A 126,183-nucleotide genomic window follows, 5' to 3' on the forward strand; every position below is an offset into this window, starting at 1 on the left:
CTGCTCTGTCGTGGGAACTTGCAAAGCTACGTGTGAACGTATCTGTCTCACCTCTGGGCCCGTGTGCAGGAAATGGAAGAGCTGAAAGTGTGTTTTTGTGTGTCGGTTTGGGGTGCGGGTAGAGGGTTTCAAAAAAGCAAAGGGTTGTGGAATTCTCTCAGGAGATCATCCATCATATGAGAGAGGGAGGCTGGCTGAGGTTTTGCTTTATTTGCATTCATGAGGGAATTATAAATCACCAGAAGTGAGAACAAGTGTCAATCGACTGGGCCGTCACTTGAACACCAGCTGTGTTTCAGACATGTTTGTAGTTTAGTTTTCTCAAGACAGACAGGAGTAACTAGCCTTTTTGTAGGTGGTTGCCCTTTTCTATTAAGTGGTTTCTGTTATTGATAGTAATTATAGCCGATGAAAGTGGCACTTTGTCGATCCTGTGTTGATTCACATACTGTGTAATACATGGAGCAGAAATGTAAGCTGTTTTCACACAGGTTGACACTGCTACTGTGTGTTTTATGCATGGGAAAACATACGAATACCTGCCCTGAGGATGTTCAATGCGACATATCCGCTGAGACATTCCTTTTAAAGTTTAATGCTGTGAGTTCAAGCTCTTGATTTTGGTGAGAAAGGTGTCAGCAGACGAAACACTTTCTCACGGTTGAACAGTGAACCCAGAGAATGAATCTGCCAGTGACGTCCATCATGAGTCATTTCAATGATTATTAAGTTGATACAAAGTGTTGTCATACATTATTTTATAGGTGAGGAAAAATTGGTATCAGGTTGGAAACTAAATGTATAATGAAATTATATATATTAAAATGTTTTGGTTAATCTGCTACATTATTGGTTAATCTGCTGATTCATTTCATGATCAAACAATTCATTGTTTGTCCCATAACAATTTACTGTGGAAAGCCTAAGGACACATCTTCAAGGTCTTGTTTTGTCACACTGAAACTACAAAACCCAGAGCTTTTCAAGTTACTAAAGAAAAGCAAGGAGTCCTTACATTATGGAGCTCAATTTCTACTTTCTACTAAATTACTTAAATCAATTCACTGATTACTATAATAGTATACCATACTGATATACCAAAATAGGTGGAGATCAAATTGCTGTTGCTCAACTAATCAATTATTCAACTAATCAGTTTAGCTCTAATTTAAAGTTGCTTTGCCTTCATCAACATTAATTCTCCTCAACACAGTTTTTCTAGGGGATTGGGTTGTTCCAAATGTAGGTACCATTGCATCTCCACAGATGAATATGTTCATTGTTTGATTTAACAGTAATATCCAGTAATCCAGATTAACAACATGAGCATTTATACTTACAACTGTCACTGGGTAAAAGTTACCCGTATATGAAATGCATTTATTTTATGCCGTTTATGTTTAAACATGTTAAGTTGCTAGGCAACATCATTCGCTGGACTGTGTGATCTGACAGCTACGTCAAGTCATAATTAAATTACAAAATAGAGCAGAGGAGAATAACCTGCAAATAAAATAAAAAATAAAAAAATGTTGCCAAGTACATTAAGTGCAGGAAAGCTGTCTTTGGAAAATGTACAGTCAAAGTCTGAATGTCTGCTCAAAGTGTGCTGAGAGACATGTAGTGTTCAAATTATGATATTATGATTCAGGCTACTCACACAACAATCATTGTGTGTAAGACCTTTATTAGTTAACTGTTTATTCTTTTTTTTTTCTCACTGTGTTAACGTTTATTGTTTAGAACACCAATAGAGAAAGGTATATTTGCGTTCTGATGTAATAAGACAAGCTGTGATGGTTACCTCAAGTTTCCTGGTGGTGATCTCTTATTCACACATTGTTGAAATACCTAAATTAATAATTGAATAAGTGAAATTGTGTGGTTGACCTTGTTATGTTGATTTTGTTGCAACATTAAATCATCAGTAGGTTTGGTGGTTGTTTATTGTCATTTCTGACACATTGTTGTCCATTTGCAGTAGTTAAGCTACTTCGGTCACTGGGGAGACATGTGGTTGATCCCCTAGAAGATACATATAGATAGAATATAGATATTTACAGAATAGAAGCAGTGAAAGTCCATACTTAGAAAAATTCTGGCCCAGAAGCGTGACCAACCAAAAGACGGATCAGACAATGACCACGGCATCTCTAACCACAATTCAGAACAGAGATAACACCTTTGAATTCCTGTCTACCTCTGGCTACTTGAGAGCCATGAGTTGAGAAAAACAACATAGAGAATAACAACCCCTGCACTGGCGGTAAGACAGACACTAGTTCAGGGTACCTTACTTTTACCTTACTTCAGTTGCATAGGCAAACTTGGACTTGCCAGCAACCACAGCAAATTCTATAGTTCTGAACACACTATCCAGACTATTAGTTGAGAAAAGCCTGAATTCTCACTGGACTCAGACACCACTGTCCAACTTTACAAGTACACTTTTTGGTAGTATTTTGTTAGTACGAGCACTATTGCAAAGCATTACCTTAGGACACCCTACCATGACCATAGAGCTAGTCATGTCCTTATCCAACACATTACCAATGTGTCAAACAAAAACCATGATACACCACTAGGACTTTGAGATTTTGGAAAATGTGATAACACCCTTCTGTAGCAGTGCCAACAAATGCCTGGTTGGTTAATGAACTGCCCAGATGTAGCACATTTAAATGAACTCACAAATGAACTCTTTCAACTATGGACTATCCATGTACAATTGTGCTCTCAGGATCACACATCAAGTGAAATCATGTGACCAAAGGAGGTAATGTGGGTACCACTGGAACTCCACAGATGAATCTGTGACTCAAATTAATGGTTTATATGGATAAGCGCAGGACAGTACTGACTTTTGCTAGTGTCCATGTATTGATTTGGTTATTCACCATTATTCACTGAGCTTTATTGTTATGATGTTTTTTCGTAGTTAGGTTACTGAGTGTCCACACTGGTAAGTTGATGTTAGTCATGCACTTATTGATCTGAAGTTTCATCCAGTAACAAACTAATCTCTTTTCCAACCAGGCACCATCATCGTCACGTATAGTACTAACACATTCTTTCTTGCATGCACCTGACATATACACACTCAAGCACTCATACACACTCTTTCTCACATACAAACTTCTTTCTGATCTTTAGTTGATTACATTTAGTTAGATAATATACAGTATGTGTTACTGTATTATCTTTTAAATAAATGCTTTTAAAAACACATACTGGTCTTTTTAATGTTGCACAATAGTGAATACTGCTAACCTCTCCTATTCAGAACTCCAAAACCCTTATTTTGGTTTTGGTTGTAGTAATTAATTGAATTAATAATCAGAGTTCCAAATTGAAGTATATAATTTATAAAGTGTATTTGATGACACAAAATTAATGAATTTGCTATCCATTTTCCCTTTTGCCGTGTGCCCCAGGGTGATATATGTCCTATTAACAGGACACAATAACATTAAACTCCTCCATAATGCCCTGCAGTTATTTGCTGCCTTTGTGAATTACTGGATCTATTCATCTGTGGTTGAAACTGTCAGAGAGATAATCATTCAACTTCATGTCTGTTTTTGAGGCCAAATTTAGTTGTATATCCGGTAAAGCAACATCACAAACAAATTACCGGAGATGAATCATCCCCTTCTGTGACACAAAGCTAGCATTTGGACCAGAGCAGTTATAATGGGCTACATTGTATTATGTTTTTATGTTATTGTGCCAAGCCACTATGGCAAACATATAAATATAAATTAAATATTTATTACTAGAGTTGCATTCCTACTTTATTACAAAAAGGGTTTCATAAACTCAATATAACAACCATAACAAGTTAAAGGTTCAGTGTCTAATAAATGAATAAAGCTAACTTGCTCAGTGGAATGGCATTTAAAAACAAAATTAAAAGCTTCCAGTGGGTCTAGCAAGGTCATCAAAACCTTAAAGGCGAAAAAGTATCCATGCCCCAGTGCTTGTGGGCACCCATGACGCTTGGCGTGTGTGTCTCAGCATGTTGTATGCTAAAGCTAACCTGATCTTGGCGTACTGTTACTAGCTCTGGAGGACGACACTGGAAAGACATGTGACCTTTCTGTCAAGGGTGCTGGAAAGCTCAGCCACAGCTTCCCTGCTGTCTGAAGCCGTCAAGTCCTTCCTTCCACGAAGGCAGGGACTTTGATGAGGTAGTAGGACGGTCATGGGGCAATCACATGGATAATATCCTACCTACCCTTGAGTACATGATATGGAAGAAGAGAGGACTGAAGCCAGAAGAGGAGCACAAAGAGGAGCCTTCACAGGCCCTCAACGCTGGAGATCTTCTGACCGAGACAGACGGCACGACACAAACCATGATCAACTTGTGCTGCCCCATGGCCAAGCGTCTTGAAGTGCCATAGCCAGCTCCACCGCCTCGTCAACTCAGAAGATCTGTGTAAGAGTATGCCTAAGCATTGATGTGCAACTGAAGCCGCCCAGCAGCCAGGGACACTCCCGTTCACACTTCCCTGCTGGGTGAGCTAATGGGGAATCACGTTCTACTACACAGCCACATTACATGCATAATTCAGCACATAAATAAATATAGAGGGATGCGCTTTCTTCCCCGCCTCTCTCTGTCTTACAACCTACTGTCATGGAGGAGCATTCACCTGCTGTCTTTCATCCTGGGGGTTTTCGGCTGGTGAGAGAGTTGAGACTGCTCCTTGAGATAGTGGAACAGATATGGGGCCAGTGTGGCAGATCCACTATCAACCTGTTTGCCTCAAGAGAAAACACACATTGTTGTGCGTTCCTCTCACTACAGGATAGGAGTGTGCCCCTGGGGTTGGATGTGCTGCTTATCAGTGGCCTCAGACACTCCTGTACGCATTTCTTCTTGTGGCACTGATCCAGACCACGCTGGAGCATGTGTGCAAAGGGAGATTAACTATGATTCTGATTGCCCCACTTTGGCGCAAGAAGCATAGTTCACGGAGATCATTTCTCTGCTGGACAAGAAACTCTGGTACCTCCCTGTCGCGGGCCCTGGGCCAAATTTTGCATTAGCACCCCAAAATCTGGAGTCTGTGGGCTTGGCCCCCCAAAGGGAGAAACTGACAGTGACTGGGTTGCTGCTAATGTTAATGCCATAATTCAGAGTGGCCAGAGCAGTGTCCATGCAGGGGGTTATATATGCTCAAGTGGCATTTATTCAATGCTTAGTGTCCCAAAATGAATAATATTCTCTTCCAAAGCTCTGTGGAGAATATTTTGACATTTTTCTAAAAATGATTGGAAAGAGGCCTTTCCTTTTCCACTATTAAAGTTCATCTCTTGGGGCATTTTTTGCCATGTGGGTAGGCAGAAACAGCCACATCATAAAACGCATCATCCTCTAGTGATGTATTTTATGAAGGGTGTACAGCAGAAGAGGCCAATGCACAAAACCTTGATTCCCCAATAGGACATTATTCTGGTTCTCGATATAATGTGGGATGCGTCTTTTGAGACATTACAGTCTGTTGGCATCTATATGCTTTCATATAAGACAGCATTTTTATTGGCCCTTTACTCAGTGAAACACTTTTCTTAACAGGTTCATCTTTTTTGGGGGGCATTTTGCTATATCCCGATACCGATGTGTTGTACCGAGTGTACCAACCGAACGGGAACTACAGGTTATGCATATAACCAATGTTCCCTGAGGGAGGAAAACAAGGTACAACACAAGTTAGCCCCTTACCACCTATTATTTTGGCTCAGTGAAGTGCAGTTTAGACTTAGGAATAGATACTGTGCTGGGTTGTTTTGTAGCCTCAGGGGAAGGCAGAGTTCTGCCTGCTACAAAAGGCGGGACTTCCCCGCCTGGGTCAGTCTCATTGGCCTTGACAGGTATTTTGCGAAAGGTTGTTCAGGATGGTCTCGCATGGACACAGTCCCTGTACTGATGTGTTGTACCTTGTTTCCCTCCCTCTGGGAACATTGGTTGCTATGCATAACCTCAAGATACAAAGTTGGGAGCCTTCCACACTGTAGCTAATGCTATTGCTCATGCTGTACAAACATTAGTCATTTTCATGCAGTATATCAGACCAGTGGGGCAGCTCCTGCAGGCTGGGGTTTCATCCCGCTGTGGAACCAAGTCTGTCTGAGGCTTACAGCCTGAAACATCTGTTGTAATTTCTGTCAAATTGAACTTTTATTACCTGGTCATTAAAGCTGCAGCAATGGCAAAACCAGATGGGTTCTTGCTGACCTTACAACTGCTTCTTTTTTATGGTGTTGGTGAAAATTGAACCAAAGGAAGCCGTGCGCTTTATAAAATTAAGGCAATCATTCCCACATTCCTGAGACATGGGGGGCACTGAGGAGGGCGAAGAGGGGTGCTGAGCAGCAGTGAAGGGGGAGTATGTGTGTTCTATATGTGTGTGTGTGTATATGCGTACAGTACATGTATTACTTCATAGATACATTTCTGTGCTTAACTGTGAATGACTTGCATATAATGGATTTACAATAATTTGGATATATAATAAATACTATTGTTACATATTACAAGATTTGTAATCTCGAATACATCATCAGAACACAGTTGCATCTCAAATATTAAGTTTTTAATATCTTGGGTATAGATACTGGTTGTACTACTGTAGGGCTGACTGCAAGTTGGAATTAAATGTCGTTATCTTTTTTAAGTTAGAAATGTGGAATATCAACTATCACTGTTTGTAGAGCTTTATCCAGTAGAGATCTGCAATATATTTCATTTGGAAAACAACCTTCCTCAGCCCTGCATATGCGTGTGTTCCTGAGGGGCCTCCTGGCTGTACGGTTAGAGGCCAGGGTCAGTTAAATAACATGCACAGCATACAACCAGCCTGGGTGAGAGCTGTCTCTCCAGGAGGGAGGGCTGCTCCATCACTGGTCCCAGTGGGGAGGAATGGAGGGATGCTGGGTGTGTTTATTAGAGACAGAGGGAGGGAAAAATGCTTTTAGAAGAGTGGCGAGGGAATTTGCCTCCTGTTCTCTCAAAGTAAAGTTAGTCCTTGAACTGGAGTATCTCACACTGCTGCTTTCACACGATCAAGTTTAAGTTTGGGAGGAGATAAACTTTTCACAACAATTTGATTCCATGATAAAGAATAAGTACTGGATTCAAATCCAACTTATCTTATCTACAAGTTGTCAGAAAGCACCCATTCCCAGGAAGGAATTATCATCAAAATACAGATGACTGTCATGTTACATTGCTCCCCATCACCATCATTAAAACACCAAATGTGGGAATAATTGTTGGAAGAATGATCCCTCCAGTAGAGCTTCACAGAATTGCAGAATCTATGCCAAAGTGAACTGATGGTGGTGGTCTAAACACCTTATTAAGTCATCTTTTTATGCAGTTTTTTCATTATCCATATTGTCCATATTGAAAATAAAGAGGTCATAAAAGGTCAATAAAGTTCCACCAACTCTTTCTCTCCTATCTTTAAGAATGTAATGAATCCAGCCTTACACATGATGAAATTCAGGCCATCATTTGCTCTGAATCAGCCTGCCAACCTGTCTTGAACAACATTTGCCTGGGCTATGTTAAGTTTTTTCTTTTGGGGAATGTCTATGGGGGCATCTAAACACAGATGTGGTGGTTGTAGGGCCTTTGCTTCCTTTCACATGGCGTTAAGCCCTGAAAAGTATAATATTACATTCATCTCTCCTTATGTTTATGTTCTCTCGCCATGCCTTTTCCGAGTTTTCTCGGTATCCCTCAGCATGGGAATAATAATGCTTACATGTGACATTTACATCAATGTTTCATACAACAAAATGTTTCACTTCACATGAGAGTCTCCATCAGCACAGTTACAATTTATATCAGATGTTTCTCATTAGTTAAAAATCACAGCTTACATCTTCTGCTCTTTGATTAAAATGTACTTCAGGAAATCCAGAAGAAGCATTTCCCTGTATCATGGCAGGAGCTAATGACACATTATGACAGTAACTGTGTGTCAGCGGATACCACCAGCTGCCGAGAGGATAGACCGACCGCCAAGTGAAGCCATCAGAGGAAGAGAGAGACAATGGCAGCTTTTATTTCTCCACCACACATTCCAGTGGAAGAAAGGAGCTGGTGTGGCTGCCTGCTGCTTGAAGCAGAGGCAGGCTAGTTCACCATGTCTGGGTCACGGTATTTCCCAGAGCCATTGTCATTTTGTACCTCGGCGCTGTAATGCCACAATGAAAGACTTTTCCAGTGTATGGGAATATTATTTACATTTTTTCAACACTAAAGTACCTCACTTATCCTCTATCATATCATTATCAATTTCAAATCTGGTATAACTGTCAAGGTACAAAACTGAACTATGTTTTTGACATGCGATCAGTGATAGTCATCACTCATTATGTTACTAATACTGAGTTCATTAGGACACAGCTTTTGTTATCAAAAGCAACAAATGAAAACCAATAGCCGTTGTAGCAAACAGTTACTGTATATGTTCCTGTGTTTTTTTAAAATAGCAAATGGTAAAATAGAAGTGCTATACTGCCAATGTACCTTGTAGATGCATTTTGTTGTGTTGTGGCATATTTTTCATTATCATGTCATACTTTGTTACTGATTTTGTGTCACTGCGATAAGGAAAAATCACTTCTGTTGCAAACGAGGGCTTGGCAATAATTGCATATAATATTTTACTTTATTGTCCCAATTGTATCATAGCAACTTTCATATGTCAACATGAGTTCAGTTTTACCCTGATCTGAAATACATATTTCATACTGAGTGATTTGGTTGTAGTAAAACTAAACACAAAAATGTACAACTTTGAAACTTGAGTTTGATTCTGAGCATTTCAGTAAATATTGTGTCATTATGATGAAATGGTAGATCAAATTTGTATAGATTTTGAAAAATGTATTTTGTCCACATGACCAAGTGCAACAGGGGAGTTTAACTGCATGACATTTTTTGTCCATGTAGCCCCATGTGTTAACTCAACAGTCCATATATCACTCTGTCATTGAGAAGAGTCATACTGTTATAATAATAATAATGTTTTTTTTTAACCTTTTATCCATCAGATGTGAGTATATTCAAAGGTATTTTTTATAGTTCTACAAATGTCTGCTGTTGGAAAAGAAAGAATATATTTCCAATGTTTTCACAGATTGTGCCCATGGATGTATTACAAGAACTGGATAGGGCGCTGCTGCACAGCCTTGGAGCCAATTTTTCCCAGTGGCCAGTTACAGTGTTGCAGAGAAAAATCCCTCTCTGGACCAAAAAGGATTTTCCTCAACCACCAGCACCACTATAAAAGAGGCACCTGTAAAAGTGTTGAAAGGCCACTTCAAACTACAAATAAGGTAAATTGACTCTTTCTATCATGAATGTTTAATCCTTGGAGGTTCTATATTTGTAAAACTTGTCTTTTAAAGCAACATCATCACAATGTAAAGTCTATAGGCCAAGAGGGAACTCACAGGTTGGGCTAGCAACAGTAAAAAAAAATTTTGAGACACAATTCACTGTTGAATAACAGGTAAATGAAAAAAAGGTTGTCATTTTCCCCTAAATTTCACATAGAGAATGCTGTGTGACCCAATCATGGAATAATGTGACACCATGAAAGGGGCTTTTGGTCATCCAACATAATCCCCTGCCAATATGCAAGTTTTTACTGTAATACATTTAGGGGCTGCCTGGAGAAAAACGGAGCTATTTGTATTGAAATCAAATGCTTTAATGACTCACGTCCCCAACTCCCACACTGTTTAAAATGATCAACGTCTTTTTTTGTGGATCAGTCCCTTACAGTTAAACACCAAGCGCCTCCTTCTGAATCCACCTTTGTCATCACTCATGACACAAGGAAGAGATACCAGTTTCTCCACTTACTCTTTAAACCAGAAGACAATACTGTGGCTCCAAGCTATGCTGTGTATTGAACGAGGGCGGCAAATCATTTTCTCAACCTTCTCACTATTGTTGTCACTCTTAACACTAACATGTCCCAAATGTGCATCAAATCCTCATAATTAATCAATGATAGGCCGATGGTACCATGTGCTACAGAACGACTCATAGGAGCGTTTTCTAATATGTCACCTCTATCAACATCTTTCAAAACCGTAAAAAATTGCTTTTATCAAATAATGATGTTTTATGGTATGACGTTGCTGTGGTGAAGATCTGATTAAAAATTAATTTATTGGGCTTAGGGGGAAATCGTGTTTTGAGTTAAAATGATCAATTGAAAGATAGTTCAAATGACTTCTTTCCATAAAGTTAGGCAACAGTAAATACCATGGTGATCATAGTGAAGGTGTTTAAAAAAACTGACCCGACTTGAGATTGGAAACATGACACCCGCAGTTGGAAGTGGAAAGAAAACAGCAGTCTCATGCAGCTGTGTTCACTTTTTTCCCTCTATCTATCTAGCCATCCACCAAACCCGTCACCTCCAAATACGGAAATTTGTCACCTGATACTGACGTCATCGGAACTTTGTCACGTCTCTGGGTCATATCACCAGGATGGTATCTGTCACTCACACATAAACAGGTTGTTTTTGGCTACTCCATATGTGACCTAAGCTGTAATATTTCTTGCAAGGACAAATGTAACAGGTTCAGGCACATTCTTTAGGGGATTTTCGAAGGAATTTCTGGTAAAGTAGGAAATGACTAATCAAAGTTATTCTTGATAAGAAAGGTTGAGAAAATAAAGTGGTAAATGACAGCTTTTGAAAAAACAAGAGAAGAGTCCACACTGCAGCTCCCAGTGCAGATATATATTTGAATATCACCAGCGTGATGTTTCGAGCACAATACCCTTCTTCAGACTGCATCACGCTGCAATTGTATCATCCTGGCGATATCCAAATACACCACCTAATAGGGTGAAAGAGGCCTACATGCTTTCTTATATTTTTTTTTACCTCAGTAACTAGCTACAATCATGCAATCTAACTGAAGTTTATAAATGTTTAAAAGATATTTGAGTTTTTCTTGTGTTTTGATTTATAGATTAATGGCTAAAATGTGACAAGTAATTTAGTTCCTTTATCTCTCTTTCTCCTGTTTTTGTCCTTTTGTCCTTATCTTACACAGTGTTGGGAAAAAACACCTTTTCACCCAGGACATGTGTTGTTATCCAGCTTTTTTGAAAGCCGCATTACCCTCGAGGATGTTCTCTTATTTTATATGGATAGGTCAGTGATGCCAACACTAACCCTGTGGAGTAGGATGAATCTCCCCCAGGTGCCCTCACATATCTAGGTCTGCGGGTGTTCAGATGGTGTCAGGAGGGCATCCTGTTGTCCTCCACTCAGGAGAACCTGTTTCCTCCTTAGCTGTAGCTCTCAGCTCCGGCACACTCTTCCTCATGTTACAGAATACACACAGAGACAATGGCACAAATGTTGGCCACAAATGAAGCAGAACAACCTCACATTTACTTATTATATTAATCAAACAGAGACCATGAGACACCTGCATTGTGCCTCCAAGGAAACCTTTAGGAAAATGATTTTGGTTGGGCTCAAGCAAACAAGATTTCTTTTATTCTTCAGTTCAGCAAGTGTTTTTTTGGACTACACATCCTCATGGCCTGTTTTGGTAACCTTGAAAGATCTTTCCCTACATACACAACCAGGAGCAGGTGATATGCTTGGGGCTTCCCCTTTAAATGAGAATCTACTATTGAGTGTAAAAAAAAAAAACTGGTTTGATGTCTGATAATTTATGTTGGAAATGTCACGAAGAAATTGGAACATTTATAAAGATTAAGATGGAAAAGGACAGCACTGACAAATGTCTGGGTGTCAGAATATCTGTAGATGCTTTGGGATGATCAGTCTGAGTAAATTAAAATATGATTTTGCAACATTATACCAGGGAGTTACCACAGCTGCCTGGAAAAGCAGGCAGATTTTAAAGAGCGGGCTGATTTAAGGTTACAAGCAGGATAGTATGAACATGTATGATCCAATAAACACGGGAGTTATATGAGCTGTTTTTCAGGATTGTTACATGAGATCTTATACTTATACTCTTATACTCCACTGTAGATTGAATGTGTTACATGCAACTAAATAATCAGTGGTTCAACTAACTAATATAACTAAGCACATTTACTCCAAAATTTCAGTTCATATTTTTGAGATATTACAATGTCTCTATACATCTAGTCCCAAAAAATGTTTTACTTTGTTTTTCTAGTCTACATAATCTGACAGCTGTAGCTACTAATTGCTTAACTCATAGGCTATATGTACATACAAAACACAAACAAGCAGTCAACTTAAACTGCTTACCTATATGTACAACATATAAAAAGTATCTGCTCTCCCTCAAACAACTAAAACCTTAAAATTCTGCTCATACATTAATGCAGTAAAAATCTATCATAATAATAACAGACTCTGCATGTACTTTCATTTATTTTTAATATACAAGTATATTTACCTGTAAGTCTAAAATATACTTTTACTTAAGTAACCTATTCAATTCTAATTAATGGACTTTTGCCTGCAAATTAAGACTGTAAATTTGTGGTACTGGCACCTTTACTGGTACTAAGCTTGGACTGAAAAATATCTTTACTTATTACAAGTGCATACCCAAAGAAAAAAGTAAAACAAAACTTGAATGAAACCAATAGAAATAAAATGTTTAAATGAAATGTTTTTGAAAACCAAAGTGATTGTGTGTGTAATGTAATAATGATTCAAAGTGAGAAATGGCACCTGCTGCATGTTCCTGCCCACTAAGAAATGGTGTCAAAGCAATCAAAGACAAATAAAATAATGATTCCCCCCCACACACATTCACACTCTCACACAATCAAGATAACAAATACTCTTGATAAAACTGTCAATAGCCTGCAGTTATTTGCCACAAACTAATACTCCATATCTGAAGTGCAGACAGAGGGTCCGCAGCTTCACAGAGGCTGGCTGAATGGTTTTAAGGCTCGTTGTGTAAACAGACACGGAGAAGAGCCCTTGACTAAACAAAGATTTAAAGCGGAGATAGAGAGATGTATTAAGCCATAGAAGTGAAGCACTTCTACTGGGGGGAAGAAACGAGAGGAGTGGTTGGAAGATAAGGGGGCGCGCTCGGAGGTGCAAACGCGCGCGCGCACACACACACACACAAACACACACACACACACACACACAAACACACACATACACACCCACGCACCCAGGCTGTGTGCAGCGCGCGCGGCTCAGGAGAGGAGAAGAAGGAGGAGGAGGAGGAGGAGGAGGAACCAGAAATCTTCGTTCATTTACTTAACATCACTTCCCCACCGCCGGGAAGGCAAACACGCTCCCGAAGCTGCAGAGGTAGAGAAGTGAGATCGATGTGAGTGAGTGTCCGCAGAAAGCTGTCAGCTGTCAGCACCTGGAACCTCTCGACCCAAAGCTTGAGCTTCTTCTTCTTCTTCTTGTCAGGAGCTGCGAGTCAACAGGAGCTGATTTGCTGGGACTCTTGCGAGAAGTCTGCAGAGTCTTTTCTGGGCATGGAGAGACAACTGCTCTGACTGATAATCGGATTTCTTTTTCTGCACCTTCTTCTTTCTGAACAATGGTAAGTGCTAAATATATTTCCACATCTGTCTCTCATGAAGTAGTTGGTTCATTTAGTCTTTTTCTACACGTTAATGTTGATCATGTTATTGTTGTCGTGACTTCTTATTCTGGGTCAAAACATTAAATGTAATTAAATCTCCCGTAGAGTTCCCTCTTGTGTCTGGAAATATATATATTTCAGCTGAATTTTGTTCAATTCAGATCATTTAAATAAACGTCACATCACATTTCATCTACATTGAGTATTATATTGTAATATTCGGCCGTCACTCGCCTTTAATGATCTGCTCTTGTGTGGATTTTACATTTTTATTACAAAACCCAACCAAGGTAACTCAATCAATAATAAAAATAACAAAAGACAAAATATTGTATTACATAAAATGTTTTAAATTTATTATAATAGCTCTACCTGATCTTACTTTTTTTTTTTTTTTTTTTTTTTTGCAATAAGGATACTGTTATAATGCCCCCATTAAAATGTATATTTGATTTTAATATAGTGTAGTTAATAGTTAATATAGTGTAGGTGAAAATATAAGAAAAATAACAACTAGACAGACATTTATTTGATTAATATGTTAATCATTAAAGTATGAATGATCTCAAAGGTCTGATACAAACAGCAAAAGATTATTGTATATATTGTGTTATTTATGTATAGACAGTTTTAAATTGTGTTAAATGTTGCTGCCATGCTGAATAGTAAGGCTATGTAACATTAAGTTAAATAGATTTTATATTTTCAGTTTCAGTTTAGATGAAACTACCCTCTCAGATATGGAGAGGCTAGTTCTCATTCTCATTTTCTGTTTAACTGTTAAACTGAATTTTGTGTCATTTGTAAGTACCCAAAACTAAAATTTACTATCAACAAATCCATTTTTGTGTCTTAGTGAGCCCTTTAAAATACTTTGGGGTTGTGTGTGTGTGTGTGTGTGTATGTGTGTGTGAGTGAGGCACCTTCTCTCTTAGATTGAGCTCCTTTGTTTTTCTTGGTGCTAGTTGAATCGTGCAGGACTTTCTGCTTGGCTTAAGTACAGAAGATTACACCTCAAATCACTGACACCCCCTCAGCAGCCACGCAGGGACCCTCATTAACTTAAATTAGGGGAGCCTCACTAAGCATTTTTCAAAGGCTGGTATTCATATTTTTCAAGGACCCCCTTCATGGCTCTAGACTAGAAACTCACTCAGTGTGTTTTGCCAGACGTTTAAATCAGCTTTAAACATTTCTATCAGCTGTATGGTTGGAGGAGAGAGAATTAATGGTTGGGTACCGAAGAAGAAAATGTAAATAAATAGATTTAAAGCAAAGACATCTGACATTTTCTCGTAGTTCTTGGAATCTGCTTTGAGTTTTTTGTCGCTATATTTAAAAAGTACAGATTTAATGTCAAGTATGTGAGATCACTTAGATTATTTCTTTGTGAAATTAGATTTATATTTACATTATATAAACTATAACATTTAGATTTTGCATCCTAATAGGTGGACTTTATTAGTGTTTTTTCTTCTATTTTAGTGGTACCACCATTGTAAGGCAAACAAAGTAGAACTGCAGTGAAATGTGTTTTCCAGCTCTCACACATGTCACTCTCATTTCAAAATTATATAAAATAAACTTGACATACTGTAAATATCTTTTTGTCAGCATCAATTATCTGGAAAAAAAAAACCTGCAGGCGTAATGGCCAAATAGATGGGATTCTTATTTTAGATAGTCGCTATATCAGATTCAGCTCAGTGACGGATTGTAAATCTTAGTAAATCTCCTCATATACCTGCATTTTAAACCCCACACCTAACATTCAGTGGTCTGGTGAAGGGGCGGTGGGAGGTGTGCTCAGACCACATACCGACGGTGTGTGCTCGGGCATGTTTGATTTAACACTGTGGTTCGTCTCCTAATAATATTAGGCCCCATTTCTGGACTCCCTCTCCATGGCTGGCCCAGGACACTCTCTCCCTCTCCTCAGCCTTCATGGTTCTTATTACTAGCTCTAATAAATTGTGAATAAGCGGCAGCCCAAAAAGTCCCGGGCTGTGGAGAATTCCCCATCCTGTAGCGCAAGGCACCCCCTCTTAAGAAAACACAAATTAATTCCAAACCCCTCTATAGCCAAACGTTCATGGAATGATAAATATTTTCATAGGAAGCTCGCTCTTCCTGACTTTATCTGCACCAATTTCATTATATTTCTTCACTCATTCACTGGCTTTCAGTGTTTAATGTCTATCAGCTTCTGTGTATCTCTCTCTCTCTCTCTCTCTCTCTCTCTCTCTCTCTCTCTCTCTCTCTCTCTCTCTCTCTCTCTCTCTCTCTCTCTCTCTCTCTCTCTCTCTCTCTCTCTCTCTCTCTCTCTCTCTGGGAGTCAAACAGCCTTCCTGACTTGAACTCAAGGTTACACCAGGACTGTCATGTTGACCACTCTTTCGCACACACATACAGTCTGAAAACATAATCAGTCCAACAGCTCACATTGTCAGTATTAAAGTCATTTAGCACAGTTTCATTTGTTGCACTGACCTGAGTGTTCTTCTATATTAGTTTATTTGTTTTTCATTCACACCCTGTGCTATCAGATCAAATCTGTCTATTCAGATGTTGTAGTCGTAATTTGCATCCTTCACTAAAGAGATATTTACACACCTGCGTTCCAACACTGTACTTTATGTTTGACAGGAGATCAAGTTTTACAAGGATCATTACACATTTGTTTGTCTCGGTTTTGATAACAGAAAAATAGATCAGAGACGGTAAATTAAACTGTAGGGTTAAACAAAGCACTGTTGAATTTTTAAGAAATATTCAACCCAAAGAACATAAATCTTAAAATCCTTACTTTATATTTATCAAAATGTGCTTTTTGGTTTGTTTTTCATGTATTTTCTTGTCATTTCTCATAATTGGGCAACTAGTTTGACTGTCCACTTTACTTTTGTTCGTTTTGTTGTTTATGTTTAATTTATACATCTTATAGGGGTCACTGTGGAATAAAGAAAAGTTGAAAAGTCTAAAAACAAACAAAAAAGTGTCTGGGAACGATGAGGTACAACTGAAGCAAGTTTCAGAGTAAATTATTAAATCGTTTGCAAGTGAAACTATGATAAAACCACAAATCCCAGTTTCTTTGGTGAGTTTAGGGTTTCAGCTCATGGAACGACTAGTTCTGAACTTTATACAACTTCAGAAGCAGCAATCATAAATGTAGTCTGATATGTGCAGCTGCCTGTCCAAACAGCAAGTTTGACCAAACCAAAACGCCTCCAATTATCCTTTGTAAATTTTATTATTTTATTAAAAACTTACCAACAGCGGAAGGTGATCTTGCCAAACAAAGCCAATGTTCAGCATAAAAAATAGTGTAACTATCTCTTCTCTAATCCTTGTTTTTCTCTCTCGGCCTGCGTTTATCCGTCTTTTCGTCAGTTAATATTTCCTTTCTGCTCTCTATGGTTACGCTTTAAGATACGTATGTGTGTGTGAGACACTTAATCAGTGGAAAAATCCATTGATACCAGAAGTAATGTGTCTATTGTGTGAGGCTGTAGAAGAATGCGTGTGAATCTGCACACACACATTAATATATTTGAAAAGAGATTATTGGTTGATTTGTTGCCTCTTGAGCAGTTTGTGGCTCAAAAGTTGTCACACTTCTCCCTAAATTTCTTCTCCTCCCCAGCCCTTCCCTCCCTTTTTAATTCCCTTAAGCCCCAGAGAGCACCCGCGGAGGCTTTGTGCTGATGTGTGTGTGGGTGTGTGTGTGTGTATTAAACCCTGGCCTGTCAGCAGACAACAGCTGTCTCTCTGGCTATCTCCGCTCTCCTTATCTCATCTTGAGAAAGGTGAAACCACACACATCGCAGCTTAGCCCACAGTGACCATATTTAATTTTTTTTTCACCCTTAATAACCATTTAGTTACTTTTCACTGAAAGGAGAATCTAATAATTCTCTGTGGCTCGAGGAGTATTGTTTTTAGGTGTCAGAGTTTTTCTTCACCATCACTTTTCTCCATTGAACGATTTCCTGAATGTATTTTTTTTCCCACCGTTTTCCATCTATAAATGCCAACTTATATTTGATAAAATCTCATCTCATTCCCATTACATTCTTATCTCTTCAGAGGGGCATAAATCACTCATTTACACTCTCTTTTCTCTCACTGTCTCACACACGCACTCACACACAGTAAATCTACCAGTAAAGAAGTAATTGGACCTCAGTCCGTCTGTAACGCCTGTGAGCTTCAGCTACTAGCGAGCTCTGTCTGGCCAGCTGTTAGCAACTAGGGCGGCCACTCACGGTCATCTGCTGGGGAGACTGATCGGGGGCAAACCTTTTTGTCCTAATGACTAATAAAGCAGCAAGTTTTAGAGTGTGTGTGTGTATATTTCTGTGTGTGTGTGAGTTCATTAGAAAAGGCAGGCGCACTCATGCAGTCAGGCGTGTGTCAGTTTTGAGTGTGTGAGTGCGTGTGCGACCGCCCTCCCATCACTGGACCAGATGTTTTTTTACCTGGGAGCCAGACCACCATCTGACTGGGGTCAGCCCAGTCCTACAACCCCACACCCGCTCAACCAAGCTGCTGGGAGGTCTGCCAGCTGTCCCTCGCTCTGACCTCCGTCCCGGGCCACTGGTTCTGGAGGAGACAGAGTCTGAGCCTTGGGGTAGGTGGTCTTTCAAGGATTTGACAATATTACTGGGGAAAATTATTAGTGATAGGGGATTATTAGAGTAGGAGTGCTAGGATATGAGCTGTGTGAGTGGCGAGAAACTAAAGAAGGAGTTAAGAAACATTTAGAGAGGACAATTTAGAGAGGAGTATAGAGTGTGTGCTGGAGACACGAAGAGAAAAAGACACTGGCACTGCTGAATAAAGTGGTTTTGATTACTGAGGGACAGAAGGGGGGTAGATTCTGGCATTAAAGCAGTCTTGTTGCAAGAGTTAGTCAAGTGGAAAGGGAAGGCCACCAAGTCCGGGAGGTAAAGTTACAGACTGCAGACAAAGTCAGCAACAGGTTCACCGCTGCCAGTGATTAATTGGATCCTTTCTTCGTTTGACTTCTGCTTCTTTCAAAAGGAGCTCAGTATCTGTCATTACGAGACTTCACTGTTCATTCACTTTTAATTTAAATCATTTCAGTACTAGCCAGGTGTGTGTGTGTGTGTGTGAAAGCCGACTTGTGGGAGCTTGACCATTCAATAAATATATTAATCATATATTACATATTAATCACTCACGTAGGTCTTTAACTAGTTGCTTTTGGTTGATGATGTAAACAGTTTAGCTCAGTTACTATCAGCTGGGAACATTGCATGCTGCTGATGAGAAACCTCACTGAGATGGCTCGGTTAGATAATAAGCAGGCGACTCAGACATGGAAACATCTTACATCTGTGTTTTTGGTTTTCACCGCTTCAGCAAATGTCAGACTTGAATTGAGGTGTTAACAAAAACATGACAGGTTACTGTTGAGATTATTGTCTTTCCCAACGTCAAAAATAACACACTCAGTGGCCCAGTTTTTTTTTTTTATTTTGTTTTGCTGATGCATGTCTCTGTATGGGGGTAAACAGGAATATTCTGTTAATTGATTTAGTCATGGTAACAGCACACAGTTGAGGTGTATCAAGTGTAAACAGATTAGCACAATAGGACCTCAATCACAACATGACAGCCTTTACACTTTGAACGTGCAGTTGTGACATTGGTAACAGTGACAACACACACTGGCTGAGGCCTTTATGCTAAAATCCCAAGTAAGAGTATGTGTGGAGACTGAACAAACACACACACACACACACACACACACACACACACACACACACACACACACACACACACACACACATTTGTAAAGTCTTGTCCTCTTTAATGAATTCTCTGGCCGCTGAGGTCGTCCTGGGTTGAGATTATCAATTCCAAACATCTGTTCTCAGACCACCAACAGCCGCTGTGATTCTCTGCATGTTTCTCTCTTATATTTTTTTCCACCTCATACCGTTCACCCAGCATAAGGCCATTTGTGAGAAATTGATGGCTTTGTGCAAAGCTGTATAGACCATTAATAGATTAGTGCATAGTGAACTAGTTAGCAACAAAAGCTAATTTTCAATTTTGAGGATACTACTTTTACTACTTTTCTGTCTGAGTGTATTTGTGTTTTGGACTGTTTATCAATCATAACATTTTTTAATCAGTACTAAAAATAATGTCCTATAGATGTGGACTAAAAAAAGCAAAGATCCCCAGGCTTTGTTCATTCGTTCATTTTGTGAGTTTGTTTACAGGTATATATGAACATGTTTTGTTCATGTGGCATCAGCAGATTTATAAATACAGTATATGACTATACATTATCTGTTTACAGTATATTAGAAGTTATATCAGGTTTATCAGGACAGAAATTGCAGTGTCTGAAAGGTAGGTATTTTTAGTATCAGTTATTATATGATAACTAGAGATATCCAGCAAACTATCAGGAGTTGAATTCCATCTCATCATACCATTCAATCAGCTGAGAAGATGTTAGCTTTGAGAGTTTGACTTAGATTAAAATCTATTGTATCTGATTGTAGTCATGCATGAATTGCTATATACAATTACTCTTTTTCACTGCAATCAACCCTGCAGTCAGTTGTCTGTCAAAGGTGTTTAAAGAGAGCAGCAGTTGGCAGATGGCACTGATTTCCACCATGAAGCCCCTGATAATGTCACACAAACCCAAATACTGAGTCCTTGTTCTGTGTCTTTTATCAGCGACTGAGAGAGAGGGTTTGTGTGCAGCAGTGAATCAACCCCCAGCTTCCCCCCCAGGCACTTAGACAGACTGTCCAAATTGAGGGCTCCAGGTGGGGTTCCATATGGCACGATTACAGACAAGCAAGTCACCTTGTCCAGCCGTTGATTGAGAAACACAATGTTTCAATAAGAGGTCAAACCATCAGAAGGGTCACCACAGTGTGTAATTAGACTCTGGCACATCATATGGAGACTCAAAAAGACACTGACACAGCACATTTATTGACAGTGTAAACACATATCTAGACACACACACACACAGACACACACACACACACACACACACACACACAATTACACACACAAACACATCAAACACCTGTCAATGTATTTAAATATTTTTTGAGTAATGTAAATAAGATAAAGCAGCACACACCCTTCATAGGAAATTCAGTAAACCGTGACTAACCGTTTATTAACCACGAGCCCAGCATCAAGATTTCGGGACATCACTCACAGTTGCAGAACATTGAGACACAAAACTCTGTCTTTTATGTTTTTTGAAAAATTACTGCATTTAAAAAAATATATATATATATCAAGCTTTAACTGACGATGCAGGTATGCAAAAAACGTGTCATTTTTTTTTGTATCATTTATTTGTATTTATTTGTGTAAATTGCACACATATGCAGCTATATTACTTGATCACTTGTGATTTTCCTGAGTCAGAACTGGGGGCCTATGTCTGAGAATTTTTGTAACTTTTGGAAACTGTCAGTCAATCAATCATGCCCACTTTACACACCAATTTGTCAGGTGTATGAAGGTGAGAAAATAGGAAATATTCAAACTTCTCTATCAAGCTCTTTTTTCATTCTGTACCCATTTACTTCTGTCAGTGTTAACATGAACAGTACATTATTCCAATTCCAATTGCCTGTCCATATGACAAAATACTTTTATTTTCACCCTGACTTAAGTGTGGCTGTTTGTACCAGCTATGAACACTTCAGATGCAGTCAGACAGCATGTTGTAAGTGCTAGATTGTTTTGGGTCTACCGCAGACTTTAGCCTGAATCCCTCATGATAAGTGAAACTGGCACACATGGATCAGTTTCGTGTCTGTTCTCTTTTTCTCACTCAGCAGTTTAGTTGAACAACAGGTAAATCTGCATAAACTTCATATATGCCTTTAACTATATCAAATGACAGTTCAACCTAAAGCACAATACACCATCCTGTGTTGTAATCCATCAGCACAAAGGCTAGAATTTGATATCCGTGAAAGAAGCAGTGGTCCAGCAGAACCCTGGGACCCAGGTGAAGCTGGTGGGACTGGCCTTGTGGCCCTGTGGCCCCCTGTGGCCCTGCTGGGTTTGTTTTAGCTTCAGTTTCAGCCCTCAGCCCTCCACATCTCTGCTGAGCGCCGCTCATCTTCCCTCCGGTGTCCTGCAGTTCCCATGGCCTTGTGCGCCCTCCTCCCAGGCCTCACCCTGAACCAGGAAGTGCCTTTGCTATCACACACAGTTTTTCTGTGGTTGTGCGTACGTGCATGTGTATGTGCATGCATACAGTACAGTTGCAAGGATGCAGCTGAAGTCAAGAGGACTCTGAACAGGCGTCCCTTTCACTTTTGATCCCCAGGAAGTAAATGCAAAGCACAACAGCACTTTCCTTATTTTTCCTCTGTGCTGCGGGATCAGTGTTACTCTCTTGAGCTTCATAGTCTGCCGGCAATAAAGGTCAGATCAGGGTCTCTGAAGTCTGCAAGGCCTTCACCCAGGTTTAAGGGTCATGTCTGAAGTGGAAAAGCTCATAGGCAAGCCAATGATGATCATGAACAGATGGTTTAGATTAAAAGTCATGATTTCAAAATGACTTGAAGCTAAAGATATGATTTAGTGCTTAATTTGAATTTTGTTTTTCCCTTGTTTTTTATATTACTCAAGGCTATTAGTGACATGACTAATGGTAAATCACCTCTATAGTGTCATATTTATAATCTGTTTTATTAATATTTGTTTAGCATTCAATAACAGATGTACATGTGATTTTTTTCCCATAGTAAAAATATGCTTTTATTTACTCAAAAAACACCGACTTGGGCGTTTTAAAGGCTGGGAGGGTGGCTTTACAGCGGGAGCTGACATAACATGAAGTCAACTTTCTCTGATATTCTGTGTCTGTCAAAATTATTGTTAATGACATGAGAGCAACACACATGACGCTGTAAGTAGTCTCAGGTTTTGAGGTACCAGTGACGGTGGAGCTTCTGTCACTGAGCAAATTGTCACATTTGATGTCACTTTAGTCTATAAGCTTTTACTTTTTTCCCCCTCACCTTCATCTCTCTGCTGCCATAAAACTCTGTTGCCCCTGTAATTCATGACTGTCATCTGTCTCTGTCTTTGTGTTGTCAGCAAGGTCAAAGGTCAGGCAATTAGCTGCAGCTTTGCCTGACTGGAATGGCCCAGAGGCAAAGAGAGGGAAACAGAGAGAAATGAAATAAATCAAACTGTTCAGTCTGTGAATGATCTTATATCACCAAATCATTAATAATAGTTGGAATTTTGCTGAGTCAAAGGCACGTTACCATATGACAGTTATTAATCTGCTTATGTTAAAAGTTAAAAGTCTGTGGACAGTGGAACATTATAGCCATATGAAATTGTTGAACACATCATTACAAACTATGTACATTAATATAATGCTATAAGAGACATCACTCTTCTGAGAAGCTCCCAGACAACTGTGTGAGATAGGACACTGATTTTTGATCACTGATGAGGCTTGGCATGCAATTCATCCTAAAGGTGTTGGATGGAGTCAAAGCAGGTTCCTCCACACCAAACTGAGAGAAACATTGTTTTTGTGGTTTTGTACATGAGCACATTGTTGTGCTAAAACAGGGAAGGGACTTCCCCACACGGTTGCCCCAAAGTTTGAAGAACACGGTTGTCTGGAATAGCATTGTTTGCTGTAGAATTACGATAAATTACGATTGACTTTACCATGAATAACAGCTCTGGCACAAAATTACACAAAATGGGGAAAATCCCACTCACTGCTATCATTGTGGCCATGTATTGTAGATTAAATATTTACTAGAAAGTTTCATGGTACTACTTGAACATTACAGGTTCAGATTGACTGGTACTTTGTGTGAGTGGGCTTTAAGCACTGGAGTATAACAGACTGAAGTTGTTCAGCTTCCTGCTTAGACTAATTCATGTGGCATTGACCTTTGACCCGCAGTCCACTGAGTTGCGACCTTCCCTCCCCTTTTTCTATTGAACCTTTTCTCTCTCGCTCTTTAATACTTCCATTACATATCTTTATTGGGTGAGCAATATACTGTACAGTTGATAAAAAATGTCTATTACAGTATATTTAATCTTGTATAGCAACAGTGCAATATATTATGATGTACTCAATTTTCATGAAATTCAAATGACATTTTTTTACAATTAATCCAGTAAATTAAATACTGGATAAATCCATGTATTTCTTCACAATGATGCAAAAATCTGTTAATTCAATATTGCCTTAAAGCAGTCATGTTTTTGGCTCGCACCCACTACACGGGGAACAAACTCCCAGCCTGCAAAACAAAGCGATATATCAGCCATTAGAGAGATAAATAAAACTTAAGTAATGACCGTTTTTATTTGTTTATTTATTTTGGTTTGTTTTTAAATTGATTTTGAAGTATTACAATGGTTTTAAATTATCTTTTTTTTTTAAAGCCAAAATCACTTAAACTATGAACTGAATCTAACTTCAGGTACAAATAAAGTTATCTTACCTTACCTTACCTTTTCAATTTGCAGCGACTGAATACAACCAGAGAAATACATCAAAGTAAAAAAGATAACTTCCTCAATAGAGACTATGTTACAAAATGTCACCTGACTCATTCTGCCCTGTTATTGTTGTAAACCACTTTTGTCTTGTCATGCCACCAGAGAAATTCTGCTGAACTGTGAATACCTGACACACTGCCTTTTTTGGACTGCGGCCTTGTTCTGGTTGTTTTTTCCTGCTTCATTTCGTCTAAGTAGCTCCACACATTTTGAAAGGCCCTGTTGCCAAATAGCAGAATGAGTCAGCATTGGCATAGTCTATCGCTTTTTGACATTTTTCCTGGAAATTATATCAGCTGTCAGGTCACTGCAGCTCATCATTTGACCATCAGAGTCTCTAATGACCACATTTTTCACTTCTACAACACCTCGATTTTGTTCTTGCTCTCTTTCTGTGCCTCTTTCATTCTGTCTATCACTAAAACTATTCACCTCTTGAACCCTTCCCCCCTCTCCTCATCCTGCTGCAACAGGGCCCGAGGCTTGTCGCTATGTGTCAGTCACCTGCATACCTGTGTCCTGATGGTGTGTATTTGCTATTGTTTCCACAGAAGAGCTGACGGCTCGAGAGGAACCTGACTAACAGCACTGTGACAGGATAAAGAGGATAAAGCTCTCTCTACAGAGGCAGGTGAGGAGAAGATGAAAAGTGTCTGTTAACAGGAGTTTTTGAAATCACCCCTTCTGCCTATTCATTCAGTGAATAGAGTAAATACAAATGATATCTTAATTTAGATGAATATCTGTTCCAGTTTGAGGATTGTTTAATGAGATGACAGTTTTTGAAGAACCAGAGTATCATTCAAGTATCTTGACAATAATACAAATAATAAAATTCAGATAATCAAGTTTTTTTTAATGAGTTTTATGGGTGCATAATTCATAGAACATTCATTCATGAAGTTTACCAAACATTATCTAAAATTAGAGTTGTATTGTCTTTATTTTTACATTATTCTCTTCACAATCATCCATGTAAAAAAAATTAAATGTCATGTTAATACCAATAATTCAGTTAATCGTGAATTAATAAGATAAAATATTTGTGTAATTTAAAATCCCATTCTTCTTTTCTGAACTGGTTTCACTGTTACTTCTCTGATTATGTCCTTTCTCGTGTCTCCTCCAGGGCTTCCTATAATCTATTTCAAAGAATCAAACTACAGGTGAGTTTTGTATCAGGCTCCCTTTTTTCTAAAATGAAAATGAATATTGCGTTTCCTCTTTGTCATGTGTTTCAATGCTTCGTTTCTGCGTGTTAGCCCAAGAAAATGAGTTGTTAAATATGATCTGGTTTACATTTACCAGGAATTGTAAGAGATACTTTTCCTTTTATGAAGGCCAAATGTTGTCTGATGAAATAGGGGAAGTAAATGGTGCTACAAAATGAATCTTTAGTCAGAAAATGGGCACAGTCAGCCCATAAATAAGATGAAGAATCTTTTACTAACCTTATATAATTAACTTCATTTCTTTATTGCCAAATGTTGTTCTTTTGTACTGTATATTGTTTATCTTAGTAGCCAAAACCCAAACCATCTGATTTTACTAGTTCATGCAGTCCACCAGACTTCTCTTTGTAGCATTAATTCCTTTGGTTTTTAAAACAAAAAGTAGTGTTTGTGTGTTCCTAACAGCCGACTGTGTTCTTCCTCAAACTCAGCTCAAACCGTGACAAAAACAGATGTTCTTTTGTAACGAATAAAGAGAAGAAGAATTTTGTTTCCTTATTTTTTTCTTTCCTCTATAAGATCAGCTGACAGGGGAAAGTGTCATGGCTGCGTATGGACAGACTCAGTACAGTCCCGCCCTCCAGCCTGCAGGACCATACACACCGTACACTCACCACACGCAGGGCTACAGCATGCCATCTTACAGTAAGTACACACAAACACACTCTAAAGATAAGATTGGGCATTATTTTAATAAATATCTCAAAATCAAAAGACTTTTTGTACTTTGGTGCAAATCATACAGGCACTTCATTTCTTGAAAGTGACGTTTTCCAAGTCTTCAAAACAACAGTCAGGTGCCCAAAGTAACACTGAGAGAGATTTTTCTCAATGTAACCATTCCTCCTGTTGATACTAACCATTAATATATCCCCCTTAGTACAAAATTCCCGTTTTGTGTCTCTACGGACAGTGTTTTCCTGTTCAGCTGCAGTGGAAGGGTAGATAACAAAAAGAGGGAATTTGGCACTAAAAAGGCTAACTTTGATGTTGACTTGATTTTACTATTTTGAACTCCTAAAGTCTCACATTAGCTTTAAATAAACTTTGAAATACATTTTTGCTCCGAAAGAGAGCCGTGGATTTTGTTCCTCATTGCTTACATTATAGGTGCATTATAAAAGGGGGAATGATTACAGCAAGAAAGAAACATGTGTCAATGTTCATTTGGTTACCTGATTGTTGTTTTTGGACAGACTTGAATAACTGTGAATCCATCCTTTTAGCACTGAGAACAAACTGACATTTAGTTGGCATGTGCTTCAGAAAAATCCCGTAGTCTGCGTTCTTCATTGCATTTTTACTGAGACTTATAAACGTGTAGAATACAGAATAAAAACGTAATAAAAATGGTTAACAGAGCACACTCGATATACTTAAATAATCAATGTGTGCTCTCTAGGCTCAGTAGTTTCATCTATTATCTTCTATCAACATTAACCTTAACTTTTTCTGCTCTCTTTTCAGACATTAAAACAGAAGACGGCCTGAGCCATTCTCCAGGACAGACGGGACTACTGAGCTACTCAAACTTCAGCAGCACTCCTCCCAGTCAAAGTCTCTACAGCTACTCACACACACACGGTTAGTCTGAAACACTGTATGTATTGAATGTGTGGACACACTATCACACACTCTGGCACACAAAACTTATATGCACCATCTTTGATTTCAACCTTATTGAAAGGAGCATCCATCCCTTATCTTTAACTCTTTTGCTCCCTTTCCCCCTCCTCTTCTTTTCTTTTACTTCTCCCCTCATATTCCTCTCTTCTCCCTCTCTTTTCCTCCCCTTTTTCTCCACCACACCTGTTCTCCATTAGCTGCGGTCTGGACTCCTGGCGTCAAAAGTCTCCCCACCCCTCCTCTTTTCTCAGGGTCAGGCCCCCTTTCTCCACTCAGACCAACAACACAGCATGCATGCGCTTGTGTCTGTGAAGACTAGAAAGAAAGAGAGAGTGAGAAAATATACAGACAGAGGGGAAGAGAAATAGAGAGGATGGAAGGAAGAGAGGAAAAAGAGATGGGCAGAGGGTCTTGCCGAAAAACAAACGCTCAAATGAAGACGTGGTATGCTTGGGAGTGTGTGCGGCTCTCTGCCCACGCATGGCTGTTTGTGTGTGTGTGTGTGTGTGTATGTGTGTGTGCGTGTGTGTGTGTGTATCTGCGCTGTACACATTCCTTAGTCGTCCGGCGCCCAAAGCATGACTCGCTCAGTGCGACTTTATGGCTCTGAAGGCAGCGCGAAATTGACCTTGTGTGTGAGAGGGGAGAGGTTAAGGTGCATTTTATGGAGGGGTGAGTAGGTTTAATGTTGCAGACAGGGGGATGACCCTGTTTCCACTGTAAGGATGAGACAGAGGAGGGGAAAAAACACAACGATAGAGGATAAATAGATGAGCTATTCACATGACTTTGTATTCCTCCACGTAGCTACATCCCAGCTTTAATAATATTACAATATTACTAATATTTATGAGCACTCTGAAAACTGGAATATGAGCTTGTTATGCTATGTTATGAACTTGCTCTTTTAAAAGAGATTTTTTTCATGACAGACTGGTTTGACTGTATATGCAGGAAATATGATACATTTTTTCTCATATGTGTGTATGGTTTCCCCCAAAAGGAACACCGTAAATGGAGGTTTTTTCAAATAAGTTCAAGTATAACTCTGCTTTATTACAACTTGGATCCTACCTTTTTTGGTTTGGCCATAGTTTTGATCAGTAATTATAACATTGTTAGTTGCTTAGATATGGAACAGTAACACCATTGTTTAAAATACGTCCAACGTGACATCTATCACAATTTACAGACAGACTTAATTTCTGAGTATAGTTTTCCTGAGTAAACAGGGACTATTACTGGCATTTTGAGTGAGTTAATTTATGGTTATAAAGTGGGTTAAATAATCTGGCTAAACTGGTTACTTCTTTACAGCGTGTCTCAGTGTGTTTTTTTGTGGTGTCAAGTATTGTTGTGACTCTGCCACATTCCAGATAATCATAGCAATTACGTATCATAACCGTTCACACTGAGGGCCAAAAGTGCTAAAAGAAAAGCCAACTTGTGATAAACAGTATTTCTGACCTGATTCCCATTCTTTATATATGCAAAGACCAATATTCTAACATGTACTTAGTTGTATACAATCTTGATTTAGAAGGAATGAATTAATTTAAAAGGCTAGTATATCAATTTCATTTTAAGAAGTTGGAGAAGTACTGTTTTAACTGTTTAATAGCTCTTAAAGAACTTCACAACCTACATGGGACTTGTGATGAATTCTTGAGTAGTTTGACAAATGTCAACTCAATGTTTTACGAGCTTTTTCCAGAGATTTCGTACGCATGTCACAGTTTTAATCAACAGATGGAGTTTTCTGAATTATTATGAAGATGATTTAATTGTCATCAAGTGACCTGTAAGCATGTAATTTTGCTCACGTGATAACAGATGGTCGTATATGAAAGGGGATCATACATCCTGTCTCTGTTCTATGATGGTTTGGCATCAGATGTGAATGTCTTCCTTGATCTTTTTTTCTGGTCAATAATTTTTCAGCCCTTCCCAGACATTTCAAGTTTTCCAAATCACTTCCTCTTTAAGAGAATAATCAGATGTCAGACATTATACGGGAATGTAAATATTCATGTAAACACGTGTTTGATGAAACCTCTTAGAAACTGCAAAGCCCTCAATGACCATGTTTCGTTAGAACCACCAACAAGAGTGAAGTTTGAGTTTGAAAGACACTGTTCCCAAACAAAATAAATTTGTTTGAATATTTTTATGCATAAATCATTAACTGCAAACTTCAAACGGTAATAAACTGCCACAACAACCAAATGTTTGTAGGCTCTCAGAATGTTTCCATGCCATGCATTTTACTGTACACAAGGCACAAGCACGCACACACAGGCACACACACAGGCACACACACATGCCACAGAAAACCATCGAAACACATACTGTACACTGTATGTACAACTGAAACCAAATGGGGGCTATGGGAGACTTTTTGTGTTTACTTGAGAGATCTCCTGTATTTTTCCTTTAGTCCCTTTGAAGATTGTTGTGTTGTCCGGGGAGTTTTCAGTGTGGTTCTTCCATTGAGTCATTATTCTCCTGTTTGTCATGCACTGTGGTACAGAGAGGAAGAAACAGGGAGCAAAGAACACAGCAGTTGACTGATTAAATGATCAACGGGACATTTAAGGCAATGAATCTAAAAATAAATGTCAGGTGGTGTCAGAGAAAAGTGCAGTGAATCTTTATTGTCATCAAAGGGAATATTGTCAAAGCAAACAGGGTTGGTCCTGTGCACTTTATCAACCCTCAAACTAGCATCTGTAATTATTCTGTAACCCGCCACTAATTACATTGCCACCCATTCAATAAACAGTACAGGTGCATGTAAAGCAGTAATTTGAATAATTATTTGAAAATGTTATTTGACTTGGATTGTATTTGAAAAACTCTATTTACAGTGCACACCTTTAAATGCAACTGCCAATATATGTCAATAATATCAACATGTTGCACATCTGAACATGCAACTGTATTATTTTACCTGAAATGATACATATTGTGTCTGTGTTTAAACTGTGGTTAGTGTTAAGCATTCAGTCAGTCAGTCAGTCAGTCAGTCAGTCAGTCAGTCAGACTTGAAAAATATCAACAACTACCAGTGTGGGCCTACATATAACAGCCTCACAGAGCTGTAGACATATTTAAATCTTATTTAGACATCACCACATGATCAATAAGCATCTGATTACCTGCTACTGTACCAAGTATTGGACATCAGTAAGGAGCTGTATTCTGCCCCTTTGCTTTTTGATTGATTGAAAAAATGACTACAGGATGTAAATCATTCTATTCTTCCATCTGCGTATTAACTCATAAAGGTCAATAATATTACCTGAAGCTGTTATATATCCTTTATGAGAAGACATACACCATGACTTCTTTCACCCAATTGGTGCCGTAAGTTCATTAGTTCTTTCTTGGCCTGTCTTTCTACACATTTCTGTACAAATGTGTTGTAACCTTTTGACATATCCAGGTAATAGACAACAAGAGCAAAATTATAAAAATGCTTTACAGTGCCGTAGGTGGAGGTGATAACATTACAGGAAAAATAATTAATCGGACAAATAAACAGTTCTGACAGAGTTTGACAGGAAGATGCAGGGTGAGACAGCATCACTGTGAGAAGAAATTGCTCGGAGGAAGACATTCCTGCCTCAGCTTGATTAGTTAGAGAAGATTCCCAGAGCAGCAAGAGTGGCAGACTTTCCCACCTGTATTATTGTGTCAAACATATATCATACTCTCAGTTCCTGCTGCACTGAGCTGTCACTGATAAAGCAGTCAAAGTTTACCACTCCTTACTTCCTGAACACAGTATCAGATCAGATGTGGTGAATTATTCATCAAAATAAGATGGAATTTAGTCAAATCTCCTACTGCTTCATCTCTCCCCTCTCCCTCTCCTCTCTTTCACACTATTGCTCTCTCTATCTTGCGATCTCTCTCTCACACACACTCTCCTTCTCTCCTTATTTCTCTCTCACCCAATTGGTCATAGTAGCTGGCTGCCCACATAGAGCCCGGTTCTACGTTGGGTCTCTTTGAATAAAATTAAAGAGTACAGTGTAGACCTGCTCTATGTGAAAAGTGCCTAGAGATAAGTTTTGTTAGATTTGGCACTACATACATAAAAAACTGATTGACTGATTGATTGATTCAAAGTGTGTAATTGTCTTCTATTCTGCATGACTGCTTATTACCTGAAGGTATGATCTTTGTGTTCACATCATTTCCCAGGTGGTGGCATTTCATCTGGAATATTTCAAGGCAGCCATGCAATCTCCAGTTCAACCCCTTTCAACCCTTCCCAACAAGTGAGTAATGAAACCTCAACATATTTTTTTTATTTCTAATACAAGTGAACAGTTTCCACAGAATCATTTTCATGTCACAGATTAACTAACTTGGTTGTTAATGTGTTGACAGGAGTTTTCAACGTACTCCAGCTACAGTCAGAGTCAATACTCTCCATATTATAACTCACATCACTACAACAGCCCCTACCTAACCAGCAGCAACATCAGCCCTGCTGCCATCACAACTCCATTAGCCTATCAGCACCCAGAACATCCCGTCATGATGCCCAATCACAGCCCAGAGTCACACACAGGTAAAGAGTGACCAATAACCTGTTTCTTTTCTTTTTGTCTGGATTTCTATGATCTGTTGGCCTTTTTTTGTTTGTTTGAATATATATTTGGATGATAAGACATATGGAACCAGGGCTGCAAATAACAATTAGTTTTATTATTGATTCATCTGCTGATTATTTTCTTGATTGATTATTTGCTTGGTCTATATAATTTCCTGTTTTGTCCCATTAATAGTTCAAACATTACATTACAAAGGGAAGCCATAAATGAAAACACACAAAGACAGCATGTATACAGATACACACACACACACAGAATACAGACATTTAAAACTATATGTCAACAAATATACAGACAACAAACCTGAAAATTCAATGTGGACTTTTTTTTGTATTTTGTATTATTTTGTATTTTATTGAAACCTGACAAGCTAAATGGCAAATTAATTTTGCCTATATTTTTTCCTGACTGCAAAATCAGAGTACAAGTATATGTTGGTCCTTTTTTATTTTATTTTACAATTTACCTTTATCAAGCTGCACCTAACTCTACAACATATTAATATAAACACTGGTTACTGCAGCACACCAGTTTCAAGAGAGGAAGACCATTTTTTTCTGTGAAGTTAAATGTGGCTGCTTCATGTCTCATTTGCAGGGATACAGCTGTAGTTTTCATACAGTCTCAAACATGTGGAACAGTATGCTAAGTGGATTAAGTAGTTTTACATGATATGGGATATGGTAAAGCTGGTGTCTTTTTGAAGAATGTCCTTACTTTGTTAAAGTGATTTATTCTGCTCTTCATTCCTGCAGTCTGACATTGTTTTGCTATTAATCTGAATACAATATTAATATGCTCTTAATTAAATCACTCCAAGGGTGAATCTGGAGAATGGATTGTATTAAAAAGTCTAATTAGCAACTTTGTTTTATCTGTCTTAGGAGAGTACCACCCGCCGCCCAGCCCCCCAACACCAGGTAAAGAGGAGGGGGTCCCAGCACGAAGGGGGTCAGACGGGAAGTTGAGGGGGAGGAAAAGAGTCAATGACCCCGCTCCACCTTTGGACTCTGATATAGAGGTAAACACACACTCTCACAGTTTTGAAAATTATCAGTATTTCTCTACAATATTTGTCTTTCTCTCTCCTTCTCTCTCTCTCTCTCTCACACACACACACACACAGAGACATCAAACACATAAACTTTCATGAGGTTAACATTACATATCTGTTATTTCACTGCAGCGGGTGTTTATCTGGGACCTGGATGAAACCATCATCATTTTCCATTCGCTCCTCACGGGAACTTTCTCCTCACGATTTGGCAAGGTACGCTGATATGACCCCTCCCTTTGTCATTTACTGTAAGCGTTACGTGCATACTTTGACAAATAATTATTAATTTGTTAATTAAAAACCCACACAACAGTAAATTGACCTGATCTTGCTTTAGTCAAATGACCCTTGGTCTCAATGGTCAAGTGCTTATTTGATTAACATTTAAAGGTTTGACTGCCTGAGTCGAGTCCACAAACTTTGGTTCTCATCCCTGAGCATTTTCACACGCTGGCTGTTTTGCCTTTCTGCCCTCTTGTTTCTTTTCATAATGCACCGGGATTGTTTAGCTACCCCAGCATCCTGCGGCGTGATTGACAGCCAGCGGGACCTTTACATAATAGACAAGCAGCTGACAAGGGGTGGACAGTGCATTTCTTGTTTTTGGCCAGGGATCTGTGTTTTGAATTCTCACGGTCCCCCTGCGGGTTGACACAAGGCTGATGGGAGATTGAGAGCAGTGTTTCTGATCGGTTCAGCCCCCCCCCCCCCCCCCCCCGGCCAGGCCATGCATGCCGTTGTTTCTTTTTCTTTCTTTTTTTTTTTTTTTTCTGCCACGGAGAGCGGGTGAAGCGAGGAAGACAGACAAAGAAAGAGATACTGTAGAGCAAGAGAGTGGATGTGTTGAAATGTGACTCATGTGCCAAAAATTCCTGATTCCTCCCACCACCCAAACACCCCGCTGCTGGAACCAGGATAGCTCAGTTGGACAGACTCTGACATCAAAACTCATGCAGCAGCAGAGGAATTGAATGAGTGACAGCGGAAAAACAGATTAACAGTCCAAAGTGTCAAGATGTCTTACAAGTTAGCAACGGGTTTTTTTTTCTTCCTTCCAAATTTGCAGTTAACTCATCTTAGTCTGACAACCTAATGCAGCTTTTTTTCTGGCATGGATTTCTTCCACTTTATCTTGGTTTGGGTCCCGTTCTCTGTCTAGTTTTAACAGCCCCATGCTCTTCCCATCAGGGTCAGCCTATTAAACTCTTATCATAAACAAATGTTTGAACCTATACGTAAAGGCAAGTCTGGGCCCAGCATGCAGGAAAGACTAATGGGTGTGTTGAAAGACAGTTGTTTTCACCAGCTTGGTGAGCCAGAGGTGAACAGAGATCCACACGAGGGGCTGATCCCCCTCCCCACCCCCCGCCCACCTCTCGTAAGGGCTCTTCCATTATCTCATCTATCATACAGCACCCAGCCCTGTCCTCTAGTGTGTGAATTTTCTTCCCCGGCTCTGTCTTTCATAGCAAAAAATCCTGGGAACTTAATGTTTTGGGCGCTTTCTTCTCAAATTCTTGTCTGGGATTATTTTAGAAAGAGGCTTTTATTTGTCCCTCTGTATAGACACAGCCCTCACCTTTTGAGGAAGGCGATTACAGATAATTATTTCAATTATTGAGGAACAAGAGGAACAACCCTGGCTTAAGCCTTTAACCCCTCCTTCTTCATCCTCTCCATTTGTTTCTTTCTCTTCTAGACGGTGTTTCTCAATCCTTCCCCTCGTCATTTTCTCCTTGTCATCCTACTCCTCCTATTGAACTTTTCCTCCCTCCGTCCTCAGTTCCCTCTTTCTCTTTACACCCTGTTTTTGGAAGGGGGGGAATTTTATAATTGTCATCATTTACCCAGCTTGTGTCATCAAGCCCTTTTCTACCATTCTGAGCTGAGAGACAGCTCTGCTAGTCATTTCAGATGCACTAATCTTGCGTTCACCTTTGGCTGACACTGCTTAGCTTCTCCTGTCTCGCTGCCAAAGACTTGTCAAGGGTGCCATCAAAACAATACGCTATGCATATGTACACACACCTGCTTTTGTAGTCTAAAAGACAACACGTCCACACAGTTAGTCTGCCTGACTGCCCGCACATTATGATTCATGTGTTTCTCTTCTCCGGGTGATGATTTTTTTTGTTTATTAAGAAACAAAAATGAAATTAGTGTAACACAACACCCGGGTATTTGTTTGATTTATTTCCACGTGAAAGGAAAAGAACAGAAGAGTGGAGGCTTGGTGGTGTACAAAGAAAGAAAACACAGAATGAGGGTACAAAAGGAACAAATAACGCCCCCCTCCCCCCTTATTTAACTTTCTAGGTGAATCCAGGTAAATCTGCAGTACCAAAAAAAAAAAAAAAAAGACTTGTTGTGTTTAAGATTTTTGGGTTTATTTTTCCTTGATTTCCATTCATTTCCTCATAGTGGACTTGAAGTCTGCTTTCATTTTCAGTCACACAAGTAGCATGGCTATACAGGTGGCAACTTTGATGGCAAGATTGATTTTATGGCAATCCATAAAATTAGAGCTGTAGCTATTGGGCCATTAATCAATTAGTCCAATGACAGAAGATAGATTTGTTACTATGATAATCAATTCATTGATTTGCATAATTTTATAGAAAAATTACCAAAATTCTCTTTTCCAGCTTCTTAAATTTGAGTATTTTTCTGGTTTATTCTGTCCTCTGTGCGGGTAAACTTTGGGTTGTGGACTGTTGGTCGGGACAAAAGAGACAAAACATTTTAGGTTGCATCTCGGGCTTTGTGAAATGTTTTAAACCATTTTTTGAGATTTTATATACCAAACAATTTATCAATTGATCAAGGAATTACTCAACAGATTACCGGTATTTAAAAAAAAAAAAATCAGTAGTTGCAGCTCTACATGAAGTTGTGCACAGACATGTTCCTTTCACTTTGCTCTAGCGCCACCATCATGTCATTTTAATTTCACTTTCTGAGCAAATTAATGATGTAATCAGCCTCAACTGTGTTCAGTGCTAATTAACAAATGTTGACACACTAAACTAAAATGATTAACACAGTAAATATTGTAACTGCTAACCATCATCAGGTTAGCCTTGTCATTTAGTGCATGTTAGCATGCTGATGTTAGCATTTAATCAAAAGCTGTGCTACAGTACAGCCTCACAGAGCCACTAGCTCAGCTGCAGGCTCATAGTACAGTTGGTACATTATAGTCAACAACTAAAACATTGGTCAGCAAAAAAAGTATTTGTAGTTTAAAAAGAAAAACCTGATATGGCTGTTTAAAACTTGAGATGAGAGCCAGCGAAGAGAGGAGGAAAAACAGATAAGAATAAGAATAGATAAGAATCAGCAAAGCATTTGATTGACAGATAAATATTCACACTTGCCTCTCCCAAAACCTGTTTATGTCAATCCAGTTGATGAGTTTGCTGAGGAAGTAAAAATAAAGCCAGACAAGACAGACAAGCAGGCGGCTGCACTGACAAGAAAAGGCTAATGACAACAGTAATGATGTTCAATAATCAGATTTAAGTGATTATTCTCTAAATACCAAACCTCTTAGGATAGTAATCTCAGCCAAGTCTCAGACTTTAATTATGTATTAACTAATTATCAAGCGTACCACAGCTGAAGTGACAGAGGGTTATTGTTCTGACATTATTTTTATTAAATAGGTCAAGCTGAGAACCAGTTTTCTTTCATTTACTGTGTTGAAGTGTATGTAATTCTGGTTGATAAGAGAGATAAGTATCTTTAATGTCCCTGGAGGGAAATTTGTTTCCACTATATGTGGAATAAGCATATAGGTGGATACACATCTAAACATAGATCCACATTTGATTGATGACAAACTAATTGTCAGGAAATTAATTGGTTGTAGTTTGAACTGTGTGGAGTGGTTTTCAATGCAAGGTATTCATTTTCAGTGTTTGTTTTGTGTGTGTTTCTGTGCGCGTCAGGACTCCTCAAAAGCAGTGTCTCTTGGCTTGTGGATGGAGGAGATGATCTTCAATTTGGCCGACTCGAGACTCTTCTTCAATGACCTGGAGGTGAGTTTTTTTAAATTTGTGTAATAATTTGTGAGCCATGACAAAAAGGTACGAGGAGGCATGTTTTAAAAATTGCCGGATTTTAAAATATTTTGTTGACTTTTCTCTCTTCAATTCCATGCTGGCAAAAGTATGCATTACTTTGTCCAAATGTCTTACTACTGGGTTATTTCATATTCCCTTCGCAGCACACTTTATCTCAGTATTTTTTGCAATAATTGTGACACTTAGGATTTTTCCAGTGGACTGGAAAATAGAGTCAGTGAAAACACATCCAACAGCATAAGCTGGCATGCTGCTGACCAGTAAACCTTCCCCTCAACAGTCTAGCAAGAGGTTTGACATTTTGATGCTGTTTTCTTACCTGGCATAAAGCACACTGGCAGTCATTGTAGAAATGCCCTCACACAACATCTATCCTGTATTCATTTTTATAACAACATTTTCCAAACAATTTCCCTTCCTGAAGTGACTGTGCAGCAAGAAAATGAAAAGGAAAGGTTGTTAACTCGTGGCGTAAGTGCTCTTACCGTAAGACCCAAACTTCTGTCTAAAAATCCAGTTTAAAAAAATGTAATATGGATATTGATGCAACATCTAACAGTGAGGACTCTTCTCAACTCCAAGTCACTTAAATGCAGTTTTACTACCTGCTAGGTGACTGAAGGGTGCATATGTTTTTCACCCTGAATTCCTCTGCCTTGTTCTGACAAAGAAAAAAGATTAGAGAGGTACGGAGAAGGAGAGAACAAGTACACTTTGTGCTGTAATTATAGGTGTGTGTCTGAGTATCCGAGAGGAAAATTAGTCAAATGGGAGGAGGAACAGTGGAGAGGAGGGAAAGGAGCCAACAAAGCCATTTGCAAACCCGGTTTTTATCCCCTCTTTTGTTGTCAGGGCTCAGTAAATCTCTAAAGCAGTAAGCCACAGCGGGATGACAACTCCTGTTAAGTCTTGAGGTACAATTATCTTGTCCTTGCTATGTCAGTGGCTACATCGGTGGCTACGAGTGCTATCGTTGCTGTCATGAGTGTAATACCAGCAGAAGATCATACAATTTTAATCGCCTGCCAGATTAAACAAAGTCAGAATTTCCAGTTGAAATTTTCCTTTAAAAAAAAAACTGATATAAGTAGATCATTGCAGCTGTAAACCACTTCATTCCCAGATTGTAAAAAGTACAATCAAATAAGATTACCTTAAATCTAGCTGCTGTGTGGACCTTCTCTGGATGTTAAAGGGGTCTTTTGCTCAGTATGGGTGGGATTCCTGGAAGATGGCACCTGAGTGATAGGTGGGTTGGAGCCGCTGAGAATTGAGTTATGTAGAGATGGGGGGAAGATGAGGTAGCGTCTCTGTCTGTCTCAAGATGGCTGAAAGCTGGAGCACCACAGTAGCTGAATGGTTACAGTCCCACATAACTGTACAGTACCTCAGATGCTCAAAAACATATATTTAAAAAAAAAAAAGATGGCTGAAAGCTAACAACTGTGTGTGTGCGTGCATCTGTGGTGTGTGAAATATATAAGGTTGTGAGGTTCAGAGTCTTTGTTATGTTTTTTCTTGGCCTATCATGATTTACTCATGTTCTTTGGTTTTGGTTTTGTCCTACATATCCAATCTTCATAACTTTTTTTAGTTTTCTGATTTAACTGCATATTGCTGAAGGTGTTTTGGCTGCCACCACATGTTTAAGCTACAGTGTGGTTTTAATCCCTGTGGTGCAGTTGGTTGCACTGATGTCCAAAAGACAGGAACAACATGCACACCACTGTGCTTGTCAAAGACAATGGACCTATCTAAAGCAATTTTTAAATCAAAATGTTGGAAACACTATGAGAAATGCAGATTTACTTAAATTTACTACGTGGTTACTCTAGAATTGTCCAGCTACTTTAACTGTCCTGTGTCTCTGGCGCCATGCTGTCCCGCCTCCTGACACCTTATTTCCTCCTTCCTTGTCTTTTATTTTAGCTGTTTTTTTCCTATTTCTGTAGCTGCTATCACTCCCGGAGGCTCCCCTAAAGAGTAGAAACCTGCCTGTACAGGGCTCCACTCTGAAATGGATCTCTTGATATATCCGCTCTCTTTTTAATTTCCCAGGAATGTGACCAGGTTCATATTGATGACGTGGCATCAGATGACAACGGACAGGACCTGAGGTAAAGCTTTTACTGTGTTACTGTACTTAGAGAGACGCTGACAGTTCTACAGTGACTCGTGAACCAGACTTGCCCTCTGGGTTTTAGCACACAGGAGGAGGGAGATGAGACTTGTGGGTCTGTGTGTGTTCATGCATGCAAGCATATGCATGTCTTTTATTTTTCTCGACTTCCACAGCCATATAATATGTCGCAGGATTATCCAGTGCTTTCATTTCTCATCAAAACTTCTCTTTATCATTTCCCCTGTCTCCCTCAGTCCAGACATTTTATTACATAAACTTCTTGAAGCACTTTAGGATACATTTAGGGGTGATTTGAGAAAGAGCCAGACTGTACCAAACTACTTTTTTGAAGTATTTGTTTTATTGAACTTTACATTGGCCCTTTTCATTCTCAAAGATGTTTTTTATATTTATCCTACCCTTGGTGAATGTATATCCTTCATGATTTCTTACTGACAAAGCTTCATTCACAGCTAAAAGTCAATGTTCAAGATTTACACTTTTACAGTCTTTTTTGTGTCTGAATTTCTTTGTGGTTGCACTGGCACACCTCCCAAATTTTGATAAATGGTTTTAGCACTGCTCTCTTGTTCTGACTGAATTGATTCCTAGAGCGAGAAAAATGCATGCGTGAAAAAAGCTGCTCCAATTCATAGAGCATCCCTTATGAAACACTTTTTATAGTGCTACTACACAGTATAAGCATCTCTGGAAAAATGCAGTTTGTGTCTTTATGATCCATATCCTGACTGCTTCCTGTATTGTGATCCTGCAGCACTTACAACTTTGGGACGGACGGCTTCCAAAGCCCAGCAGGGGCTGGTTCTCTGTGCCTGGGGTCAGGGGTCCACGGAGGGGTGGACTGGATGAGGAAACTGGCTTTCCGATACCGCAGAGTCAAGGAGATTTACAGCACATATAAGAATAATGTTGGGGGTAAGCAATCATTTTATTTAACACAACTATAGACAGACAATATATTTGGATTCACTTTTTTTCTGAGGTCTAATTTGGCTTATATATGATTTTCTATCAACAAAAAACCTGACAATGACAAGATATTAGCAATTAACTTCAAACTAGAGTTGAAACTGAATAAAATGCTTTGATTGCGATTTATGCTCATATAATATCGTCATCTGGCCGTTCTGCTTCAGAAAAGTGAAGTAGGGCGGAAAATGCAGTGAGGATAATTAACGTGAACAAAACATGAACATGAACTTTTTTTTAAAAGTTAAATACAGATGTATTACCTATTAAATTAATTAAATCATGATGTGGCAAAAAAGCGGAAAGGGGAGAGACTTGTTTGTTTGTGAGTCAGAATCTGTTTGATCTTAGCTCGTGTGCACTGGCTGAGCATAGGCACTGCTGATTACAGCTGGCTGCTTTAACTCCACTGGAAACCATGTGTTTGAGGTTTTGGCTAGAGGATGTTGTGTGAAAATCATCCATCCAGGGACTACAGACAGTCCTGCTGTCAAAATAAAGTTTTGCAACATCTCAGTAAATAAACATGTATTCATTAGAACCATAAGAGTTGAGGTCATTAAGCTTCTCCCTGATGTACACGTAGGTTTGCTGGGCAGCCCTAAGCGGGAGGAGTGGTTACAGCTGAGGAGAGAGATGGAAGTCCTGACTGACCTGTGGCTCACTCAAGCACTCAAAGCCCTGGCTCTCATCAACTCCAGGTCTGTTCATGCCAACATGACTTGATTTACATCAGCAGATCAATTAGCTCATGCTGTTTTAATGGAAAAGACTTTACAGCGCTGTGTTTAATAATAATACTTCTGCTCCATATCCCATTATGACTAAATGATGGTCCCTTGCTATTTTGTGGGTCTTTTCAGGGATCCTAACTTAGAACCATAGAATAAACACGTCTGTCTTCTCTTGTCTCAGGCCCAACTGTGTGAATGTACTGGTGACCACCACCCAGCTCATCCCAGCCCTATCCAAGGTGCTACTGTATGGCCTGGGCTCAGCCTTCCCCATAGAGAACATATACAGTGCCACCAAGACAGGTGAGGAACATCTTACAAAGAGAGAGTAATGGCATTAATCAATTACACTAGAGCTACAATGACAAGTTATTTAATCGATTAGTTGCCAACTTTTTAATTAATCATTAACTATTTCAAACTAAATTAATCATACTTAAGAAAAAAATTCTGATTCCTGATTTTCACATGTGAATATTTTCTAGTTTCTTTAGTCCTCTATGACAGTAAACTTAATATCTTTTGGATGTGGACTATTGTTGTTGGACAAAATAAGACATTTAAAGATTCATCTTGAGCTTTGGGAATCAGTGATAGACATTTATACCCCAAACAACTAATCAGTTAATTGAGAAATAATGACACATGAATTAATCATGAAAATTATAAATTGTAAAATCAACAGTGATCTCTGCTATTATGCAGATAAATTAAATAGATTTCCCCTTTCTTCAAAGGTACTGTTTTTAACATTACTCCTGGGTTTCTTTATTTTTAAAGGCAAAGAGAGCTGTTTTGAGCGCATCTCTCAGAGGTTTGGACGGAGAGCGGTGTATGTGGTGATAGGAGATGGAGCTGAAGAAGAGACTGTGGCCAAGAAGGTATAACTCAATCTGACTTTTTATGACTCTGACTGCTGAAAAATGGACCACAACTAATCAGTTAACCTTAAGACATGCTGGATTTCTCCAGCTTCTGTGTTGGAGTTTGTTTTTGTTGATTTTTGGGGGGATTTTTTTTAGAAATGTCTGTGCATGGAAATGTTGGTATTTTTTTCCTGAATTTGGAAGTTCACCAAACCTTTTTTTCTTTATGCTTTTGTGTATTAAAGTCCATTATGTTATCCACATGTATTTTGTCACATACTGCAATCCCTCTACAAACCACAGTCTGTATTTCACATCTGCACTGCATCTGCAAGTATGCCTGCCTTAAGTTAGCATGTTTCACATTAAACCTGTGTTGAATTTTATTTTATTTTTGTTTTCTCAGAAGAACATGCCGTTCTGGAGGGTGTCCTGTCGGGCCGACCTGGAGGCTCTGAGCCATGCACTGGAGCTGGACTACCTCTAGAGGGCGCCTGCTGTCACGTTCTGCTCTTCCACCAGATTATGAAACGTTCCTGAACTCTTGAGTGCAGCTATGGTGGGTGAAGTTGCCCCGAGAGACTGATTCAGAGTCAGTATCGCTATTTCAAGTGAGCAACCAGGCGGACAATTTCCCACCCAGGCCAGAGGAACTGTGAGGATTTCGAAGCGAAGCTGCAGTATATCTATGACACATAAACATGAAGCCAAAAGTGCTGGACCAAAACAAAACGACCAAAGTTTAAAAAAAAGGGACCAAAGCTTCATAACTAACCCCAGGGAACTATGGTTAATACTGCAAATACTTTTTTTAACTCATTTTTTAAAAGTTATTTCATCTCAACTTTATGAATGGTGTCCCACTTTTGTAAGAGAAAAAGTGTTGCACTGAATGCAAAACCTTACATGATAATGAACACAGTGAGTATATCTGCATGGATAAAAAAAGCTCAGATTGTTTTTAGATTGTTTGTTCTGCTATGTGTGTTTTTTTTTATTTGTTGTGAGACCAAACACATTTTTCACTGACCACAAAGAAAATTAGAAACAAGCCTTAAAGTTATGATTTTACTCGGGATAGATTCGATAGAGTTGCTTTTTTTCATATGTCAGCTAGATGAATGTCAAATAACATTCTCCTCATAGTTAGAGGCTAATCAAAACAGTCAGATTGTATTTTACCATAAAAATGTGAGCTATTTATTGTTGGTTAAATTCTTCAACGAAATGAGGTATACACAGTTTGGGAGCTCGCCATAATACAATCCCCTTCAAAGACCAAAAATATGCTCTTGTAAACATGTTTTAATAAGAGGTTGTTGAAGATGCTGCGTTTAAGGCTGGGGCTTCAGTCCATATTGATTCTGGGTTGTATATGTTTGTATGTTTTATTTTAATTCTCATTCTTTTCTGTCCTCGGTTAATTTCCTAATACCCTGTTTGTAATATAGATGAACTGGTATGGTTGTGCATGTGCCTATCACACTGCCTGTCAGCTTAGCTATTATTTGTATATAATGCTTTATTGTGGATTTGTTTTTGACAGACAGTTAAAATAGATTAATAAAGATAAATTAATTGTATTGTGGGGAAAGGTGAGTCGAGTTTCATTTCATTTCGCACATTTCTATTAAACAAAAGGGGATTTAATTCTAAGTAAATGAATGATTAAAGACATTTGTGTGAATTACTGTACATTAAATTATTAAGATGCCCATGCTATTATTTTTTAAGGAAAGGTCTCCCTCTACAGGGAAGTAAAAGAACTGCAATAACAAAATTAGATTTTTGACTGTCAAAACCAATGTGATTTACAATACACTGAAAGACATTTTTTTTGTTTATTTTTTTTATTTTTTCAAACAAAGCAAAAATCACAATAATTAATTTAAAAAAATACTTGCGACTTTACAATTTCAAGCAAAATGGCACATTTCCCAGTTGCAATATTGATTTTCACAGTTCATTTATATAAATAGCAAAAATAAATAAATAATGACATACATTCACATCTTCATAAACAAAAATATGTCAAAATAAGGATGATTGTGTGGTTGGATAGTAGTAGATAGGTCTTTTTTGTTCTTGCATCATTTGGTAAACCAAATACAGGCAAGGCAGAACTGAAATTTGAAATATATGTAGGCCTACTGTGCCCCGATGCAACAACTGAGCCAAATGAGGCAAAAAGACATGAAAAAAGGATCTAACTTCTTTTGATAGAGACCATCTTGAAGCCTCTGATAGTGGATCTGATATTTGTGAGTGTCAGGCTGGCCTGCAGCATCTTTGTTCCCACTTTGCTGGGTATGAAGGTGATACGCTGCTCCACTGTTAATCCTGGAGGCAATGGGGCCATCCTGCATGGAGACACAGAGAAGATATTAAACAAAAGTTTTCACAATGTTGAAGTAGCACTACAGTATTACCGCAGTAATCGTGAATATCTGACACCTGCTGGTTTGTCAAAAAGTATCCTGCGGCTTGTTGTCACCTGTTATTAACGTTTTGGTTGTAACAGTTGAGCTAATATGATTCCCAAGCATTCCTAATATGAACATTTTGTCAGTTATCTTAGGCACACCTGTCTGAACACTGAACACAAACATAAGCAGCACAATACAAGTGTAACATAGCCCTCATTCCTTTAGCAAAGACACACTGTACTGTTATGTACTGCACAGTGACACTCCTATGTTTGATGACTCCTTCAGCCAATTATGTTTGCAACTATTTATTACGTGCATAAATCATTCAATTGCCTTTGACATTCAGTATGAAGAATGAAGACAACAAAACTTGTGTCTTACCTGAAGATACGTTTTTCGTGGATCAACCCGGCCCCGGCTACAGTCAGTACTCCGCTCACTGGCTGAGAAAATGGGTTGGTGAAGGTCACGGTGGCAGTCTGTTCTTTGTTAAGCCCAATGGAGTTTTCATCTGCAACCTGAAGGGAAAATTTCTGTTAGTAAACCCTCTTTATCACCATAATAACTTTAAAGTTAGACGATATTATATATATTCTATTTCTGGAAAAGTTAGATTGGTTTCATAAAATGTGTAATTAAGGTAAATAGGTTTTGATTCTTGCAAGTGAATCATGAATCACATGAAACACACAGATAGCTTAATACGTACTTTGTTTTCTTGAGAAATAAAACCCCAAAACACAAGTGACACATATCTAAACTATTGCTGACTAACATTCAGAATCTCTCTGTTTGTAAATTACCTGTATGAGGAGGTTTGGGCTGGCGATATTGAACTCCTCTGAGGCCAGGCAGAGCTCCTGACTGACTGTGTCCTCCAGGACTACTGCAAGGTTGATCAGGTCATCTCCCACCACATCCTCATACTGGGCTGGCAGGATCTGCTGGTTCAGCACCTTGACTGTAAAAAGAGAGACAGGTGGAGAAAGAGAGAGAAGACAATGTGTGAAACTTATCATCATATCCGATTTTGAATTTAAACCGCAACCTTTGAGAAATTAAAATCTGAGTCAGTGAGTGAGTGGAAAGTAAATTACCTTCCATGGGTGCCAGTTTCATGATGCCGTGAGTTTCCCAGAAGGTCTCTGAGGGGCTGCTGTTGTATTCTTTAGCCTGGGCGTTGAGACACACCTTCATCGTCTTGGCGACATCCTGCTTGTTGATGACTTTAACTGTGAAGCGGATAGGTTCTCCAGCGACAGGAGCTTTTTCCAGGCTCAGAGACACCAGCACCTTCTTGGACGAACTTGCTGCATAAACAAGAAGACAGACAGTGGATGAGATGACTTGTGTTTAAACAGATGATGAGTCTGCTTAATGTATTAAAAAATCTAAATTCATAATTACCTCTCCTTAATGTTGAATCGTCCGCTATTGTGGAGCTTCTTGATGCAAGTGAGGGAGTTGGGCCTTTAGTGTAAAGACAGAGAGAAAAAAGTGAGCAACTATGCCTGGGAGTAAACAGCAGTTAGAAATCAAATTAATTAATTAGTTTTCCTTTTTTGGATCATACTTTTGATGAATTTGTAGTCTCCTGTGATGTTTTGGAGTCTGGGGAGGCCTATAGCCTTGGTGCAGACGAGGGATCCAACTCTCTCGGTGTCTTTGCTGTAGCCAACTCCCCGACCATGGCTCACTATGACTGTGTGGACATCAGCATTCACCTCAGCATAGACAAAGGGGATGTCATAAAACAGGTCCATGCGCTGATCCTTGATGGCTTTGACAGGGGCTGGGCCACAGCAGAACACTCCTTGGATAAAAGAAGGAAGAAAAATGGTTACGATTTTGACTTGGAAAAATTCAAGTGAGCAAAGAAGTGAGAAACGTCTCACAAAAGGACCAACAAGGTTTCTAACTCACCTCCACTCCTTTCCTGGGGGGTCGGATCCAAAACCTGCCAGCCATTCATTCCAGATCCCAGATCCTGTCGAGCCATCCAGCACTCCACCCACACATGGAAGTTCCTGTCATGAAAGGCATAAGTTAAATATAAAATTATGAATGGCTTTTTTGTTTTACAACACTAATTTCTAAAAATCTTCATTTAAATCAAAAAGTCACAAAAAGATATCAAAAACCCCACATAGTATCCCAAAATCCCCAAATCCCATCATCAATGTCACTACTAACCATATGCTGTCTTTGCTGTAATTGAGTTTCTCCCCTTTTTCATTGTAGTACTCCTCAATCACCAGGTTCTTGTTGGTGTCGTGAGCAGAGTTGTAGTTTGTGACCACACGGCAAGGAATGCCGAGAGCTCTCATGACTGAAAAATGTGTTAAAAGACGTAAGATGTGTTAATACATGTTTATATGCCGATGGCAATAACTCAACATTACGTCATGGAAAAAGTAATCCAGTATGTCATCAAGATCAGATGTCAAGATTTCATTACAGAGAATCTTAGAGGTATGATACTTATCATTCAAATAAAAAAAAATCTACAAACTTCTCAAATGACTCAGTTTAAAAAGTTTTGAGTCTTCTTGGTTGCAATTACCTGTGCACATGACAGCTGCAAACACCCAGCACTGTCCGTACTTGACTGGCCTGTAACCAGAAAGGGCCCACTGTTTCAAGATGTCTCCACTCCCGGTCCATGTGGAGGGATGAACTCCTTCTTTGAAATTGTTTGACCAGTTTCCTTTAAGCACTCCACGGTCATCTTCACTGTTGATCTACAAAACAAGAATTGTCATTTTCTTTCTTTTTTTTTTTTTTTTTTTTTTTTTGCACTTAAGTTCCCAAACATCATAAAGCAAGTTGAGGCATCTCCCATCTGTCATGATGAAGGATGATAATTTGAGTCACAATGCCAGACTAATAAATACTTTAGTAGACAGTTTTACTGCAATAATTACACTGTCACTGCATGTCACACGTAGCGATAATATGTTTGCAGCAGGTGTGTGTTTATCTGCAGAACACAGTGTCCCAGTTCAATGCACAACTTGTTTTTAATAAGCAGCTGTGACTCTCATGTCATCAAAGTAAATTAAAAAAAAAAGTGAAATAGAATACTGGGAGCAAGTGATTTATTCCCATCTTGAAGTTAGTATGTTTTCAAGTTGTGTTTTTTCCTTAGTGTAGAAATCTGTTGACACTCACCATGGCAGACACAACCCGGCCTATATAGACGGGGTTGTTTCGGTTCAGGTAATCCATCCGTCTGTCCCTTTGATGCTGAGGGCTGACTTGGAGCAGATTCAGGCATGTCTCTAGGATACTAGGCTCATACTTTACAGGCAGAGAGAAAGAAATGAGAGAATTAGACTAACTTCTAATAACGCTCAAAGCACAACCCATTCTTAACAACTGGCCAGTATGTGTCAGTTGCGGTCAGGGTATGTTTTGTCACCTATGAGTATCATCACTAGACTATGCAATTACTGTTTTGCTGTTTTACCCACTACAACTACCGTACACTTTTTGTTGTGAGTTTGTTTCAACCCAACGGAAGGATTTAAAGTATATACAGACAGTGGGCACAATAAAAGTAAATCCTGATACAGTGAAATGCAATCCAATAAAATAATACTACAATAAATAATTGAATGCAACAGCCCTAAAAAAATTACCAGGAAGTTGAGATTAGTCAACTGAACTCCTGTGATTGTTTTTGTTATGGAGCATATATACAAAACTCCTGCTCAATAGATTTTATTTTCATACCTGATCAAAGGACCATGGTCTTGACACAAGGTTTTTAGTTGTCCCCATAAACAGCAGCCCAGAGTCATTCTGGACGTATTCTTCTCTCTGGTCCTCAAAGGGAATGTGAACTGTATCTTCTGCAAGCCATAAACATTGGACATTCAGTACACAGTACATTATATACATTTTAAAACACACACTTACCATTTTAATGGTGATCTATTTTTCAAAACTGTTGCTAGACATTTGAGTCACTGTGACTTACAGATGGCACACAGCTCATCACCCTTATACTGTGGTGAAAAGACTGAGAGCATGAGGTCATTCAGCCACACAAACTATATCCATAAGATCATTTCTGAAAACTCAAAAAGTTGTGTAGCCCACTCACCTCTGCACCAGGGGTTGCACAGTAGAATGAATTTGCCCAAGTTGTACCTCCTCTTGCTTTGCTGAGTGAACAGATCTAGCTGAAATCTATAGCTGCCCACTGAGGCAGAGGCAGGAGAGGAGATGAAGATGGACGGAGCCTGGAGGTTCAAGGACTCCGGGTCCATATAGGCGCTCCAACGGGATAAAGAAACCTTTGTGGAGAAAGTGACTGGCATTGTCACATACAGGCGGCCTGAGGAGAGAAGAGAGAAAGACAATTAGGAAAAATACTTTTCAGTGGTTGTTCAGACTGGCTGCATACAAAATAAATCATTTAAAAAATATTTCTCATTACTGGAGCTTCACTTTTAATGTTTGAGAGATCATTGATATATCAGCTCCTGATTATTGGAAGAAACTCTAAGAACTTTAAAAAAAAAAAAAAAAAAAAAAGATATGATCCCAAATATTTACCCCTCCCAAAAAACAAATAAAATCCAGAAGAGTACCTAGTTTAACTTTGATCTTCACAGCATCAGTCTTGGGGTTGAAGGGTCGACCCTTCAGCTGGAGACTGATTTTGAACGGGGCTCCTCTTCTGACCACCAGAGGTTTGGAGCTGCTGAAGCCTTCTGTCCTGTGCTTCTCCAGGTTCTCTGCTTTTTCCACGTTGACATATTTAATGCTCAAGTCTACAAAAGGAGATGAGAAAATTACATGAAAAAATTAAATTCAACAGTGAGATGACACCGGTTAAAATTTGAACCAAAATACAAAGAATAAAAAGATGAAAAAGTTGGCGTAGGTTAAAGAGTAAAACAAAGTGAGCAGAGACAAAGGGAGACAAATCTCACCTTCCATTTGTTTGTGTCTCTTTTACACTCTCTAGTGCTGTATGTCCCTTCTGTTACTGTCTACAGCTATATAAACCTTCGCCCCACCCTAAAAAGGCATCTGACAAGTGGTGGTGAGAAAGTGAACTGGTTTTTCTAAACTGTAACCAAGTGCCTTCAGTCATATGGAACAAAACATTCACCACCTAATTGGACACCACCCTTTCTGAATGAAAGATTTTTCTAAGAAAGCTAAGCCTTTGAGTTTCTGATTTACGTGAGCAATCAGACTCACCCAGTCCCTCAGAGAAATTAAGATGATGACATTAGTTGTTAGGCAATCCTCTACAAAGTTTTGCAACAGATAATTAACTGATGTAAGACTTGTAGTGAAACCATTTTCAGTGGGCATGAGGGGATATCAAAGCAAACAGTCTTTTCTGGCTCACAGTATCTATTCATACAGCTCACCATCTACTGTGACTGCAGAGCTGTTATGTTTTTTTCATGGTATGTGCTGTTATTCCATTAAATGGCAAGGGTGAGGAATCCAAGACTGAAAGACTGAAATCAGAAACAGACTGACAAAATTACAAAATAATTAATCATATTCTTTGATTCAATATAGAACACCAACAATCCTGGGTTTTGTTTTCTATTTCAAACTCCACAATTTCTAATTTTAAGTCATCCATTTTTTTATTTATATGTCAAAATCTGTTATATTTCACAATTATAATCTTTTCTGTATTGTTTCATTCTATAATGTCACTATAGCAATTGGTATTTGTAAGTAGATTTTATTTGGGTCTACTGACTTTTTACTAGTGTCATCCATGAACTATTATGTACTTCTACCATAGAAATGCAAATAGAGATGACAGAAATGGTCATGTAGTCTTAGAATTGGTCATGTCCAATCATTTTAATAATAATGATCCGGTACTGTGGTAGCTGTGGTTTACAAAACCAAATGTCTACCGTCACCAGATTACCAGATCACCAGATCTAGTGACGTTAGACCAGTTGTGAGCGTCACATCGTGCAGGCAAGCTGATTGTGTGATTTTCCTTAGAAGTTACTTATTTGATGTAATAAAATAAAACAGCTATATTGCAGACAGCTTTCGTAATATATTTATTGTTCATACTAGATAAAATTTTACTAAAGCTCCTCTAAATCTTTAAGGAGCCAGTCCAGAATTTCACACCAGTCTACATGTATTTCAGGCACATCATATACACACTGTCCAAAGTTCCCAGCTGGAACTAGATTTAATTGAACAGATATTATTTAATATGACAACAACAGCAGTCACCTGAATGTTAAAGATGCTAAGTGTATTTACATGCGCTCTAGTATCCTGGTTATGATGGTGTTGCACTATGACACAATTACCTAATCCAAATAATAGAAGCGTGGGAGTTCACTTTGAGATAATCAGTATTTCCATCCTTGTTCAGACTTGCCTGAAAGAGAAAATAGCTCTCATGCTCTCAACGATCACTTTATAATGACAAGAGCTGTAAGCAGTCTATTGGGTGGGATGCATTTTTGGAGAATGAATACTGGGACTATAGGTCACAACGGGGCTGTGGCTTCATTTGTCTTTCTGTGTGTCAGCGAGATATCAATCTCTCTGGTAAACGTAATATTCTGTCACTCCATTTAAAGATTAAGTATAAAGAAATGAAAAGCAATTTTTGATCACATCGAACAAGGAAAGTTACAGTCAGGAATTTTAGGATATATACTTTTTAAATTTTTTTTATCAATGATGTAGTCATTTATTGACGAGTCAGTAAAAGGGTGAACATGTACAAAGTGATGTCTGGCAGATTTGGATCTGTAAAACTGACTTTTCTTTGTAGTTAACTATTCTATAGCTGTGGAATAAAAATGGTTCAGTCTAAAATTTTGTGACGCAAATGTAGCATAAAATTATGATACTCAAGTAAAGAACCTCAAAATTGTATCCAAGTACAGAAGTTGGTTAATATTTTCCACCAAAGACAATTGCAAAAATCTAAAACATTGACGCTGAATTAATTATACATTGCAACATTTTCTGCATCCTATTTTAGACAGATGTTAAACTGTTGAAAGTGATGAAAAGCCTGGTAACAGGTTTGACTAAAGAGATTTAATCCAGCCTTCAATTCACATTATATAACAGTGGCACATGACAGAGTGCATGTTAGTCATACAGATTTCAAATTTTATACATAATGGTTTAAAAGTAAATCAACAAAATTGTAGTGTGAGGGAATTGATATTACATTACAAAGAGCAAACAAAATACAATCATATATATATTACTATATTACAGCACGGATTATTCCATATTTTAGTTTAATTAAAACCTGCGTACTGCTTTGTAAGGAAACACCCTCGGCAGTGCTACGCTTGCCACACTTCAAACTATCAATCCAGGAAAAACCTGCCATTTCTAGAAATGTGTGCGTATCTTATACGAGAACTTAAAAGAACTTAAATTAATCAAATTAGTTGATAGTTGTGTAACTTCAGTTTAACAGTTAAATATTTTTTTGTCTTTTATTGTATTTAATGAAATACCCCTGGAAATTTAAATCAATCAATGTAAAATCAGCCAAACAAACCCCAACAACCCCATACTGGATAGATCAGATATCACTATTTAATTTAATATTTCATATTTTGTCTGATAACAACAGTATAGTAGTGAAAATAATGAAGATTGATTGATGGCACATGAAAATTAGTGCAAATGAACAAGATAAAAAGTTCCTACTGTACATCTGATATAATACTGATCTGTTAATTAAACTCACAAACTACATTCTTTATCATTTAGAGAAGGCAACAATCAAAGATATTTAGAATATTTACAATTATATAAAAAAAAAATGCAATCATGATCTTCTAAGAGAGCGCTGGTCCATACTGGGGGAAAAACTAAAGCTTCATTTCTAAGCAGCAGTCCTTGGTTTGTTATAAACAAGGAAGTCTGTGATATCATGCCACACATTGCTGTCATGGTAGAGGTAGTTCATTGAGGACTGCAGTGAGGGCTGGAGGGTGTGAGGGTAATACTCAAACAGCCACAAGACAATGCCCCACACCAGGGTGGCAAACAGTGGGAAAGGGTCTTTTTTAGGCTGGGGGATGAATCCTTTCTCCACAGCCAGGCGAGAAAGGGCGAACAGGATCCTAGACAGCAAGTACATGTTGATCTAGAGTAGAAAATAAAGAGTTTTAATGGATAGGAAACATTTGAGCAATTACAGTCTTGAGTTTGTGTTGTGCAGATAAAGGAAAGAGCACACGTGACAGAAGTGGATTTATGAATACAGGCGTGTCATACCTGACTATTGATGTTGTTATTATCTCCAAACACTAACCATCCTCCAATACAGGCAGCCAGAAAGGAGTGAGATTGCAAGCTCTTCCCTTGGATCTTCTCCTGCAAGGCCTGCAGTCCTTTGTATGTGAACACAAAGTATGCCAGGTTGCGGGAGTGGGTGTATGTGGCCTTCAAAATGGCTCTGAGTTTATCCTTCAAACTGACAGAGGGAAGAAAAACAGGTTCACACTTCAGAGGCATGGCACGTATGGCACTTGCAGGTTACTATTTAGCCAAAAATCTCTACCACACCTGAGTAGTGAATGTGCCACGTACTAAAGAAAGAATGTACAACCACACTCTGTCTTCAATTGCTCAATACACTACTTTAATATACAACGTTTCAGAGTGAAAGTGAAGACAGAGTCTGGATGTCCTTTCTTCCTTTCAGTAGTGTGATTACTACATAAAAATAATTTACAGCTCAATTCTTACCTGCCACTTCTGAATAGAAATGTCATCACCAGGGCATGTGGTGCTCTGATTTTGGCTCCATATCTGAGATATAAACACAAGATAATGAAAATGCAGGCTGGGAAAACGTGTAACTACAATACAATCTACAGTACTCATACCCAAACATGAGAGTAGTCAACAAAATCTCAACACAATACCACAACTATAATCTTATTTCACCCTTACTGCTCATATGCTGAACCTTCAGTTTCCCCTTATGATACACTTCTGGAGCACACATCTGTTTTTCATTCGTAAATGCTTCATCAGTCATTAATAAATGGGTGTTTGACCCTTAATGAATGTTTGTATTCTTCAGGTTTTACACAAAAACATTCATAATTACACAATAATATGGTTTTGTACTGCATAAATCAAGGGAACATAACAGCTATCAGTGTTACTTATATATGAAGAAAGCAACATTTCTGAATGGTGATTTATTTTCTGAATAAATAGGGATAAAATTTAACCCGTAAGTACCTATTTCATATGTATAAAAATGTGTATAAGCCGCACAATAATTAAAAAGATGAAATACTTCCATTTTGTTCTAATAAACTTTAAGAAAAGTCATAATACTTCAGGTTGAAATAGTGTTTATGGACAATTGGGTCACATTTGGCCAGAAAAATACATAAGGGTTACAATATCTCCATAAGTTATCATAATAGATCCAAACTAAACTATCTACAACCACACTACAGTTAATCAGCACCTTTTAGCAATTAGCAGGAAGTTAGCGGAGTAAACTATCTGGACGATGAGTCAAGCTAAAGACTTTACTGAAACAGTTTCACTCACACAGCGCCATTTCTGAAGCCTTTCAACACTGCCAATGCTGCTTTGTATTTCTCCTGCTGCAGCAAGTTGTTGACAGTATACAGCAGAGTTTTAATCGGATCTGGACCTGCCATGACTTTCACTACAGCTGCACGGACACAAATACATGATGCACCTGCACCCGAGAATAAAGTGTCACAGGGAAAAATGGTCGTAACGCAGGATGGTAACTTGGTTCCTATGTCATTTTAATTTAAGCAGACTGTCGGTGTTTAAAATAACCTAAAGATCCAAAAAAAATTAGCTTATATTTATATATCCTTACTTGAATGGCTCCATCAAAGTTTTTGGGGACAAAATAAACAACAGGTTAGTCAGGACAGAATAACATTGATCGGTTTATGTAAGATAAGATAAGATTGTATTAATCATCTAGAGGAGAAACTGAATGTCACCCTTACACAAAGACAAACAACATACAGGAAGGAAACACACAATACTCAGGCAGTACACGATAAGGTCAAGACACCACATCAAACCAATCAATCAATCAATCAATCAACAACATTAAAAAACTTCACTGCACCAGGTTTAAAGGATCTTCTAAATCGTTCTGAAGAGCACCTTGGCATTACAAGTCTGTCAATCAAATACAACAACGTTTCCATAAATTCTAAATGTATGAAGCTTATATATTTTCAATTTTTGTTGACATTGTCAGGAAGGTAATAATTTTGCTTTATGTGTATTAGGATGCATTATATTGAATGGTGTGCCTAATATTTTTACCACTCCATTACATACATGAGGGGCTTAATATTAGGAACACCGTCATTTTAATTGAATCCTTTGTAGTCTCATTGAGATGTGAATCTCTTTTTCAAGAGAGACCCTTCTACAAGAAATTCACACAACACACAATACACAATTCACCAACAGACAATAGATAAGTCAAACATATCACACACTAAGAGAAACATATGCAAACATGATTGACAACATACAAATACAAATGTTTAAAAAGAGTCCAGTTTTAAAGTCTTCTGAAGCTCGTTCCATTTGTGTGCTGCAAAATGATTTATTTGAAATCACTTTTACCAAGTTCTGTTTGTGGTACAGATACATTTAAAGCTAAGGTTAAAATATCCTGAGATAATGCACCCAGTACACCACCACCACTTACAATGATCACCTTTCTGACAATGTCAACAAAAACTGAAAATGAAGACTTTATGGCAGAGCTGTTGTATTGGATTGAATAAGACTGCTCAGGTGAACCTAATGAAGAGGCTGATGACTGTATACCTACTTATTAAACTGTTACGTAATGCTGGTTACTGGATTTTGCTACTGTACTATTACATAATCTCAGACTGGACACCTCATAAGAAGAGTCGAGACACATTTCACAACAGTACAGTGAATAGTCCTAACACACGTTGTGTCACTGTTTACATACTAATAGTGTACGGTATTAAAAAAACAGATTCCCACAGATTCCCACAGCTTTGCAGCTGTAAGCAGCTCCTCCTGTGTTGCTTTCTGTGTTCTGTATTTTGGGACAATATAGTTTAAAACAGTCAGAAATCTTGACTTAGTATGCATCTTGGAACCTTTGTGTATCATTATTATTGGCATTCTCAAAATCTGCTTAAAATTAGATAGTAGTATGTCATTGGGACACAGATACTTGTGAGGATGTTGCTATGGTGATTATTTAAGGGGCTTCTGACTGAATAGGGCCCACAATACATCCAGCAGGATGCATTTAATAATTAACAGTAGTATCAATATTAACCAGTGTAGTGTAACATTTACTTCCTCTGACGTAATATTAAGAATACCTTCATTGTGTTTTTTATATAAGGACAACAAACAAAGTCATGTTTTTAAATATGTTGAATAAGAAGAAATATACAAGCAAAAGTTATAGTGTCATATTACTGAATATTGTTAAGATTTGCAATGATTAAAAAAAATACAATTGACAAGCATCCTGCAGGAGCCCAGTGTTTGAATCATTTTATTACTGTTTTCTCTCAATCAATCCAGTCAATTGTTACATGAAACCCATCCTACTAATAAATAGTATTCAATCATTGACTTCCAGTTATCAAAAAAGTTAGAGCTTCAAAAAACAGTGATTACACTATCAACATGATTTACAATGCAATCAGTACATCTAAAACACTACTTTGCATATTTCTATACATCTAACTGCTCCATGATCTGGAACGCAGCAGTGATTAAACAGTGAAGTGGTTAAATCGGCCATTTCGGAGTGACAAGGTGCTATCATTAAGTCATCCACGTATCATTTGTAAACTGTTCACTTTTCTTTATAACAATCTCTGCAAAAATGTCCACAACAGCAGCTACTCACAGAGACAAAACCTTGTAGGTGTGTATGTACTGAATCACTGCCAGAGATGAAAGGAAACTGGGAGAAAACTGAAAAACATAGATATTAATATTGAGTATCAAGTGAGAATATAAGGCAAAATTTGAGGATACATCCTTTTGCATTTTACTGGGACCTTTCTCAAATTATTATGATTTTTTTTTTTTTTAGCTATTAAGAAGAACACAAACACTGCAATTATGCCAAGAAATTTACACCATGTTGCCAGTAAACGTACTCCACAGCTCTATGTTTAGACAGTTGAAGTTATTACTGGATACAAATACAAATCCATGTTACCAACAGGCCTGTTAAACAACATTTCAAATCCACAGTGACAAAGAGTGAATACAATCTGAGAAAGGTTAAGAACAGGCTTCCTTAAAACTGCTGTAAATAACCCAGTCAGTCCTGTTTTCTAACCAATAGAAAAATATATTTTATATTTAACGCTTTGATGAATTTGGGTGATGGCAGATTTTGGATTTCTATGTTTAGATTTTAGTTTTCATTTGGATTATAATGAGTAAAATATAGTTCACCTGACTAGTGACCAATTTGTAATAATTTAAAGGTAAGTAAATAATTATTTTTGGTGGCTGTGTCCTTTTTGAGTCAAATGGTTTAAAAAAATATACTTTGGTACTGTAGACTGATTCCATAGTCATTTAAAGTGAGACTCCACCTGATACTAAAACTAAACTAATTTGATGTTAGCAGAGCTTACATGAATTACACTATATCTGTACAAATCTGAATATCTAGTACCCTATAAAACTAGGGCCACTTGCTATTACTTCACTTCAAATCTGAAATCTCAACTTATTCCTGCAACTAAAATGGGTCCTGGGTGAATTATATGTATTAAGATATTAAACACATGTTTCTACTTTGTAAGTATTTACATAAACTGCATTAGTCACTTAACACATTTAACAGTTAAGATTCAGCATCTTATTGATCTAGGATAATACTTAACTCTGGACATCTAGCAGAGAATTGGCTACCATTCAGTGGGAATAGGTAATTATTATACAATTTTTATTTCTATTATGCAATATATTCTGATGCTCCCACTTCATTAGTAACGACTATTACTCCTCAAGAAAATCCTTCATACTTTGCGTCACCCTTTCTGAAGAAGGGAGTGACCATCCACGGTCAATTAAGCTTATATTACATATAGCACACACAGCATTTTGGGAAGCCAAGGTTTTTCAAATGAAATCACGCCCAAACCAGTTTCACCAAATGACACCTGCTAATATGCAAATGTCCTCTACTTCATATTGAAGAATTAAATCAATAGTAAATGTTGAAACTTACCAAATTCTTAGAAAATGATCAAACAAACCATTGTTTGGTTCTATTATTGGCAAAAATGTTTTCTACAAAACTATTGCACATAAAAATACAACTTCTCTCAAGAACAATCACAACTGTCTTACTGCTCACATGTGCAAACTAGTTAAAAGTTTGAACTCATTATAAAGTTAATTCATCAACCTTTCAAAATAAGTGAAATTATTATTACGATTAGCATGATTACACTTATCAAAGTTATTAAAGAAAATGTGTATGTGCTACGGGATTCTAGTCAGTCCAATCAGTCAGCTTACTGAGAAAAAAAAGAAAAAAAAATCCATTCATTCGTCCTTTCAAGAAAAAAAAAGTTGAGTCCGACAAAGTCAAAGCCATGTATGTGCCTTTTATCATTTCTTTTAGATATGAACTTTTTAATTTAAGTCAAAATGCACAAACATGGTCTGCTCTGAAATTATTATTCTAGTGCATATGCCTGACGAGGAGGCTCTTAAGAAATATTTTCTGCAGAAATTCACATGAATACATGTAGAAACTGCACTTGCACAATGTACAGCGAGTGCAGACATGACATGGTGAGAAAGGAGCGTCTTCTGTCTTCATTGCCTGATAGTGGGCTGAGCGGGGTGAGATAAGATGGATTAGGGCGGAACTGATCATATACGTGAGAAGTGACAGGGTGAAGAGGATTCACAGGTCTCTTGCGAGAGAAATTAAATTTATGACAAAACAGCTCAGGAACAGCTGTTACTGCATATGAATATGTGTCAGAAAATAAAAATGTGTACGTCCATCTACCAGTTCATAGGCAGCTCCTGGCTGCAGAGAGAATCTGTTGTAAAGCACTCTTGTCTGACATGGATATGGTTCGTTCCTCCCATCCTGTCGCTCCTGCTCTTGTTACTCCTGCCCAAAGCCCTCCGTCTCTTCTATGGCGAACATGAGTTTCTCCTTCAGCTGCTCATAGCTCTTGTAAGGAGGGAGGTCCAGACGATTAAAGCTTGAAATAAGAGAGAAAAGAAATGACTCTTCACAGAAATACATTTGATTTAACCTGTACCCCCCATTTTTCTATTTTTTTTGGTTCACTTGAAACAAAGTGCTTGGTAACATTCAACTGGTAGACCACTTTTTTAGATGAGTGAAATACATTTTGCCACTGGCCCGGTCCGCAGCAGTACATTGCTCAGCTTCTGTGCCGGTACTCCTGTCTGCTTCTCCAAACTGTGGTTTGCTGAACCAAATCAGGTAATACAGGACCTCAAAGTTCAAGTATGTAACTCTGACACTAAGCATTTAGAAATGGTACTGCAGCCCACGTTCAAAACACTGGAGAGAGCTGTCACTCCTCACCCCCTCCTCCCAGAGTTGACGTTCATGCGGGTTGCCAGTTGTTCGACGTGATCCTGCACGCACGAGACGAGCACAACATACACAATGCGGAGTGAGGAGGCGACCCACAGTCAGACATCCCAATGTGCAGAAAGTCATTTCAGGGAGGTCCATTCCGAGGGGAGGGGGTTACACTAGGTGTCTGTCCGGGGGCGGGTGTGATCGGTCTAATAAGCGGCAACAGAGTTTTAAGGACACTTTGCTCTCACACAAATGCGAATATTCTGGCTGGACTACTACTGTCCGTGATATCAGTGTTTGAAATTAACATGATTCCTTAATGTATGGTGACATATCAGGGCCATTTTATGATTACTTGGAATATATTTCTTACATACAGCTATATTTAAAACAATCCCACTTCAAAAATCCAAACTATCCCCTGAAGGCTGCATTTTCACATGACGCTGCATGAGAGAATTTATTAAACAAATAAACTGTCAGCTGTATTACTCGAAGTTCAGCAACAATGCACTCTCATATGCAAATACATAACCTCAAATGTCAAAGTAAATACAAACAATAAAGGAAGGAATGCAAAAAGGCTGAATCAGATATGACTAAGGGGGCTTGGTCATGAAAGTTAAATCCTACACCAATTTGAACAAGGATTCTGATGTCATACCTTATGAAGGAGTTTTTTTGGGTGTAGAGGCAGAAAAAAATGACCTTACCATGTGTGGCTTCGTGGAAGCCAGTTCTCTTTGCCCACTTTCTCGATGCAGAACTTTTGGGGCCCGTTGCTTCCTGTATTTGTCAAAAGTAAACATAAAGACAATGAAATCAAATAAACCATTCTGACGTGATATACAGTGTGAGCGTGTGTCTGTTTTGCGTACCCATCAGATCAGTGAAGCCACCCACAGGAAGACGACAAGTTCCTGTGACAAACTGCAGCAGTCTCATCCTCTTCTCGTTGTCCATCTCCTTTACAAACTGTCAACAGATCATTTTGTTATGTTGTTATTAAATCCAGCACTGAACTCCATTATACATGAACAGTATATTAGTATAATTCTCTTGATGTCCCAAAGTTTGCTCGGTTGTATTAAACCGTATTAAAATCCGCAGAGGAAATGGTGTTTTGTCTCTTACAGCTGTTAATCATGATTGAATTGAACATATAAGTATAGTAACAGTACAGTCTGAGTGTGTGTGCTGGAGTATGTGCCAACCTGCCAGAACCACAGGATCTGCTTGCTACTGCGGGCGTAATGTCTGTAGATGGTGTTCCTCTGCCAGTCAACCAGATCTATCTCTTGCATCCCGCACAGCATCACCTAAACACAAGAAGGAAGCAACATTTTCACTCTTTTAAACTAGACCTATAAAACATCACAGCAGAATCAACACAATTTTGAAATCTGATGTTCACAAGAGAAGACCAACCACAGTCTGTTTATAAAATGAACTTTTCCTATTCCTATTCTTATTCTTATTAATTTAATACCTCTAATTCCTTAGCATCAAAGTACTGAAGATATTGCTGGGGCAGAACTTCATTGAAGCCCTCAAAGAACGCCTGAGTCTGCTCCTCCACTCCTCTGGACAGCCTCCACTCTGCCACTAACCTAGACACAGAGATATAAAGATTATTGCATAACTGCATACAAACTGAGGAAAGAAAAATGACCAACTGCTGTACACTTGTGGTTGTGTAATATATACCATGGTGCTGCAGCTATTACAAGTCAGCCTGGATGATATCATCAGTAAATGTGTGGGGTGTAAAAGTGAAGTACAAATGTGGTATATGAAGATGGACGGTTAGTAAAAAGCAACAGAGGATGCAGCAGTACCTGATGTATTCCTCCTTGTTTTCCTCAGTTACTTGAATGTTTCCTCCGTCTGGTTTCAGCTCGTGGGTGGTGACCTCACCCAAGATCTCCTTGTCAACTGAGAAAAACATCTCCAGACCGCACTCCACTATGTTATTGTCCCTGTAGAGAGAGGATTATTAGCATTAACACAGTTTCAATCACAAAACTATAATCCATTCCTCCATCTCTATCAAGGATAAGAGTATTGTAAATTATTTTATCTATTTCTCAAACAAACCAGTCGAGTCAGCTGGTGGCCCACCCAGAGCCCGGCTCTGCTTGAGGTTTTTTCCCCATTAAAAAGAGGAGTTTTTCCTTGTTGCTGTCGCCAAGTGCTCATGGGGGAATATTGTGTCTCTTTAAATCAAACAGTAAGCTCTAGACCTGATCTATGTGAAAAATGCCTTGACATAACTTCTGTTGTGGTTTGGCTCTATAATAAGAATTGAAATTGATCCAGTCGTGTTATTGTATATTGATAATAGAATGTGTGCTATCAATCTCCTTTTATTTAAATGTTTAAACAAAACTATGTTAAGTGCATAATGAGAAAAAAACTATTATACTAATATTCTGGCCCCACTTAAACTTCATGCAACTCCCCCCACCCCATCATCAACATATCATGTGCATGTCCCTCAGCAACCCACCCACCATGTTACACATTATGTCTACTATCCCCAGACCTACTTGATCCAGATGAGAGAGTTGTAAAATTCTGGATCTATGGACTCCAGATCTTTGAGAGCCAGAGGTTTATTCAGGATACGCTTGTAGAAGGGCAGGGAGAAACCTGTGTCGATGAATTTGCCGTGGAACAAAGCCTAGAATGGAAATACAAAGTTGTCAGGTGACATGATCCATCTTTTTTTGGCATTGCTTACAGTTCAAAAGGACACAGTAAGACATGTGTAGGCAAACAGTGCAGGTACCATGGCAATGAAGCGCCCAATGAACTTGAAGTACTTGAGGTGATCAGGGTTGATGTAGGAGGCGGGGTTGATCTGCAAGCAGTAGTTGTCCTTGCCAGCATACTCAAATAAACAGTACATGGGGTTCAGTACCTCATGAGAAAGCAGGAAGAACCATTCCCTAAAAAGAAACCATGAAAAAAATAAACAATGAAGTGGAAGTGTTCGTACTGGTTGAGCGAGGTAGTTTGCCAAAGCTTTTAGATCAGTGTTCAGAATTAGGCACACTGTTATTATTGCAACAGGTTGTGTTTGGCAAGGTGGTGCCAAAAGCTACAAATGCATACAAAACACACCTTATAGAAGGAGTCATTCAATAAGTTCAAACAATAACATTATTATAAGTGGAAACTATTTACCTAGCCACACCTCCGTAGTCCAAACCTTCCTCTCCAGGAAAAATGATCCACAGTCTCCGCCTCAGATCTTGAGGGTGGAAGCTCATGATCTTCGAATGCAGACAAAGAATTAAAAGAATTGCACATCTCAACCATTATCGTGATGATGGTCCTAGAAACGAAGAAAGAAGACAGTATATGCACATAATCACCTGTTGGAATGAATCCTCAAACAAGGTTTTCCTGGTGACGGTAATCTTAATGTGCTGAGGCATTGACAATTGCTGAGAGGGGGAAACACAAAACATACAAATATTAACAGACTTGAATGCTTTGCATCATTGCACAGTCAAGTACCGATAGATATGAAATGCCCATGGTAAAATAGCAGATGGATGATTTTCCCCTTGTTAGTTTTATAATAGAAGATAATTAAGTATTTTCATAAATGTGCTGAGGTGGTACTTACTTGACACCAGAACCTGAAGTATTGCACTTTGGCTTTGAAGTCCCTGACATAGGTTATCTGTGGCCCATTCTCACTGTGGAAAAGACCAGAAGGACCACTTTCTCACAACTCAAGAAACACACTCAGGAAAGGTATGTAAGTGCTTATACACATCCATGATTTGACAACTGCAATTATGCTGTCACTATGTCTATCATTTAGGCATATTCAAATTATGTATCTGACATGATACAATGGACAATGGTAGCAGGTGGAGTCAGATGATGTCAAGTCTTTTCTCTTCTTCTACATTGAATGACATCTGTGTATTTAATGGGAGCAAGCCAACACAAACAATTTACCAACAACTTACAGTGAGGATTTCCCTGTGCGTGGGTCGATGTAGGTTGTGGTTCGCCTGTTGTGGTCTACAAAGTAGGGAATGCCATCCACTGTGAACCTCATCTCCCAGCCTTCTGGCAGAGGTTTGTCATTCAGCAACCTGAACAACACAAACACACATGAATACATAAAGCTATTTATTAAAAAAAAAATAAGCTAGCCACAATCTTCACATTACAAGGGGAATTGGGGAATTATGTTGTACACAAACAGAAGCATTAAGTATTTATGATCACATCAAAATTATACCAGGAGTTACAACATATGTAATGCTTTTGCATTCCTCCAAATATGACATGATTGTTCTGAAGTTTGGGGTTTGCTTGATATGAACAGGTTTACAGGAAGTCAGACTGAGATATATATTTTTTTTTTCAGACTATTTTGTATATCTTTGAATATTCAGTATTATATTTTTATTCAAAAATAATCCAAGGGATTCAAAATACCATCTTTATTTTATTATCAATGAAGGTTTCTATCCTTTTTTTTTTTTTTGAGCAGAATACAGAATGATGCTATATTCAAGGGTAAAGAAAACTTCAGATAAAGAAAACAGCGCTTCCTCCAAACTGCTTGACAATGATTAACTGAATACATTAAATATCGTTTAGTCAGATGCTTTTTCCTTTGTGCGCCCACAAATTCCTCATTAGCTGCAGTTTACTGATGATCCAGCACAGGAACCATTTAAAAGTAATTATCTTGTATTAGTCTGTACAGTCTCAAGACTTTTGAATCCAATCGATACCTTTGAGAAAGCTTGTTGTTATCTTAAATCATTAAACATTTTTTGCTTCCACACCACCCTGAATGTTTGCATGTTTTTACTGCCATTGAGATGTCCAACCCTCTTAAGTCTTGAAGCAGAGAGGAAGTATTATCTACATCAAGAAATTTATAAATACTGGAGCTGGGTTGCTGACACATTGTTGCCCCTCACTGGCCACGACACAGAACTACAACTAGGGATATATTACTTGAATGGCAGAATCATTTATACTCCAAAGGTTTGACTAAGGGTTAGGGTTAGGTGTTAATGTGATAAAACATAGCAAAGTTGAGCTGTATAGCGCAATATCTTCAAAAGAGATGGCAGCAACAAAACAAATCTTACTGAACATAATAAATACTGCCCTGCTTCTGATTTGTTGATTTCTGCTTTTGAGGTTTCAGCATCCGTAAATTTGCACTTAGGTGGAGTGTGTTGATCATTATCCACACATACACACACATACACACACACACACTCACCCTTGTGTCCTGGGGTCTTCCCACTGTGTCGTTCGAGTCGGGTGATGAACAAAATACACTCTGCCATTGGTGTCTGTTCTCTTCTCTGACATAACAAAAAAAACAACAAAAAAATATATATATATTATTTCCAGTCCTCCTTTTGTTTATTATGGATTCTTGACATTTCAGTAATTACAGCTAAACTAAATGTCTAATGCTCAGTGATATTTACCCCAACCATGCGGCAAAGGTCCCAGCGGGTCAAACTCTTTATTGGCTGTCGCTGCGAGCTGGTCTTGAAGCTGAGAAGAAAAGAGAGAATTTGACACATGCTGATACGGCCTAAAAAAGAATTTAAAATAGCTATCATGATTCATGAAGACTCATCATTGGGCCAAATTAGACACAGAAACACTGAGAAGAAATATAGATGTCAAAAGCTTACATTTAGGAAGAAATGACCATGACGGACATTTTAAAGCAGTAGCTTGTTTACTGGGGAACCATAACGGTGGTTATAGATTTTATTTTAGAGGATTTTTAGGTGATTAAATTGATTTTGAGAATGCTAAAATATATTTCAGGCACACAGTTTGTCATCTTTGTGAGTTACGCACAAAAAGAAAGTGACCATAAAAATCATCATGTGGCATTTAAGTTCTGCTTCTGCATGATCTCACATGCAAATTCCTTCATTTTGGAGAAGTGTCAGCTACTAATACATCCTTATTATAGAGTGGCATATGATACTAGAAATATTTGCTTTAAGCATAATGTTTCAAGAAATACACTACATTAACTTCTTAACTCTGAATTTTGACTTTCTCATTAAATTAATCTGAACTAATACATATTCTTATCAAATCTTCAAACTGTGTTTTACATCGAGTAAATAAAACCAGTCTAACCAGTGGTTAACACAGTGACATCTCTCACCCCATAAATGAACCTCTGGTTGAACTGCTGCATTGCTCCCTGCAACTGGCTGCGCTGGTGCTGCCACTCCTCATAGTTACGCACTGACTCCTGCGTGGGGCGTTGCCATGTAGTAGTTCGGGTCATGTGGTCGACATAGTACACCCTACCCATTGGGTCCACCCTGCGCTCCCACCTACAGAAACAGGAGTAAAAAGAAAGCAGTGCTAAGTTGACAATGTAGGCCAAATGTCTGATCTGTCAAAGGACTTCACCTGGCTTCCATATTTAAAGCAGAAATACAGGTAATTTAAATTTGTCCTAGTATTATACTGTAATCACATCTGACATTAAATTTAGAAACATAAAGTGCAGTTAAAAAAGAGTGCAGCTCTACAGTTATTATAAAAGTGGTGATAAAATATGTCTCTTCTAATCTGAGACCATTTTTATTGTATTATACCACACAGTCCAAAAGAGCAGAGCAAGAACCATGTTAATATCCATAGTATAAAAGATGAAGGTGTTTTGGTACCCTGTAGGCAGAGGGTCAGGCCTCTCCCAGGTTGTTCTTTTCTCAATGTGATCCACATAGTACATGCGTCCATTCTGGTCTACCCTTTGCTCCCACCTGCAAAGACAACACGAATGAGTGAGCAGAAAACTGGATTCAGCTGGAGGTCAACTGCATAGTAAAGAGATTCAGAGTCATACTGCCACTGAAAACAACTGCTCTTTAAAATGCCTACAACTTGACAACATTAAAAAATAATAACACACATAAGCATTTATACAGTAAGGTATTTTCATAGGTGTCTTAGCAGAGACTACTTTCAAAGAGCTGAAAAACAAAGTGTAGTGCATTGCCCTTTACCCTGGTGGCAAGGGACCGTTGCTCATGGGTGTGATTCGAGGAGCTACAGTGGTCGGAGCAGCTGAAGCAGAAGCCGCTGGTTTGGGGCCACTTGTTGTCTGTGAGGAACTCGCTGTTGCTGTTGCTGTTGCTGTTGCTGTTGCTGCTCCTGCACCGGCGTCATCCTGCTGATCTGAACACCCGCTTGCGGATGCCTGAGAGGAGCCATCTGTGGGTGGGCCTTCACTCAGCTCACTGGGAGAAGAACTGCTGGAAGAAGCTGGAAGGGGTGGAGGAGCGACAAGGGCACAGAGAAAGCATACATTTGTAAATGCATTTGCAGTGGTGTGTTTGTTTTCATTGCAGTCACGTGAAAGTGCACATACCATTTTAGTGTATGAAAGGAATCTCTGGTATGCGAGAATGGCAGTGAAATATTTGACTAGTATGAAAAATGATATGTGAATCCATGTTAGAGTGTTACTACTTATATTGATTTCAAAGTCATTTGTATTTTCCTACTTGGTGAGGCTGCAGGTCTGCGGGGTGTAGGAGGTGGAGGGCGGGCAGGTCGGGGAGGACGTGAAGCAGTAGAGCCCCCTGGAGAATGGGAAGGAGAACCTGTACCATTCACAGTGTGACCATTAGGTACAATGACCCATTCATCTGAGTCACTGGAGGGAGACATGTCTCTGCTGGCCCTTTGGATTAAAATGAGAATATTCACAGTGATGTTACGCTACAGGTACATAATGTTTATTATGTATTTAACCAAACTAATATCCCAAGATATGTCCAAAAACGCTCTTAGAGTCCCACAATTAAGGGTTTATTACCTTATGTCATTGTCTCCATTTTGTGTTGCCTTTCCATTTGGAACAGAAGCTGGAATGACAGAGAACGGGAAAGCAAGTGTACAATAATTCAGTATGCTGTTGGTGGTACAGAGTTTTCTTTATACTTTGTTATTTCCACAATATTAAAGAGAACTAGAGCCAAAAACACAGTGTTTTTTGGCCCATAGTGACATCATTAGTTGACTCTGATAACAATGTATTCGTATTCGCCGATGTAATGGTCTCTTAAATGTGGTCCTTGATATGGACTAAGAGGCATATGTTACACTTGAAAAATACATGAAGGCACTGTTTTATGTTGCCTCAAACATATAACTGGCATTCCTGTGAGGCAATTTCTTGTTACTCCTTGACTGTATTACACAATATCTATGATAACCTAAAATCAGTCTATGATATTAGCCAAGCCCGTTGAAAGAGCTCTGATCATAGGCCAAATAACATTACATTTGTGTTGTGCTTTTTTAACTAAAATGATTCTCAGCAATAGTTTCTTACCCTGTTTTCTCTCTGCCGCAGCAAAGGTTTCTGGGTCCACCTGCAGGCCATCCAGGCAGACTGACAGGTCACCTACAATGTCCCGCGAGTCTCTGTCAGAAGACAGCTGCAGTGTCTGCACCACCTCACACACTGAGGAAGAAACAAAATCACCACCCCGCGATAAAACAGGTGCTTAAATTTTGCAACACTGACAAAACCCATCACACAAACACTAACTTATCTCATCACAACAGCATCAAAACAATTGCTAAGGCTGCACCGAGGTAGTAGAATTTGCCACTGTATGTATTTACCGTTCCTAATATGATATCTGATATTAAAAATAATAAAGAATTAAGTAACATTTTCCTTAGGTAGGTCACCCTCACTGGTATTTAACAATCAGCTGATTACCAAGGCATGTGTTACTGGTTTTAGACTTGCTAGTGAGAGTAGGGGCCTATAAAGATGGCAGTGGAAGTCACACGGTCAGCTCAGGCCACTATAGTCACATGTAAGAAACATGGCCTGAGGGGCCACCAACAGGGCGTTTTGAATGTTGTCCTCTGATGGCAAATGAAAAGCAGGCAGCTGTAATTCAGAATATGGACCTGAATTTTATGTCACATGATTTGCACACGCTGACCAGGTCTGAGGGGACCCTTTGTACAGAGTTATAAACACACAGCAAGCACAGGTCATGAGCCTTAGTAAGACCTGCATCCCAGGGAAATGGAAAACTAGTCAGTAGTGTGCATGTTGGTTGTTAATCTTATCAGAGGCCAATAAAACATTCCCATAACAAACACCAGCACATATCCACTCTTACATAACAAGTGTGTACAGTGTCTACACTTTACACAACATCTGCCAAATACAATATGCTGCTGATAGACACAGACATTAAATTAATACTGACAGTGAAATTACAAGGACTGATTATCCTGAAATAAACAAGCCATCCAGGGGAGGTTTTTTTTTTCGCCTAAATATTTCAGAGTATTCTGTGGGAATCAACTGTCTGAGCCAGGAGATATTAATACCATGCTCTTCTTTGGATAGCTTTCTTTTTCATATTTGGGACTAAAATGGCAAATAACAGTATAAGCAAACACCACCGAAAGACTACTGTGCTATAACAAGTTCCCACAAAGATAAGTCCATAGGAGAATAAAGGTAGTGTGGACTCACATTTCAGGTCATTAGCCTTAAGGGTCTCACTGAGCTCCAGTGTGGCCATTCCCAGTAGGATGTCTGCCTTGAGCGTCTGGTGGCTCCAAACACGAAAGATCAGCTTGCTGACAGGAGTCACGATCCTGTAGAGAAGCAAGGAATTGTTAACATGTTGTGTCAGCAAACAGCGGAGAAAACAACACACCAGGATAAATCAGTAAACAGATCAGTGGGAAATACATCAATGCCAATTTTGGTGTTCAATTAATCATTAACTTCACTCACAAAGAATACATTCCTAACTCTATCCTGGTTACTGCTTCAAATGTGAGGGTTTATTTGCTTTTTTTTCATGGTTGACTTTAGTTGAATACCTTTTTGGTAAGACTGCAAAAAGAATTCTGGGCTCCAAGGTGGAAAATAAATACATATTTTCAGGTTTGATACTATTAATACATGTGAAATACAGTGCTCTTATTATTTATGCAACAAGGCTTAATTAAGGAATAGCACTGAGGTTGGTCATTAGTGTCACTAAACAGTTGCTAAATTGAACCCACTGGGCCCTGTTTTGATGGTGCAAACACATAACAATGGTAAAACAGTAGGTGTTGGGTGCAAGAATAGTGAGAGCTCCCCCATTATTTTTGTTTTGATACATCAAATATTTCCTTAACGTATTTAGTCTGTCTTTGTTGAATCGCCAAATTCAAAGCTGAATGACCTATATAAATATAATGTTACCACCTACAATACTGTATGTAGACTAAATGTAGCTTTCTATTGAGTTGATAATATTTCTATTATCCATTTGCATGTTTATCAGCTTCAGTATTTGCTTGCTTACTGTTTCCTCTCCTGTGACAAACGGTAACACCCATACTTACACAGTGACAGCCTGCTTCCATTTGGGACTGTGCGTGTTGTTGCATTTCTCAGTTCTCTTTGACTGGCCGTCCACAGCGACCTCCACATATGGACTTGGACCAAACCAGTTCTTTTTGTTTTCCTTCAGCTTGGCTGAAAGCACTGCAAAGCACAAATGAGGTGACCCTGAAGGTAGTGTAACTCTCAGTGGGTTTAATCAGAAGTCATCAGTGGTTACAACTGGGTGAAGATGGGACCGTTGTTTATACCATTATCATACAGTATACATAGCACACCTCCCAATGCTAAGTACAACAAGTCACTGACAGATCTTTGTCATAAAACACTGAACATTACAATGCAACAACCAAATGGTCAGTGGTAGGGCTGGATATCGATACTCAATACCTTTAAGGTATCGACCAAAATAAATCTATACTAAGTAGTATCAAAATATCTCCCATCAAATGATACCTGCAGTCGATCCTTTTTTCACCCGGAGCTAGAAAATATGACTATTTGTATGGACTTGCTCACAGCCAATCAACATAAACATTATTTGATTTATTGCGACACGTGATTGTCTGAAAGTGTTAATAATTTGAAAACTTTCAAAATGCATTTGTGTAAAAATCAAATAATTTAGATGTGGAGGAGGGCCGGCATTTTATGCAATTGAATGCTTCTATTCACATGATGGATATCTAATGAAGGACTCAGTTGGTATCGGTATCACTTAAAGGGTACTTGGATTGATACTGGTTTTAAAACGAGAACTAGACCCATTAAAACCCAGTACTAGTAAATAGTCCATTCATCAGTTTCTTTCAATGACAGCTGAAGTAACTTACCAGTGACTTGCAATTGGGCCTTCATGGTTCATCCATAACACTGCAGCCTTGTGCAGCTACACCAAAAGGACGTTCAACACCTGCAACCAATGACATGAGACGTAAACACAGGAATACTCTATGTAGGTAACCCACTTAATGAATGATTAGGATCAAGCTGAACAATTCATTGAAACTGTATCAAAACTGAAATATGGCCTGCTGCAATTTTCAAATCACAGGAAGTGCAATATCTATGAAATAAGTGTCAAAATATCATTTTAAATTAAATACACATCATATTCTACAGGCTTAAGAAAACATCTTTGTTCACCCCAATGAGTTTAGACCTAGATTAGTCCACCAGGTTTCTACAGTCAGTGTAAGATATAGACTGTCTTTACATACAAAAGCACACATGGAGATTACATTTAAATCAGTCTCTAATTATTCAACAATATTTAACAAAAGGACAATCTTGTATCTTCATAAACCAACAGAATAAAATCTAAAATTTTCAGCTGACTTTGCTTCATGGATAAATAAATTGAGCCTACACTTCAACATCATTAACCCCAAAACTATGGCACAAACTACCGATATATCAGGGAAGCCAGTTCACTCAAGTTAAAGCTAAAAACTTCAGTTTAGCTTTTCTATCAGTCACTACTGCACTTAATTTAATAGATGTATTTTTACTCGATTTTTGAATTGTTTTTATTCAATTTTTTTGCTACTTTTACTATATACTATTTTAAAAATCATTTTTATTCTTATATTCCATCTTATATTATATTTATGCTTTTATTTTTTTTCCCTTTTTCTTTAGTTTTGGTTTTGTTTTTAACATTGCTCTATGCTCCTTTTAGTGTGAAGCACTTTGTGTATGTTTATTTTTGTTTGTAAAGCACTTGGAGGTGCATTTATTGTATGACAGGTATAATAAAGATATTATTATTAGTAGTAGTAACAGTAGGAGTAGTAGTATATTATAATATATAATCCCACTATAAGGACATTGTATCTACTGCCCAGCACGTGTTTTACATACAGCACTGTCCAAGTCTGTCATACCAAAAACAATACAGTTAAGATCACTATGGTTGTCAATTACATACATTGCCGCCAAATAAACATTATTGATGTGATCTTGGCTATTTCAAGAAACTAATTTAACTTAGTCACTTCTATAACAGTAAATCCCAACCTTAACTCGGCTAAATGAGTCTCACTAAACCTGCCGTGCTAATCTTTCACCGTCCTCTGACAGAGCGACAAGATCATATAAACAGTGGACAGCAGGGAAACGTTCACATAGGAGACATATATTGACAGAATCAGATGATAATTCATGTAATAAATATAACATGAAATTATAAACGAGGCCAAAGGAAACGTCCCTTACCAGCTTTAACGTGAACTGTGAGGCTAGCAGGAGGGTTAGCCACCAGGAGCTAAAACACTAGCATTGTTTTATATATTTATATATACATTTAACGTTTCAGAAGTGACATTATAAAGATGGCCTGTTGGCTTTGATGTAGATATTTAGTGAATTAAAACAGGACATGTTAAAGTCCTGGGCAACCTGGACCAACTTTGCTCTCCGACGTCCTGAACCAAAGCTAAGAGCTAACCATTGCATTCACTAACATTAGTAATGCTAACGGCAGCCGGCTCCCGGAACTGAGCCGAACGTTCAATGGAGTAAACCTGACACTTCTGGTTCAGTAAATGTCTTTATCGTTCCTACCTGACGGAGGCAGACGATGAAGGGTCACACAGACTTTACTTTCCTAGATTGTTGACAGCTTGGTGCCTGCCATCAGCACACACTGCTGTTCCGCTAGCTAGCCAGGACGATACCAGCTTTTCCGGTGCCTAGTTTTCACAATAAAAGTTAAATACAAATTTAAAAAGCACTTTTCATATAGGATAATGTAACACGGCGTGCTTTACATGTTAAAAAACAAATAAACAAGCACACAAAAAAAACACAATAAACAACAAACAATGCAAAAACATACTCAATAAAAACAGGAAACGCTATGACTCTTGTGAATCTGCTGTGTGGAAACACCAGAGGTAGGATAAAGATGTAAAAAAAAATAGTGGGTATATACAGTCTATGGTAAAACCAGAAGTGTGAGGAGGGGTATTAAAACAAAGAACTAATAATAAACAGTAATAAAACTCTATCTGTACAGTATAGCTTTTTGTTTTTTATTTAGATACCAAAAATTGGGCTGGAGCCAAACCCAGCAATCATTGGGTGAGACAAGTCGCCAGTCAATTGCAGAGTTTGAGAACCACTGCTGTCGAAAATATGCAAGTTGTACAGATCAGGGAATTGTTTTTGTAAGGGTGAAATGTATTGCCAGGTTTAGGCTTCATATAAATGTTTACCATAGACTGCATAGTTTACACAGATACAACAGTTCATAACAGCCATGATAAATGGACAGTAGAATATAAAATGCATTTATTCAAAACCTCATCCAAGTAGCATGAGTGACACTCTCTGTCCTCTTCTGGGACTGAATGAGAGTGATGTGTTCAGTTTCCACAAACAAAGGCAGGACTCTAGATATAATTTGAGTACAAATAGACCTCTGTGCTCAGGATGTAAATGTGCTTAAAATATTTTTTTTGTAGGCAGTAGTATATTGTTATCTTTAATATGACTATCAGCATTAGTAGTCATTGTGGTCTAGTACAAGCCATAGTAGCTGTTGTTGTACAGTAGTAGTAATTGTAATAGAAAAGAATAGAAAGCCTTTCTTCTTATTTTACACATTGTATCACTATACAATGAGATTATGAAAGCTAATCCTGTTCAATGTGAACATAAAAAAGCATCAATATTTGATTAAATATATGAATATATATATATATGAATCCTTAACTTATGTACTTATGTGTTGTATTTCAAAATATTGTTGTATTATCTATAAAGTAAACAGCACATACTGTAAAGCTGTCAAATAGGCTAACTGTAGTAGAACAAACAAAGTATAGTATTCCCCCTCTGAAATGTAGTGGAAGTATGAATTGGCATAAAAGTAAAATACTCAAATTAAGTAAAATTACCTCAAAATTGAACTCAAGGACAGCAGTTAAGTAAATTTACCTAGTTAATCTTAGTTTTATATATAGCTGTTTTTTTTATAGTCGCAATTTTATTTTGAAGGCTAAACCGGCCATGACGTAAAATGATCTTGACGTCACAATAAAAACACATTTTCATGATTAAATTATGAAACAAGAGCGTTTGCATGACTTTAAAATGTGCATTGTTTTTATTACCGTGCTGGACAATAGCTTTTGTGCTTCTTACATAGTTGGTGATAAAATGTAATATAAAACAATCATAATCATATTAAAACTAATGATAAATGGCAGCCTCCGCCATCACGGTCACGCCCACTCCTGTAGTCCCGTGACATGCGGCTGTGTGCTAGTCAGCTGGTAGCATCTCCAACCTTCCTGTCTGCTCATGTTTGGTCAGCTAGATTAAATGAGAAAAAAACATTCGCACATTATTCCTAGTGAGCAGTGAAGAAAGATGTTGTCTCGTTTATTGAAGGAGCACCAGGCGAAGCAAAGCGAGCGGAAGGACCTGCAGGGTGAGAGGAGTTACCTGACTGGTTAGCCGTTGTGCTAACTGATGCTAAAAACAAAACCGAACACGAGTATTTGATCGTTTGTTTTTATCTGTGTTGATTTATTGTGCAGAGAAACGCAGGCGTGAAGCTATTACTGCAGCCACGTGTCTGACAGAAGCCCTGGTGGACCACCTCAATGTTGGGTATGAAAGTCACACTCATTACTCTAGCTGAGGGTCTGGACATGGGATGTGTTGATCCCCTGGTCTCCACACTAAGTCAGGGGGATAAAGTGTCCATGTACCAGAACAAATACTGCACTAAACTGTCATAAATCATTTCATCCTTTCTATGTGCTACCAACTCCACCAACCAAGCCAACACACGTTCAGCTATATTGAACTACAGCTGTGAAATACCTGCAATAACTTATTCATGATATTCAGCGTCCATAAATAGGGCTGTGACTAGCTATCATTTACATCACTGATTAATCCGTCTACTCAAGTTATAATAATGCATTTAATGTGTTCTGCATGTGTCATGTAGGCTATAGTGATTTTCAGATTTTCATGGTGCTACAGCGTTAAAGTCATATACAAGAGTCAAAGGTCTCTGCTGCCCTCAGATGGTTAGGAAGGATATTCCACAAGCCTGGTGCAGCTCGACCCCCGCATAGTGGGGAGCTTACCAGTGCCAGGCTGCTGGCAGATTCAAGTGTGCAGGTGGTGTGATTAATTCCTGTAGGTAGGGAAGCACATGTCCGTTAGTAACAGCCACAGTCTGGAGATCATCATGGCAAGCATAAGGCGGACCTCAAATTGAAGAAAAACACCAGTCACTAGAGCCTGTCAATGACAGCCCAGCTCTGGGTGATTTCTGCCCTGAGGGAGAATGCAGTGTCATTCAATTAGATATCAGAACCTTGCAGAAGGTGATGTTTTTCAAAATGCTTGTTTTGTCTTCAATGCAAATTAAAAATACAACATATAACACAGTGAAAAGCAGCAAAAACACTCATTTAAGAAACTGGATGTGGAGAGAATATTTAAAATCCGTTACCGTTACCGTCCTCTTCCGCTTATCCGGGGTCAGGTTGCGGGGGCAGCAGCCTAAGCAGGGAAGCCCAGACTTCCCTCTCCCCAGCCACTTCGTCCAGCTCTTCCCGGGGGATCCCGAGGCGTTCCCAGGCCAGCCGAAAGACATAGTCTCTCCAGCGTGTCCTGGGTCTTCCCCGCGGTCTCCTACCGGTGGGATGTGCCCTGAACACCTCACCAGGGAGGCGTCCAGGAGGCATCCTAATTAGATGCCCGAGCCACCTCATCTGGCTCCTCTCGATAACTTTAAAATCAGTTAATTTATTGCCGACATTGATGATTATTTTATAATCTTTTGGGTAATTTGCATCAGCACTAATTAAAGCCCTATAAGGTTGGTCCCTTAGGTCAAACTAATTGGGTAGGGTTGAACTATATGAGCTATATATCCTGTATTTTTTTTCCAGTGCCAGCCCTCATTCTGAGCCAGTAAAGTCCAAACAGTGCTTCCCTGGCACGGCAGCATTCGCCCAATGTGTGACACAACTTCACATAGTATGTTAAGATTGTTAACATTGTGAAAGTCGAGATAAAACCAAGACAATCAGCTTAAAGAGCAAGAGTGGGATGCAATGACTATTGTTGAGCTGCTCCTTTATGAAAAAGATTATGACGAAAATCCCTCAATAACTTGATAAGACTTAGTCTAGTTTGAATATAAGTGTTTATGTTATAAATAGAAACAGTTAGATTTTAGATTATCAAGTTCAAAATCACTCACATGCTATGTATCATTTCATTTTGATGTAAATACTGTACTGTACAACCTCCCTTTTGTTTCCTGTTTTACTCCAGAGTTGCCCAAGCATACATAAACCAACGTAAGCTCGACCATGAGGTCAAAACTCTTCAGGTGCAGGCGAGCCAGTTCTCCAAACAAACTGCTCAGTGGATCAGTATGGTGGAGGGGTTCAATCAGGCCCTAAAGGTAGGATGCACTGTATTCACAAGTGAGGACTTGAAGGAAAAACTATGTATTTAATCCATAAACAAGTATTTCTATTATGTAGTCCGCTTCATATAAACTTTAAAGTGAGTTTAACTTTTGTATATTTTATATCTCTTGGGGTGTCGTTGCTTTTATGATGAAAAATGTGTGTTCATATCAGAAATATGCCATAATACATATTTATTTATCATATCTCCTGTCTTATCCCACTGTTCACCATGTTCAAATGAAACCAATACCACAGAAATGGTCTTCTTGCAAACATGAGTGACTCATTGCAGTCTAAACTGACAATCGCCTCGACAGGTTTAATAAAAGCAGATTAGGTCACTCACATCTGAGCGGAATAGGTGGTGAAAGCAATTTATCAATGAGTTTCCACCCCCACTACAGTTATCCAGCTTACATCATCTTCTCAGGATGATACGGTACCTGGAAATGTCTAAAGCTTGCTTGCTGCTGCTACTTATGTTAGGTTAGATCAGCGCATCCCAAATCCAGACCTCAATTGGCATCCGGCCCATATGGCAAGTCAATCCGGACCTAGCCCTAGTAATGTACATTTTCTATTGATTAATAAATTGTTACATTGAATATACAGGGTAGCTGGAGATCATTCACAATGATCCTGTCCCCAGATTAATTATTATTTCCCTATTATAGTCATGTTAACGTTAACTGCTTCAGAGAGCGTTGCGTCTTGCTGCTACAGAGTTCACACATTAACATGACACCGGAGAATTTCATAACAGCTCCTGAATCACAGATACAGAATGTGTCTAATTTTCTCTAGTATACAATTTCAACTAGTTTAACTGTAGTTGTAAATGGTTGTAAATTTGACGGTTGTCTCCCTTTTGAATAGGAAATTGGGGATGTGGAGAACTGGGCCCGCAGTATTGAGATGGACATGAGGACCATCTCCACAGCTCTGGAGTACGTACACAAGGGTCAGCTTCAGTCTGCTTCCTCATAAACTTCACGTGAGAAGTTTAAAGTTGAAACTAAATACACTGGAATATAACAGAATGTAACAGGAATCTGGTCCAGTTGACCTTTTTAAAAATGCAAAACCTCAATGTCAATAATGACTTTGTATGTCTGCGTGCGAATGCCGATGGTTTCATTGTTCAGAGGAATACAGAAAGTCTATTGCATTGGACAATTAAGAGTCTTGCTTGTTGTTAGCAAAAATAGTAACCCTAGCAACCACATGATGCTGGAGTATGATGATGATATTAATGATAAAGCTTTTGTATTGAATTAAACTAAATGGGTTTAACATCTGTATGGTAGTGAGGATGTCTCCATCATAATAAATACAATTTTGACAATAGGTGATACGTTTCCAGCTATTCAAATTTAAAGAAAGCAGAGCAAGTGGCAAGTGTAGGTTTGTAAAGGTGTTATGGGGGGGGGGTGCTTGTAAAAGGTTTAAAGCAGACAAATTTTGACACTCTGTGTCTGTAATATTTTCTTTTCAGCTCCTCATATTTGAATCGTGTATGTTATTGTGTACATATTATGTGTTTATGTACAATGGGAACTGTTCTGTTTTCATCAGACAACTTAACTTGAAGTTTATCATTTGATGATTGAACATTATTTTTAATAAAGTTTCAAAAATGCACCGGTGTGTGTTCTTGGCCAAATGAAGTTAATGTCATAGTCAAGTGTAAGTGAAAATATAATCACCATCACAATCTCAAAATACTTTTATATAGAAATAAATGAGAAAGGACAACACAAAGTGGTATACATATCAATTAATATACATATATACATTGTTATTCATATATCACATGTAATATACGAATAACATTAGGTGTCAGTCACTAAATACACCTAATGTAAAAGCTATAAAATGTATACCTAAACCAATAATGTCATTAACAAAGGTTTGATACTAAGGAAACTTTGTTAGTTGTAAAGGACTTCTGGGTCAAGGATACATTTTTGGCTTTAATAAAAGTTGTTATAAAAGCTGAAGGCAGAATTATGTTGGGCATTCGAGGTCTTCAAATTGGATTTTGCAACTAAACTACTGGTAAACTGCTAAATACAATAAGTGGATAAATATTTGCCTTGTAAGATTGGACAATTTAGGGAATGTGTGACGTGAAAGAAAGTTATGTCACGATGCACGTGGCTGTTGAGATCACTCACGTTGGTCATAGCGTTGGTCTTTAAAGCACTCTATTGGAATAGAAAACCAGTGTCAAGAACCATTTGGTAACAGACTTGATCCTTCAGTTTTCACATCACGTGTGTTTCTGAAAAAAGTGTGACACTGTGCTGAAATATGTCTTTATCTAAAACAACAGTTTGACAGAAATGTACATAGAGCAAACTTAAAGCAAAAAGATATTGCTCAACAAGTCATTTTAATACACAATACATTTCTTTGTTGAAAAAATGCATTGATCAGCTACTTTCACAGATTTTCAGCACAATGGCCACTTTGTTTACATTCTGCATCTCTGCAGTATAAACTGATTAATCTCATCACTAATACATATAGACAGCCACACTGTAGAGTACACAGTATAGCATATATTGTTAGTACTTCTTAAGCTTAAAAAATGATATAACAGCTCAGCAAACTGAATGAGCCATTGAGATTATAAACAGGGATTTAAATGTATGGGATTATTATAAATGTGTTCGTATAACAAGTATTTAAATCTGAAATCATAAAGTACTTATGCTTGTATACCTTGAGAACTGTCTTGTTCTCAAAATGTAAAGGCAAGGTCTCTTGAAAGAACCTGATCTAATATGAAAGTAATGTACCGTGAGAACTGTGAGACATACTCTTATCTAAAAAACTTTTTTGTGCTCATATTGTACAGAAAATTCTCTGCGTTTTGTAATTCCCATCACTTTTTTTTTTTCTTCAACACACACACACATGCACATGCACAAAACAAATGGTTACGGATTGGGGATTACCAATTGCGGACTTGTCTTAAGGGATAAACCACAAGGATAAAGCCTCTCTCTGACCGGCGTCTCTGAGTTAATACAGGGGAATAACCAGAAAGGGAAAGGAAAGAAAACGGATAACTTGTGGAGATCCATCACCTCTCTAAAAGAGGAAAAGGTAGGGTAGTACAGTTTTTTTGTAGACATCTCTCTCACCACTAAATTATTACAAATTACTTTCTGTTTCATGTGTGCTCATGTTGTTATTTATCCACTGATTTCCTGCTGTGAATATAATCACAAGTAACAGCAACTTACAATGAATAGTATGTTAGGTTTTTATTTCATTAGTTTTATATTAATTTATGCAAGTTATTAAGGTATTGTCAGGATGTATAGATATATATTGTCAAACTAAATTGAATCTTCTTAACCGGACTTATAATTGAATAGTGTTTAATATGTGTTTTAATTAAAGTTCTGATGACAACAACAGCAGTACCGATACTGTATCTAATTACATGCGTTCAGTTTTGATATCATGGGTAACTAACCAAAGTATTTTTTGGGGTGTTTTTTTTACCAAGAGATCTGAAAACTAATTGGTTTTCAGCAATGAGCGGCTTAAGCAGCTCTGTCACGGGCATTAAATTTATGCTTCAAAACAATGCGCCTCTCACTCCTTGGCTTTCTTTCTTCTCTAAGAGTATTATCCAAAGATTTCTCATGTGCCTGGAGCAGATATGTATTACAAATACCTTGTCCAGTAATGACCTCAATGAAGAAATTCATTGTGTATCAAAAAGGTTCAATAAACCAGCTCCATGCTTAAATAAAGCCCTACAATATTAAGTTATCATTTGGGGGTTTGTTTATGGGGATTTCTGATCTAAGTGCATTTTTACTTTCCATTACATTCCTTAAAATCGGATTTGGCACTTTGCCATGTCAGTACCTAGTAACATTTGCTCAACATGTTTTTTCAGCAAGCATTAAGTCCTCCAGGTGACCAAAAATCTTTTAATCCTGGAAGCAGCATGGATATGCAGGTTGTCTACGACCTTTTAGGGTAAGAAATATCAATGCTTCACTACATTCTGGACATTAATTTGGCAGCTGTAGCCTAACCTTTGACCCTCCAGCTTACACATCTAGAATATCCTCTGAAAATCTTGTCAAAACTTCTTTGCTCTCTTCTCTTACAGGGAGAATGCGTGGTTGTGCATTGCCGCTACCTTTGTGGTGTTGTGGATTATTATTTGGCTGTACAGAGACAGCATGGAGATTGAGGATGTCACTTCAAAGTATGTATTTGTGACGGGCTGTGACACAGGGTTTGGAAACCTGCTGTGTAAGAAGCTGGACCGTAAAGGTTTCCGCGTGTTGGCTGGCTGTCTCACAGAAAAGGGAGCTGATGATCTGAAAAGAGTGGCAGGGCCCCATTTGAAGACTGTCCTGCTAGATGTGACCAGTCAGGACAGCATCCAAAAAGCCATGGAGTGGGCTAAGAAGGAAGTTGGTGAAAAAGGTGTGAGATGATTAGTTAAATATAAGATGACCCACTTTCAGAAGGCAGTACTACATATATCATAAAATATCTCTTTTGTCTGTAATTTCCTTTTTTAGGACTTTGGGGTATTGTGAATAATGCTGGACGTTCATTGCCCATGGGTCCTTCAGAGTGGATGAAAGTAGAGGATTTTCATAGCACACTCAAAGTCAACATGAATGGAGTGATTGCCATGACGATGACATTCCTGCCCCTCATCAAAAAGGCTCGAGGCCGTATTGTGAACGTAGCATCAGTGTTGGGCAGGGTGGCCGCAAATGGTGGTGGATACTGCATCTCCAAGTTTGCAGTGGAGTCTTTTTCTGACTGCCTCAGGTAAGGCCTCCATCAACATGAGATAATAGCATAATGTGACAATCTGTGTACTACTGTGTTTTATTCAATCCAAAGAAAATCTCTTCTAAACCCAGTGATTTGTTTCTTCACCTTTGTTCTGATTATAAGGAGAAACAGTTGCTCAAGTTATAATCTTCATTGTCCCATGAGAGAGATTTGACTTGCTGATGGGGAAAACACTGTTATAGAAAATATCTATTCCTCACTGCTTTTCAAAGACTCATATTAGCTGTGCTTCTTTTCAAACACAAATATCTTCTTTTAAGTGCTCAAACTAAGATTTTAGCTGAACCTTACTTTTTCTGTCATGAGCTAATATTTAACATGCAATGCTAGTCTACATGGTATATTTCTGTTTTCAGGAGAGACATAAACTACTTTGGAATCAACGTGTGCATCATTGAGCCAGGATTTTTCAAGACTGCAGTGACCAGTCTCGAACCCCTCGAAAGGGAGCTACATCGCTTGTGGAACCAGCTCAGCCCTGAAGTACAAGCCTCCTATGGAGACAAGTACCTCGATAAGTGTAAGTAGTTCAGATGATTAAACCTCTTTATAGTGAAACAGTTGAAATGTGCCACAAAGCATATTGCATTTGTTTAATACTGTATAGTGTTGAACACATTTATATTAGTTGGAGTTTTTAAATAATAGTATGAGTATGAATGAAAAAGAAATGTGATTTTTTGCCAGTTTTTCCATAAGTCAGATATTTACCAATTAATGCCAGTTGTGTATATCTAATGCATTATTTGTTGTTAATGTTTTTTTCCTGAAATGAACAACTCAGGATTTTATTCAATTAAGTTCAAATATTTTATCTACACAATATCTGTTCATTGATTCTCTTTTTCAGACATCAAAGTCCAGCGTTTAATTATGAATGCTATCTGCGACACTGACCTCACCAAGGTGACCAGCTGCATGGAGCACGCTCTCACTTCTGCATACCCACGCACCAGATACAGCGCCGGCTGGGATGCCAAGCTTATCTGGATCCCCCTCTCTTACATGCCTTCCTGGGTCGTTGATATTGGGCTGAAGCTTGTGCTGCCACGTCCCTCAAAGAGTGTGTAACTCATGGTGACTTGGAAGAAAAGCCTTCAAAGTTATCAGCCTTTTCATGCCAGTTTGTGTTGTTTTGATGCAGTGACGAGGTTGACTTCTGAAAAATGATCTTTTGCCTTTTAAAATACCATATTCCTTATCTACACTGACCATGCAATGATCTGATGTCGCCGTTACTGATATTTATATGTGCATAATCTACCATGTATTTGTCTGGTTGAGACATTTAGACAATGTGAAAGAAAATAATGAAACTGAACTGTATGATATACTTTTTAATTAATGTTTTGTTGAACACTATGCTGTGCCTTTTGACACTGTTATTTGTGTCCCTTCATATGGTGTATTACTGTTATCCATAAGAGGCAAAATAAACAGGATTTTACTATCAAGAATGTGTTTCCCAGAATGCAATGGCAGCTTACTGTCAACACAAATAAAAGAAATATCTGAAAGGGTTTTGGACATAAAATTGTCTAGAAAGCAGCCCACAAAGATGCACATATGAAAACTAAGTGGTGTCATGTTTTGGTGATTTTTATGTGAGAGGTTTATGAAACCTCGTCAATGCATACTGCATAAAGCCAAACTGTCATGCAGGTCTAACAAACATCTGCATTTTTCCTGCATTTTTTGTGAAAGTCAAGCATTTTATAAATCTTTAAGAGCATTATGTATACTGTAGTGGCATGACTGTAATTATTTAAGACGTTTGTTGTTTTTCTCATTCAGAGACTCACATTGGAACTCATGAGAAACACTTGAATAAGCATACATTTATGCTTCACAAGCATTTGGCTCCGTCTGCCTGTTTATAAGTAACACTAGTTTATATTCCACAGCCTGAAACCTTTGAGTGGAAATTTCACCAGGTGGTGCTATAAATTCACATAAGTCGTGGGTTGTGAAGCTACACACAAGAAAGCATGTTGTGATCACCATTACGCAGCATGGTAAATGGTACAATTTAAACAAAAAAGTCTAGTTTATTCTGGCTGATACATTTATAGTATAGTATAGTAAGTATTATGCCTACTTATTTTTATCCTTAATCCTAATATTTGTCAATATTAACATATTTTGTGGGGATTAACTGTGCATATACTATTAGATATAAATGTGTACTGACCAGGTTCAACTGGTAGTGACCACCATAAACTTGAGAAGTTAGTTGGCTGGACACGTGTTGTTATACAAGAGGTCAAAGACTCCCACAGACTTAAATACCTCTGAGGAGTTGGTGACAGGTGTGAGGTTCTTTTGAGTTCATCATAGCATATCAAGTTTATTCAGATACAATACTAGGGGCCTATTTTTTTGTTTTTTTGTTATTAATTCAAAGTTCTGTGGTAGCAAAATACTAATATTATCAAAACTAGTTTACACACTTCATTCTCACAACAGATGTGTGTCCAAAATAAATTCCTCGCCTCTCATTGGCCACTGTATCTTTCAGTCAAGTGACAGCTGCAACAGAAAGTAGTTTGCCGGTGATATATTACAGACACTCTGTTGCTTTCAAGTGCACCTCGGAAAATCCTCTTTTATCTTAAACCTGTTTATTAATGTTAAGCAATATTAAATATCTGCCATACTGCAGTGGCTGTATAACTTTGATATCATATGCATTTTATCATGTCAAGCCACACTTTCTGAAACTTATCTTTCTAAACAATATGAGTCATAGGCATGAAATACAACACTTTTACATATTGCCTACGCAGCAGGCCAATACTTGTTTGCTCATGACAAGAAAAAGGGCAGGTACTTCCGACGACACCTGAACGCAACAAAACTTTATACGTGAAAGTCAGTGACCTCGCAGGAGCTGCTCGGAAACACCTAAACAAAAACAAAAAGCTGCCACCGTTATCTACTGTAATCTTCACCGCCAAGAGAAACACAGTCGCCATGCACTGCCTGAGAGCGCTGCGTCCAACCAGCTCTGCCCAGCTTATCGTCAAAAGTATAGATGCGGCGAAGAAGGTTTTCATCATCCAGCCAGCATGTTGCCTCAACACAAAATCAACAACCGCGACTCAGCGACGACCGTCCACACACTTGAATCATTCCCATCCGAAAAAGTAAGTGTTTTTGAGTGATAAACAAACACCTCCATGCTGCTGCTGCTGCTGCTGTGGGTTCTTATCCACTTATTGCACAAAAGAGTTTGGTTATTATTCAAAATATGCTCACAGACACATGTGTGCATTACATTGGCCTACTTAGTAGTTATAATGAGCTGTACTGTATATGAACACAGAGTAGATACGCAGAGAAGTTTAATGGATGAATTGAATTACATATTACAGTTAGTGTTACTAAGGTGATAATATCAGCTGAAGTGTCAAGCTATAAATGAGATCTGGCATTCAGCACTGGGTTTGAGGTGTTTTTTTTAAAGCAACATGACATTTAGAGCTCCAAATAATAATAACAATAATAACAACTTTATTTGTACAGCACCTTGCAAAATGCAGAGAAGACAGAACATTAAACCTAGTTGGTAATATGAATGAATATAAGATAGAATAGAGTGAATACGCAGGAATGTGTACTTCAGTGGTGGTAACTTGAGACTTAATAAGCGTAAAGTCAGAAAGTACTTTGTCTATGCAGTCTATTAATCAGCACCTAGGTCTGTGCAGCCATAAGCATAAATGAGGCTCCCTTTTCCCAGTGAACACACTCACCTCTGGTCTTGATGAACCAAAACAAGCCCCAGAACATCTCACAAACTAATTGCAACCACACCTTTCAAAGAGATCATTTGTATATAAAGTATGTTTTCCATATTAACGTATTTGAAAATGTATCTGAAATATCTTAAAGCTGGTTACGAAAGCTATTTATCTGAAAATAGTTGTGCATAAATGACTTCATATGTAATTTGTAGGAATGATCATTTCATCTTCAAGAGTTTTCTTTTCATTTCACCAGGAATGTGCATTCAAAGCCCCCCAGCTCTCGAGTGGAGGACATGCTTTTCTACACCATCACAGAGGGGAAAGAGCAAGTCCCCATCTCATACTTTACCTCAGTAAGTAGCCGAAGAGCTGAAGAAACAGCCACTGTCAAGAAATGCTTGAGAGGTTAAACAATGACTCAATACATCTCTCAGACATTCAATATTTAAAGTAGTGAGTTGGTTGCTTCAGTTATTTTTATCACAACACTGTGGATAAGACCAGAGAGCATATCTAAAGACCACTTCTGTTTGCAGGCCCTGAGGAAAACTGGCCTTCATCCATCTGACCCTCGTCTGAAGGAGTGCATGGAAAATCTCCGGAGAGCTGTGAAGGAATCTGTTGGTGAGGTGATGATGGACAGAGACCTTTTCCACAGGTGAGACAGCAACGGATCTAGAAAGGTTAGAAATAAATAAAAATCATTATTCACTGGCTGCTGACTGGAATTCATCCTGACCAAACATAAGCACAAACTTATCAGCCAACAGACAGACGTCACAGCAGGAAAAACACAGACATGAAGTGAATCATGACTTAATTCTATTTGGCTGCTTCAGTTTCAGCATCCTGATATGCATGTTGGTTCACTGTCGAGGTTTGCTGCGACACTTGAATACAACTGAGCCATCATTTATTTTATATATCTATTTTACAGGGAATTAGCTCATTAATCAACAGGGAAGACATGAACTATGAATGAGACAGAGTTAGCCTTAAAGGACTGTTAAAAAAGTCAACCTCAAAATGGAATGAAATGACTAAAAACAGCACACATTTACCAATCTAGCAATGTCACAACACAGTATAGAATAGTATGTAGAGAAAGTCAACTACATGTTTGATAATTAACAAGCCGGGTAAAACATTCCTTTCCTCTTATGCTGTTACAGAAAATGCTGACTGACTAAAAGTGCCACTACAAATAGGGATGATGCAGTCTTTACTGTCTTCAGTAGCACCTGTGTGTTTCCTACTTAGTCTAAATGTAGACTATTAAAAGGGCTTGGTAGCTTACTACAACAACAACAAGACAGCTTAATCCAGAACATCATAAAATTAGATTTCCCTCTTCACCTGTAGTGCTGTTTATCAAGCATGCTGATGTTTTACTGGCTGTAACTCACACCAGTGCAATAAAGCTCTGTGATGTTTAGATTATGGTGTTCAAAGCAGCACAATATTACAACATCTCTTTCCAATTTAAGTGATAAAGTTGTTTTTGACCATTTTTATTTATGTACCTCAATATGACAAATCACATATTTCAAAGCAATCTGTACAACATCCTCTATCCTTAGACTCTTGATTCAGATAAGGGTCTAAGGAACTGAAGTACACTCACCACCAACTGTCATTGTCTTAAAACCTGTCCTAATATATTTGGAAACATACTTACTATTTATCTTTGCTGCTTTGAATGCCAAAAAACAACTGCTATTTGGTTTTAATCCATTTGGATGACCTACAGCCAATATATCCAGATCTAAGGTGAACTGCTCTTTTAAATACAAACCTCAGCATCTGGCAACTGTTAGTCCAGTAGTGTCGTCATCCTGAAGGCCAGGGGGTGGGATTATGTCCAGTGCTCTTTTGTAGAAAACTCACAACATACTGTATTACTGGATTTCCAGTTTTGACATACACTGAGAGATATTAATGCATAAGTTCAGCAACTCAAACACAGGAACACACATCATATTTTGGCAGTTCTAATGAGCAACAGTGTTCAAGCTATCAAACTGTACTTACTGGGAAACATTACAATGGATTTCTCTTGTAAGAGTTGCCTTTTTCTTGGAGTTGTTCTTCTAATGTGTCCCCTCAAAATGACTTGAATCTCAACACTGACTGTCTCATGGTGTTTGGTTTTCCATTATCAACCTGGTGCAAGCATGAGGACTATTTTTAGTCTGACCTTCCAACAACAATCCATTTTAATGAAGGATTTGTTGTTTGTGACTTGCTATGCGATTGTCTCTCTGCCTGTCACTCCTTTTGTCTGAGTTTGGAAAGTGTTAACATGACTCTGTGGTCACGTTTTAGTTTGTGGGTGTGTTTTTATTAAATTGTATGATACTACTGTACAAGGTGGTCATTACATTTTAACCCCACAGTCTTCCTCTGTGTCCAGTACCAGTCAAAAGTTTGGACACACTTGCCCATTCACTTGAACTTTCATGCACTGTACAGCCGATAGATGTCATGGATATTTGTTGATATTTCAGCTGTATTGTAAATATATGATAGCAGTCAGGTCTTGAGTTTGCATTCAACCTAGTAGTTACTTTTAAATCATTTACATCAAATAAGTAATAATAGCAGCCAAAAAACATGTTGTCAATGAATGTTAAAACCAGTACTAAAGTAAAAGCTTCATGTGTACATAGATTAGACATTAATGAAAGTAAAACATTATGCTAAAAGTGGTGAAATGTTACTTTTAAATCGATTAACTCAAATGTGGAGGTTTCCTGTGGTGCAGAAGCCAGTGTTATGTAGGGTGTCAGGAGATGTCAGCTCTATTTACTGTCATGTTGATCAAAGCAAAGACTTGTCACTCAGGCTGATAGCTGGCAGCTGCTGCTATTCACTCATGCTCACATACACACACACACATTCACAGAGAGTCTACATATACTCACTGAGCACTTTATCTGGAACACATGTGCAATCTAATTTACTACAAAGTGTTCTTTATATTTAGCCTACCTCATGTATGTTAATTGGCAGACAATGTAATAAGAACAATGTAAAGCATCCACCACCCACTATGACCTTAGTAATCAACATAAAGTATAAACATGAAGTAAACAAATTTCTGGCAACAAAAACTGAACATGTATAACCTTCATAAAAGTATAATTTATAACAGAGCAGTTGTATAGGATTGCATTAGATTGCACAGGTGTTTATAATAAAGTGCTCGTTGAGTGCATATGCATTTAGGTAATATTACATACAGGATTTAATTTTTACTAAGTGCTCCTGAGTAACTCTACGTACTTTGTTTTATTCTGCTTTCAGGTGTGTTGGTGGAAACATCGTCCTGCTTATTCAGGCCTTCAGGCAGAAATTTATCATCCCACAGTTTGATGTGTTTGCAAAAAAAATTAACGAGATCTACAACACAGTGCAAAAGCAAAGTGATGGAGTGGTAAGCATTTAAACGATGATCGTACTTAAATATGTGTGTGTCCTTTATTATATAAAAATAGAAAATGGATCAGAAATGGATTGAATGGGGAAAAAATTTATAATTTCCAGGTCTTCTGTATTTTAGGAATGGGTGTAGAAACACAGAAACAGTATTATTCATTGCTTTCACATGTCTGAATACAGATTTTTAATACATATTTTACACATTGTAATATGTTCTATGAATGGTGTAGTAAAGACTAAACTGTAGTTATAGATAGTGCAAAGAAAGCCATGTCTATCTTTGCATTCTTTGCTGATAGTGAATTTAACACTGGTATTCAATTATGAAGCAGAAAATGTCTAGTAAGCTTGTTCCCATTTCACTGACTCTTCCTTATTGCATTTTCCTGTTCATCGAAAATAGTTTTTATCCAACATTTCCTTCTTTGTTTGCTGCAGTACCTTTAGTGAAGACACTCACTCTTGAACATGAAACTGTGATTGGACTCTGGTTCTCATATGTATCCTGGTCCTTTTAGGTTGCAAACTACATTCCCCAGCTGGCCAAGTTTAGTCCAGGACTATGGGGAGTGTCTTTGTGTACAGTGGATGGCCAAAGGTAAGGAATACAGATTCAGACTTGTTCTTAGTGTTAAAGCTGTTTTTCCTCTCCTCCTGAGCATGTTTGCAACAGTATCAGAAAGGATAAATCTCTAAAATGTGAGAAAGCTATGAGCAGAGCTTATCAGCAGTGAGACGTACTTGAGCGAGGCACCTGGTCTAAACAAACAGAGAGGCTAACAGATAATATGTGGTAGAACTGTAGAGTTTAAAGGTATAAATCTGTTGCATGCAGTGATATCAGACAAGTGATTTTTTTTTCATAATGTGTAAGGACTTGACGTTTGCTCTGTCTCCTTCCTGCAGACACTCAGTAGGCGACACCAAGCTGCCATTCTGCCTGCAGTCATGCGTGAAGCCCCTGCAGTACGCCATTGCCGTCCATGAAGCCGGAACAGACAAGGTTCACCGTTATGTTGGCATGGAGCCCAGCGGACTCAAGTTCAACATGCTCTCACTTGATGATGAAGGTGTGTAAATCCTCATCACTGTCCCATTTGATAGCAAAAGCTTACATCACCCTGCAGTCAGTATGAGGAAATGACACTTCTAGTTTAAATCAGCTGGGGGGAGAAAATCTATGAGATATGAGTAGATTTGTCTGCTGCAACAGATTATTTCGCCTTCTTTTCTTTTCTTTTTTTTAGCTGACTGCATCAGTGTTATCACTCCCTGGAAAGATTGTGTCGCTTCCCAAGATTATTTTATACAACCACATCATATCTTGTCAAAAACTTTTTTTTTGTAATTTGGGCATGGTCTTTGACTCCAAACTTAAAATTTAGAAGTATTGGAAAGGTCAGTTAATTTCTCTCTTCATAGGAAAACAAACTATATCAAACTGGCTATTATATTTTAGTTTCTTTTATCCCCATGACAACAGCTCAAGTAGACCATGTTTGTAATGTGAATGTTTGAATTGATTGTGGTGTTCTTTCACTGTATTTGTGTTGTTTTTTAATAGATGTGCAGTCAGTCAGTGTGAACATGCTACACATTGCTTCATACATCAGGTCCCTTCATGACTTTATAAAAATCTTCTCCTTGGTGTTTTGTTACGTTAAAATTTTAGTCATTCAGTGTAGTACTCCTCATCAACATTGTGCCTTATCTTGTCCTCTCTCCCAGATAAACCGCACAACCCCATGGTGAACGCTGGGGCCATAGTGACCAGCTCTCTTATCAAGGTAAACAGATAAACATACAGCCCGCTCTGTAATGGATGAGTCATCACTTGTAGTTAATAGAATTCCCACTGGTCATGTAACATTTTTATGTATTCCAAGTCAGGAAAAATCATTAATTATGACAGAAAGGGATATAAAATGAGATTATACTAAAATATTTTTTGCATGCACATCAATATTATTTAATTGTTAAGCGCTTATTTAGTCTTGATGGTGATTTTCAACATTTCCAACTGGAACATTACCAAAACTTTCTGGAAAAACAATCACCTTGTTTTTGTTTTCGAGAAAAATCAGCGACTTATTGTAGATGAGGAACAAATCTTGCCAGCCCCGTGAGACCCTGTAATGTGCAATATGGTAATTTGTCAGCCTGCAGGTTGTTGAGTGAGTCTGTGGATGCGGTGATGATCTTTATGACAAGGCCTGAGGGATATGTCATAAAACAGCTGTAGCAAGTTATTAATATAACATAAAAACACCTAGCGAATGACACATTTTGTGAAATTATACCTCATTAACTGAATACGACTGCTGTTCAATGTCTTACAGACTCATATTCACGAAACCACAATCGATAGTATCATATTTTGTCTGTAGTCTGCCTGAACTCTACCTGAGCTCTGCAAGTCATAATGACTGCTTGTCTCTCCTATTTATGTCCCATCTGATTATAAGAATCTAAATTATGCAATCACTGATACATTCATGCATTGTTTCACACCGTGTAATTAGTCGTACAGAAGTCATATTCGTGAATGTGGGAATTGCATGAATTTGGTAATTGTAATTACGGCGGTATTTTTACATGAGCAACTAACTCTCACTTTGTCTACAGCCTCGTTCCAACAAGGCAGAGAAGTTTGACTATGTAAGTAAACGACTTAAATTTTCTTGTCTGTTAAATCCATGAATATGAAAATGTAGCACAATTATCTCACTGGGACCCAGACATCCTGCAGCATACATATTTGTTTCTTTTGTTTCCCTAGGTTATGGAGTTTGTGAAAAAGATGACAGGTCAAGAGTATGTTGGATTCAGCAATGCCACGTGAGTGTATTGTCATGTCATTTAGAGGTATTTCATCATTCTATCTTATTTTAGCACACCTCTGTCAGATGAGTTACTGTGTTAGGCAGAGTGCGCGTCCACTGAGCTGTTGCATTATTGATGATTTAATATTGACCTCCTCTTCCTCTGTGTCTCAGGTTCCAGTCTGAAAAAGAAACAGGCGACAGAAATTTTGCTATTGGATACTACATGAAAGAGAAGAAGGTCAGTTAGATACTGCTTTGCTACAGTGCTGAATATGTGGAATTGTGAGTCTTTTAAATTAATGTTGCCTCTCCTTGAGGTCAAGGTCAATACTCAGATAACTATGTCCAACTATTTTCATTCATATTTGTGTTTACATGTCATACATTTATTCAAGGTTGGCATGACTACTATAGAAAGCATATTATGTTTACAATGTGAAGGATAATCTTATATATTTGAAAGAAACATTCATAGAAACATTCATAAGCATAACACTCTCACATATTTCTTTATCCACGTCTGGCCAGGAGTCAGTCCTTAAGGACACACTGCAAAGGAAGCTTGTTTTGTTAGTTATCTCATTCTTGTGGTCACTGCTGAAAGTTCATGGCCATAGCTGAGCATTGGATTGTAGATTGACAAGTAAATCCAATCATTTGGGCTCAGTTTCCTCTTCACCGTGACCGTCCAGTACAACTGCAGACACTGCACCGATCTTTCTGTCTCATATTCCTCATCCCATCTTACCCTCACCCATGAACCGCATAAACCCCAAGACACTTAAATACTTCACTGAAGACAGAATCCCTTGAAATGGTCTCCCAAGGCAAACTGGCACCATGTAAGGGGCCAGAATAAAGATCACTATAAAATCCTATAAAACTGTAGGGAAACCAAAGCCTCCTCCTGGATCGAAGCCTGGGAGGTGAGATCCCTCAATCAGTCTGAATGTTTAACATGGAAGCACTGCTGTGTGTAGGGGGTCGGATCAGCATGAAATACTAATTGAATTAGTATGAATCATCAAATCCAATTAAGGTTGATACAACATTTTTATAAAATTAAGATTTACCATTGTATATATTACCTAGGATTATAAACCTCTGTCATCCTTTCTTGTATTTTGTGTTAATATTTTCAACTCGTATACAGGGGTGGCCATGTTCAGTCTGCACAGTGCTGGCTTGAAAATTCATGATGATCATATTTCATTTTCCAGTGTTTTCCTCCGGGTGCAGATATGATCGATGCCCTGGACTTTTATTTCCAGGTACAGTAAACTGTTCCTTTGTGAACGGAATCTTTAAACAGCCTTTTTGTTATTCTTGTTGATCCTGATATTGATTGTTTAAGCTGTAATGTAAACAGTTTCAGTACTTTCACTTCATAAAACCCTCTGTTGCTCCTAGCTTTGCTCCATCGAAGTGACCTGCGAGTCAGGTAGTATCATGGCTGCCACTCTGGCCAACGGAGGGATCTGTCCAATCACAGGCGAGCATGTCCTGAGCGCAGAGGCAGTGCGAAACACCTTGAGTCTCATGCACTCGTGTGGCATGTATGACTTCTCTGGGCAGATGGCTTTTCATGTGAGTAATGCCGGGAGATGTCTGGCACCACAGCACCAAATGACGTTGGCAGAATGATAAATGACCGTTGTGTGTGTGATAAGTTAGCCTAAACTGTAAAGGAAATAGTGGTTTGTGTGTTTGCCTGAAACAAATCACACATTCAGCTACTCATCTGCCAGGTGGGCTTGCCTGCCAAATCCGGAGTATCCGGTGCAGTACTGCTGGTGATCCCCAACGTCATGGGAGTGATGTGTTGGTCTCCTCCACTGGACAGAGTTGGAAACAGTGTCCGAGGAATACACTTCTGTCAGGCAAGAGCAAGACTTACACGCTACCTTTTGTTTTTTTAACATTAGCACCGTTTTCTGGAAAAGAGTAGTTTAAGTAAAGTCATAATGTGTAGAAGTTTAATATGAATATGACATCAAAATTGTTTTTATGTCATTTGTTTTTATAATTGCCACAGATATATTTTCATGTTGGCCTTCATGGCAGAAAAAAGATGACTTTTTACCAAAGCCTGAAGCATGAATGTTTAGGCTCGAAGCATTAATATCTTTAAGCTGTTAATCAGGTGGTGCCCTGCTGAGAAATAATTGTGGAAAGTGGTCAAAATGAGCACTAGAGCACATACATAATACAACATAATTTGTGACTCTTGAGTAATGACATTAAATCAGTGTGATGTAGCAGCTACAGATTTTACCTCCCAGTGTGACTTCACAGGTTTTAATTTTGTGTCTTAGGAATCAACTATAATTTAGAAATAAATAAAAAATAGTGTGTGTTCCTCTTAAACGACACATTGTAAATACTGTATCTTGCTGTTCTCAGGAGCTCGTGTCACTCTTCAATTTCCACAATTATGACAACTTGAGGCACTTTGTGAAGAAGCAGGATCCTCGCAGACAGGATGGCGATGACAGGGTTTGTCTGTTTCTTGTTTTGTTCTGTTTGGTGCGTTCATGTGTTTTGTGCCTCTGGGTTTACGTCACTTTCCTGTATTTTCAGAACAAGTCTGTTTTCAACTTGATGTTCGCTGCCTATAGTGGAGATGTGTCGGCCTTGAGAAGGTACATTACCAGCAAGCATGAGTATTGTTTGTCATATATAATAAATGTCCTTCAGAATATTTAAACTAGGCCTGGTGTTGTACAAGTTACATGGGAAACAATCAGTACTCCTTGGCATCTCTACTGGAGATATTGCTGTTTCAATGGTGGTGGTGGAGAGCACTGTCAAAGATGTCATTCAAAATGATGACTGCGGAGGCTAAAACATAATTCACATAATTTTCATACTTGCATAAAGATGTCACTGTCCCTCTGTCTGTTCTGTGGAAGCATCATATGTTTCTCCACTTCCTGGTGAAGAAAATCCTACAGCACACACAAATATTGCATCTAGATGATATATTCAAAAAGCATATATTTATATCTAATCGTATGTTATTTTATTAGCTAAAAATACCCCCTCATATTGATACTTTCATGTCATTTATGGAGCCCCAAAACTGCCTAAATGTAGTGAAAGGTTATCCAAGAAATAAAAAAACATAACTGAATGCATCAATATATATAATACAATTACATAGTTAAAACTGAGTGCAGAAACAAATGTGTAATGTTTCACCTCAATCACCAATCAGTAGGTGAAAAAAAAGAAAAAAAGTTTTTTTTTTTAACTAAAGTAAAACATCAATGCTTATATACTAAATATATTATTATATTCTGTATATATATTACAAGGTGGGATGAAGACAGTTTTTATTAACTTATGTCATTTTGTGTACCCAAAAGCATTTTTTAAAATCTTTATCTCCTCAGGTTTGCACTTTCATCCATGGACATGGATCTGAAAGACTATGATTCCCGAACAGCACTACACATCGCTGCTGCAGAGGGTGAGCTTCACATCTTCAGTTCATCACTGGTTCTAATGTTGTATTTAGTGAATGAGCAACAATCAAAATGATATCAACATAAAGCACACTGGCAGCAAAGGTTGCGATTGGTCTAATAAGCAGCAACACAGAGCTATCAGGACGCTTTGCTCACGAGCTGCATTGATAGGCACTCTATAACGCGCACTCTTGCTTGCTCGCTGCAGATTCCGGGAGATTGTATATAATTTGCGGGCGTCAGGGAGCCGCTATCAATGTGCGGGACACTCCTGGGAATTCCGCGAGAGTTGGGACGTCTGCACTAAAGCAATAACTAGCACTATAGGGGTATTTGTAGCACCAGAGATGCTACTGTTAGGATACAGTTAGGACCATGTTAGGACAGTGAAGACACTTAATTATTCAGGGATGGCTATGGACATTAGGCTGTTTTAATTTAGTTTTTGTTTTATTGTGAACTTGAATATCATCTAATATGAAGAGTGCACGCTGCAGTTACAAAAGGGTTACACTAGATGATTCTTTTGTTTAGAGTAAGTTTCCAATTGACTACTGAAACAAGTTATTGTTACATTATATTGCTAATAAATTATTTAATTTGATATGATAATATGATATATATATATATATATATATAATATAATATGATAGTAAGGCCTTAGTGTGGTACATTGCAAACAACTGAAGGAGATTATATCACTCATACCTAGTCTAAAAATGGCATAGGCATCTGTGCTAAAAGGACAAAAAAAAAAAAGATTGAATCGAATCGTGACCTTAAAATCGAAAATAAAATAGCAATCGAGGATTTGGAGAATTATGACACCCCTTTCTAGCACAAATACATGTTCAGCTTTTAAAGATAAAAGACACAATTTCTTTAAATGGTGAAAACTCCAATAAAAAAATAGACAACATACTGTATAAGGAATTTTGAGTTAAAACTCCAATAAAATACTGCTCTTCAAAATATTGTCAAACTACTGAAACATGTTGAAGCTGAACTGATATCATTTGTGGTGATATATGGTACGGCACAAAGCCTGGCACATTTACTGTAATTAGAGACGCTGTAAACTCTGCGGAGAAATGTTGATCGGGTTGTCAAGTCACGCCTGTACTATCCTGGCCTGGCTGATGGAACAGGTGCGATATCAATGACATTTCGCTCTACTAGATAACTGTGTACCAGCGATGAGGTGAGACACTATAAAAAGTCTGTTACTACAGGCGCCGGCACACTTGCAGTTAGTTCCAAGATGAGGAAAGTTGTGGAAAGTTACAGATATCATCTTTAAAAAATGTCTTATTAAATGAGAATTGTTTGACCCGAGAACATGTTTGTGACACAAAAAGACACTTGTTAAATTTAGTTGAAATGAAAATTATATTTCACTTGCATTTTATGAAATGACACTTGTTGCTGTGATTCAAGTCTAGCCTTTTTAATCTTGTAACTCCCTCGTATGTGTTTGCTTTGAACATTTTATATTTATGTTATCTGGCTGAAAGATTTTGAGATTTACTTTTTTATCTGTGACTGACACACTACTGTAATTAGTGCTAATTGGTTTCCACTTCATTTGTTCTAATGATTAAGTAGAGAGTCACAGTACCTCTGGCTCACATTAAACAAAACCACTAATGAATCAGCCCATAAACCCTCACAGAGCACCATATGGTCGATTATTTATCTTGTGTTGTGGTCTAGTTTATTCACAGCACCGATTTAAAGCTCCACTTCAGTGTCCTCAACAGCAACATTTTTCAAAACAAGCCTTGTGAACAAGCCATTTGTTCAAAAGATAGAAATGGGAGTAATAACTGCTTTCTCGCAAATGGAAAACGCAGAGCTATGCACTCCTAAACCTGATGGTGAATTTGATTTCAGCTGGAGGAAATAAACATACATCAGTTATTTCATATATTTTGTATTCTTATCAGCTATATTTTACTTTCAGAGAAATATCTCCCACACACACTTTGTTCATGCTATTAGATACAATTGTACATTTTGAATTGTTTGATAGTTTTGAGTGTTGAGTTATTTTCAAGAGGGTTGTTAATGCATTACTTTTGAAATAAACTGTCATGTTTTATATTTATTCTCAGGTCACATAGATGTGGTGAAGTTCCTCACTGAAACCTGCAAAGTGGATCCATTTGTAGAAGATAGGTGAGACTGTCATTTGTATCATCATGTATCTGTAGCTTTGATTATGTATTATTTTTACTACTCTTCATTTTATTTTATTTTTGATCAATCACGATCAAATATTTTCACTTCTAGTTGTGTTTTCTCAGATTTGTCTTCAGATAAAATCAATATAATTTTTTCCTGCCCTGGAGAATAATCCATTACCTGGTTAACAAAAAGGTCTGAATGAAAGGAAAATATCAGCTGCAAATTTACAGTTCCCTGAAAGCCAGAGATACTAAAATAAACAAGCATATAAAATAGATATCAAAAGTAAATCAATAACATAATATGAATTGGATTGGGACATTGCACATTTGAGTGTTGAAGCTCCTCACCATATAAATCATACAGAGAATCCATAATTGAATAAATACATTTGCACAACTGATATGTCTCCACGATCTGTCTCCTGTTTTTGATTTCTCTCCTCATTGTGACCTTTACTCATTGCCATGCAGGTGGGGAAACCTCCCAGTCGATGATGCCATGCAGTTCGGACATGACGAGGTCGTAGCAGTGCTGAAAGACTACCAGCAGGTCTGCAGGCAACAGGAAACACAACAAACTGAGGTTGAGCCTTCCTCGAAGCTGGAAACCATCGAAGGCATGGTGTGATGTCTGCAAGCGGAGCCTCAAAATGCAACATGTCAGGGCATATGTGCAATGTGTCACAGTTTGAAATACAGTAATGGACTGGTAACACAGAGTACTGCAGGAGTGCCAAACACAGATCCAAACTGATCTACTGACTTCGGTCGAGTAACTTGACTGTGGGAATTAACTATGCAAGCTGCAGCAAGGGAAAAGCTTTACCAGTGAAATGGAAAATTGTATAAATATGCAAACAGCATATAAAGTAGGTGTGAAATTACAATACAGACAATCGGCTGAGGAAAAATAATGACACAACAATGCAATAAAATGTAACTATTTTGCATAAACAATCACATATTTGCTGCAAACAGTTTCAGCTTAATTTCAAATGTTTATTTCTGAAAGACAACACGAACCTGGATACTATGTTCATGTTCTGATAAGATTCGTGAAAAGTTATATGGAGCTCAGGGTCTCACTATGGTTGCAGAGAACTGAAAAGATATTTATACAAGTGCTTCTTTTTACTTACAACAGTGCTTTATGTTTTTACTGTTATATGTTTTTAATGCTCTTGTTGTGCCTTGATGAAAACAGCCTCTTTTAAATATGTAAAACTATCTGGTGTGTTTGAATGCAAAAGCAAATTTGATCACAGTACTATATGATCCCAATACAGTGAATGTAGGACTCATTGTATATATTTTGTTCTTCAGCTGTAAATAAATGTACTGGATTCCACATACACTATTATTATAGAAAGTGTCATAACTACCAAGAGTAATTTATGACATAAATTAAACATATTTTATTTATCTACCACCTATGGTTTTGTTTTTCTTTTGGTTTCACGAGGTTAGTCAATGCCTCATGTAGTCTGTTATTAAATATTATGCAGCATCCACTAAATGGGCTTAAAGTTGGAATACATGACGGGGAGGTGGCAGCAAGTTGGCAGAAGGACCAGGAGTAAGGAAAATGTAGTAAGAGACATTCAGCTATGGGCACAATGTACCAGTACTGAAACTTAGACTGGGTGAGCTTCTCCTCTACTTATCAATACTTTATTTATCAATGTGTACTTTATCAGCTTAGGTTCATTTTCTGACATAAGCTGTGATGCAGGCAGATACAGCAGGCCTCTTCTGTTGCAGTACACATGCATTGATTTTTTTAAAAGCATCCACTAGCTGGCACTGTGTACCCATCAAAGAAATTTGCATCATTGTACTACACATAGTGCTTGAGATCCCTGCAGGAAAATAACATTATTAAGCAGAACATAGCATATACAACACTGACCTGACATCCAGAAAGCATGTTGCCACCTTTTACCATGTTGGTCATGACACATCCTCCATCTTTTCTACTGCAGCAACATAGCTATTATTGCACTTATTGAACTGAATAAAGCACTGATTGAACTGAAAATGTAATCCAAACTTTTTGTTGTTTTTTTTTTAGTATAATTGTTATAGTTTGCTAGACCAGTATCATTCCTACCAGGGAAAGCTATGCAATGCACTGGATTATGAGCAACATGGCACAAAGGTTTGACATCCAGCATTTGAAATGTTTTAAAGGTAATATGTACAACCCATTGCCTCATCCATTATGCGAGGCCACTGATAAGAGCAGAGCACTGTGTGTAGACTGGTGTACTTTGTTTTCTTGAAAGAAGTCAATAATATCGACCATATGCTCACAATCACTAACTCAAGGAAGCTCAGGGCTCATGCAGCTTTCTGCCTGAAGGAAGACAGCAGGTGTCTATCTGTTGCTTTTCACAAAAATGACAACCTTGTTGGACCCAATACTGAAAAAAATGGTAACTTTATTACTATGACAGACAGGTATAGGTTTGTGGATGATGGGAAGAAGATAGAATGACAATCTACCTTATTGAGCAACAAGCATTTCTATAAATGTAAAGGCTAAGAAATGTTTCATGTTGGAGATGAAATTGACTTTTCACGTGAAGAATTTTCAAGTAGCTAATGTTTTCCCACAAAAACTGAAACTTTTGAAGATTTATTAATCCAGCTCAAGGTGTGTACAGTGAGTTAGAAGAGGTAGTCGGGGGTCAGGACCTTTGAAAAAGTGGGCAGGGATCCCACCTTTTTATAAAAATTCAGACTTTAGTGAGCAAAGGTGGAGACCCACAGGTCAAACAGAAAATATCAAAACTTACTAGAGAATGATGATCAGCTCACCCTTGTCATTGTGTTAAATTCAGAGGTGAACCTTTTTTTTATCACATGAATATGATTAATCAAGCAGAACAAATGATGAATGGATTGCAATTAGTCCTGCAAGTCAACTGTTTCTCATTAAATTGGGGAACATAACCTCCTAGCAGGGATATTACAGATACATTGACCTTTTGATTTAGTTCCACCAGCTGAGAAAGTGATAAAATATTAATTATATGAAATGTTGTTAGTCATTAATTTTGTGCTGATTAACTCGTGTAGTAATTAATAATTACTCTCACAATCCTGACTGAATATCTTAAAATGATGAGTTAAGATTATTGAATATTCAGAGACTTTGTGTTGTTTTGATAATAAGAAGCTGAGGATTAATAGAACATTCAAACTTTCTGCAAAACATAGTATATCCCCCCAAATATAGTATTTAATGAATAATATTCTCTATTATGAATATAATACAAGGTCAGTACCTGGGAAACAGCAGTTGACTCCACAATTTCAACTCAAAATCCACTAAGTTGCCTGTTTTGGAGCTTTCACCCATATTACACGATCTTCATCAGCAGATGTTGTTCACTTTGTTCTTACTGGACTGTGGATGTGAACTTTCCAATATTCTGGGCAGCATGTTGGTTTAAAGGTTGAGCTTGACAGTGAGTAATCATTCAATACAATTCAAATCATATTTGAATAACATCATCTAATTCAAAAGCAGTTGAAAGTGCTTTGCATAATAATAAAATCTTGCTTCAAAGTCTGTTCCAGAAATCTGTTTTTCTATTACGGGCAGTGGTGGGAAGTCAATACATTTAATCATGTACTTCATGTACAATACTGCTGCTGATTACACCAAAGTAAGGAGTTTCACCATGAAAATGCTGTTTACATGTTAGTATGTCAATTATGATAATACAGTAATATTATACACTGCCTGGCCAGAAAAAAGAAATTGCCACCAAAAAAAAGGTCACACTCTAATATTTCAATGCTTTGATTACGGCATGCATTTGCTGTGGCATTGTTTCAATAAGCTTCTGCAATGTCACAAGATTTATTTCTGTCCAGTGTTGCATTAATTTTTCACCAAGATTTTGTATTGATGATGGGAGAGTCGGACCACTGCGGGTTAAGGTCTGGACTCTGTGGTGGCCAATCCATGTGTAAAAATGAAGTCTCATGCTCCCTGAACCACTCTTTCACAAATTGAGCCCAATGAATCCTGGCATTGTCATCTTGGAATATGCCCATGCATGTCTGTAGGAAACATAGCCATAAGTTCTACTGCTGTTTTTGTACAATTTGATTTCACCAAACGTTTCACCAAACTTAAACGTTTGGTGAAATCAAATGGTAGAAAAACAACAGTAGAACTCAGGGCTATGTTTAATAGTGAAAGTAAGAGCATTTTCACGTGCACAATGCGAAGGGAACTCAAGGGATTGGGACTGCACAGCTATGCAGCCTTAAGAAAACCACTAATCAGTGAGGCTAATCGGAAAAAAGGCTTCAATTTACTGGGGAGCATAAAGATTGGACTCTGGAGCAATTGAAGAAGGTCATGTGGTCTGATGAGTCCAGATTTACTCTGTTTCAGAGTGATGGGCGCATAAGAAGAGAGGCAGATGAAGTGATGCACCCATCATGCCTAGTGCCGACTGTACAAGCCTGTGGGGGCAGTGCTATGATCTGGGGTTGCTGCAGTTGGTCAGGTCTAGGTTCAGCAACATTATGTGCCCAAAGAATGAGGTCAGCTGACTACCTAAATGTACTGAATGAGCAGGTTATTCCATCAATGGATTTTTTCTTTCCTGATGGCACGGGCATATTCCAAGATGACAGTATCAGGATTCATCTGGCTCAAATTGTGAAAGAGTGGTTCAGGGAGCATGAGACATAAGAATAATAAGAATAATAATAACTTTATTTTGTATAGCGCCTTTCACGAAACCCAAGGTCACTTCACAATAACATTTTCACACATGGATTGGCCTTCACCCCCTCTTGAGAATCTTTGAGATGTGCTGGAGAAGGCTTTGAGCAGTGGTTCAACTCTCCCATCATCAATACAAAATCTTGGTGAAAAATGAATGCAACACTGGATGGAAATAAATCTTGTGACATTGCAGAAGCTTATTGAAACAATGCCAAAGTGAAAGCATGCTGTAATTGTAGGAGCAAATCCTACATTTGTGTGTATCAGAAAGGGGAACGAGGAAAACACCAGTAGAGGCGAAAGGTTATGAGATTGCTTAACAGGCCTTACCATGTTTATTCCACCAAACTCCTAATAAGGAGTTGTTTTTCACCATATCTAGCATTTCCAGGAAGTTCTGGCCACCACCACTTGAGAATAGGATTCCAGGAACTGAATATTAGCCTGAACATGCCAGGTCAACTTGACCTGGTGCACGAACACAATGACGCACGACACCATACGCAATCAATGGTATAAAGGGTCTGTAAGGGCGCGCCTCGGGGCTGTTTTGCTGTTTTACCGTTCGTGGTCTATCTTGTTGTTTGTATCGAGTATCTACAATAAAGATCCCAGTTGGCTGTTCGACGACTTCTGTTCTCCGTCTCATATTTTAAGGTTACTGAGTTTAGGTAACCGATCAAAGTTACTACATAATCAAAGCTAAAGGCAGTCCAACGAAATATTAGAGTGCGTGACCTTTTTTTTTTTTGGTGGCGACTTTTTTTTTGGCCAGGCAGTGTATATAGTTAATCCTTAACATTTTTGGGATTTGAGAGGTTGACATTTCCCTCCAAGCATAACACAATGCCAAACATTCATCTGACTAATTGAACATGCTGTTGGTGTTCCACTTATCTGAAATTCATATCATATTCCTTCGAGCGGGGCAATATGACAGGCATTTACTGTTGGATGTTATGTCATTATCTCCACCATATGGTCACACTGCTGAAGAGACACTACTCACTACTTTTTTTTTTTTTTTTTTACACAAGTCATCTACCACCTCACAGGACAGTCAGTGTTGTCCTGATCTGGATATCTGCCCAGGTATGCGGTCAGGAGCTGCTGTAACTGAGCAACAGAGTCATGACACAAGATGAAAAATTAAATTACGTCCCTTCATATGGTAACACCTTTTAAATATTGCAAGACTCTCAGAAATGATAGTGTGTCTTGATAGATGTTGATATATTACCTGTCAAAGCCATGGCTACCACTTTGTCTCCTGCAACTCTCCTTGTTCACATTTTCAGGAGCCAAAACCCAAATATCCTCCTCTGCCAAGGCTGAAAAAAGACATAATTTTAATTGTATTCAAAAAGTGCATTGTGTTAAAAATATTAAAATATCTAGCTGCATGTAGAGTTTTCCTCATATCGCCTGCCTGTAGTCCCTTTATACAGCGCTTATGACCCTGCCAAGCAGAATCAATGTATATAATGAGGAATGACATTAACCTGCTCAAAGCTGGCAGAGTTCACAGCTGTAACAGACTGAGGGTGTCTTCAGTGTGACTACGTTGTGCATATCAGGGCTGATGCTCTTTATGTGATCTGTATTCATACTTCATACTTCATAAGTGTGAGCTGGCTGTTCCCTTTCCTATAGCCCAGATGTGTTCCATCTCACGCTTATCTGCCACAGTCAAGGCCATTATTCAACAGTGAAGTTCTTTACATACCGTATTTCTTTTCATGCTTGTGATGCTTTTTGTTTGTTTTTCATCTCAGACCCAGTTTCTTTATTTTTTTGACAACTATTCCCTTCCTCTGTGATTCTGGTAAGATACATTCTACAACCTCAGATTGATTCTAAAACATTTTTTGAGTAGCCAAGAGATTTTTTCCAGGTTGCAGCTTTTGAATACAAAAATACAATGTTTTTGTCATGAATGTCTATCCATATGAGAGCAAGCTGAGTGACATTGGTATGTTGGTAATTGTGTGGGTTTCCTGCAGGAACTCAGATCTATTCTCCAAGTCCCATGGTAAGGGGAAAGACTCCTGAACCTGAACATGAACCTGAACATGACCCTGAACATGACCCTGAACGTGAACAAGCATATAATAGCATGAATCAAAGAATTAATTAAAACACACTCATTAAAAATAGAATGCATGAGAGCTAAAAATGTAAATATAATTTTTTCTTCCTGTATGACCCTCTAAGGAAATATTGTGTGTATATTTGCATGCGTCTAAAATATTAATGCCACCTAGAGCTGTGCACACTTTCTAATTCATAATAATTAAATTTAACTTAATTTACACTATAGTAATTGAACTAAACCTTGTTATTACTTGTATTCATATAACTCCTGAATGTGCAGCTTTTTTTGTCATTATGTTGACAAACAAGACTCTTCAATGTTCATGTCCACCACCTCTTCCAAGCCATGGATGTATTATGTGTGTGTTTAAGAGAACATACAGTGACAGTGAAACTCACAAAAAACACTAAAGGCCCTCTCTAGAGTCAGTGCTTGGTTTGTCCATTCTGGGCTAAGGTAGAAATATGGAGGTGCAACATGGTGGCCTCAGTGGAAGAAGACCTGCTCCCTATGTAAATACTGACTCATTCTAAGGTAAAGAAAATACAATGATTCCATTATTAAATAATTGAACATAGTTATGCATAATACATTCATTCTGCCAAGTCTGTTCCGCTAGATGCCACTAAATTCTACACACTGGTCCTTTAAACATTTTCCACATCATAAAACAAAATAACTGTTAATAATATTATGTTTGTCTCAACTGTTTCAGAACCTTTCTTTATCATTTTGATGTCTGGAGAACATTTGTCACAGTCTGATTACTTCTGTTTGCAGTTCAGAATAAAAAATATTGTCCACTGTTTCACTAGATGTAGTGGGCCTATTTAATCATCAATATTTGTGATGCATTTAGTTGCCAAAGGTCATCTCACAAAACATTCTGTGATATGAAAAATTACTTAGATTAAAAAAGTGCTCTCTGACTAAATCTTTATTTTTGCAGAACCACTCTTTCACCCAAATGACACTTCAGCATCATTCACATATACTCTTAACAAATCATACTGTGACTGTTTTCTCCCAAACAAAGTAGAACAGCAACAAAAAAAAACAAAAAAAATGAGGAGAGGCAAATGTACATTATTGAACATTTTATTCTGATGGAGTCGGACAAAAAACTGAGATGAATCCAGAGTGTCGTCTCCATGGTGATAGCCGTTCTTCTCAACCCATTATCTGCCAAAGCAAGTACAAATGAATCATTATGTGATTATCCTCAAGAATATGAACGAAATGCTGCACAAATATGATTAATAAGGATAAATGAATGTACAAAACTAATTATGAAATCCTCTACTTACTGCATGTAGCATGATTTACAAAAAACACATACTGTAGCTTGTCTGTGTTTTGTCTTTGAACGTTTTCTTTAACACTAAGTGCTTTTTGAACGATGCTGGTAAATGTTAAGTACTTACGCTGTTCATCCAGCTAATGTAAGCAGATGAGCGGGTGAAGACGGTGGGCTTCCTGTAGGCATTGCAGCCAGAAGAGGACACAAAGCTGGTCACACCGTGGACAACCCACTGGCCATTGACACTGCAGTTCAGGGGGCCGCCGGAGTCACCCTGAATTCAGAAGCAACACATCTCAGTCATAAAATCATACAGTAACAGGTGGCTATATTTCCATACTTTTGATCACATATGGAAGCAAATACTCAATTTTCCAATGAATTTAACTCATTCTCACTTGCTTCTCATATAATTTCAGACAATGTCGAGCACGTTTGTGCAGAACGTGAACGTGCAATACTTTGACAGTTTGTGCAGCTTAAGCACTAGTCTGGATCATTGTAACTGACTTGTGCCCCTGCTGAGGCAGCAAGTAATCTCGCATGTGTCTTCCAAAATATCTTCCTTGACAGCAAGGGGTCAGCCCTCAGCTCACTGGGAGACATTTGATTTCACTTTGTCATGGTGGAGTGGGACTGGATCCTGACAAGTTCTTTCCTGTGTTTACCCTGCTCTGCTTACACCCAAACATCATTCCTGCAGTCTTAATCACAGGGTGTCCACACAGTTTGGGAGAATAGTGGATTCAAAATATGTGCTTGAAAGCATCTGCCTTGCTAAAATATGTTAAACTTTCTAATAAGGTACATTATATATACAGGTTATAACTAATGGTTAATTACTGAGGATTCATAAAACAATTAATTATGTTTTATAGATTAGTTATAAGCCATTGATAAAATCAAATTTGGGGTTGCCAGGTTGTGAAAAATTCCTTAGGCTAATGTTGATATTGCAAATGTTGGTAATTCATTAAAGAACAGGTTCACAAGTCTGTCTTAAAACAATAGTGATGTGTCCATATGAACACTCAAACAGGTTTTGTTTGCTGCAATCATTCCTCCTGTTCATACTGACCATTAGAAGATTCCCTCCAAATTTACAATGTAGGTGATGGGGGACAATATCCCCAGTCCTTGCTTTGACTTATAATATATTTGAAAGTTTCCAATCTTCCAGAGTCACAATCTTTTTAGTATAAAAGTCCCTCTTTGTGTCTTGACTGACAGTGTTTTTCTGTTCAGCTGCTCAGGAATGACAGATAACAAAAAGTTGGATTGAAATGGACATTAACCTTGAAATATATTGACTTGACCTTACTAATTTGGATGGCTGAAGTCTCACATTAGTTTAAAATACAGTTTTAAATAAGTTTATGCACAGAAGCAGTGCTGTGGATTGTGCCCTGTCGGTTACATTGAAAGTCCAATATGATGACATCTCTAAATGGTCAGTATGACCAGGAGATATAATAACAGTGAGAAAAACATGTCAATGTTCATTTGACTGTTGATTTAAACAGAACTAGTCCTTAAAAAGTTAATAAATGGATCACTACAGCTATTTTCCATGAGGTAAGTGGTCATGTGGTGTAGTCAGTCAAAGGGATGACTCAAAGAAGTTTTTATGACTCATTCCTTAGTAATATAAGTTTTCTATTTAGCTTTAGTAAAGTCTTAGAAAGGAGAAACTGAATGTTAGAGTGCATACACAGTCCTTTCTGAGACCTCATAGGCTCACCTGGCAACCAGACTCACTGCCACCACCAGCACAGACCATGGAGTCCTTCACAGTGCTGCCCCACCATCCATAGCTGGTGCAGGTCTTGTGGTCAACAACAGGGAGGTAGGCCTGCTTCAGCTGGGCAGACAGCTGACCTCCGGCTGGGGACGACAGGAGAAATGCATTGTATAGCTGTGATAGCACTACTGCTTACTTAAATACTGAAAAATGACTTCTACTGTGTAAATGTATAATTATGTCAGACTCACTCTGGGTACGTCCCCATCCACTGATGTAGCAGGGGTTGTTGTTGGGCAGGACCTGGCCAGAGGGAGGCAGGGCACCCAGCTGGACGTAGTTGTTGAGAGAAGCATCAGAAGACAGACGCAGCAGAGCAATGTCCCACCTGAGGGTCACATCAGTCATTGATTAGTAAATATGCTTATCCCTGAATGTCCTATAGGCTCACTGTGGGTTTTTTATCCAGATCTAGCTACACTGTTGTTTGATTTCTTTTCTTTTTTTTTATTTCCACAGTTTAATAAGTCAATTAAAAACTGTACAAATACCACAGTCCTTTCTAAAACCTCATAAGCTTAAGTCTCATAGCCTCATAGCTTGAGTCAATTAGAGACTGTCATTTTCAAATTACTAGACCGCAGCAAATATTGTAATAAGCAAAACAGTTAAATAAACATTATCATAAATTGATGTTATAGCCAAAAATCCATGCCCAAAGTATGAATTTAGACATTTTTTATTACTTTTACAAATTACTAAAGACACTGAGTGAGTTTGTAACATGTGTTTTAAGTCTGTTTTTACTATTGTTGTGTGTTTAAGTGATACCCACTCACCCTCCGGCAACATTGTTGGAGTTCCAGTAGGGGTGGAGGTACACCTTGCTTACGCTCATGTACTGCTCTGTTCCCTCATGCCTGTTGATGTCGTGATCTCCAAGAACAACACGCCAAGTCCTGGTCCTGTAACGGTACAAAAAATAAACTTAAACTTATCCTGTCTGGTAGTAAGCACTCTCTATTAGCCAAGGATACCGGATGAAGATAGATATATGTAGATATATGTGTGTTGTGTAGGAAATATAATTTTTACTTGATAGTTAATGTCATATTGAAACAGATGGCTCTGCATTCAAGCTACCAGGAAATGTTATGAAATACATTTAAATAAATGTTCAGCCCTGCCTGAACATATATCCTGCTACTTCATTCATATCTTTATTAATTGTACGTTTAGAAAATATTCTATGATCAATGAAACTCCCACCTGTCCACACAGTGAGCAGCAGTCATGACCCATCCTCTCCTGATCAGGGTTCCTCCACAGGTGTGGTAGAAGTTGCTGCCAGATTTGTACTGAAGAGAGATCTAATGAAAACAACAACAGAGAGCATTATGAGTACAAGAAAACTGAGCTGTTTTTTATTGTCATTTTTTGTGTCTAGGCAGCATTCCCGACATTGGATGATAGCTCAATAAAAGCATTACAAGCATCATCTTAAAATACACCTGCTGAAGTTTGTGAAAGTGTGTACTGTGAAGCACATGTTTGTAAAACGTTGGTTGGTTGTGGAGTCAAACTAATTGTATATTACCTGCCAGGGCCAGGAGTGAGGGCTGGCCACCTCACCTCCAACAACTCTCTCCTCAACGCTGTCCTCCAAGTACCTGGGCTGTGGCTCCAGCTCAGCCAGCACTGAGCAGAGCAAAGACACAGGAAGCTTTACAGTCAGACATCATGTATTCAATTGTGTTAGGAGTCGTGTGTGTGTGTGCAGCATGTCGAAGGAGAAGAAGAGTCATAGAGATCTTACCCAGGGCGGCGAGAGAGGTCAAGACAAGAAATCTGAGCATGTTTGCAGTCTCCAAAACTTTCTGGGCTAAACTCCTGCCCATAACTCTTTTATACCCTCAGTACCCCATGTGCTGATAGTGTGCATGTGTGTGTGTTCAATGCCAGCACATGTCCACCTGTGGCTGTCTCACAGTTATCGTTTGCTGAAGAGCTGACTCAGCTACTGAATCCATTAGTAGATTGTCATGTAAGGTTCTCTGTCTCAGTTTTTCCACCACTGAATGTTTACATTTTACATTGCAGTGGAACCATTTCTGGGTGTAGATTATGTGTGAACAGTAATGATTCTTTTATCTTTACATGTATGTTTTAAGCAGCTACATCAATGGTTTGCAGTGCTTCTATGTCATATTCTGGTCTCATTGTTCACAGCTTTGGCAACAACTTACAGTAACTCCTTCCCTGGGGATGGACACACCATACACACACATACACACAAATACACACACATACACACAGATCCTGACATTTTCTCCAAGTGCACCCCTACTGTTAAAACCCATTTGAAGATGCTTTTTCCCCCTCGCACAGTTACTGTATATGACTTTGTTCTTCTCTTGATTGTCTGGAAAGCCAACTGGAGGCAATCAAACACCAACACATGTCAGAGTACTCCAGGGAAGATTATCCTTGCTTTCACAAAGTGTAATCAGGCGGTTTAGTTGCATTGACTATGTATTGTGCCTTTCTATATATATCCATGTTTGAACAAAATATGTATTTTTGCAGTATGGATTGAGAGCTGGAAACATAAAACACACAAAAAACAGTACATAGAAATAGAACAGAATAAAAAGTATAAAAGTATATTTGACATGTTTACTTAAAAAATAGAGGAGAAAAGTTGTTGATATTTGAGTGAAAAACCATAGACTGCATAAAAGAAAACCAAAACAACCCCATCCCGCTTCCTTCGTGCTCCTTCTGGGGCTCCACCCTGAAGTTCATGGACGCGCATTGTCGTGGTAACGGACGTAACCACTGCGCAAACTGACCAACATGGCGGAGTCTGAAGCGTCTGCTGCAGGACGGTAAATTAGTAGCATTTATTTCTCTGATAGTACAGGTGGCTAGCCTGGCTAACACCAGACCGTGTCTCAATCTCGTGAGATTATTGTGATAGCAAATCTGTGTTTATATGTCTTCATGATTGAAAGCAGTGAACAAACACAGCGAGCAACTACACAGCAGCTACGTTATAGGTTACGTTAGCACGCTGCTAACGTTAGCTGCGAAGCTAACGTGCAGAGCGTCAAACAGCTGTAGTAACAACTCTGCTACTTTACAGATAACATCACAACAACAACAACATCCTGACTAACTAGACAGTGAGCTGAATGTCTGCAGGTAACGTTACAGTTTATGTGAAGAGGCGCTGATGTTACTCACCTGTTCGGCAGATCAGCGTCCGCCTTCACTCTCCGCTCTTCCGCCGGGTCTGCGTCGGTCCCTCCGCCATTAGAAAACCACACCGATGTGTCCGCGGGTCCTTGTTTGGTCATAGTCCTTCTTTTATATTAAATGTTCTTCTAACTTTGTCCTCTCTGGGTGTTTCTTGGTCACCTCTCCTTCTCCACTATGTTTGTACCAGACGTTTCTCACTCCTACTGCGTACACAACGTAACCCCCATCTGTCTGACCGTAAGCATAAATCAGGCTTTAACCTCGCATGAACGCTCCCTGTCTGTGATTGGCTGGAGCATTGTTGTGTTGGCTGCTACTAGGGACTGCTAGCGGATATTGAGGGGAGATTCAGTGATTTTGACAAAAAATATATTGGATTATTATCACTTACTACACCTTTAATTACTAGCAGGACCTAAAGTGTGCTCTTGCTGACTGTCCCGCTGTTGTTGCCAAACTGATCAGTGTAGTGAGTAGAAATGTGTTAATACCTATACAGTCTATGGTTAATACAGTACAGTGTGTCAACCACATATAGAGCTACATTATGCTTTGAAAAAAGCACAGTTTGACACCCATGGAGAATGGTTGTATCCATTTAGTCAAAGCTGCTCCAAAGTCAACATCGGGCTATTTCAGTTGGACAGATAGCTAAGCTACAGCAATGCAGAAGGTGGAAGGGAACATGTATTAGTAATAGGATTATATGCGCTACAGTATGTGTGGAATGGGATGCGTGTATATCCTTGCATGTTAGAAGTTACAAGCTGTTATTATAGATTGGGATCTGTGTTTAAAGCTTACAAGCCCGGGGCTGCAGCACAGTATTCTACTTTAAGCCTTTGATAAGTTTTCATAAGACCCTGTGGAGGTGATTTTATAACTGTGAATTCCAGTGTTGGTGGTGATAAGTAGAAAGGGGCTTCTCTTGCTGTTGCAGGCAGATACACAATTGTTTAGGATGAAGCTATTCAGCCATCAGGGGAGAACTTTTTTTTAACTCTCACCTACGTTCAGCCATGTTTTTGATCTTTGTTTTAGGCGACAGAAATTATACAAATCTTCAGTTTACTGGTTTGATCCCCGATCCCCAATTATTCAGGGCTCCAGGACGTAGACAGAGCCAACAAGCGCTTTACTCTACTACTCTACTACTCTACTCTACACTCTTTGACAGCTCACCAATAACACGCTATATGGTCTGACTTCTGTTACAGAAGAAACAAGAACAAGAGCACAGAAGGTTAGCAATGTAGACAAAACCATTATAAAGCATTACTGTGAATTAGAAACAGAGACTGCTGTATCACAGTGAAACATTATTGTATAGATCATTGGATTAATATGTGTTTGTTGTCCACAGTTCGGTTCTACAAATCTTTGACTGAGGCAACTGTGGGAATTGAATTAAAAAATATATATATAATAGTTTTTATTCAAAAACTCACTGCACTGTTTCTCTGAATAAACCTGGCAATATAATCAACAAAAGGAGTCCAGGGAAGATGTACAGTAACTAATACACAGTACATCCACATAGAAATGGTGGTTTAAAATCACCTCCCCACAGGCCTTGCTATAGGAAGCTATTCCAGTGTTTCAAGTTGAAAATAAAACCTGCACTGTTCACTGTCATGTCCCACAATATACATAAAAAGTTTGAGAAATGGAAGTAAGTGAATGCAATGTACTGAACTTCTTCAGTGACAGGAGTCAGTCATCAGTCTACATAGCAGCTATAACATGTTGGTCTCCACTATAAGCAGACACTTATCATGCATATGCAGTACTCAGGCAGTCTCTTATCATGCATATACTGTACCCTCCATTAGTGCTTCAGTGTACACTGCAGCCCTTTCCTTGTCAAATGTCACAAAACCACAAGAGAGGCACAAGAAAGGGTAGAACAAACTTTCATATTAAACACAGATCAGGCCAATTTTATCTGATCCATTTTTGATGGGGGGTAAAACATTAATGTGAAAAACAACAGGAATAGTATAGGATGACAGGCTAACTGAAAGGCAGCAATTTGAAAGTTTATCCAGGGCTGCTGGCTGTCATGATTGAGAATCAGGGCACATTTGCATTATGTAAAAAAAAAAAAAAAGTGTAACCTTGTGTCCTTGGTACACAGTGCACAGTCTGCTCATCTGTGTGTTTGTCCCGTTTCTGTCTTTTGCTTTTTTGAGTTAGAGCTGCACTGAAAACGGAAAATGTTGAATATGGAGTTTTAGGAGGCCTGATAAGTCTTTGATTTGTGATGTTTATCTGAATTTCAGTCAGCATTGGAAAAAAATGCAGAAAATCAGCCATCTAGATACTGATTTTGAACAACTTTATTCAATTTGACCAAGCTTGTGTTATGTTAATTCTCAGGTGGAAAACAAGCTCAATTCAGAATAGTTTCAGCTGCAAGAAAGGATCAATTTCACATATTGTTCATGACCTGAAAGAAGAAAATACTATATTTAGTATAACACCATCTGCACCTATTTAAAATGAACTGACTTGATGAACTAAAATGCTTTAAAAGAACTTGCTCTTAAAAGTAAAGTGATTTTAACGAACAGATGAGTCTTTATTATGTTTATCCCTCTTTGTTTGCATCACATTCCCATTATTCATTGAGTTCATCCATATCATGTAGGTGGAGATGTGGGTGAAGACAGTGGGCTTCTGAGGAGAGTTTCATCCCATTACAGATACAAAGCTAGCGATAACATGGACACAACAGCTGTTGTTAACTTTGCACCTAAGAAGGCCACCAAAGTCCCTCTAATGTGAAAAAAGAACTGGTGGATAAATTAACACAAATAACCTTTCCCAATTCATGAAGTGTACAAGGGGTAATTAAAAAAATCAGTACCCTATGGTCGTAATAATATTAATAATAATAGGCTATATAAAATATATGTTTTTTCACTTTGGCTGTATTCATTGATGTACTGAGGTACAGAATAACAGGTTTATATGCTTAACTTGGATTTGCTTATTATAATCCACTGAACTATATAGGGTTAAGTTGTTTTTTCTCTGTCTGCAATGTAAAGCTCTACAGTGAGAATTTAATGTGAACACAATATTAGTAGTGTTTAGCAGTACCGTAATGGGAAAGTCTCATAAGAGTGTTCTCACGAGATTTGTTGACAGTAAATCAGCAGATGTCCACATATCAAAACTGTTTTCATTCAGAAAAACACTTTGAAATTGGGTCAGACACTTACATTCATCTCTATGGAAACACTGGAAGTCTTGCGTCTGTCTCACGGCGCTTTTTATCCCCTCTGGTCCTTGCAGACTTGACATGATGACTGTGAACATGTCCTAGTATGTATGACTGAAATGTGGGAGGGTGAAAGGTGCAATTCATTGAAAGTCTGAAGTTGATGAAAGTTCTGAGTCGGTATTCCCATGCAGCTTCCAGACTAAATGAGTGCCAGTGCATCTGCTCTGGAAAACATGGGCACTCGCAGTATTTGTATGGTAAGTCTCTGAACTACACAAGCATCTACTGAGGACTTAACACACTTTGAAAGAGAAGAGTTGGAAATGAGGAATAGGGTAGTATGCATGCTCGTAAAGACTTCTATCAAGCACAAATCAACTGACTGGAAATAACAACTACAAAGGTGTTACAGCACGTTTCACATCACAAACACGACATTAAATAAAACTTGATAATTGAATTCTTCTTGTTCACTGTGTTGGCCGTCATATTGCTGTGACATCAGGTGTGTTTCTGTTGGTGAACTCAGGCTAGATGTCATCAATGACCATTTTATTTCACAGTCTGTTTTGAGGTTGTTTTGTCTGAATTTCAAGTATAATGGATTGCAGCATTAGTCAGCAAGTCCAGAGCCTGAGACTACATGCATGTAGTGCAAAATATGAGAGGAGGAAAAGGTTAGGTGGTATTTATAAAAATGCTGGAAGTGGTGCAGTTGAGGTTCTGCTCCTGAAACTCACAAGTAGGTGTATCTTTGGATTCGCAGCATCTACAACCATTTGGTTAGGTTTATGAACAGTAATATGGTTGGGGTTAGGGGTTAGGGGTTATGCTGTTATGGTGACAACATTGAGGGGGGTGGGGGGGGGGGGGGTGGTCATGTAGCACCCTTCTCGAAACTTTGCTAAATAAACTAAGCTTTTTGTTTCAAAATTGTTTTTAAAAAGTGGTGAACTCTTACACACTCTCATCACAACTTTAATTACAGAAACCATAAAAAATAGTTTATCTGGGGGCTGTCAGGGTTAATCACTGTTTAACCGTGTAGCAAGTTCATTAAGTTATATATACTACTTGAATCATAGGATTATAATAAACATACATAATATGTTCTCCAAACTCACAGCTATTTAAAGTTTAAACCACAAACACTGGGTGAAAGGTTGAGCTGATTTGCTCAGCTGGTGATTAATAGGATATTTTTGCACTAATACTCAGTATGCTTGCCTTGATTAGACTGAATGTTTTTCATATCAGCAGACTCATGTTGCATGCTGACTGCGCGTCTTCTCTAGGACAGATCATTGTGGCCTTGACTGTGCTTTCCCACCAGCCGGAGCTGATGTAGGTCTGGTGGTCGACAAAAGGAAGGTAAGCCTGCCTCATTCTGCTGTGTATTCCTCCACCAGCTGAAGGTACACAGAGCAGAAACAAATATGTACAAACATGAATCACAGTCAGAATTACAAGTGTGAGCAGCTGCAGGTGATTAACTGGAGGTGCATATCCAGTGATGTAACAGGTGGTTTTGGAGGGCGGGATCTCACTGAAAAGGGGCAGAACAGCCAGTTTCACGTAAGAGTGTCTGGGAGAACTCAGAAGAGAGCTGCAACAGGGCGATGTCATTACTAAGTTAGAAGAATAAGAACATTTGAAATTCTCCTACTATAAGTAAGCATCACCTGAAACATGCTGACAAAAATATTTGAGTGACTTTTAAATGATGCATGGTTCAAAAATAAGACACCATACAGTCATAGTTTCATTTAAATTAAAATTGCCAGTACCTCTAAGATGTTAAAATATAAAATGCTTTACATTATATAGTCTAAAAAATAATACAATTTGTCTTATAACCATCACACTTCCCTTCTTGTAGCTGGACTGAACCTCCAACTCAGCCAGCATTAAGGCACAGATAAAACTTACAAAATTACCATTTAAGCATATTTCCCCCCATGTTTTAATTGTATATGTTTTGTTTTTTTCTCAGAGACAAATGACATTTTTCTGCAGTCCCAGCTTTGACATTTCTTATCTGTGGCTGTGAGCGGTGAACGGCAGAAACATGAGCATGTCTCCAGCACCTCGACATTTCTAAATGCCCGTCTCATTCTTTCAGACCCTGAGCTGACCTTCATTTGATGTGGACTCTCTGCTGAGCTTGGCAGTGGTCAGAAAAGCACCTGTTGTCAGCCTCACACTTTCTCACAGTGTGGAATAGATTTTCTGATACTGCATTTTCTCTGCTCACAGTCTGTGGCAACACTGTAAATTAAGTGGCTGTACACTACATAAAATACATCTATGGATTTGTTATTGATTTAATGCCATTCTTATTATTTTTAGGTCTCTGTACATGTTTTGTTGGAGGATAGGAGGATAATTTAAAGCCTGAAGCAAAGGAAATTTGTGATGACACACAAACCACGAGGTTGCATTTACTCAATCAAAAAAATGAGTCAGCTCTCAAGGTTTGGTCAAGTTTATTTTTGCAGAATGAGATCAAACAACTGAGAAATTCTTGTGGATGAAAACATGATTGGATGTAGTCATGTTGTCTCTGTGTTGAATGTTGAAACTAATGGTTCAACATCATGAAATAAATTCAACTAAACTGATATTACAGCATGGAATATAATCAATAAAACCTATAGATATACTAGCGTTCCTATAGAGGTAATTACTCCTTAAAGTTTATTCTGTTACATTTCATAGATATATACTGTACTCATTTGCGATGTGTGTACGTGAAAAAAAACATTTACTTATAAAACACAGATACTGATTTTGAACAACTTTATTTGATTTGACCAGTCATGTTATTTTGCAGGTGGAGAACAAGCTCAATTCAGAGTAGTTACAGCTGCAAACAAGGATCCATTTCATGCGTTCATCATGATCTGAAAGAAGAAAATCCCGTATTTAGTATAGCTTTGTCTGCACCTATTTCACATGCACCAACTCAATGAGCTACAGTACAATGATTTCTTTTTCTTTTCTTCTACATCATATTACTCACAGAGTCCATCCAGTTGATGTAGGCAGAGACGCGGGTGAAGACAGTGGGCTTCTGGCGAGTGTCACAGCCATAACCAGACACAAAGCTGGCAATACCATGGACGTAGTATTGTCCATTAACCCTGCAGTTCAGAGGGCCACCAGAGTCACCCTGTGAGGAACAAGTTAAACAAAGCATCAGATCACTTCATCATTTAACTGTGTTTTTTCATCAATATACAAATCCTAAAACTAATCAAAGTGAGGTTAGAGCTAAAGCTAAGAAAACAAAGATTTCAAATTTGTCAAGTGATTTTAACTCATCAATGTGTAACTTCCACACTTTATTGTAGGGAGAGACTTACATTGCATCCAGCCTCAGCAGCACCACCAGCACACACCATGGTAGTCTTGACAGTGCTTCCCCACCAGCCAGGGCTTGTGCAGGTCTGGTGGTCAACCACAGGAAGGTAGGCCTGCTTCAGCTGGGGAGACAGACTGCCACCAGCTAGACAAAGGTAGAGAAACACAGAAATGAGGCAGACAATATTTATTAAGGTGTAGAGAAAATGACCAAAAGGGTCTTGGCATCAACTCACTGGCAACACGTCCCCATCCGGTGATGTAGCAGAAATTGTTGTGGGGCAGAATCTGGCCGGAGGGAGGCAGAGAGCCCAGGACGACCTTAGAGTTCAGCTGGGCCTCAGTGGACAAGCGCAGCAGGGCAATGTCGTACCTAAGGTGGAGATTCATTGATCATCAGCAGACACCAAATCTAAATCTCTTACATAGACTCCTGATGAAAACATTTCTATTCTCTTTACTCCCTACCTGCTTAGAACATTATTGCACAAAGAGAAACAACAGTGCTGTAAAATCGTCAGATACAATGGGCTTAAGAGCCTTAAAATCTTATGAATCTACTAAAGAATACAATTCTCACCCAGCAGACACTCTGCCAGAATCCCATCCGGGGTGGATGTAAACAGTCTGGACAGTCAGGATCTGCTCATCGCCGCTGTTGCTGTTGAGGTCATGCTCACCGGCAACGACACGCCACGTCCTGTTGCTGTAATATGTAAAAATATAATTCATCTTAAATTCATTAATTTATAATTGATTATTTTTTTATATTTATTAAATCATTAGTGGCATGTCAGATAGAGCCTTAGGATTTTTTATTGAAGTAAAATTATGAAAATGATAAAGGATCACATCCAACCATGAAGTGATTCCTGATTTTGTTTGATTCCTCTGTTCCCATACATTCCTTTCTTTCACTTTACTAATCAAATAAATGAATCCCTTTGGTGTGTGACAGTTATAAATGAGGTTGTGAGAAGTGTCTTCAAGCTGGTGACATTTACAAATAAATCATTCCTGGGTGCTGAGATAAGAGTGAGGCTATGGATATTCAAGTAACCAAAACATGTACAGGAATATACCTACAACTCATACACTCCAAGAATACTGAGTCTATGCTAATCATTATAATACCTGTCCACGCAGTGAGCAGCAGTCATAACCCAGCCTCTCTCAATCAGGGTTCCTCCACATGTGTGGTAGTATCTGCTACCAGATCTGTACTGAAGAGAGATCTAAGGAGGGGAAACACAGACCAGAGATCTGAAATTATGAATTTGATATAAAATAAATATTGTTTCATTTTCTGCTGAAACAATGCATACACTTATTTGTGTAACTTTGGGTTACAGTACAATACCTGCCAGGGCCAGGAATTGGGTTTGGCCACCTCACCTCCCACGACCCTTTGCATGTCCTCCAGATACCTGGGCTGGGGCTCCAGGCGGGCCAGCGCTGATTAAAAACATGGGAACGATTATAGCTTCGTAACAGTAGAGCAAGAGGAAAGGAGAAATGAGAACAGAGAGAGTGCGCTGGTAGAGCAGATTAGCCTGTCTGGAGTTTCTGTGTTTTCACTCAACTAAACATGAGTGACTGACTGGATGGCAGAGAGGTTGACTGACTGGATGGCAGAGAGATTGACTGACTGATAGAGAGTAAGAGAGTGAATGAGACAGTAACAGAGCAATAACGAATAGTATAACAATTTTCTTACCCACGGCTGCGAGAGTTGTCAACACCAGAAACCTGAGCATGTCTGCAGTGTGTGTGAACGTTTCTGCAAGGAACAAATGCTTCTCTCCTACTTTTATACCTCAACTCGACCTTCAGCGGGTGTGGAAAAGTGTGGTTGCTCTGTGCTGTGACTAAAGCCAAGTATGCACCTGTGGTCCGTCTCACACAGCGTTATCAGAGTCTGTTACCACACACCTCCAGCTCTGGCCAATAAAAAATAGTTCAGAATGAGGAATAACACGTAGACTGACAATTATATCACTGGATGACATGAGTCACAGACATTCAAAGGACTTAGAAGGGTATTTCAGAATTATTTGCTAACATCCACCCACGTATTGGCAATTATTTGTGGAAAGAAAGCACACTTTTTTGACAGAACTGTGGCCTAAGGTAGAAGTGAAGACAAACATTACCGTTTTGTCTTGAACATATGAATTGTTAACTTTATTCTCTCCCAAAGTTTTCAAATGATTACGGAAAGATCATTTTTTGTTGTTGCTCTCCAATATGGAAATTTCAAATTGACTGCCTGATGTAACATAGTGCAAGTTCTTGTAAATATTTACACCACAAACTAATCATGTGTCCATCTGAACAGGCATGAATTATGAAGTCAGGATGGGAAAACATATTGCTGTGCCATCTCTTGTCTCCAGTGGTTCTCTAAGGATGAAGTAGAGAAAATTAAAACAATGGCACACTCATTTACAAGCCTTTTCTAAAATCATACAACAAAGGCATTGTGAAATGTTAAAAAAGGGAAACAGTGCTTCATTTTTTTCTTTTTGTGATACAGTTACTTCAGCTGGTTTGATATGGATTTGTCACTGTAGTTTTTTCAAGTACCCAAAAAGGATAATTTGAGAATTTACAACTCCGCTCTTCATCATACCATAACGATAAATATAAAATACAATCAGTGTCTTATTAACAGAATGATTACATTAGTTTTTCAGAGTTATATAATTAAACCTGTGTAGGTAGTCTTTTTTATTTATTTTTTAAACAGAATATAAGTTTATGATTAATCATAGTGCATACAGCTACACTCTGTGCAGGAAAAACAGGATGCTGTTACAGCCCAACACTAGATGGGGCTAAAGACACAGAAACACACAGAATCTCTAGTTGGCCAAATTGGATACAGTGTATGTCACAAAAGCATTTCATCTGTATTGTACAGGAGACGAGATAGATGACATGTAGCTCATGGGATTTCCATATTAACTCGCAAATCTTCGCGCAAATCCATTTTTTATGTGTCAACATTATTGGTGGGGGACATGAGGACAAAAATCCCAGTCTACATTCCCAATTGGAAAGATTTAAATCCAGTGTGAGAACTCAGTTAAAAAAGATTTCTCTAATTTTCTTTTCTCTGACCTCTTTGACATTGAGCAGTAGTGTCACAGATGGATTATTAGATGATCTACAGTATGCACAATAACTCGCTAAGTAGAATATATATATTAATACTTTTTAAAACTGGTTCTTTACCCGTAATGCTGATATTTCTAACAATAGGTTTCTGGACAATGGGAAGGTCCCCGATGTGTCTGTCTTTTATAAAACAGTCATTAATTAGACAGAAAGTCATTAAAACTATATGGATTTTGGATTATTGCCTTATCAGGCTATTAAAGAGATAGCCACGGTGACTGGTAATTGAGCTGGCCCCATGACACAAAGGGACGAGGTCCTAATGCTGCAAGACTTCCTGATCAACAGGGGCTGCGCAATTTCACTATTTTCTCATAGTGCAACTACGTCCCCTCTGAACTCCTTGTGTACCCCTCGACTAGCCCAACCTTTTCTTGCAGAGGCATAAATCAAATGGGGAGATCAAAGACAGGAAGTGCTGGGGATGTGTTAATTAAAGATGTTTGCTCTTGATACAGCTTCCCCTCGTTAATGAACAGTCGATTTGGTTCCCATAAAGATGTCTCACACACTCAGGCAGGAAATTGAGGTTCCAAAAAAAATTAATGGGATGCACTGATTGGGTCTGTGATAGAAAGTCAGGGAGGGTTATCACAGAGTAACTGTTGATTATGCCAATGTGACACTATTGAAAAGCTCAAACTGTTGCCAGAGTGGAGCTCAAAGATTTAAACTGCAATAAAATTAGACACTACCATTGCTGTTGGTATACAGTCATTCATTCTAGCATATTCTTTAATAACTGCTGGCATGTGATGCTGTAACAATCACGTATCCAGAGCGTGCTGTGAGGCAAATGAGGCAAGCCAGTATAATCCAGAAATTCAAGATGCTTTGAGAGGCACAGACGATAATTTGAGGTATTAGCAGATTCTGTATTTTCTCATTGTTATAAGTGAGCAAAGTGACGTCCTGCTTTTGAGCACACTGATGCCAGCCTGCAGCTGAAATATTTGTTCTGTACTCTTTGCTTTTGCCACTTGGGGGTAGTAGGACAAGCTGTGAACAAAACAATGACATATCGTGATAATTATCTTAATAAAACGAATTGTTATCTTATTAGTTGTCTACACATCCTGCAACATTCATTTGATGTTATGTTTCTTATCCCCTAACAAATGTTTTAGGAGCTAAATGCTGCACTATTTCTCCTGACAGTTGTTTGGTGCTGAACAAATGCACAGTTGGTTTATCAGAACCTTTTGGCTGCCTTCTGTGTCTGGATGTTATGCTGATGAGAGTGGACAGACAGAACCAGAACAGTGAAGTTGCGGGCGCGAAACCAAAGCAATTAACTGAAAGTCATTAAAGTGGCCTGCAGAGCTGATGGGGACTGCAGAATCAGGGTATAATTCTATGGGTTTGTCACCTCACACTTTAACACTATACTTATCTCATCATTTGAAAACATTTAATACAAAAATATTGATTAAAGTAACTTTTATGGTAAGCAGACATTTAATAAATATATATTAAGACTACAACCTCTATGATGTATTTACTATAGTCCTTTTTTTGTTGTTGTCATTCAATACAGTACAACCTTTACATTTTCCACATTATTATTTGTAAAAGGCTCTTAGAAAGCTGCCTCAGTTTAACATCATGGAATTTTTCAAGGAGCTAGCTGTTTCTCATTAGGCCTCTTTGGACTATTTTTGTGTAACTCAATCCTCAATCTTGCTCTGCTTTCAAGGACTAGCATTCTAAGTTGTCTAAGAAAATAAATGCTCTGAAGCTCAAAGCTGTACCATAGGCTGTCTGTGACTATTCATAGCTTTTTCCCCGACCGTGTTGACCATTTCTATGTTTTTTTAACAAAGCCACATGGACACAATGTATATAGACAATAAATATGAGGTGAGTTTAAGAAATACAACCTTCAGCTATTTCCCTGTAAGAAAAAAATTACAAATGTTACAGAGTACAAGGGCAATAAGGACATTTGAATTTTAACATCAGGATAATAAACAAATTCTCACTGAAATGCATTTTTCCTGATACTAGTCTGATCCAGAAATTATTCTCTCTGAGTATATAACCACCAGTTATCACTGCTATGTCACCTTTCATTTGTTTGTGGCTGCAGTTTTGGTTTCAGTAAATGTCTTGGTTTATATGTTATGTGTGAGGAAGTATAGCTGTAAATTACTGCACACCATAATGCACTATACACACAGTCTACAGGGACCCACAGTGTACAGAATTTCTCCTTGCTGGCTGAGGAAATGTGTAAGGATGTATCAATGCTGCCATGTGTCCTGCTGGGTGATAACAGTGGAACTGATCCACTGTGCTGTTTGCAACCTTTAATTGCAATTATACCACAGTGAAAACAATCAATACGTCCTTCTGCTTCGCCCCGCCCCACCTTTCTCTCTAGCTTTCTCACCAGCTGACTTTTACTCACATTTTCCTTTTGACTCTTGTCTCAGTCTGCCTCTCTCTGTATATATGGCAAAAAGGTGCCATATAGGCAGGGATGTGATGTGTTTCATAGGGGGAAGGGACAAAGTGTGCAGCAGCAGTAATGTGCTGCTCACTGCCGGGTGGAGAAAGATGATCTGCTGTGGCTAGGAGTGCCTGATTGATCCTGTGGAGTACTGGTCATCCATCTCCGTCCTCCAGTGGCTACCGCTTTCACCTCTTGCTGCTTGTCTCTACTCTCTCCCACAGTCCCCCACCACCCTGGTCTCAGCTGCCGCCGTGATGCTGGGTCCTGGCCACCCTCGGCTGCAGCCATGATAGGGTCTACTGGAGGGGAAAAAGAGGCGGCTGCTCAAAGCTTCCCACCCTTCGAGATAGAGGGAGAAGGAGAGGTGATTAAAAACTGACCTACCATGTATCCTTGTCACTCTGTGTGTGCCAGTAGTGAAGTCATTAGAAGGCCATCAGGTTTTGATTATAACACTTAATATGCAAATGCTCAATAAATATTTCCAGTTGAAAATATAGGTATAGATATACACGCCCATAAAGTTGGAATAATTTTGTTGTCAGACACTTTCCTCTTTTTTATTTTCTATTTATACACATCAGTAATCACCTTTGACCAGGTGCAATGAGATTGATCAATACAATTTTGAGAATATATACACTTTATCAAAAAAAAAACATTTTCACAATCATTTCATGGAAAGAGGTAAAAAATATTTTATTCCAACCTTATGTAGTATAACCTAACAAGAAATAAAAAAGAGGAAATTAGGTTTAGTATGAACTGTGTGTAAAATACTCAGAAAGTGATGCAATAAGAAAAAAAGCACATACCACATACAGTAGAACTGTGCACTGAGAGGAGCTTTGGCAGCTGTTTTGTAAAGCATGTGTTTATTGCACTGCACATTTATACCTGTCACCGGCTGTCAACATAATTATTCCCAGAGGGAAAGGGGAGAAAATAACTATATGTCAATTAGCACAGTTTAACAGAGAGCGTTCGTCAGTTTGAATAAGTGTGCTGTGATAACAGTAACTTGTTAATTTGCAGACTAATGTGTCACTGCATGAATTGTTAAATTCTTCCATCCCATTAACAAGTTTTTTTTTTCCTTTTACATTATAATGAATTATCAAACGTAACATACGAGTCAGATAAGTTACACTGAGAAATGAATGTGGTGGCTTTGGGCTGTTTGATGTCTGAAGATGATGTGAATTTAACAACACATTTCTAACATTAAGCAAAGCTCTGATTTCCAAGTCTATTGTGTATTCTGTCAATCACTCTCGAACAATGACAATTGGAAGAACAGAGAGCTAGACAATACAATCTCGGAGCGTCACTGGTCTGTGCCACATTATTTTCATGCATGACTACTGTCTACTGTCATTATGAGCAGAAGTTGGAGAGGAGAAAATTAACTTGGACTTCAATAATGTTGAATGCTCAAAGGAAATGAAGTTAGAATAGTGAGTGTGTGAATCCCCACAATGTTGTTCAGCACATGATCAAAACACATGATCACCCTTTTCATGATTTGAAAATATTTTTATTATCAGATTTTTGTAATAATAAGATCTGAATTTCTATTGTAGTTTGATTAAAAGCCCCCTGTTGCCATGAGGAGAACTTGTGGCCAATAAGTCGGTGCTAGGAACCCTCACCCTTTCTGTAGTAAATAGACCATATTCACTGAAACTGCACATAATCTTATTGGTAGCAAAATGTTCCCTCTCCTGCTCCCCTTGACTGGTACTCAGATATTTCTTTTTGTTTCACTGAAAATAGATGTGGATCCACTCTTAACAGTAGTGGAGGGATTTTCTTAGCTGTTGCCTCCGTATTTCATTCTGCCCTGCAGAGCTAACAATATGAGTTAAAGCTATTGATTGGGCCCCATGTGGCCAGTCGGCTCTTTAGTAAATCATAAAAAGGGAATCTCAAAATGTCTATATCAAGAATATTCCCCACCTCTCCCTCAGAATTGTCTTTGAACAAAAACAGCAGGTTCTTTATTCCTTTTAGTAAAAACATTTCCTTAACATCTCACACGTGCTATTTTAAATCCTGTATTTCAAATTTTAATCTAAATCAATGTGAAATCATTTTACTATAAGTATCCCTATAAGCACTCTTCATGGACAGCTATAAAAAGTAATAACTGGATATTTAATTTTCAATTATCTGTCCAAGAAAACTAATTCCTTTCATGTCATGTTATAGACTAGGTGCCTATTTAGCTAAGCCCATATCTCATACATGCAGTGGCACAATACAATGTACTTGTCTTCCTCTGAAGTACAACAGAATACTGTGCAGAAGACCACCAATGAAATGAGAGAGGGGACATAGGGGTGTTAGAGTGAGGCCTGTGTGTGAATATTTAATTAGTTGTTAATGAAAAAAAACTCATTAGGATTAATTCTTCCTTAATGCTAATTTAAATGTTCTTTTGCACTCTTCATGGAAGAGGGGACTGTGCAAGGGGCTGAGGTGGAGTTTCCATGCTGTGAAGCTTTAGCTGTGGACAGTCGCCATATCACTCAAAATTGTGTGACTGTAACATGCTCACAAGTAATGCCCAAATATTCTATAAGCTGCGATTCTGAGTAGCAGGTTTGAAAAATATAAAAAGGTTCAATCATTAGCGTACCTTCTGTAATATGAAATGTAAATTTAGGCGTGTTGTTCTTGATATCATTAGAGAGAGAGGATCTGCCTGCACGCCAAAATACTTGCAACAGCACATTAACGGAAACATTTCACTGATCTTGCTTAGCGCCTCGATTAGTCAGAATATCATCACAGGACTAAGTGTAAAATTAGTGTAAAGGTCTCGCATTACCAGCTTTCCAGATATGTCATGACACTCATCTCAGATCCAGTCCCAGGCTGTGAAAAGCACCAAGTTTGTGGAAGTCTTTAAAACTTTTCTTCTAGGGGCAGAGAATCAATCTTGCAGCGTAGAGATCTGGTACTGTATTGAACTGGAGACACAGATGAATAACCCATGTTCAGATGCAATCAACCCCTCTAAGAGGGGTAGAAATAGCAGTGATGAAATGACACTACCACCTCCTTCATCTACACCAAGAGGACACTGATATCAAAGTAGCCGGAGACATAAAGGCTCCAAATGCCTACTACAGACTAAATCATGAAGCAGTTACATGGAAAACTTGAGGATCAAAGTGTGAGTGGCTATTTTCTACCTATGTAACTATTGCTCTATCATTTGGTGTGCGGAGGATCTCTGAAGGCAAAAGCCTGACCTGTCAATTGCCTACATGAAAAATAGATGCATAGGGGGTTGTAAAGTTTCTGCTGAGCATTAGCCTGGCATGATTTACTCTTGAAACACCTAGCTTGAACGTAATAAAAGGGTTTCAGGACCAGTGAAGTTGATAGCATTACCCTTACAAAGCTGCCCATGCCTAAGTTTAACATCACCTCTGGGATAAGGCATCTTGGTGAACTGTATCACAGTGGCGCAACTGAGTGTATCGAGGCTTTCTGATGATGGATTCCCCTGCTGTCAATAAAGGCGTCCTTGACTGATAATGATCATTGCCCACTAGGATGGTATGCATTTGTCTGGGCTAGAACCTGCAGATACTCATTATTAGATCTAATGACCATCTGTCTATAAAGACCTTGTCTGTCACCTTCTGATGTCTAATTCTCTGGACAAGTGCCAAGACAACAGTTGCTTGGAAGCAGGTTCTAGGTGTGGGTGGAAAAAGGACTTAAATCATCAGGGTCAAGAGCCTCTTGCTCCCTCTGTGTCCTGCTTGCCCACTGATAACTAAAGAGACTTGTCAATGGGACCCCAGAGTCTATTCATATTCACTGCCAGCTCCCTGTGACTTGGTTGGCACACCATGTAGCCTTGGCCAAGTAAAAGCCAATCTGCGTGGAGTGAGTTGAAAGGAAGGGAGGGCATAGGAGAGAGGAGAGGAGAGGAGAGGAGAGGAGAGGAGAGGAGAGATTGGATTATCTTCCTTCATGTGTGTAAGCTTACTTTCACCACTAGTGTTATCCAAATGAAATATTAAAGGCGACTCAACCTCACAAAGTTTTATGGCAGACCTCTTGTTTCCCATTAATGCTACTGAACTGACATTAATCAGTTTTCCATATAAGTGCCCTACTAAACCTGTGTGTATTAAATAATCCTACAAATATGCTGATTGGCATTAAAACACATTATTCATTGCTTAGCTAATGTAATAATAAGAAAATAATGGTGTAAACAAAGACTGGCTAGCAGTTTTTAACAGCTATAGCTCGCTAGCTAATTAAATTAGCATCAACTCCAGGACTAAAACTGATGGAAAAGCAACATGACGAGAAGTGGTGATGGTGAATGAACATAACTGAATAACAGAAAATTAACATAGAGATTTGATTCATACTTTATTGTATGGAGGTTCCACTCGTACAAGAGAAAAGGCTTTAAGGAAGAGGACTGACTGATGTGTTTGGCAAATGTAACGCTGTCTTCACAGAATTGCAAATCCAATTAGTCTAAAAGCATATAGTTTATAATGTTTAATCCATTCTTTACAATTTTGCCCTTGTTCTTTTGACTTTGGAAAGGCTAAAAACTGTGCCTAGTCAGGTTTTTAAGATATGATTGGAACAATCTTTGTTTTGGGAGGCGTTTAGTCAATTGCAGAAGCAAATTTGGGTCAGTCTTGCTTTTGGCAGTCTTCAAAGTGTTCATTTTTTATGTATGGCTTCTTTTCATACTTTAACCTAAAATCAGCTTAAATTTCTGTAGAGGTGATGCACTCATCAGCATGCAGACCATTTGAGAACTGAGCAGTCA

At 38.4% G+C, this 126,183-nt stretch overlaps 9 protein-coding genes across 11 annotated transcripts; 4 read left to right on the top strand and 5 right to left on the bottom strand.

The window, feature by feature from the left end:
• Positions 1-25,981: 25,981 nt before the first annotated feature.
• On the top strand, positions 25,982-42,141 carry eya2 (EYA transcriptional coactivator and phosphatase 2). The gene is made up of 13 exons (XM_053315322.1): positions 25,982-26,084; positions 26,907-27,023; positions 31,275-31,351; positions 31,464-31,647; positions 32,575-32,711; positions 32,877-32,960; positions 36,698-36,787; positions 38,891-38,949; positions 39,730-39,890; positions 40,531-40,645; positions 40,860-40,981; positions 41,459-41,559; positions 41,951-42,141. Exons 1-13 carry the CDS (start codon positions 25,982-25,984, stop codon positions 42,029-42,031), a joined length of 1,431 nt encoding a protein of 476 aa, XP_053171297.1. The 3' UTR covers positions 42,032-42,141.
• Positions 42,142-43,713: 1,572 nt separating this feature from the next.
• Positions 43,714-48,923, bottom strand: tgm5l (transglutaminase 5, like). The gene is made up of 14 exons (XM_053315558.1): positions 48,917-48,923; positions 48,572-48,754; positions 48,082-48,315; positions 47,709-47,827; positions 47,145-47,273; positions 46,537-46,714; positions 46,167-46,302; positions 45,897-46,000; positions 45,547-45,786; positions 45,381-45,443; positions 45,071-45,283; positions 44,777-44,934; positions 44,355-44,491; positions 43,714-43,904 (listed from the first exon to the last, which is right to left on the bottom strand). Exons 1-14 carry the CDS (start codon positions 48,921-48,923, stop codon positions 43,751-43,753), a joined length of 2,055 nt encoding a protein of 684 aa, XP_053171533.1. The 3' UTR covers positions 43,714-43,750.
• Positions 48,924-51,037: 2,114 nt separating this feature from the next.
• On the bottom strand, positions 51,038-53,693 carry pxmp4 (peroxisomal membrane protein 4). The gene is made up of 4 exons (XM_053316750.1): positions 53,541-53,693; positions 52,716-52,778; positions 52,242-52,440; positions 51,038-52,110 (listed from the first exon to the last, which is right to left on the bottom strand). The coding sequence occupies exons 1-4, from the start codon at positions 53,651-53,653 to the stop codon at positions 51,847-51,849; spliced, it is 639 nt and encodes a 212-aa protein (XP_053172725.1). The 5' UTR covers positions 53,654-53,693; the 3' UTR covers positions 51,038-51,846.
• Positions 53,694-55,524: 1,831 nt separating this feature from the next.
• On the bottom strand, positions 55,525-71,674 carry LOC128356257 (E3 ubiquitin-protein ligase Itchy-like). Its single transcript, XM_053316746.1, has 24 exons — positions 71,579-71,674; positions 69,847-69,926; positions 69,016-69,157; positions 68,147-68,271; positions 66,974-67,105; positions 66,455-66,503; positions 66,141-66,319; positions 65,640-65,898; positions 65,301-65,396; positions 64,787-64,961; positions 64,083-64,152; positions 63,869-63,953; positions 62,586-62,714; positions 62,234-62,306; positions 61,977-62,048; positions 61,786-61,874; positions 61,388-61,547; positions 61,146-61,279; positions 60,435-60,575; positions 60,086-60,206; positions 59,811-59,915; positions 59,475-59,571; positions 59,310-59,382; positions 55,525-58,243 (listed from the first exon to the last, which is right to left on the bottom strand). The coding sequence occupies exons 2-24, from the start codon at positions 69,869-69,871 to the stop codon at positions 58,144-58,146; spliced, it is 2,631 nt and encodes an 876-aa protein (XP_053172721.1). The 5' UTR covers positions 69,872-69,926; positions 71,579-71,674; the 3' UTR covers positions 55,525-58,143.
• A 1,604-nt stretch (positions 71,675-73,278) lies between these two features.
• Positions 73,279-98,460, top strand: bloc1s1 (biogenesis of lysosomal organelles complex-1, subunit 1). 2 transcript variants are annotated; one of them, XR_008321163.1, is made up of 5 exons: positions 73,279-73,451; positions 73,561-73,633; positions 75,323-75,455; positions 76,342-76,856; positions 98,448-98,460. XR_008321163.1 is itself a non-coding variant. In XM_053316751.1 (4 exons), exons 1-4 carry the CDS (start codon positions 73,391-73,393, stop codon positions 76,450-76,452), a joined length of 378 nt encoding a protein of 125 aa, XP_053172726.1. In that variant the 5' UTR covers positions 73,279-73,390; the 3' UTR covers positions 76,453-77,102. The 2 variants fall into 2 exon arrangements, 1 of the variants encoding a protein (XP_053172726.1); XM_053316751.1 differs by lacking the exon at positions 98,448-98,460 and having other exon boundaries at positions 76,342-77,102.
• rdh5 (retinol dehydrogenase 5 (11-cis/9-cis)) lies at positions 79,439-81,384 on the top strand. Its single transcript, XM_053316749.1, has 5 exons — positions 79,439-79,470; positions 79,607-79,929; positions 80,028-80,286; positions 80,670-80,833; positions 81,164-81,384. Exons 1-5 carry the CDS (start codon positions 79,439-79,441, stop codon positions 81,382-81,384), a joined length of 999 nt encoding a protein of 332 aa, XP_053172724.1.
• On the top strand, positions 83,174-97,744 carry gls2b (glutaminase 2b (liver, mitochondrial)). 2 transcript variants are annotated; one of them, XM_053316747.1, is made up of 18 exons: positions 83,174-83,459; positions 84,316-84,415; positions 84,599-84,720; positions 87,369-87,498; positions 88,022-88,101; positions 88,410-88,573; positions 89,232-89,290; positions 90,129-90,161; positions 90,283-90,341; positions 90,500-90,566; positions 91,549-91,599; positions 91,739-91,915; positions 92,077-92,208; positions 92,732-92,824; positions 92,909-92,970; positions 93,724-93,800; positions 95,913-95,976; positions 96,459-97,744. In XM_053316747.1, exons 1-18 carry the CDS (start codon positions 83,287-83,289, stop codon positions 96,613-96,615), a joined length of 1,800 nt encoding a protein of 599 aa, XP_053172722.1. In that variant the 5' UTR covers positions 83,174-83,286; the 3' UTR covers positions 96,616-97,744. The 2 variants fall into 2 exon arrangements, with proteins under 2 accessions (XP_053172722.1, XP_053172723.1); XM_053316748.1 differs by lacking the exons at positions 83,174-83,459; positions 84,316-84,415; positions 84,599-84,720; ... (1 more) ...; positions 88,022-88,101; positions 88,410-88,573 and adding an exon at positions 88,946-89,116.
• A 5,519-nt stretch (positions 98,461-103,979) lies between the features above and the next one.
• LOC128356215 (elastase-1-like) lies at positions 103,980-107,741 on the bottom strand. Its single transcript, XM_053316693.1, has 8 exons — positions 107,693-107,741; positions 107,474-107,574; positions 107,146-107,246; positions 106,716-106,841; positions 106,128-106,264; positions 105,877-106,019; positions 104,260-104,409; positions 103,980-104,017 (listed from the first exon to the last, which is right to left on the bottom strand). The coding sequence occupies exons 1-8, from the start codon at positions 107,730-107,732 to the stop codon at positions 104,006-104,008; spliced, it is 810 nt and encodes a 269-aa protein (XP_053172668.1). The 5' UTR covers positions 107,733-107,741; the 3' UTR covers positions 103,980-104,005.
• A 7,460-nt stretch (positions 107,742-115,201) lies between these two features.
• Positions 115,202-121,652, bottom strand: LOC128355313 (elastase-1-like). Its single transcript, XM_053315559.1, has 8 exons — positions 121,514-121,652; positions 117,090-117,184; positions 116,864-116,964; positions 116,310-116,435; positions 115,966-116,102; positions 115,732-115,874; positions 115,389-115,538; positions 115,202-115,269 (listed from the first exon to the last, which is right to left on the bottom strand). Exons 1-8 carry the CDS (start codon positions 121,650-121,652, stop codon positions 115,252-115,254), a joined length of 909 nt encoding a protein of 302 aa, XP_053171534.1. The 3' UTR covers positions 115,202-115,251.
• Between the last annotated feature and the right edge of the window lie 4,531 nt (positions 121,653-126,183).

The sequence above is a fragment of the Scomber japonicus genome, chromosome 3, assembly GCF_027409825.1.
Source record: "Scomber japonicus isolate fScoJap1 chromosome 3, fScoJap1.pri, whole genome shotgun sequence".
Classification (NCBI taxonomy): domain Eukaryota; kingdom Metazoa; phylum Chordata; class Actinopteri; order Scombriformes; family Scombridae; genus Scomber; species Scomber japonicus.

Coding starts and splice junctions, on each gene's coding strand:
- eya2 (XM_053315322.1), top strand. CDS start 25,982: ATGGCTGCGTATGGACAGACTCAGTACAGTCCCGCCCTCCAGCCTGCA. Junction 31,352..31,463: donor CTTTCAACCCTTCCCAACAA/GTGAGTAATGAA, acceptor ATGTGTTGACAG/GAGTTTTCAACGTACTCCAG. Junction 38,950..39,729: donor GACAACGGACAGGACCTGAG/GTAAAGCTTTTA, acceptor GTGATCCTGCAG/CACTTACAACTTTGGGACGG.
- tgm5l (XM_053315558.1), bottom strand. Junction 46,303..46,536: donor TGCAGCTGTCATGTGCACAG/GTAATTGCAACC, acceptor CACATTTTTCAG/TCATGAGAGCTCTCGGCATT. Junction 45,444..45,546: donor AGACTACAAATTCATCAAAA/GTATGATCCAAA, acceptor TTTACACTAAAG/GCCCAACTCCCTCACTTGCA.
- pxmp4 (XM_053316750.1), bottom strand. CDS start 53,653: ATGGCAGGTCCAGATCCGATTAAAACTCTGCTGTATACTGTCAACAAC. Junction 52,779..53,540: donor GGCTTCAGAAATGGCGCTGT/GTGAGTGAAACT, acceptor TTTATATCTCAG/ATATGGAGCCAAAATCAGAG. Junction 52,441..52,715: donor TTTCTATTCAGAAGTGGCAG/GTAAGAATTGAG, acceptor TCCCTCTGTCAG/TTTGAAGGATAAACTCAGAG.
- LOC128356257 (XM_053316746.1), bottom strand. CDS start 69,871: ATGAAGGCCCAATTGCAAGTCACTG. Junction 66,504..66,973: donor TGCGGCAGAGAGAAAACAGG/GTAAGAAACTAT, acceptor CTGTCATTCCAG/CTTCTGTTCCAAATGGAAAG. Junction 62,049..62,233: donor ACTTCAGGTTCTGGTGTCAA/GTAAGTACCACC, acceptor TCCCCCTCTCAG/CAATTGTCAATGCCTCAGCA.
- bloc1s1 (XM_053316751.1), top strand. CDS start 73,391: ATGTTGTCTCGTTTATTGAAGGAGCACCAGGCGAAGCAAAGCGAGCGG. Junction 73,452..73,560: donor CGAGCGGAAGGACCTGCAGG/GTGAGAGGAGTT, acceptor TTTATTGTGCAG/AGAAACGCAGGCGTGAAGCT. Junction 73,634..75,322: donor GTGGACCACCTCAATGTTGG/GTATGAAAGTCA, acceptor GTTTTACTCCAG/AGTTGCCCAAGCATACATAA.
- rdh5 (XM_053316749.1), top strand. CDS start 79,439: ATGGATATGCAGGTTGTCTACGACCTTTTAGG. Junction 80,287..80,669: donor TCTTTTTCTGACTGCCTCAG/GTAAGGCCTCCA, acceptor TTCTGTTTTCAG/GAGAGACATAAACTACTTTG. Junction 80,834..81,163: donor AGACAAGTACCTCGATAAGT/GTAAGTAGTTCA, acceptor TCTCTTTTTCAG/ACATCAAAGTCCAGCGTTTA.
- gls2b (XM_053316747.1), top strand. CDS start 83,287: ATGCACTGCCTGAGAGCGCTGCGTCCAACCAGCTCTGCCCAGCTTATC. Junction 84,416..84,598: donor CCATCTCATACTTTACCTCA/GTAAGTAGCCGA, acceptor TTCTGTTTGCAG/GCCCTGAGGAAAACTGGCCT. Junction 92,825..92,908: donor GACAGGATGGCGATGACAGG/GTTTGTCTGTTT, acceptor CTGTATTTTCAG/AACAAGTCTGTTTTCAACTT.
- LOC128356215 (XM_053316693.1), bottom strand. CDS start 107,732: ATGCTCAGATTTCTTGTCTTGACCTCTCTCGCCGCCCTGG. Junction 106,842..107,145: donor GCTGCTCACTGTGTGGACAG/GTGGGAGTTTCA, acceptor GTACCGTTACAG/GACCAGGACTTGGCGTGTTG. Junction 106,265..106,715: donor TCCAACAATGTTGCCGGAGG/GTGAGTGGGTAT, acceptor TGTGACCCTCAG/GTGGGACATTGCTCTGCTGC.
- LOC128355313 (XM_053315559.1), bottom strand. CDS start 121,652: ATGGCTGCAGCCGAGGGTGGCCAGGACCCAGCATCACGGCGGCAGCTG. Junction 116,436..116,863: donor GCTGCTCACTGCGTGGACAG/GTATTATAATGA, acceptor TACATATTACAG/CAACAGGACGTGGCGTGTCG. Junction 116,103..116,309: donor TCTGGCAGAGTGTCTGCTGG/GTGAGAATTGTA, acceptor TCTCCACCTTAG/GTACGACATTGCCCTGCTGC.